A 140479-nucleotide genomic window follows, 5' to 3' on the forward strand; every position below is an offset into this window, starting at 1 on the left:
TCATTCCTTCTTTTTTGTTTGTTTTGTTTTTAACTGTTTTTAACAGTTTCCCCCTCACTAAATCTGAAATTCCCTTTGTGGATTGTTAACTGTTTTTGACCCTTGCTAAACTCTTAACCAACATTTCTGCTCTTAACAAGCTTCACTGACAATGAGAGCGGTGGAGTTTTGGGATACTTTATTCCTTCCTCTCTGGGTGTTCTTGCATGACCGCAAACCAAGCCAGTCTTCAGAAACTTGTGCTACACACGTAACAATAGTGATACTGTCACAATGAAATTAATCAGTATTTTTAACATTTGGGGATGCCTTGTCTAAGTTGTCTTAAGTACCGTGTATACACAGCCACACGTCCCAGTTTAGGACTCCACTTTCTCTGGAAGAATCTCCGTCCACAACCTGTTTTTAGAAGTAGAATTTGCTCCTATATACAGAACGAAACACACTTATTATTAAGTTGGCAAATGTGGATGCTTTGAGCTACGCAGTCGATTTGACGTGTTACATTTTCCTCACCTGAAACGCAATGGAGCACAACCGCAGGGTTTCTACAGCAGGATGAAGCCGTCTTCGATTTGGGTTCTCTTCTGTATCTCTCAATGTAACAGGATATAGTTGCAATCTTTCTGAGGGTGAATTTATTTACCTCCAGGGAACAAAATAATACACATTGGATATGTATGATGAATGATTCCAAGATGATTTCATCTCCGGTGCCATTAGAAACATTGGACACAGAAAGGCATTAATGAGCATTCTTTTTTTTTTAAACCCCCAATGTAGTCGTTGCAAATTCCTTCTGTTTATAGTCCCATGTTTACAGTCCCATCACTGCCAACCCCTATTGGTCTGTGGAGTTTCACCAGTAGGATCATGTAATGCATGTGGAGGAACACACCATCCCTCGCAAATTTCAACCCCTCAGTGACCAACATGTAGACAAGAGACAGAGAAAGCCAATCCCTGCCAGCTTCCCGCCGGTCGAACATGGTCAATCGTGTTGGTTGGAGCGGCCCGGCCAACCCATGATGGTGGTGGTCAATGGTCATAAGCTTAAGCCCCCACGCCAACCCGGACGCCCTTTTAATAATAATTTTAATTGACCAAGTGTCGCTGAGGAAATGATGTGTACATTTTGTTCACTTCCTCCATTTAAACGTTTACCTCTTGGGCCCAAACCTAAGTTACACTCCTAATTCTGTAACCTTTAAAATATCGTCCACCCTCCACATCATAAATATCAAGCTTGTCTGCCCTAATCGTAACCCAAATAGTATGTCTTTTACGTATTGAGAAATGAGAACATGGAGGACGTTGCATGTCTCAGTCCCCTGCATCGATGTCCTTTGTCCTTTGATTTGTGAGGAACTTGAGGATATGGCCCAATTCTTGACCGTCTTTACTTATACTTAATTCATTGTTGTGCACCAAAATAGGACCTGGATTATTCATATCCAAAATGTAACATTTGTCCATAATCCAAATGTTGACCTTCACAAATGCTCCTGTACAGTATGTCACAGTAGTCCTCAAAGAGTTAGGACATTTTGTTAGCAAGGATATTATATACTGTAAACGTACTAGTACACAAAAAGATTTTTTTTCAAGAACAAGAAAATGAAATGTGAAGAATGAAGGCATTCTGACTTGGAACAAAATGCTCCTGTAATCCCGACCGACATGGGGGCTGATGTCAGCCCCGACCGACCCCGTCCTACATCTGTGAATAGAGGTAACGTCTTGGATTGGTGTATCTGGTGGTACAGTATATGTTATGGATACTATGGCTTTGACATAATGATGTGTCATCTACCTGGACATGAGATACTTGGACTGAATATTAGTGTCCAACCAAGCTATGGGACACTCTTCTTTGTGTTATTAAAACTTTTGTATTTTGTATTTAAAAAAAGAAAAATGACAAAAAAAAAGAATACTGAATAAAGTAAGCTACTATGAGAATGTTGTATATGTTTTACTGTCTTAATCTTTACCTTTTTTTTTTGTCTCATTTGCAAGTCTTGAAATGCCAAATAAGTTGAGTAATTGAGCTTGAACTGCATAACGGGGAGCGATAAAACAAGCCTATAGTTCATTTTCTCTGAGAAGTCGCGGAGGGACAACGCAAGCGTATTTACGTGAGCACGGTCCCGTGAATGTGTTGTGCGCGTGCTCGTTTCGTGCACATGACTGCGACTCACCAGACCTGGATTCGGCTTAGCTTTTTTTTACGCTTGCGTTGTTGCGCCCCTCTTGAGCAGACCTGTAGCACAGGGGTTCTCAACGTTTTTGGCCGGGGACCCCCGGAAATGCTTTGGCAATGTCTCGGGACCCCCGCCCCGCCCCCTCCCGACCCCCAATATAAATTGACTGCTACAATAACCTTAAACCATTTTGGGCGGGAACCCCTTTTGGTGTTTTAAGCATTGTTATAATTTAGCTATTGAAAAATAGCAGATCTACAAGCTCATAGCGCGCCACCGAGTGGCGCGCTACGAGCTTGTAGGTCTGCTATTTTTGAAAAATCGTGAAAATAAAATGTAAACATTTTTTTTTTTTTTTTAAATAATTTGGGGACCCCCTAAAATAATTTGGCGACCCCCCCGAGGGGTCGCGACCCACGGGTTGAGAACCCCTGCTGTAGCAGACCTGTCGTTGATCCAGGCAACAACGTGTGCGTTTTATCGCTCCCCCGTTTGCAAGGCCCATAATGCATCTAAAGCAGTGGTTTTCAACCAGTGGTCCGGGGACCATCACTGGTCATTGAGGTGGTCCCCAGTTAAATGGAGAGTTGGTAACCAAACGGACCCTTATTAGATCTTGTATTGTATTGTATGCATTACTTAATTTACCAGAAGATAATTAGAGCATGTAGAATAATTATTTCCATCAACACGTGTTGTCTCTCCTAATGTACCAACATCAATACAGCATGGAATTGTGGACAAAATCTTATCCAACGACAACAAAATCTTCGTAGTCTTTGATCTGAGGCGCTAAATCTCATCAAATGGTGGTCCATTGCTCAAATAGCGAATAAATAATGGGCATTGATAATGAAATGGGTTGAAAACCACTGATGTAAAGAGGTTTCAAATTGTGACACTTCCAAATCTCCAAAGAAAACGCAGTAGGTAGGTAAAAATTACAAAACCTGACAATTTATTGAGAACAGCAGTTTAATGCATTTCATTTCATTAACACAAGTAAAAACAAATTGCCTCCAAAATACTCGGTCACATTACTGCAAACTACTGCTGCAGTTTTAACTTTTTATAGCCTGTTCCCAACAGTTAGAGTTTTAGACGACCGTATTCATCAAGCATCTCCGTCCGAGTCACTACTAGGAATCGTGCTGAGTTTGTCTAGGACCAAAACTAGACGAGAACATCATATGAGAGGTATTTATGAAGCTGTATGGAGTTGGAGTTCTTTTGAGAATGGGAATCATGTCTTGTAGTTTTTTGTGTATAGAACTATTTGCATAATTTGATGCAAAGGAGGATACATAAAATAGTACTACTTGTGTACTTAACATAGGCAATGATTAGTTTAGCCCAGCCATGTTTTACATTGAGTAAAACATTGTGGTGCTCTGATAGGGTGGCGATTAGAAATGGCAGCCTTTTCATTTAGAAATGCAGTCGACATGGATGTGTTGCTGTCTGGAATAACAGGGTCAACTCAGGACCAGTCTCATGGACTACTTATTCTAAAGGGCTTGGTAAAAAAATGTATAAAATAAAACACACCATGTTGTGCGTTTCAATAATCTATTTAGATTAGAAAGAAAGTCATGTGGAGGGAAGACCCAAGAACATACTATTAAATTATAGTTCCCAAATATACCATACTACCTAGTAGTAGGCCTACCTACCACCTTATCTCTTAGACAATGATGTGTGTCCCAGTAGGTCTGACAAACATTTGCATCGGTACATTCAAGTGTATTATGGTGAGCAGCAGATAAAAAAAACGACAACAACATTAAACTGCTGTAAGAATGAGAACATGGTTTATGATCCAACTGGGCAACCTGTGAAACGTCTGCAGACTCCCCTGGGTAAACAAAACATACAATATACTGTACATGTAGTCTCATGATACAATATACTGTACATGTAGTCTCATGATACCAACTAGACAATCAGAGTTCGACTTCACCTACTGTACCAATCGTGGTGATTTCTAAATGCAAAGTAATTGTCCAGACCTATGCCTAGTGCTTTGGAAACATTCTTTTGAAGCTCTTGTTTCCACCCAGATGTATCAATGAAAGCTGGGAGACTGTTCCTTAGTCTTTAGTTGAGCAAAGTGTTTAGAAACTGACTTGTAAGTCATTAGGTAAGATTAGTATTTGATTTTTAAATAGTAAATAATTTAGATTTTCCTATGGAAAAGCAGCAATTGTCTTCATATGTACATTTTAACTCCAATTACCTTTCTGGTAGTAGAAATTCCACTGGAGTGAATAGTGTTGAAGATATAACACCAAATGTTGGAGAGAGAAAGCTCTTGAACAAATGAAGGCCTTCAACATTAGAGTCTCTTGTTAGAGAATATGAATGAATGAAAAAATAAATCTACTCTTGGGGCATCCTCTCTTTACCCCCCCCTTTCAACAAGCAGCAGTGAGTCCTGAGCTATTCTCAGTTAATGAAGTTCACAGTTTCAACCATCGCTACATCCTTCCATTCCTGCCAATGTGCAATTTCCTCCACCCGCCTCGTTTCCTCCTTTCAGGTGAGCCGCTATGCAGAAAAAACGTTGAGCAGGACGCGGAGAAATGTCATCATCACACGGTCAGAAAAGAGGTGCACTGTGCATGACACACACACGCGTGAGGCGTGACGCAGTCTTGCAGGTGAAAATGTGTGTATGGGATCCTAACTTGTCAGTTGCTGTGGTAAGATTGTCCTTGTTCTATTGCCCTTGTTCTGGAACCCCTTACAGAACCTCACCTCAAAGTGTTTCCTGGGATGAGAGAGAGAGAGATGAGTGTTAGGTGTGTGTAAAGCTGTGATTTCTCCTTGGTTGGTGCCAAATGATCACCTTTTCTCATTTTCTCATTCCTTTTCTTTCCTTTTCTCAAGTATTAACTTGCAATCATCACCGATACGATAGTGTACACCTAGGCCTAAACTGCACTAGTTTAAACCGTAATGATACTTTCCCAGCGCTTCCTCACATCGTAATGTTCATCGTAATGAAATAAATAAAATCAGTATTGTGTGAAGTGAGGGGTGCTCACTGTGGCTGCCACACCAGGCATGTAGCGTGGATCAAATGATTGACTAGGCAAATTAGCATTGCGGTGGTGTGTGGGGGGGGGGGGAGTTGCACAAGGGCTGCCAAAGTAGGCTATCTTTTGTTGTTTTTCTTGTTCTTTCCAGCTCTAAACCAGGGGTTCTCAACGTTTTTGGCCAGGGACCCCCGGAAATGCTTTGGCAATGTCTCGGGACCCCCGCCCCGCCCCCTCCCGACCCCCAATATAATTTGACTGCTACAATAACCTTAAACCATTTTGGGCGGGAACCCCTTTTGGTGTTTTAAGCATTGTTATAATTTAGCTATTTAAAAATAGCAGATCTACAAGCTCATAGCGCGCCACCGAGTGGCGCGCTACGAGCTTGTAGGTCTGCTATTTTTGAAAAATCGTGAAAATAATTTATTTTTTTTTGTAATAATTTGGGGACCCCCTAAAATAATTTGGCGACCCCCCGAGGGGTCGTGACCCACGGGTTGAGAACCCCTGCTCTAAACTGACTGGACCCTATGCCGGTGTGCCACACGACGTCACGGGGGGGCAAACAAAAATTTGTCCTTAGACTAGGCTGCAACATGTGCTCATGCAGGGGCATACATAAAGTAGGCATAAAAAGTCAAGAAACCATTTCCATGGAGACATGAATGCAGCGTGTTATTGAATTAAACGGTATCAGAAAGAGGACAGAGTGAGAGCAAAGGGAACATACAGTAAGCAAGAAACGTTGTAATGTCACTATAATAACCCAGTAACGTACTGTTCAAAAGCTTCAAAGCCTCTAGGGTCGTGCTATTTCATACCAAAAACACACTGGGGCATCATCTACAAAATGTGCATTGGTCAGACTCACTAGTCAAAGTGTGCATGGTCAGACTCACTAGTCAAAGTGTGCACTAGTCAGCAATGCAACATGTTGGTTGATCATAGCCTTAAAGGGGAAAACCACCCATTTTCAACATTTTACTATGTCATTAATATATCTTAGAGCTGTTGTGTGGAAATAATAAAAAAGTCCCCCCATTCTGTGTTTCCTAGAACTGTAATTAATTTTTTTCAGACCTCTAGTTCTAGGAAACACAGAATGGGGGAACCTTTTTATTATTTCCACACAACAGCTCTAAGGTATATTAATGACATAGTAAAATGTTGAAAATGAGTGGAATGCCCCTTCTGAACTTGTAGAGCATGTTTGACAGTGATGAGGGTGACCTACATTATCAGAGTCTCAGGTGATGTACAGTATATGTACTGTATGTAGACATCACATTCCATCCAGAGGTTACTTACTGGTATGTGGGTTTGTACAGACAAATCTGGATAGGCTCAGGTTCCCTCACAGAGCTTGCTTGCATAGTACTGTAGCAAATATGTTTGATTTTCATTTGTGTGTGTGTGTGTGTGTGTGTGTGTGTGTGTGTGTGTGTGTGTGTGTGTGTGTGTGTGTGTGTGTGTGTGTGTGTGTGTGTGTGTGTGTGTGTGTGTGTGTGTGTGTGTGTGTGTGTGTGTGTGTGTGTGTGTGTGTGTGTGTGTGTGTGTGTGTGTGTGTGTGTGTGTGTGTGTGTGTGTGTGTGTGTGTGTGTGTGTGTGTGTGTGTGTGTTGCCACATACACCAGCAAGTTGATCAGTGATACCCACTTCAGTGATTTGGGACACTTCTACAGTCATGTGCATTGTTGGCCAGAAGATGGAGACTGAAGATGGAAAGCATATATAGTACATGCATTCTACATTCTCTAATTGTGTAGACTTCTTGTAAATTAAGTAATGCAGATGTTTAACGATAATTTAACTCTTGGAGAGCGTAGTAAAATGAAATGGGTCTATTTGGTTTCATTTTACACTCCATCGTTTACCCGATGACCACCTGGAACCGCTTCAAGGACCACTGGTGGTCCCCGGAACACTGGTGGAAAACCACTGTCTTATGGTACTATACTCACTTTTTTGAAAAGGGTATTGTCTGTCCTGATGAAGGTCTAAGCGACCGAAACGTCGACCAAATAAAGAGCAACATTTTTTGGCAAGTGTCTGACAGTGTGCAGATACCCTTTTCATTATATACTCTATTGCCCTACGCACCTGTCACCAGCCTTTTGAGGTGTGCATCTATTGCCCTACGCACCTGTCACCAGCCTTTTGAGGTGTGCATCTATTGCCCTACGCACCTGTCACCAGCCTTTTGAGGTGTGCATCTATTGCCCTACGCACCTGTCACCAGCCTTATGAGGTGTGCATCTATTGCCCTACGCACCTGTCACCAGCCTTATGAGGTGTGCATCTATTGCCCTACGCACCTGTCACCAGCCTTATGAGGTGTGCATCTATTGCCCTACGCACCTGTCACCAGCCTTTTGAGGTGTGCATCTATTGCCCTACGCACCTGTCACCAGCCTTTTGAGGTGTGCATCTATTGCCCTACGCACCTGTCACCAGCCTTTTGAGGTGTGCATCTATTGCCCTACGCACCTGTCACCAGCCTTTTGAGGTGTGCATCGGCCTTTTGCTATAAAACTACTCACTTTTTGGCCAGTTCTTTAGATATCTGCTCCAGTGTCCGTCCCTTGGTCTCAGGAATACACAGAATGACGAACACCAGTAGAACAAAACTCATGGCAGCATACAGGAACATCACGTTAGGAACGCCAATCTTCTCTGCAATGAGAAGAACAATGGAGAACAATATAATATTTCATTAGCCAAATATATTCTTTTAAAATTGCGCCATAAACAGAGGTGCAACCTGTAGATGCTCAGTGGCCAACCGTGAAACGGTGGTTGTGCTGCACACGCAACAACCAGTGAAGCGGGGCGTTGCTGAGAAAGAGCACTCATGCTCAACGAACCTACCCTTCATAAATAAAGTTTTTTTTAAGGTGTTTAAACAAAAGCTTGCACAGGTGAGGACTGAGGACGCAGCTAAACCCTGACACCACAAATGAGTCATGCCAGGGTATTAAATACATTCCCTCCCGACACATAGGCGGGGATCGTGAGGCCAGTGCCAGTCAAAAGCGTGAAATACCAAGAGCAACCAAGGTTTATTAAATCAGTTTAGGAAGCGAAGACCGTACGGTGGACTCCATGTTGCTCCCTGGAAGGAAAGAAACATGAGCAATTGAGACCAGGAAGTTGTACATGCACAAATCATAGATATGGCACAAATGGCCCAGGAGATGGCGTGATGCCACTTAAAGGAGGGATGCTTGTACATTTTAACAGCAAGTGGATAAGTAAGTCCCAGCATGGATCATCACACAGACAGTAATGTTGGTCGGACGTGACATATGTACAAGCATCCCTCCTTTTAGTGGCATCACACCATCTGCTGGGCCATTTGTGCCATATCTATGATTTGTATGTACAACTTCCTGGTCTCAATTGCGCATGTTCCTTTCTTTCCAGGGAGTAACATGGAGGCCACCGTACGGTCTTTGCTTCCTAACCTGATTTAATAAACCTTGTGGGCAACCAGGAAGTGTAGCCCAAAGCACAGTGTGGCTTCACTCTAGGCTGCGGTAGACTGGCGATGAGATGTTTTCATCCGCGGATGTAAGAAGAGGGAATAATAAGCTTACAAACACTGATTTTTTTGCTCATTTTGAGCAAAAAAATGAGTAATAAGCGTGCGCACGTGTACGTCGGATCCGTATGTATGCACTGTACCTGTAACTGTGAGGAAGGTCATGGACATGAGCAGGTTAGTGAGCCAGTTGACAGCTGACACCACGGAGACGGCCTTCCCTCTGACCCCAGTAGGGAAGATCTCACTTAGGACCACATACACCACTGCAATGGAGACACACACACATAACACAGTTATATCATATAGCATAGTATAACATGCAAATACATACTGTACAATACATACATTGTTTGTGTGTGTGTGTGTGCGTGTGTTAACCCATTTAGACCTGAGGCCGATTCTAAAAAACCCTCCTTAAGCCTAACCTAAGGTTTTGTTTTTTTTAATAAAGAAAATGATGTTGCTATAGAGGGTATGTGCGTGACATCATCATCATACCCGAAGTTATGCAAAAACGCCTACTGAGTGGCAAAAAAAAACCCTACTTTCTGGCCTTGGCAGCTCATACATCCAAACAGAAAAGTCCTATCTGATAGGAAACCTATCTGAAACTCACTTTGCCACTCGATTTTCCACTCACGTTCAGAGGTGTATGTGACACAGAAGGTGCAGCTGGCATAAAACAACGTAACGTAGGTTACACCAGGTCTAAATGGGTCATCTTGGAATGTAAGCATTCTGATAGGCTGAGGGCCATAAGGCCCAATGAAGCAGCAGTGCTAGGAGAGTAGACTTAGGCAGAAATGTTAATTTGGCCAAAGGATAATTACTTAGGCAATTATGCTATGAGGCTAACCGACCCACACACACACCATTGTGTAAAGTACTTTCAAGTCAAAATAATCCTGACATTGACACAATAAAGCAAGAAACTCTACCAATACAAAAATACATTGGGTGAAAATGTGCATGGCCACTCGCCAAAATGTGCACAGCTGGTCTGACTGCAGTACAGTGGCGTGCACAGACATTTAGAGGGGCAGGTGCTCAAGTTAAAAAAGGGCACCTTGTGCAGCGCGTGGAACCGGCCGGTTGCCTTAATCCATTTTGGGCGGGAACCCCTTTTGGTGTTAGCATTATGTTATGCTTTAGCTATTGAAAAATAGCAGATCTACAAGCTCATAGCGCGCCACCGAGTGGCGCGCTACGAGCTTGTAGGTCTGCTATTTTTTTAAAAGAAAAAGAAAAAAAAAGTTTATTTTTTTTCGTTTTTTTTCTCAAAAGGGCACATTGCCAAAAGGGCAGGGGGTGCTCTAGCACCCCCTAGTGTCTATCTGTGCACGCCACTGCTGCAGTACAATTAGCAATGCAAAGATATTGGTTAAGCCCTTAACTGAACTCAGAGAACTGGTAGAGCATGTTTGACAGTAATGAGGGTCGACCTACATTCAGGTAATGTATATACACAATACAGTATACTTTATGTAGACATCACATTAAGATAAGAGTTTACTTTACGAATCTGAATAGAGCCTCAGGCTCCATCACAAAGCGTGCTTGCATAGTACTGTAGCAAATTCTTGTTTAATTTAGAAATATATCATTTGGTACTGTATTTCCTGAGTAACAAAGAGAGACAATTTGATAAGGTTTGGCTGCCCCTTGTCCATTACTTGAGTAGAAACAATTAATGGACAGGATACCACTGATATGGTTGACTGTACTCATTTTCTTTTCAGATGTTTTCCATGAGCATTTCATCATCTTTCTATTTTATTGTATAGTATGCGGTGTCACTGAGCAGTATGGGTGGGAGGGTTGAGGGTTTCCTTTGTCTTTTTGTCTTTTTTCTTTCCTCTTTTTTTGTTTTCTATAAAAGAAAAATGTATTTCATATCATAATGTTTGTGTTATAATCTGTTCTCAATAAAAACCTATTTGACAAAAAAATATATATATATATATATATAATTTATAAATTAGTGTGTGTGTGTGTGTGTGTGTGTGTGTGTGTGTGTGTGTGTGTGTGTGTGTGTGCGTGCATGTGCGCACGTGTTCTTACTCGGGCCGAGACTAATGGAGAAAGCTGCCACATACACCAGCAAGCTGATCAGTGATATCCACTTCAGTGACTGGGACACTTCTACACGAGTCCTCGCTCCGCCCGACCCCGCTGTCCCATCGCTGTCTCCGTCAGTCCTTTGCACCCACACCCAGCTGCCCATCGACCTCTCTCGCTCCTTAGAGTCACTGCTGTTCCATCGGTCGAGGAAAGCTGTGGTCAGATTGCCGCCGTTCTCCACAGCGGTAGCATTAGAAGCCCACCACGCCCTATGGGTGTGGTTCAGTGTTGCAGACGGACTCTGACACAGGCTGGTGAGGCTGGTGTGACTCTGCGCCGCCACCACGCCCAGCGTGGTCAGCGACATGCACATGATGACGGCGCCCACGCACAGGAAGCTCTTGGGTCCCAGGCGGTCCACCAGCAGCACGGCGGGGATGGTGCCCAGCACCTTGACCGCCCCGAACCCCGTGGAGGCCAGGGCGGCCGCCGCGTCGCTGTGGAAGCCCACGCTGCGGAGGATCGGCGAGGCGTAGGACAGCACGTTGGGCTGACCGGTCACCTGCTGTAGGAACACCAGCGCCACGCCCGTGAGCAGACGCGAGCGCAGGTTGGCCTCTGCGCCGAACAGTTCCCGGAAGCCGTACTGCGACTCCTCTTTGAGCGCCACTTCGATGTCTCTGAGTTCCGCGGCCACATCTTCCTCCTTGGCACGGCCGCCCCTGAGTCTGAGCAGCACCGCCATGGCCTTCTCCGACCTGCCCCGGGCGACCAGGAAGCGCGGGCTGGGCGGAAGGAGCAAAAGCGCCGCGACCTGCAGCAGCACCAGCGGTATCACCAGTCCAAAGATATACTTCCAGCCGTTGGGTAGAGCGCCAAAGGCGTAGCTGCAACCGAACCCGGACAGCACGCCGAGGACCACCATCAGCTCGTACAGCGTCACCAGCAGGCCCCTGCGCTCCCGAGGCGAGATCTCGGCGATGTAGAGACACGCCGCCGTCCCTGACAGCGCCGTCCCCATGCCCACCACCATCCGCCCCAGCGTCAGCGCCGCCAGCGACGTGACGGCGATCAGCACGACGCTCCCGGCCACCACCAGGGCGGCGCTGATGAGCATGGAGGCCCGCCGGCCGTATCGGTCCAGCAGGGGGCCGCTGGCCAGGCAGACGAGCAGAGCGCCGAGCAGGAGGGAGCTGACCAGCAGCTCCTGCTCCCGGCAGGACAGCGACAGGACGCCCCGCAGCTGGAGGAGGACCCCGGAGGTCACGCCCATCTGGTAGCCCAGGATCAGGCCGCTGAGCGAGGCCACGGCGGCTGCCAGATTCACCAACTGGCTGCACCCTGGGAAGAGAAGGAGGAGAGGAGGAGAGGAAAGAAAGATAGGATAAGGATAAATTAGGGATGTCCCGATTACGTTTTTTTTGCTCCCGATCCAATTTCGATCATTTAATTTTCTTGTTTTGAGTATCTGCCGATACTGATGTTGTGTCAGTGGTTCTCAAACAATTTCATGTCAAGGACCCCAACAATTATATGTAGGCTGTAGCCTAATTGGCCGCCGACCCCCATCTGAAAATATGTTGTTCCAGGGACCCCCCCCCAGAAGCAAAGATTTGAGTTAAAAACGCTTTGAAAGAATATATATATTCAAAGATTTGCGCCACATTTTCACAATTTTCTAGATCTGCTATTTTTCAATAGCTAACGTAACATAATGCTTAAAACATCAAAAGGGGTTCCAGTCCTGAATGGGTTAATTATGCGAGGTATCTTGTCTATTCTTGTCAAGTTAGGCAATATGTTGCATTTACGCATACATTATATGTCATTGTAAGGCAGTGTAAAATAACTATCAATTATCAAACTTTAACCCTAAGCAGAGGAAAAATTGATTTCAAGGAATTGTGCCCTGCCATAAAAACAATGGCGCATGTAGCTTCCCCCCACAGTGCTGACTGTAGAACATGTAGCTTCCCCCCACAGTGCTGACTGTAGAACATGTAGCTTCCCCCCACAGTGCTGACTGTAGAACATGTAGCTTCCCCCCACAGTGCTGACTGTAGAACATGTAGCTTCCCCCCACAGTGCTGACTGTAGAACATGTAGCTTCCCTCCACAGTGCTGACTGTAGAACATGTAGCTTCCCCCCACAGTGCTGACTGTAGAACATGTAGCTTCCCCCCACAGTGCTGACTGTAGAACATGTAGCTTCCCCCCACAGTGCTGACTGTAGAACATGTAGCTTCCCCCCACAGTGCTGACTGTAGAACATGTAGCTTCCCCCCACAGTGCTGACTGTAGAACATGTAGCTTCCCCCCACCGTGCTGACTGTAGAACATGTAGCTTCCCCCCACAGTGCTGACTGTAGAACATGTAGCTTCCCCCCACCGTGCTGACTGTAGAACATGTAGCTTCCCCCCACAGTGCATGTAGCTTCCCCCCACAGCATGTAGCTTCCCCCCACAGTGCTGACTGTAGACATGTAGCTTCCCCCCACAGTGCATGTAGCTTCCCCCCACAGTGCATGTAGCTTCCCCCCACAGTGCATGTAGCTTCCCCCCACAGTGCTGACTGTAGACATGTAGCTTCCCCCCACAGTGCATGTAGCTTCCCCCCACAGTGCATGTAGCTTCCCCCCACAGTGCATGTAGCTTCCCCCCACAGTGCTGACTGTAGAACATGTAGCTTCCCCCCACAGTGCTGACTGTAGAACATGTAGCTTCCCCCCACAGTGCTGACTGTAGAACATGTAGCTTCCCCCCACAGTGCTGACTGTAGAACATGTAGCTTCCCCCCACAGTGCTGACTGTAGAACATGTAGCTTCCCCCCACAGTGCTGACTGTAGAACATGTAGCTTCCCCCCACAGTGCTGACTGTAGAACATGTAGCTTCCCCCCACAGTGCTGACTGTAGAAGGTCAAAAGTTCCCAGAAAGAATGCTAAAGCAATCTCGGAAGCCATTATGCATTGTGTGCATAATGTGTCCATATGTGTCCATATGTGTGCGTGTGTGCGTGCGTGCATGTGCATGCGTGACTGGGTGTGTGTGTGTGTTAACTAACTTGTGCTTTGACTTGCATCAATCAATCAGTGTGAGCTACACAGAGATAGGGCAATCTGCTGTATATAATCAGCAGCATATATTAACCCATATGATAACATTAAGACCTGCAATGTCTGGAACTATTGATCTTTCACCATTGGCTCCTGCAAGGACTCTGTCTGGCGTGTTGCACTTGTTTTAGTAGTAAGATTTACATTACCAAACTTTAACCGATCACTTTTGAGAGAAGGTAATGTATATTTCATAGACTGATGATTATTATACATTATACATATTCATCCTCATATCCTCTTTGTAGGACCATAGGGACAGTACAGTATATTCACCAGTATTCATTCTCATATTCACTGTTGTACACACATACATACATTCTTGTATTCATTGTTGATAGTCTGTATATCTGTATGCTCATTGGTCTCACATAGCCAGATCTTTGCCGTACTGATATATCTGGTGATATGACAACAACTGCATTGTATGACAAATGCAAACACTTTAGGCGAGTCCTTCACATTGGGACGGCGATATTTGTTTTCAAAACAGTGAGTGTAGGTTTTCTTGAGTGTGAGTGTCTGTGTCAACAGACATCAGACAAAGAATGTCACAAGACAGGTAAGCAGAGATCAATGATGGTTCATACCAAAGACTGTAAAAATGGGACCCATTGCCTCCCTGCTTGGCACTCAGCATCAAAGGGTTGGATTGGGGGGTCAAATCTACTAATCAAATGATTCCCGAGCGCGGCACGGCTGCAGCTCACCGCTCCTTGGCTGCGGCTCACCGCTCCAAGAGATGGGTCAAATGCGGAAAACAAATTTCACTGCGGTAACGTGTGTGACAAATCGTATGACTTTGACTTTTTTTTTGTATCTACTAATTTGTTCATAGTCTACCAGCATGTTCATTCATAAAGGAGTAATATTCATATATGATTCATATATAGGTTTCACTGGCGATAATGTAGGCCTACTGTATATTCACTGTACATTTATATTTATTTATAGACTGTACATAATGTTCACTCATTTAGAGATGCAGTGCAGATATACAACATACAGTAAGTTGCTATTCAAACATGGAAGTGGAAGCATTCACTCCATGAGGTCTCTGTGACGTGTTTATTCAATATGGATATGCATTTAGCCCACTCAAATCATAATTAATGTTCCTATTTTGGAGGTCTGGTACATGGACTAAAAACTGCTTCTGAACTGAAGCGGTTCCCAACCCTGTGGAAAAGGGGTCATTGTGATCAGGTTATCAGCGTTATCAGGCCCCCCCAGTAAATTACAGTAGGCGTGCGTGGGTGAAAACATTTATGACCATTTCTGATGATAAACTACAGTATATTCCGGTAAGCTATTTTTACACAATTTGTTTCCTGCAACTCATCTTACTGGAAATGTCAGCCATTTCCATTCTCATTCTAATTGAATTAGTATTGGATAACATAACCCATTCTGGGTGGGAACCCCTTTTGGGTGTTTTAAGGATTATATGGGGGGGGGGGGGGGAAACAACATATGGAACAACATATTTTCAGATGGGGTCGGCGGCCAATTACATATAATTTTGGGGGTTGTTGACATGAAATAGGGGGGGGGGGGGGGGGGGGGGTTACAGCTGTGAACCAAATCCTGGAGACTCCATGCAGTGATTTGTACCAAAGTGAGCTATTTTCAGGACAGACCCCCCCCCCCCCCCCTCCCCCCCCCCCCCCCCAACCCCCCACCACTCGCCTCAGTCCCCTTCCATTCTAGCTGCCATTATGTAATGATGATGGATTATGTAATGATAGCGTATATATTCCTAGAGAACACAATGAGCTGTTCTGTTATCAGTTCTGGGGGTAATAATAGCTGTGCACACTTATAGCAGGAAGAAACAGTTTGACAATACTGTTAAATTAAATACACTTTCTTCTAAATTAATCAGCTCAGCTGATTAACTCTGTTAACTTTGTTAATTGTTGAGCCCCTTTTGAAAAGGATTCAAATTGTAGGTCATGGAATGACTTGAATTACCATCTTCTCTGGCCACAGTATCAGTAAATGGTGCTTTTGCACATACTGTAGTTTAACCACTTAAGTTGTCTATTAGGTTGAAATTGTATTTGCGTAACTATTTATAATATTTTATTCTGCATGATGTCTCTGCTACTACGCCACTCCCAAAACATAAGGTACTCAGTTCACACATTTATTTACACTCATATATATTTTTTTTTTCCTTCTTTCTTTTGCTGTTTTATGCTTTTGACAGATCTGTAAGTATATATGTTTCATGTATAATGCATTATTGACAATAGAAATGTCAATCAATTCTATATACCAAATTCTATATACACTTAATTACTTAACCCATTTAGGCCTGACGTCGAAATTTAAAAAAGGTCCTTTAAATCATGACAGTTTTCTGAAATACCAATGTTTCTATATCAGTGGTGCTCAATATTTCATGTCAAGAACCCCAAATATTATCTGTATTTGGCCGCCAACCCACCATCTGAAAATATGTTGTTCCAGGCAGGGACTCCTCCCAGAAGCAAAGATATGACACAATGATCCATAAACATTAATAGGCCTATAGACTTGTGGATAGGTCGTTTGTGCGTGTGTGTGTGTGTGTGTGTGTGTGTGTGTGTGTGTGTGTGTGTGTGTGTGTGTGTGAGAGACAGAGAGACACTGTATTAACCATTCTGCTGACAGTAAAAGACAGAAAAAAACTGGAACACAATTTGATTGATTTAACTTAATCGAACACTCATAGATAATCCACTCTACAAGAACAATGGCAACTGCTAGCCTCACCCATTCATATGTAAACGCTCCCTATACTGTGTAACGGTTTGACTTGTTATTGCACTGTTAATAAAGTATTCAATCAAAGAGAACAAATCACACCCGTGTGAAGTGAGGGGCGCTCTAATCATCGTGCATCATCATCAAGAATGGTGGTCCCTTATTGGGTTCCCACCGACATACATACACATACATATGGCGTAAATTCTCCATCAATTGTCAATATGGCATTTAATGTTTGTGTTCACAGAACGCAAACATTAACCCATTCTGGGCGGGAACCCCTCTTGGTGTTTCAAGCGTTATGTTACACTTTAACATAACGCGCGGTGGCTCAGGGGTAGAGTGGCTGGATGGTAACCGCAAGGTTGCCTGTTCGAACCCCGGCTCCCCCAGAGTTAGTGTCGAAGTGTCCTTGAGCAAGACACTGAACCCCACATTGCTCCCGATGTGCTGGCTAGTGCCTTGCATGGTTTCGGCCGCCATCGGTGTATGAATGTGTGTGTGAATGGGTGAATTGATGCACAATCTATGTAAAGCGCCTTGGATAAAGGCGCTATATAAATGCACCATTTACCATTTTTACCATTTACTTTAGCTATTGAAAAAAAGCAGATGAACTTCGTGAAAATGTGGCACAAATCTTTGAATATATATTCTTTCCGAGCGAACGGTTTTAACTGAAATCTTTGCTTCTAGATGGCCCCTGGAACAACATATTTTGAGATTGGGGTCGGTGGCCAATTACAGATGGGGGTCCTTGACATGAAAATGTTTGAGAACGACTGACATAGAAACATGGGTTTTTCATGAAAACTATCAGGATTTAGAAGACATTTGTGGAATTGCCAATCGGTCTAAATGGGTCAATGTTTGTGTTCAACACAAACATTAAACACTATAGCTGTTTATAGGAGGGACTCAAAAAGAAGAAGCTTGGTGTGTAGCCTACCTCTGTAACGATCCTCCAACAACTGCCCCTGGGTTTCATGCTTGACCTGATGGCCTTGTAGGTCCGAGGAGGTCCTGCTCTGGGTCTCAGTGCTGCTGGGGTCCATCTTCAACCAGTCTCCACTATGTAGAGATTAGAGAAGTGTGTGAATGTATGGAAACATCATACCATCATCATCATCATCATCATCATCATCATCATCATCATCAAGGCCATATCATATTGCATCTACAGTAGGATGATAGGTATAAACACACAAAAACGTTATAAACACGTTATAAAAGTAAACTAGGCCTAGTATATACATAAGACATCACATTTCCACAATGATTTGATTGTAGACTCTAGGCTACTAGGCGTTTGACATAATTTCCATCTGCTGATCCTGTCCCGAGATAACTTGTTTGTTTAGAAATATTTAGCATATTTGTTGAACAAGATATTTATTATATATAGACTGCCATTGTTTGTGTCTGCGAGGTGTGTGTGTAATTCACTGGTTATTATGCAAAGTCCTGCAGCATACATACAGGAGAGCTGTATAAACCTCAATAAAACCAAACCACTGCACCGACAAGCATTACTGCAACTGTTGAAAAGTTGGACCAATAAAGATGGCTGTACTGTAGGCAAAGCAATTTCCTCACCACATATGCTTTAATTGCTTCTATGGCTAGTGTACCAAATTACCAATGTAGGCTACCATGACCAGTTCATCAGTAAATATTGTTATAACCCATATTAAGAGTGGACCAGCACGACCATATATGTTAGGTGAGGTCCCTGGTCGGGACCCTGCCTGCCTTCGGGATAAATGCAGTTGCACAAGGTCACTCATATGGAACCGACCTCCTCCTAAAATCCATCGTTAGTTACATAATAATAGCTAGGTGCCGTTTTTTAATGATATTTACACGTGTCCACTGACTGTTGTGAAGTGAACATGCTGTGCGCACGCAGCTGTTGTTGCCTCCCTCTTTCAGTGTTGCAATCATATAAGTTAAATGCCAAAAGTAAGTAGCTTTGCAACTTGATAGATTTAAAAATGACAGGTCTATACGCGTTTGACATGTTGTTCCATACCTCTGCTGATTCCTCCCGGGTGTTATCCTGTCGTTTTCCTGTGTCGTTTTCCCGTTCCATAGGCTAGTCTTCTACTGGAGATTCATGTTTGTGCCATAACTTGTTTTTGCAAATCCAATCCCAGGCTGCCTGTGTGGCTCTTGTGTTGTCTGTCCGTGCAGGTTTCTTGTTTTGGAAAAGTCACTTGTTTAACTCCTCCCACTAAAAACAGACACGCCAATAGGAGAAGTCGACTCTGATCCTTTATGGCTGCAGGCTCTGGACTCGAGACTACTTCATGCTCTGTCTGTCTGGAGTCTGGACCTTATATACTCTATGGTCTGGACGGGGGGGGCGGAGCTTCGCGCCAGTTCAGTCTCTATCCTTTTATATACTCTATGGTCTGGACCCAAAGTGGGGTCCGGCGTCCGGGGACCCCCAGGGGTCCTTGAGGGAGTGCCAGGGGGTCCCCAGCTAAATGATAGTTTGGAACCAAATGGACCCTTTATGGGTCTGTAACTCTGAGTGTACAAAATGGAACCCATTTGTTCACTCTCAAGAGTTAAATTAACTTTGATTTTACAATATAAATTGGGGGTCCCAGAGATAGAAATGCCATTACATGGGGGTCCGTAGCCTAATGCATGTCAAAACTGGGGGTCCTTAAGTTGAAATTAAACTGGTTGAGAATCACTGCTAGAGCCGTGAAAATCTTCTCTTATGGGGGTCCCTGGCATATCTTTTCAAATGGGGGGTCCGCTGGCTAATTAGTATCAATTTGGGGGTCCTTGGCACAAAAAAATAAAAAAATAAAAAAATAAGAAATTAAAAAACAAATAAATAAACAAACAAACAAACAAACAAACATTTCCTAAGAATGGTGACTCTGTCAGGAGGTGGTTTCCAAGTAGGACCCAAATGCGAGGAAGTCAGAATCAAGTGGAAGTTTATTTAAACAGAAGTTTGCAGGAGAGCAACACCATCAAACAAACATAAAACAGACTAGGAACTCAGGTGACAATACAATAATCCAACAGAGAACACAACCAAACACAGGGCTTAAATAGGCACAAGATTAACAGGACACAGGTGAACTCAAATCAAATGAAACAAAGAACCAAAAATCAGGGAAGGTGAGACAAGGCAGGAAACTACTACAAAGGAGGACAAGAAACACAAAAGCATCACTTCAAAATAAGATACAGGAACACCAAACACAACACACGGAAGGCAGATCCTGACAGACTCAACCAGTCAAACCGGTATTTCTCTTGAAATTCTAATTCCCTTTTCTGTCGAAGTTCTTGACATCCGACTTCCCAGTAACTGACAACATTGATGTGTTATAGTCCGGGAACCGAAGGGTGATTTTTGGCTGAACGTGGTTTCGTCAGATAAAGTTATTTTGTCAACTGATTCTTGTAGCTTGGGGTCACCTCTTAATAATTCAAGAGGGTGCCCAGTGATATCCTTTGGGCATTTTTTGTTATTAGCCCCTTAATGCCCGAAACACAAAAGAATCCACCCAAAATAGAGTTTTATGGTATTTCATGCACTAAATGCATCAACTTTGATTTCTACAGTGTTTATGAATGTGGATATGCAATCCACATTGTATAAATGTATAAAATGTATGATTAATGCATTATTTATTAATGCATATTATTAACCCCTTCATGCCTGGAAACCCCAACATGCCATAAAATATATCTTTTGAGAATGAGATTGTATGCACAATAATCAAGTCAAGTCATGTATCAAATCTGCTTTCTACCATCTGTATTAGTGAAACTGTAGCATATTTCTTTCCAGGTTGAAGATGGTGGCAACAACAGCCAAATCCAATTCAAATGATACACTCCAAAGTGTATGACCTAAATTATATATATCCAATGGTCATCGTACTCCTGTCTAGTGACTGTGATGTTCATGTGGAGGACGCCCTTGCCTATGAGCTGGCACCAGTCTGAACTGCCATGTTCACAGAGGATGGAATGCAAATGTATATACCTTTATTGAAAGGATAAGCCCCTTGAGATGCATCATCTCATTTTAGAGGGGGTCCTCAACACAGATGAACAGTAATAATAATAAACAGCATCATCTAATAAGCAAGGTATAAATATGAACATGCATATTGGAAAAGAGGCAGCACTTTGTTGTAGAAAGACAAAGTCCAAGAAAGATATATAAAATTAAAAAAAAGATTAGAAGCATGAGCAAGGTGTTAGAAGATGAGTGAAAATCGATTATTTAAATACATTGAAAATAAGTGATTGATCTAATTCAGAAAGCCACGTCCACATTGAAGACGTCACTTCGGGATGAATGCTGCTGATGCAGATGTCACTGTCATTGATGTATCAGACCTTTGGACCATCCAGCTGATGTCAACCACATACCTGTCTGACAGTGATGTCTACCTAATCTTCGAGATATAGGTCTACTGTGAAGTCTGTGATTACATCATGGTCATGATCAGGTCAGTCAGCAGAGATGCCAGGGAGACGGGGGTCAGCTAGAAATACCATGTCCTATCATGATATATCTCCTCCAATCACTGTAGCTACAAACAGCCGTCTTTTGAGGTCTGATTTCCACACTCCTCATCTTGTGCTATAGGCACTCCAGCAAGTGCCATCTGGACCTTCAGGTCCTGTTCCGTTAAGGAAACTATGGAGGAAACTAGACTACTAGTCTGGGAGAAAAGAATGGGAAAGGTCATGCAGGTACATCAAACCAGCTGCACTACCACCAACAGATTAATTGAGAATGTATAGATCCCCCACTTTTAAACATCTTTGTGGCAAAATGTTGATGGGCATCTTACACCAGCATGAGACCGAGAGTAGTTTGGATGGAAAAAGACAGATCTATCAGGCCACTGAGCCCTACCAATCTACCTAAAGACCTGCAGTAATAAGTGTAATAAAGTAATAAAAGTAATAAGTGTAATAAAGTAATAAGTGATCGACTTAATTCATAGGAAAGGAGGTGTGGTGGACATGACCACTTCCAAATAAGCATTTATTTTGGAATGCAAATTTGTTGCTTTTGCATTAATTATTGTAGGCCTATTTTATGGGCTTTTGCTGTGTTAAGCATGATGGGGTTAATATCTAAAATGCCCTATTCTGAAATCAAATATATTGTACATATCCACATTCATGCGGATAAACACTCTAGAAAGCTAATTTGATGCATTTAAACTATATATTTTATGGGATTTGGGGGTTTGAGGCATGAAGGGGTTAATATGCATGAATTAATAATGCATTCATCATAAATCTACTACATTGTGCCTATCCACATCCACAAACGCATGTAGAAAGCAAATTTGAAGCATTTAGACCAAGTAATTCGCATGAAATACCATAAAACTTTATTTTCAGGGATTTGTTAGTATTTCAGGCATTAAGGGGTTAATAACTAAATTTGCCCAAGGGATATCACTGGGCACCCTCTTGAATTCGTGAGAGGTGACCCCAAGCTACAAGAATCAGTTGAGAAATAAACTTTATCTGACGAAACCACGTTCAGCCCCACGGCTCCCGGACTATTACATCACCAGGTCATTTAGTGCACTGTACTGTTTCCCAACTAGTGGTCGATAAAAACACATCTTCAATGTCCTACATTACTAAAAACAAGAAATGATCACATGGTGATATTTGTCAGGTGAAAGAAGCGCTGGTTTCTTTATTTAGTAACGAACGCTCCTCTCAACCGGCCATTCTCAATCATAACATTGGGTGTCTCTAAAGATTTCTGTTACCTGCGTGCTGTTACCTGTTTCCTGGTCATGTGACCTGAGTAACCAATACATGACAGCAACGTGTGTGTGGCAGCCAATCAGGACTAGGTCCTCAGTATGACTAGGTATTCTACATTTCATGAGCTTTTCAGGTTTCACCTGACAAAAATGCATGGTCAGGGACCACTTGCAATACCTTCACAGGTATATGTTATGTAAAATATGTTTTACTCGATGTACCTGTGCACAACCTTGAACATTAATAATATCTGGGACTTATATAGCGCTTTTCTTGATACCCAAAGACGCTTTAAATGTGCGGGGGCCGGGGGGGAACATAAGAAAAGGACAACTTTATTAGAAAAAACGAGTAAAATAAGAATTAAAACCAATAAAACAGTACATGTAACAAGTTAAAAACACACATGAACATGTGTGAGGGGGCATCTCGGATGTGTTTTGTTTGGGGAGGGCATTCCAGAGGGTGGGGGCAGCCACAGAAGGCCCAGTCGCCTCAGGTTTTGAGCCTGATCTTCTTGGGGATCACAAGGAGTAGTCCGGGAGCCTACCCTATCCGGGAGTGATATCCCTTGGGCAAATTTAGTTATTAACCCCTTAATGCCTGAAATACTAACAAATCCCTGAAAATAAAGTTTTATGGTATTTCATGCGAATTACTTGGTCTAAATGCATCAAATTTGCTTTCTACATGCGTTTGTGGATGTGGATAGGCACAATGTAGTATAGATTTATGATGAATGCATTATTAATTCATGCATATTAACCCCTTCATGCCCAAATCCCATAAAATATATCGTTTAAATGCATCAAATTAGCTTTCTAGAGTGTTTATCCGCATGAATGTGGATATGTACAATATATTTGATTTCAGAATAGGGCATTTTTAGATATTAACCCCATCATGCTTAACACAGCAAAAGCCCATAAAATAGGCCTACAATAATTAATGCAAAAGCAACAAATTTGCATTCCAAAATAAATGCTTATTTGGAAGTGGTCATGTCCACCACACCTCCTTTCCTATGAATTAAGTCGATCACTTATTACTTTATTACACTTATTACTTTTATTACTTTATTACACAAAAGGCGGCTGTTTGTAGCTACAGTGATTGGAGGAGATATATCATGATAGGACATGGTATTTCTAGCTGACCCCCGTCTCCCTGGCATCTCTGCTGACTGACCTGATCATGACCATGATGTAATCACAGACTTCACAGTAGACCTATATCCCGAAGATTAGGTAGACATCACTGTCAGACAGGTAGGTGGTTGACATCAGCTGGATGGTCCAAAGGTCTGATACATCAATGACAGTGACATCTGCATCAGCAGCATTCCTCCCGAAGTGACGTCTTCAATGTGGACGTGGCTTTCTGAATTAGATCAATCACTTAATTTCAATGTATTTAAATAATCGATTTTCACTTTTTTTTATATATATATCTTTCTTGGACTTTGTCTTTCTACAACAAAGTGCTGCCTCTTTTCCAATATGCATGTTCATATTTATACCTTGCTTATTAGATGATGCTGTTTATTATTATTACTGTTCATCTGTGTTGAGGACCCCCTCTAAAATGAGATGATGCATCTCAAGGGGCTTATCCTTTCAATAAAGGTATATACATTTGCATTCCATCCTCTGTGAACATGGCAGTTAAGACTGGTGCCAGCTCATAGGCAAGGGCGTCCTCCACATGAACATCACAGTCACTAGACAGGAGTACGATGACCATTGAATAGATATAATTTAGGTCATACACTTTGGAGTGTATCATTTGAATTGGATTTGGCTGTTGTTGCCACCATCTTCAACCTGAAAAGAAATATGCTACAGTTTCACTAATACAGATGGTAGAAAGCAGATTTGATACATTTGACTTGATTATTGTGCATACAATCTCATTCTCAAGATATATTTTATGGCATGTTGGGGTTTCCAGGCATGAAGGGGTTAATAATATGCATTAATAAATAATGCATTAATCATACATTTTATACATTTATACAATGTGGATTGCATATCCACATTCATAAACACTGTAGAAATCAAAGTTGATGCATTTAGACCAAGTATTTTGCATGAAATACCATAAAACTCTATTTTGGGTGGATTCTTTTGTGTTTCGGGCATTAAGGGGCTAATAACAAAAAATTCCCAAGGGATATCACTGGGCACCCTCTTGAATTATTAAGAGGTGACCCCAAGCTACAAGAATCAGTTGACAAAAAAACTTTATCTGACGAAACCACGTTCAGCCAAAAATCACCCTTCGGTTCCCGGACTAGAGGCCGGCGTCACTGGACCTGAGGGAGTGGGATGGTGCGTGTGGCTCGAGGAGAGCGGAGAGGTAGGGGGGATAGCCAGGTTGTGCAGTGACTTGTAGGTGGTGAGGAGTACTAGTGATGTGATCTCTGGAGCGGGTGGAGGTGAGCAGGCGGGCGGCTGAGTTTTGGACGTATTGGAGTTTGTTGAGGGTTTTTACGTTGAACTTTGTGGTGGTATTGTAGGCCCACTAGGCCGGATAAGAAACAACGTGTCAGCGTATACAGCGAGGAGATCCAGCACCTGCTATGGTCACTGACAACAACCTGGCCCTCAATTGCGACCGCAGGTCACATTCACTTTGAAAACGTGCATTTCCCTTTGGTTCGTTGGTCACGCCTCCATGATATATGGCAGGGGTTTTCAACAGGTGGTCCGTGGACCACTGGTGGTCCGTGGAGGTATTGCATGTGGTCCCTGACCATGCATTTAGCAATGTAGCAAAGTGAAGATTTTGTATTTTCTTCCACAGAACCACTAATCCGTCTGTGCACTGTTCCGTGGAAGTGCGCCAATGTTATCAGAATTACTGGGAAGTCTGAGGTTAATAAATTCCACAGAAAAGGCAGTTAGAATCTCAAGAAGGGTGAAGTGTACCAGCTTGCCTGATCATCCTTATTGTCATCATTATTGTCTCCACCAGGCCGAAGGCATGGGGAGAGAGTATGTTTTGCACTCCGTCCGTGTGTGTGTGTGTGTGTGTGTGTGTGTCCTTCCTTCTGTCCTTCCTTCCGTCCGTCCGTTATCAGCTAATCTCCGGCACCGTTGGCCCGATCCATGCCAAACTTTGCACACACACTCCCTGGATGCCAACGACGAACCTCTGCCCCAAATATTCCTCAACGGCTTGTTATAGCGCCACCATGAGGCCGATTTAGGCAAAACACATTTCTGTAGATAACTCGTACACATTTTTTTCCATACATCACACAATTCGGTATACACTATCTCCATAGTCATGTGATCAACGCAGATCTGCACAATTTCCCATCTTCCATCCTGATTGGCTAAGATTGGCTTCCAAAGCTCACATGATTGGTCCGTTTCGAACAAAATGCCACAAATCACAAACACAGTGTCCAATTTCCATGAAATTATACACGCACATTTCCACTAGGCCGAGGACGACATGCCACTATTTTATTCCCAAATCAGCCTCACGGTGGCGCTATAACAGGCCAATTCCTGTTTTTACCTATAACTGCATCAACAACTTATGTATGTGCACTCCCTAGAGGCCATGGAAAAACATTTTCCCTGCATCCCTCCACATCTGCCGGTTATAGCGCCACCATGAGGCCGATTTCTGCAAAACACATGGTTTATGTTAGTCGCACAGATTTCATCCAAATCTCATGCAAATCGGTACACATGATCTCTGTAGTCATGTGATCAAGACAAGCCTGTTGGATTTCTCAGATTCTACACTGATTAGCTAAGATTGCCTTCCAAAGTTTTAGCCCGTTTTGTACAAAATGCTGCACATGTCCTGCTCATCCAGAATTCTATCCTCAGATGCTATGAGTGATCTGGCTCTGCATTTCCTCAACAAAATGAAGAAAATTGTTGCAAGAAACAAAAAACAAAAAAAACATGTTTATATTACTCCTAAACATTTTGCCAAACATCACACACACTCCTATCCTCCTGGTGGAGACCTGTGCCCAGAAGGGCACTTTTTCTAGTTAGGAAATGTTAAGGTGCCCATATAATCATGTCATCATGTGCTATATCATTTTTACTATATATATATATATATATATATATATTACTATTATTAAAATAGTTCAAATAGCCGATAATAGCCATAATGTATGGATGTAGATCTGCTAGTTGAACTATTTTAAAATATTTTTCAAGATAGTAAAATAATATGGAAAAAACAGTTTAGGGATGAAGGTTAAGGCACGCCCAAGATAGGGCCACACGTGTCAGTACTGTATATCAGTTATAAGTCCGTGGACCATCGTTTGAGAAACAGTATATACATGGGATGCATTCCATAGCAAGTGTTACGAAAGCACTAATCTTAGCCCATATCCCATTACAACACAACAGTGGTCCCCAGGTTGATTCTTAGTCAAGGTGGTGGTCCCTGGTTCACAATCAGTTGAAAACCCCTGATATATGGTCATGCCACGTGACATCGTCAAGACACTGCCCCCGCTGCCACCCTTAGTGGAGATGACCTGTTCAGACATTCCTTATGTTGATCTGACCTCATCAAACCCTGTACACTCAAGACACCCTCCACATATGGCCAGACCTCATCACACCCTGTACACTCAAGACACGCTCCACATATGGCCAGACCTCATCACACCCTGTACACTCAAGACACGCTCCACATATGGCCAGACCTCATCACACCCTGTACACTCAAGACATTGCCCCCGCTGCCACCCTTAGATGTCCATATATGGAGCTGACCTGTTCTGACATTCCTTATATTGATCTGACCTCATCAAACCCTGTACACTAAAGACACGTACAGAATTCATTCCATATGTTGATCTAACGCCCCATGCCAAAGCAACAGCGACTCGCCCAGCAGTCTGCCGTCACCCAGGCGGATGCGTGCAAGTGACCTCTTGAGGTCGCTTCTCGCCCTCAGGGCGTCTTACTGGTGCTAAGGGTCTGGTGTATTATTGTTATCATGGGGTAACCTAGCATGGGTCATGTTATGTCCATGTTATTTAATATTGTGTACTATTGTGTACTATGTACAATAATTGTTTATGCATTACCATGTTTTTTGTTCTTGCTTACTGTAAATTGCTCTGGATTAAGACGCCTGCTAAATGTCTAAATTGTAAATGTATCACTATCTGCATGTAGAGATTGTGTGTGTTTGTGTGTGTGTGTGTCTGAACATCTTGTAGAGTTTTGTCAATGTCATCCATATTCTATGTAAAAACACCATTATTGGCCCAGGCGGTGGCATAACCGTCTGGGCACCCGACTGGTAATCCAGTCGCAGTGTGCCGCGGGTTCGACTCCCGAGCCCGACACAGCCTTTACTGCATGTCTTCCCCCATCTCTCTCCCGTTTCCTGTCAGCCTACTGTCTGTCCCTTCAAAAACCAATAAAAGGCGTAAGCCGCAAAAAAATAGCTTTAAAAAAAAACAAAAAAAAAACACCATTATTCTTAAGGCCTATTCATCACAGTATGGATTTTCAGTGGTGAGGTGATCGACCACCGGAGCTGTAAGAACGTTGAGCGGTGGTGAGTACAAACAGAGAGAAGGCGGTGGCGGTGGTTTGCTCTTCACCGCGGCTCAGTGACGTCATATTGTAGTTCGGTGGTCACCTCACCACCGAAAATCCATACAATGAATAACGCTTTAGGCTCTCCTACAGTTTACCTACATATTATTATCATGGTACTTATGGCCTAAATCCACAATCCTTGCGGTTTGACCTTATTTCCACAGTCTTTATGCGTGACCTAATACACCTGCCCGCCTTCTTCAGAGTAGTTGGTGACCACAGCTGGTGTCACTCTTTTTGAGGATGGCCTATTTTCAAAACCTGTTATTTAAATGCAAACACTCTCAAAGACATTGTACAAGACTTGCACCTGTTGCCCCTGTATTTGTGTCTGTGTTTGATCTCCAGTAAGCCCAGTTTACTGACACTGAATGTGTGTGTGGTCTCTTATGCAACAGGAACAGGCAACTGACCAACACACAACTATTTGGGAAGAACACAATAACATACAACAAGCATCTTTTATTTTTTTCCAAATACAAGGCTAACTAGAAAAAGTGCCCCTCAGGGCACAGGTCTCCACCAGGCCAGGTCAGGTTGTGGCGGCCTCCTGGTGGCGCTATAATAGGCCAATGTGAAAAGGGTGGGATATATTCCTCAGCCTAGTAGGAAAGTCTGTGAAAGATTTCACGTGAATTGTACGCTGCGTTCATGATTTGAGGCTTTTTGTTTCAAAAGGGCCAATCCTGCAAACTTTGAATGCCAATCTTAGCCAATTAGGATGGAATATGAAATATCGGACAGATCCATCTTGAACACATGACTATAATACATACATACATGGATGCACCTGGGACGTATCCTCAGTGATGTATCCCAAGGTCATCAGGGTTTCGGGTCTCCCAACATCATACCCCTCACTCAGATGACCCAGCCGGGGTGATCAAGTCCCGACTTACGTCCCAGTAGCTACCCTCGATCAGTCCCATTAGGGAAAAACCAGGGCCACACAATCCGTTCCTCCTGAACTACTCTGCCGGGACTGGAAGGTACCATTCTGGCGCGTGGAAGGACTAGGCTCTGTGGGTTGACTCCTGTCCGGGCCCCTCCTACGTCTCACCAGGTCCACTCCTGCTCTCACCAGGTCAGGCCCTGTGCGTTGCACCAGACTTCCAGCACCAGGCACTTTATTCAGGAATGGTGGATTCTCGAGCCGCAACGGTTCCGCAGGCTCCACCTTGGTAAATGGTAAATGGTGCATTTATATAGCGCCTTTATCCAAGGCGCTTTACATAGATTGTGCATTACATTCACCCATTCACACACACTCATTCATACACCGATGGCGGCGGAAGCCATGCAAGGTACCAACCAGCACATCGGGAGCAATTTGGGGTTCAGTGTCTTGCCCAAGGACACTTCGACATGTAGACAGGAGGAGCCCTTGGTGGTGCCGCAGGCTCCACTTGAGGCTTGAATGGCCCTCCTAAAGGCCTCACCGTGGGTTTGTTGGGCTTCTTCCTCACGGAAGACACAGGCCAACCCATACTGCTCCCGGGTGCCGTCTACTTTCCGGCTGCCACCCGTCTCTCCGGTGGTTACCAGACTATTCCTGGTTGTCACGTAGTCTATTCCTATGAGTCACTATAAATAGAATAACTAGATAGTGTGTAACGATTTGCAGGATCTTTGGACAGAAGCTGGAGGAGTAATATAAAAAAATTTTTTTCAAAGGTCGGCCTCCTGGTGGTGCTATAACAGGCCTTTCTGGGAATTTCGGGGCAGAGAGGTTCATCGTTGGCATCCAGGGAGTGTGTGTGCAAAATTTGGCATCGACCGGGTTAACGGTGCCGGAGATAAACTGTTCTCAGACGGACGGACGGACACACGGACGGACGGACGGACGGACGGAGTGCAAAACATACTCTCTCCCCATGCCTTCGGCCTGGTTGAGACAAAAATGGGAAAACATTTTGCATTTGGTCAACCTGGTGTAAACTGTAAACTAACATCTGTATTCTGTCACAACAATTTGAAATCAATAATCTCAGTACGCAAACATTGCTCTCTGCAAACTTAGTCTGGAGCCTTTTTTTTGTCTTTTTACAATAATATAATGGTCTACTTTTAAATATGGATTGATACTGTATGCATGCTACCATTGTAACCTATATATTTCATTTCATTTCATATTTATTTATTTCATTTCAGTTATGGTTTTACATGATCATATTAATTTTTACTTTGTACTTATTATTTTTTTACATATTCCATACAGAAAAGAAAAGGAGCAGGAAGAAGATAAATCTTATTTATACCTGCCCCTATCATTACAATAAAACATCTAATTGATGCTGCCACCAACCATACATGATTACATCAAATAAAAAAGAACAAAACAACCAATTGATGCTGCCACCAACCATACATGATTACATCAAAAAAGAAAGAAAAAACAACAAAGACAAAGGACATAGAGCTCAACAAGAGAACAAACAAAGACAACGCTGAGGAAACAAAATAACACTTATATCTAACCTTCTAATTCATATTTTATAATTTTTTCTTTTTTAAACACTTTCTTAAACTGAAACACTGTTGTACAACTCTTCAACTCCTGGTTTTGTGAATTCCATAACTTTATACCTGTAACAAAAGTGCACATTTGTTTTAGTGTAGTCCGAGCGAACAGATGTTTAAAATCATGTCTTCTTCTATGGTCCTCATCCTCTGAGCTAAACACAAATGACTTCTGTAACTGTATTGGTAATGATTTGTTTTATAAGTTAATTAGTCATTAGTTAAATCCCTCCTGGACCATGCAGGAGGGATCAGAATCAGAATCAATCTTTATTGTCACATCACATTACAAGTAACGTGGGTGAAATTCTTGATTGTGAAGGCTCATCATTGCAGTTAAAGGACTTTATGTACTACGCACATAAAGTGTGTAGTACATGACTAATGTACATGATACAATATGTATGCATACAAATAAATAATAGGTCATAAATGTTGATGTAGCCATACAAATAAATACTAGGTCATAAATGTTGATCATATAAAGGAGTCTATAAAAAAACAACGGACAAATTCAGTTCAGTCTGTGCAGTGTCACCAGACTTAGTTCTTGTTCAGCTGTCTAATTGTTGACAAATAGAAACTGTTCCAGAGTCTGGTGGTGCTGCTTTTGGTGCTTGTGTAACGTTTACCCGGCTGTGGGTGCGGCAGTGGCTTGAACAGGCTATGGCTGGGGTGATGGATGTCCCTGATGATGTTTTCAGCCTTAACCACACGTCTCTCGTGTATTTCGTGGAGCTCCCCTGATGATGTCATGACTCTGATGAAGACTGCATACACACACACACACACACACACACACACACACACACACACACACACACACACACACACACACACACACACACACACACACACACACACACACACACACACACACCCTATATAAATTCATTGTAACTTCAATCTCCATTTTAACCATGTTAAATAGTAATATCTCTTTAAACAGACCTATAAGCCTGCTGTTCTGTTAACTTGTAGCTATAATTATCATTATTAGAATCAGAGTCAGACTTTATGATTTATTATTATGGTTTCTTCTATTATTTTACTTAGACTGAATAATCTTGAACACACTTTGTTCAATAAATATAGCCTAAAGTCTCATAGGCAGCAGTGACTATAAATCCCTCCCCCCACCCCTCCCCCCTCCCCCCCAAACACACACACACACACACACACACACCTGCAGGAGACACATCACACATCAGACGTCACGCACCCACCTGTGTTTGAAATTGACGCGGAAATAAACAACATGGAAGAACAGCCTAGGCATAATGCTACCACCAGGCCACATAGAAAGAGAATAAGTTTTATCTTCACGACAGTTTGTTTTTGTAGTGCTATTCAGGTGAGTTAGCTAGCCTACAGTTAGCTTAGTAGCACTGCAGAGCTGATTTGTGTGTCATTTAATTTAATTTGGGGCTACCTTTCGCCCACGGTTAGCCGCAATTTGCAACTCTAGATTTTTTTATAATGGGATGAATCTAGAGTTGCAATACCCTCCATTGACTCCCCACTCATCCAATTTGGTTTGTGATCTGCTTGTCTTAAACAACGTTAAACTCACAAACATTGCAGCTGTAGTCCAAGCTTGAATTATCCTCTTTCAATCTGCCGAGCTTGTTTTTCATAAAAATCCCCCGTAGACATGTTATGAGCTACTTTCTGTCAAGACATCCTCTGTAGGTGATTTTTATTCTATTATTGTTGCAGTTTGGAAGCACTCGTTTTTGTTAACGGGTCGCGTTGCTGTCTCCTGCATTATGTGCAAATTCGAAACAGGTGGTACGCTGGGCCGTTCAGTGACTTATGACGAGCGCTTCCAAACTCCAGCACTTAGAAAAAGAATCACCTGCACAGAATTTCTTGACAGAAAGTAGCTCATAACATGTCTACGGGGGATTTTTATGAAAAACAAGCTCGGCAGATTGAAAGAGGATAATTCAAGCTGGGACTACAGCTGCAATGTTGGTGAGTTTAACGTTGTTTAAGACAAGCAGATCACAAACCAAATTGGATGAGTGGGGAGTCAATGGTAACCTGACTCCGCCAGATGGGGCAGCAGAGAGTACACTGGGTTCCCCCGAGGGGGGAACCCAGTGTACTCTCTGCTGCCCCGGGGGAACCCAGTGTTAGCCTATGGCTAACAATAACCCAACCTTAACCTTAACCTCACAAAAACTACGCCTAAACCTAATCCTAACCTCAACCTCACAAAAAATATATTAAACCATGTGCCTAAAGTTAACCAACCTAACCTGGTCTGTACATATTTCAGAATTTCTGATATAAATTCTGGGTTAATGTGGTTAATTTGTTTCCCATTAGGTTTAGGTTTATTTATTTAGCACGTAGTACAACATATACAATACATATCAAAGAAACAAAAATACAATGCAAGGAAAGGAAGAAGCCAGCTGGCTTATTTGGAATCCTTTCCTGTATGGAAGAGGTCATTGATTTAAAACAGATTAAAAGTTCAATTAAGAACAATACAAAAGTCTGTGCAATAAAGAAATAAAAAACACAGACTGCACAAAAAAGGGAAATAAACAATACAAACCACAAACACACAAAAGAAAATATAACAGATCAAAGTAAATCATGTAATCTACAGAGAGGAAGAAATAAGATATTTCTTTAGATGTTTTTTGAATATTGACAAGGATAATGAGGATTTAAGTGAAGCATTCGGCTGGGGACCCTCTGGAACACTGTCAAGGACCCCTGGCTGGGGGTCCCCTGACCCTAGCCTAAACATTTAGACTCTTGTAGAGTTTTTTTTCAATTCTGACGAATCTCTCTATTCGTCAGAATCGAAAAAAACCTCTACAAGAGTCTAAATGTTTGGGCTACCCTGACCCTACTTTGAGAACCAATGAAGGCTGACTGAAACAAGTTGCTACAACTTTTTACAGTCTGACTACAACCTGTCATAAAACAAGACTCTGCTGCCATCTAGTGGAAACTGTAGAGTACAGTAACAGAGCAAACAGTTCTCACATTTATTCGCTATAATAATCTCTTTGCTGAAAACAGCCAATCTAAAATCTCATGCTTATACACGCATCATGTTGTGTGTGAGCTTGTAGATTGGCTATGTGCATGTTTTTAAAAAAAAAGGACAAAATATAACTGTGTTTTAGAGAATAGAAACATGTTTACTATAATATAATACCACTATTTATTTGTATCACATTCATATGTTCATGCTCTTTCTCAGTTTCTTTTGTAGGCACAATTCTACCATTATGGCAGTCAGACAACTCTTAGAATTTAGAATATATTTTTTTTGAGCATAATTGAGCATAGATATATGAAGCATAGTTTGGCGCCAGGGCTCTGTCCCTATTCATTCCCTGTAGCATGAACATTTTACCCATTTAGACCTGAGCTCGATTCTACAAAATATCTTCTAAATCCTGACAGTTTTCAGAAAAACCAATTTTTCTATATCAGTGGTTCTCAAACTATTTCATGTCAAGGACCCCTAGAATTATCTGTATTTGGCCGCCGACCACCCCATCTGAAAATATGTTGTTCCATGGACCCCCGCAGGAAGCAAAGATTTGAGTTAAAAACGTTCTCTCTGAAATAATATATATTCAAAGATTTGCGCCACATTTTTCAAAAATAGCAGACCTACAAGTGCCACGCTATGAGCTTGTAGATCTGCTGTTTTTCAACAGCTAAAGCATAACATAATGCTTAAAACACCAAAAGGGGTTCCCGCCCAAAATGGGTTAAGTTATAAGCCAAACAGAATTACGGGGAATGAATAAGACCCCCATGCAGTGGGATCTAGAAACGGAGCCTACAGGTGGATGCTGGGGAGGCGGTGGGATTTGCAAAACGTCATGGTTAGCAGCAAGCGAGGCAGGGAGAGAAGCCAGGAATGAGCAGGTAGGCAGAGCAGTTTAAATAGCCGCTCTGATCAGGTAAAGAGTGCATGTGACTAGTCACCTGATCAGGTAAAGAGTGCATGTGACTAGTCACCTGATCAGGTAAAGAGTGCATGTGACTAGTCACCTGATCAGGTAAAGAGTGCATGTGACTAGTCACCTGATCAGGTAAAGAGTGCATGTGACTAGTCACCTGATCAGGTAGGCGCGCTCCCTTTAGGTGTCTGACTCTGAACTAGCTACGCAGGTTGCGTATCATTAATTATGGCATAATTTACAGTAATACAAAAACTGTTAATATTATAAATCCCGGTATTCAAAATATGGATTGAAATCTAAAGGATGTATACAGATACTGTAAATAATCCCTTTGCACAATGTCGTTTTTTTTTAACTTCTTTCTTTCTTTCTTTCTTTCTTTCTGACACTAAAGGCATATGGTGTCCCTCCCAACCTACACCGGACCATAGGAGCCATGGGTAACCCGGAACCGTCGCCCTGGATCATGCTTGACAACAGTTCAGGAGCAGACCACTCACCCCAGGTCCGTCGACCCCAACGAGCAGAACATTCGCCAACACCGGAAATTCAAATTCATGTCATAGGGTTCATGGACCTTGTTGTGCACACAACAACATTGTGTCTGAACAATTTCAATAGATAGCTGCAAATGGGACCAAAATGGGACCAAATCCACTTGGAATGTTTGGTGCCGTTTGTATCCAGGAAAGCTGTGAATCTGTCGAGCCATGTAAAAAGAGCCAAGGTGAAGGTGGTGGTGACCCCAGACAGCAACAGTGAGGAGTTTAACATCCTGCCAGGGGTGTATGCAGGGGGACTTCCTCTTGATTAAAGTCCTGGACCATCTATGCACTTCAGGAAGGCCACCAGTGGAGGAGAGAATGAAGCTTCACTATTATACACTTAGGAGGTCCAGATCATCAGACCTAAGACTATGTAGGTGACATCTCTGCCTGCCATTCTGACAACACAGGTGCTCCTGACCAGAGTGGAGACAGTATGCCTAAGTTGGTCTTAAGTTGTGATGAATGCCAATATAAACCCGGTTATCACTTATGTAACACTGAAAGAATTTACTTTAAATGCCCTGGCTCAGGGGTCAACACAACAGACCTTTTAAATGAGGAAATCACTTGCATGGATGGCTTAGAATGGCATGGACAGTGTGCTTACATTCCCCCCCACCATATCAAGCTCAACTTCTCAGTGACTGCAGTGTCTGTTCTCGACTGTGAATCCTGGACCCTATAGCCTATATATAGGCTTTAGTCATGAGTTTAGTCTTTAGTTTAGTCCATGCCATCCAAATTTGACCCTGGCCATCACTTGCAAAATGGTGCATTTATATAGCACCTTTATCCAAGGCACTTTACATAGATTGTGCATTACATTCACACATTCACACACACACATTCATACACCGATGGCAGTGGAAACCATGCAAGGCAACAACCAGCACATCAGGAGCAATTAGGGGTTCAGAGTCTTGCTCAAGGACACTTCAACACTAACTCTTGGGGAGCCAAGGTTCGAACTCGCAACCTTGCGGTTACCATCCAGCCACTCTACCCCTGAGCCACTTTGCACAACTGACGAAGCCAAGAAGAAGACATCTCAGGGTACGAACCTGTTTTTCTTTTCTTTTGCTGCTGCTGCTGTTCTTCTTCTTCTTTCGTGTATCGTCGTCATATGTCCAGCTCAGTGTCAGAAAGCCACGCCATTGTCTCTGGTCCCACATGGAAGAGGCCAGCCTCTGAAGGAGGTCTGTACAGAGGACAGGTGGCAATTATGTGGTCGGCAGTCTGCTCAGGCTCGCCACACTCACATGCTGCGCTGTCTGCCAGGCCCCACTCCTTCATAGACAATCCGAAGCGTCCGACCCCAGTACGGAGGCGGTTTAACAGGGTCCAGTGTCGGCGTGGTAGGTATTCTCCTTCGACTCCGTCTCCCGGGTCTTGGGTGTAGTAGTGCAGGCGTGTGGGCTCGGCCGACTCCCATTCCAGGTGGTTGCCAGCCATGCCCTTGTCGACAGGTCCTCAGGGATGGAACCAAGCATGTCTTGTGCTCTCCTGTTATAGGGGTGGCGGGACTTGAGTCTATTTGGGGGCGCTGCCTTTGTTGTTATCTCATGCAGGATATGCCAGTCGTTTTCCTTGGCTTTCCTTGCAAGAGCGAGGGTTGCAGCCTCTCGTCGAAGGCCGGCGGGGGCAATTCCTGCTAGGACTGGCAGGTAGTGCACAGGGGTCGGCTTCAGGCAGCCAGTCACGATCCGAAGGGCATTGTTGATGACAGGGTCAACCTTCCTCACGTGTGGGCTTCTACTCCAGACTGGAGCACAGCTGCTGCTGTTGTTGTTGCTGTTGTAAGTCTATGTTGTGTGTGTATGCGATTCAAGCTGTTGCTGTATTGTTGTCATATTGTGTTGTAAACGTGTCTGTTGTTGAAGCTAGTGAGTTGTTGTGACGGTACAGTATGTGTAGCCTATGGCCTATAGCCTTTGTAGGTTGTGTTGTGGCCTACTAGGCTTTGTAGGTTGTGTTGTGGCCTATAGCCTTTGTAGGTTGTGTTGTGGCCTACTAGGCTTTGTAGGTTGTGTTGTGGCCTACTAGGCTTTGTAGGTTGTGTTGTGGCCTACTAGGCTTTGTAGGTTGTGTTGTTGTGAGTTGTGACAGGGTGCAGTAATAGTATGCTAGAGGTACTAGTAAGTTGTGATAGGGTACAGTGGTACACACTACACAGTATACTTAGAATAGGTTGTGAATAGTGACAGGGTGGATGTATAGAGTGCATGCGCATGCTTAAAGTGAATGGCACATCGAGTGGCAAATCGAGTGGCAAAGCAACATGCAAAGTGAGTTTAACATTGTTAAACATGGTTGTTTAATGCAATCAGATAGGACTTTTCTGTTTGCATGTATGGGCTGTCAAGGCCAGAAAGTAGATTTTTGCCACTCAGTAGGCATTCCTGCATAACTTCCGGGTTTGGTGATGATGTCATGCGCATACCCTCTATAGAGCAGTGGTTCCCAAAGTGTGGTCCGGGGACCCCCAGGGGTCCTTGAGGGAGTTCCAGGGGCTCCCCAGCTAAATTATATTTAGGAACCAAATGGACCCTTATGGTTCTGTAACTCTGAGAGTGTACTGTACACTCTCAGAGTTAAATTAAGTTTGATTTTACAATATGTGTCCCAGAGATAGAAATGCTATTAATTAGGTGACCGTAGACTAATTCAGGTCAAACTGGGGGCCCTAGAGCCGTAAACATCGTCTCTTATGGAGGTCCTTTAGCCTGGCTAATAAGCCAGACTCGTATCACACTGGAGGCAATTTATTTTTGCCAACGGCGGATTCGCGTCTGGGGGGTCCTTGACATGAAAAGGTTTGGGAACCACTGGTTGCCACTGTATGCGGCATGCGCATGCATAAAATGAGTGGCAAATCGAGTGGCAAAAAGTGAGTTTAACGTTGTTTAATGAGATATCAGATAGGACGTTTCTGTTTGGATGTATGGGCTGTCAAGGCCAGAAAGTAGTTTTTTTTTTTTGGCCACTCAATTGGCGTTCCCGCATAACTTCCGGGTATGATGATGATGTCGTGCATACCCTCTCAAGTCTCTATAGGCTCATACGATTGGCTTGGTGGCAACACCTTTGTTTATGTAGGCCTTTCTTCTTTCTTTCTTTCTTTCTTTCTTTCTTTCTTTCTTTCTTTCTTTGCTGCTGCTGCTGCTGCTGCTGCTGCTGCTGCTGCTGCTGTGTGTATGCTGTCATTGCTGTGTAATAATGTGATTGATTGTGTGCTGTCATTGCTGTGTAATAATGTGATTGATTCAGGCTGTTGCACACATGCATCACATCCTGCACTGTTCATTCAGCATGGAAATACAATGTTTATCCAGTAGATGGCAGTATAATGACATGTCTGAAGCAACTCTTTGGCCCACAGTGCAGCAACCTAGTCCAAGTACAAATAGTTTGCTTCTATGGTAGTCATTTGGAAAATATCTTATATTTTCCCATGGTTGTAAACATTGTATGTAGGCCAATGATGTAAATAGTCTTTCGATGTAATGGGTCCCGGGACCCAGGGGTGGTCTTTTAGATGGGTCCCCATGGACATCGTACGAGTCCCGCTTCAATGACGTTAGGAGTCATATATTTTTACAAATTGCAGCATTTAACTCCCATTTCATCTTATATGGTTATAATATGGTTATATTCACGTAGAAAATGTATCTGAAAGAAATAAACGCAATTCTAAATCTGACAATTGCAAAGTATATGCAAACATAAAGTAATTTAAATGGCACCAAAATCCAAATTACAGTACAGTGTACAGTAGTGCGTCCTTCCATGGGACCCCCAGAAAGGTCCACGGATAGGTCCATTATCAATAATCTGCCTTTTGGGATGCAAAATGCACCCTATTAGCATCAACGGTAGGCAATATTAATATTTTGTTTTGCTCTACAATGACATTTTCTCCAAGTTTTTCCTTTCTTTTCCCTTTTTTTCTTAGTTTTTACAGATTTCTGGAAGTGCATGCCCCCTTTTCGATCTGTTTACCTCAAGTACCTCCCAGGGTTATTGTGCCAACGTACAGTAACCTACTTCTGTTCAAAGAGTCATGTCATGTGAACCACATGTCCTTCCAATGAATCAACACATAATAGTATGCTATAGTGATAGTGTATGTCTATGATACAAGTAAGACGTGTAAATGCGGGAAGCGAACGAAGCTGTTGTAGCAGTCTGACACACACACACACACACACACACACACACACACACACACACACACACACACAGAGAGAGAGACCTCTGTATCGTTCCAATTTCAGTTGCCCTCTGCCTCTGGTGGCAGGCGGGGGGTGTTACAGCGTGACACACACACAGACTGACACACAGACAGACAGACAGTTTTGGCAAGCTTCTATAGTTAGTGCTCACTTCGTTCGCAATGACAATGTATGGCATTGGGGCGGCGGTGGCTCAGTGGCAGAGTGACCGGATGGTAACCGCAAGGTTTCCAGCTCGAACCCGGGCTCCCCCAGAGCTAGTGTCGAAGTGTCCTTGAGCAAGACGCTGAACCCCTAATTGCTCCTGATGTGCAGGTTGGTGCCTTGCATGGTTTCTGCTGCCATCTGTGTAAGAATGTGTGTGTGTGTGTGTGAATGGGTGAATGTAATGCACGATCTATGTAAAGTGCCTTGGATAAAGGCGCTATATAAATGCACCATTTACCACTATTAGAGTGCATGACTCAGTATACCTGTATTGTGAATGTGATTGAGTGTGCATGCATGGCACATGCACAGATATATAGATATTATATATAGATTCATATTTTTTTAATTCTTGTTTTATAGCTAAATTCAGTATTCTTTCAATATCAAGTTCAGCTGTCCAGTTGAACTTCCTTTTCTGGGTTCATATATCCACTGACCCAGAGTGGCTTTAATATCACGTTATCTGCAACTGCCCTATGATTTACCCTCAAAAACACACACACACACGATCTGACGATCATCACAGACACTTGTATAACATTGCTGACGCACAGACAGGGGTTGAAGTCCACAGTTATGTGGGACAGTTGGCAGAGGTCACGCTCAAGCCCCTGTAAGTCTATACTTTGCCCCTGCCCGCCTGTGTTAGCCTGACACTCAACTTAAGTCTGAATTTTCATTTCGTTTCACTTCATTATGGACATATTTTGTTTAATGGTAGCGATTCAGGGCTGGAGCCAGGCTATAGGCCTGTCTGTGTCACTGTATGGGGAAAAGTGCTTACGGGTAATCGACAGAAAATACATTCCTGTCATTTGTGTTAAAACTTGTGAGTGTTCCTAAATCAACTTTTATGACCGATGTATACGTATTACGTAATACAGCACTGTTGTTGTTGTACGACAAGTATAAATCAGACATTAGGGCACCGATGACCAGTATATTAACGGCAAAGTTAGTATTTACTAAACGTAATTTACTAAAACTACGCTGTACTGTACACAGATCCCTTTTGGCTGCAATGTGAGAAGGATGTTTTAAATGTTTTGTTCATGTAACTATAAAAAAAATAACACATCAGGTAAGGCTAGGTTATAATAAAGTTAAACATATTTTATTGAAAACCAGACATGGCAACATAAATCTGAAACAATTTTACAATTTACAGTACATTTATCAGGAATTGTTACATACAAGTATACATATTTTAAGCATACCTTTAGTCTCTTTTTGTTCCATATACATTAAAACTAGTACACATAACTCCAAATATACAAACAAACAAACTTAAATACCATTTAACTTTTGTTACAGCAATATTAAAATGGAATGTTCCGTTCCGACACTAACGCCCAGCCATATGGCCTTGTTACATTATTGACTGTGAGGTGAATGTAAGACTACACGAGGGGGGACTCGGTTGGCGAGCAAATCTCAAAGGGAACCATTCAGAGAGTACACATTCCTGGTCCGTTTGCTTTAGGGTCTCCCTGTAGTACGTCTGTGACATAGCAGCACTGCTCTCTCTGTCTTCTCCCAGCATCTCAGTTTACATACACAAAACAAGGAGCTGGAATTTGACACACATCATTCCATGACCTAAATCCTACGTGTTATGGGTAGGACAAGGGTACAGATTTATAGTGCTATACGTCCATCCCTAACCCCTGACTTCAAAAGGCTTCAACTCGCCCCGCAAACAGGAAAAATATAGCTGTGGTGGAGTCGAGGAAGAGTGAACTCATAGTAACTTGACAATGTCATGGTAAAAACCCAAAAGATCTGAGCTCCAATGAAAAAATAAATAAATAAAGGCACATTTTAAGAGCATTAAGTATCCCCCCTCTGTAACATTCAGCTTTAAATATCTCCCTTTTCTAAAACAGAACAAACAAAACACAAATAAGAAGAAACTAAAGCACCAAAATGACTGAACATCATCTCCATTCTACTCAGGATAACTCCACTGATGGGCCCCCTGTGGGTGACAACAACCGAGACATGGGTACTGGTAGAGCAGGGGTTCTCAACCCGTGGGTCGCGACCCCTCGGGGGGTCGCCAAATTATTTTAGGGGGTCCCCAAATTATTTAAAAAATAAAAATAAAAATAGCAGACCTACAAGCTCGTAGCGCGCCACTCGGTGGCGCGCTATGAGCTTGTAGATCTGCTATTTTTCAATAGCTAAATTATAACAATGCTTAAAACACCAAAAGGGGTTCCCGCCCAAAATGGTTTAAGGTTATTGTAGCAGTCAATTTATATTGGGGGTCGGGAGGGGGCGGGGCGGGGGTCCCGAGACATTGCCAAAGCATTTCCGGGGGTCCCCGGCCAAAAACGTTGAGAACCCCTGTGGTAGAGGATGAAAGAGTATTATTATTATCCTATGAAGATGAAGCCGTTACAGTCAACTCTTCCTCTTTTGAGAAAGGGTGAGAAAAGTGTGTGTGTGTTGTAGGAGTATGTTGTGGCGTTGTGTTAGAGGGCTATTTAGCTGCCTGAGCTATGTGCAAAATGTCCCCCACCGTACGCATGGTGGGGTCAGGGTTCTGGAGGCTTGCAGAGGGATACCGTCGTTTCGTGTCCACTGTGGAGAGGGTTGAACAGTTTGTGCAAATCAGAACCATTTTGGTCAAGGACTATTGTTGTTGTAACAATGGCTCATTATTGATGATATGTCCTTTTGAACGTTTCCGAGGAACTGGCCAGCAGGAGATGGGATGGTAAATGTGGCTGTATACGTGCGGTGTATATATATATATATATAAATGCACGTTCCTTTTGGATGCAGATGCAGTTGTGGGGACGGGATCAACAATGTCCATCGTCCACAGATGGGAAGTTGGGGAGGGAGGGGGTCAAGATGCAAGTCTACAGACACGGTACAGTTCATGTCCCATGAAGAATCCCACTGGAATATGAGATATCTTCTAGGTTCTAAATTGGTGTCCATAGAGCATGCCTGTATTGAAATCCTATAGGTAAGAGTCCATAGAGGGAGCGTAGGAGAAGCCAAGGAAGGCTTCGGCAGCCTCTTTGATGCTAGCTGTGACGAGGGCGCTGTCTGGAGAACAACCGATGGAGTTTGGTACCGGCTCGTCTGTGAACTCGGGGTCAAAGTGCCGCAGATCATTAGGACCCGTCTGAAAGGAGGGAGAAGGAAGGGGGGGTTAGTCAAGCCATGTAGTTCTCTGTTCAATTGTCTTATTTATACATATAAGTAGCAATGTAGGTCATTGCATCAACTTGCGAAGTCTGACTGTTGCTAGTGCAGAAAATATCAGAAGTCAGTGCCGCGACGTCTGCACTCTGCATATAGTAGTTTATAAAAGAAACGTACCACATTGGGGTTGAAGGGAGGGGTAAGCTTCTTGGCATTGAGGTCGTCCCAGTTGATTGGGGAAAAGAATATGTGGTTCTTAATTTCAGTCTGAGGAGAGATCAAAGAGGGAAGGATAAGGTTAACTGAGGTGGTGGTGTCTGACATGTTTTTATTTTTTTAAAGCTGTCGACTGCTGCCGACTATGACAGCCTGCTTTAAGGCTGTCATACAATGTCATTTCACACATGCAAACACTTACAAAGTCGCCAGTGCAGCCCAGCCTCTTTGTGCGGTCCTTCTGCAGAAGACCCTCCAACATGTTCCTGGCCGCATTGGAGATATTGGGTTTCAGCTGCAGTGGTTTGTTCAGAATGTTGTCGTACATCTCCGCTGTGTTGCGGCTGTAGAATGGAGGCTGTGGACAGACCGTAAACATTAAACAATAGATCAACATTTTGGCCAAGACCTAGCGAGGATCGTGTTCCTCGCTAGGAGACATGGGCTTGGGACAGGGCTTTAATCTGCACTTTAGCCTGAAACATATCGTCTCGTATATATGTAGAAACACATAGTCTTGTATGTTGTACACACAAGGCTTAAATCACAGGGGCTAACTTGGTATTCTATAACCTAGCAGAATGCCAACATACCGTATACATACAGATACATGTACAGGTATATACTGCATATATGATGGAGTGTGGGGTCAAACTCACCAGGCCATAGAGCATCTCGTACAGCACAGCTCCTAGACACCACCAGTCTACTGACCGGTCATATGGCTGCTTATGTAGCACCTCAGGAGCAAGATACTATTAGGAAAGAGAAAAGAGACGGGTTATGTTTATGCTTTCAAAACAGACAAATATGCTCAAATTCACAACTGGTTGTGTTTCACTTTAACGTTCCGAGGCAAGCAGTGGTGGTTTGGTTACCTCTGGCGTTCCGCAGAAGGTGGAGGTGGTCCCGTTCTGCTCGATGTTCTCCTTGCACAGCCCGAAGTCTGTGAGGATGATGTGACCCTGGGAGTCCAGCAGTATGTTCTCTGGCTTCAGGTCTCTGTAGACGATGTTGAGGGAGTGGAGGTAGCCCAGCGCGCTGGCGATCTCTGCCGAGTAGAACCTGGCCCGGGGCTCCAGGAAGCAGCGTTCTCTTTGCAGGTGGTAGAATAGCTGGAGGAGAGAAGGTCGAGAGGGTTAATATTATTGCGACAATCTCATTCTGTGCTTACCGGTGAATGATCGAAAATGGTACAATGTAAGTGTACGCTTAATGAAAATAGGTCACATTGTGTTAATCTGGGGAATTCCCTAAATATATTACCCTGGAGTAAACATAACGACCAGGGAGAGGAAATGAGTGCAGACGTAGCGACAGATCAGAGCAGAAGAGGCGGCGATGCAGATAAATGGACCGACACAAGGGAGGGACACAACAGGATGAGAGGAAGTAAAAAGAGGAGAGAGAGAGACACATAAAAAAGGTGATGAAGGATTGAAATGAGGGCAATAGGTAAAGGGAGAAAGTAGAAAGAAAGTAGAGAAGGAGGGGAAATGTGGTGGTTTCCTGACAAGGGCCATATTTAATCAGTTCTGTCTTTGGTCGTCCAACAATGACAGGAAATAAGCGTACGCACACGCGCACACACACGCGCACACACACGCACCTAATTCTGGCTCACCCACCCCTAATTCTGGCTAAAGTCTCTGCTTCTATTCCTCCCCACCCAATGACTTCCTGAGAGGTGTTTCCTTTAAAAAAAGACTGAACCACACAGCTTCTATATTCTGCTCACATGACAGGATATCCCTGCCGTTTGTCTGTCTGTGCACCTCCTCTCCCACTCACACTGAGTCTGCACAATGTGCCCATCTCTCTCTCATCATTCGATCCCGTTTGCCATTTCTCCCTTCATATGTCCTGTGTTTTGTTGTCTTTTATTCAATGTGTGCAGATCATAATTGGTCCATTTAGCATCCATCCAGCTATAGCCTACTGATCAGTCAACTTAAGACCTCTCTGTTGCTTTGCAGCATGTGCTAATTGCTAACACCCCAACCTCCCTCCTTTGTTTCTTCTTCCTTCCAAAGCTAACGTATGCCAACTTTCTCCATTATTCTTCTCCCTGAAAAACCTTCCCAGCATCTCATTTAGTCCCTGTATCGTCTCTCTTTCCTTACTCTGGTTCAAACAGCTCGTTACCAACTTATAGAGCACTTGTTCAAAAGGCTCATTACAAAACAAGGTAAAAGCAGGATAGCTCACCTCTCCACCATTGATGTAGTCCAGGACGAAGTACAGTTTGTCTGCCGTCTGGAAGGAGAAGTGGAGACCCACCAGGAAGGGGTGCTTTATGTTCTTCAGCAGCACATTCCTCTCTGACATGATGTGTTTCTCCTAAAGCGACGAACAGGGCAAAACGGCAGAGGTTGAGGAGGTGGTGCGGGAGATTTGCGATTGTGTGCGTCTCACTTTATTTTAAGTGGAGGCGAAATCACACGGGTAAAAAATATGTTTTAGTGTGCGTCTCTATTAATGTGCCCTCACCTCTTTCTTCTTGAGGATGGCTTTCTTCTGTAGGACTTTGACAGCGTAGAACTGGTCGTCTGTGCGGTGTCGTGCCAGCAGGACCTTGCCGAAGCTGCCTTTGCCTATGACCTTGAGGAAGTGAAAGTCACTGGGCTTGGCGGTGGGATTGGACGAAGGACCGAGGTTGATTTGCTGGGATGGACTGGGCTGTATGGCAAAGGAGACGGGGATGGAAGGATGGAGGATGGAGAGTGAGGAAAGGCAATGAGGTTAGAGTCAAAATAAACGAGCATGAACCAAAACACAGCGCACTGATTTAAACCGGGTTGATGGGTGCTGTGCACAGCACAAACAATGAACAATAAACAATACGTCTGTATATATTCCTTTATGGCATACACAAAGGAAGAGCCACATAATGCGGTGGCGTTTACGTCACTTTGGTCACGCTGAGGAGCTTGCCATCAACACCGGTTGAAAGATCAGCTGATGTTGAAAAGTGCATGGCAGCGAATGTATATACACAAGCTGAAGTAAAGTAAACCCCTCCCTATGCATGTGATGATGTGATCCAAGTGCACATGCACACACACACACACACACACACACACACACACACACACACACACACACACACACACACACACACACACACACACACACACACACACACACACACACACACACACACAGAATCAAACAACTACTTACAGGAGGAGAGGGGTTTGCGTTCATGAGCTCAGCATCCTGTGGAGGACTCAGGTTCAGAATGGACTGGACCTCATTACTGGAAAGAAGAGAGAATGATATTAAACTCGGATGAAATGTAATAACACAAGACGCCCTTTACAGACAGACATTTACAGTGATCTCATGGAAGTTATACCGAAACTGCATATTGCGTCATCCATCAAAACGGTTTCTCTCAAGAATTAACAGTAACACATAAGCCTTCTTTCCACAGTGTTTGAGTAAAAAAAAAGGACAATAACACGAGTCAGATGGTGTACTGTACTCACTGCTTGCAAGCGTAGGCGTTTGTGGCTAGCCTCTGAATGAAGTCGTTCAGGCCCATCCTCCTCTGTTTCATGAAAGCTGCAGCATGACAAAAAACAAGAGAAAATATGGTTTAGTTTAGTGTGATAATAAATACAAGGCATCCCATGAAGTGGCCCATGTTGATTTTAATCCAGGTGTTCCCACTAGTGTCCAGTATCCATACCTGAGACGGATGACAATAGTCTTTTGTATTTAGAGTAGGTCAATACAGGCACGTCTGACACTCTTTTGATCGTCATGGTTGCAAATAGATGTTCACGAGTTCAAAGCTAAAATAATGACAACTGTGTTGCTTAGATTCATTTTATAGAAGGCCCTGCGGAGGAGGGAGGAGCTGTGATTTCCCCTCGTGGTTCAAGAAGCGCACGGTTCCACCCCCTCTGGAGGAGGAGAGCGTCACTACCTAGTGGGAGTGTCCCTCCCTCTGTCAACATTCCACTCTGCTGAATGGACCGCCAGAGAATGACTGGGCCCCCGTCCTGACCAATCACCGGCCGCTGCGCACCTACGCATCACTGCATCACTGCCACACCTCACGCTTCATTTGTGTCAATAATGGTTGAAAAGTAAAGCTACTTATTTACAACCAACCCGCTCTGTGAAATAACTGGAGGTCATAGTATACTGTTGCATAATGTTGGTGGAATTTCCAAACTGCAAAATATCTAAAATGCCAGACATGACGACAATCAATCAATCATTCATTTCAAACTCTAATAGGTCCATATAACAACACAACATAAATTAAAACAACAATGCCAAACACGTCTGATGTTATCCAGGTAACACAGGTGTGTCTCGTATTAGTCACACAGGTGTGACTAATACTATTACTATCTATATACTTTGCATTGTCCCAACGTTGGCTACTTGGGTCAGGGTGTCAGAATGAATTACACATAGAAAGATGCTGCAGGAATCACAATAGTGACATTATATTTAGGTCTATACGGGTAGTTAATAGTTCTCATAAACCACACACACACACGACCCTAGCTGCCACCGTACGTGGCATGAATCCAAGTAGCTAAGCAATACCAATGATGCGCCTGACTGTCACTAATGATTTGGGTCAATGTCCTGATCATTGAAGCAAGTTGTGGGGTCATTCGTCTCGTTTCTCAATGAAAATGGCCTGCGATGACGCACTCTCTCTCTCTCTCTCTCTCTCTCTCTCTCTCTCTCTCTGTACACAAAAGGCCAATAAGGGGGAGCGTTAGAGCAGAGCAGAGAGGGGGCCACACCGTGCCAAGAAAAAGCCACTTGTGGAAAAGTACAGCCTTCCGAAACAAAACTGCTCAAATTCAACTCACGAAGACACCAACCCAACGGGAAAGATTATCGTTGAGGAGGAAAGGGGCCTCATATTTGAAAGGGTCCAATCAAAACACCATGATTTATAAAACTATTAAAGTCTAGTTGTCTAGGCTACTAGTCTATGTTGGACAAGAAAAGATAAAGTTTCGTTTTGCGTATAAGGTCGCATATACTTCTAGCAGCTTGCCTCCATTAGTTATATAAGATCCGCATCTGGTTCACATTTTAGCCAAAATGTGCAACCGTTTAACCTACATAGCAATGCATATGGGATGATGTTACATAACGTTAAAAACCCACAGCAGCTGTGAATGATATAGCCGATAAGCACGCGAAAAAAACACACTTAAAATGACATTCATTGTGAAAGAAAGAGCTCACACAGATGTTTTTTTTTTTTTTTTTTTTAAGTTTTGGCTATAAAAGTTTTTATAGGTATTAAAGCAACTTATGACACGGTTATAATGTCGAGTTTTTGCCGTTGTCATATTCCTGACCAGTTGCTGCAGGATGAGAAGTCTAGGCTGCAGCCTTGGATTCAAGACTATCATATTTGTATTTTATCGATTTTGGCAAAAATGTGTCAAAACGCATCGATAGTCTTTCTTGATCCAAGGCTGCAGCATTATTGACCCCCGACGTTAGGCTACTCTAAAACGGAGCGACGCAAGCCAAACAAAACAAGTGGGCCATATGGAAGTGCACTAAATGTCAATAGCCTACTATAGGTGCAAAATACAATCGATATATAGCCTATAGCAGCAGTCAGTGGCGAGATGCCAATGGGTCACAAACCTTGCAGTTCTGTTTTCATCTTATCGCGTCTATTTTGCAACCAGCAGCCTGAATGATATACGTGCGCGGATCGGATGGTTGGGGTTCAACAAGTTGGGAATAGAAAGAAACTTCCCAGAGCTTCTGGGCTGGGATATATACCAGATCCTTCCTATCAGCAGCACTGTCTGCAGGGACATTTACACAGATAACAAAACGGTGCGAGAAAAGAAAAACAAATCCAGGTCACGGCGGCGGGCTCAAGTCAAGTGTCGGAGGAGCATATTTATTTTCTCCCCGCCGGCGGTACAAGAACACGATACGATATACGTGTATAGACACGAAATGTAGGTTAATAGCCTATAGAAAGAGGCCGGGTTAAAGAAGAACAAAACAAACTATCATTCAATATTTAACCGGCTAGTATACTTACATGTCAAAGCGGTCGTTTTGTCTTTCATTAGGACGTTTTCTAGAGCCACTACACACAACAAGAAGATTGCTTTAGGTTAGGGACCGATCGGATCGATGTGTCTCAGGCCAAGGCTAGAAGGAATGTGCACAAGACTCAGCATTCCATTTCTTTTTTGACGACCTGGGTTTCATACAGCGGATATCTGTCGGGGCGGGGACGTCCCGCCTCTCCACTTTGTCCTCCTCCTCCACTCTCAATCTCACTCACACGACATTATACTGCTCTCCAATTCCTTGAGGAGGGACTGGAGGCAGTGGGGAGGAGGGAGAGAGAGCCATGAACTGAATGAAAAACCTGACCGGATTTGTGTGGACATAATTAATCCCCCACTCGCACGAAATATCAAGTCTCCTCTATTGTGTTTTGAGGGGATGACCGGGTCGAGGTATTTCACCTACTGTACTGAATTAAAAAGGGAAAATACATTTTGGAAAACAATCAAGTTCACGTTTAGTTTGCAACTTCGCATCTAAAGCCTGCATGCCCTGCACACCACACATGTTATCTTTCTCTGCACAGCTCTCGTCTCACGCAGTGCCAACATAAATATGGGCACATTGCCTTGCTGCTCTTGAGTTATACTTAGTTGGAACATTATTGTGAACCAATGAATTATGACTAATGAGCAATTAGCATAGAGAGAGGGGGGGGGGGGGGGGGGCTGCCAGTGTCTTCTCAAACATAGTGTGAATGTCCTCAAAATAAACACAGTACTCCTCCTATGTTATAGAAAAGGTGAAGTCAGTCAGAGTCTAGAGAAACATGGAAAGATCAGTTGTGCGGAAATATGCGGGCGAGGAAAATATAGTGTAGCTGCACCACTACATTTTCCTCACCCACAACCGCAGGTGCTAGAGCAGTCAGTATGGAAAGAACAACTACACTATAGCCTATCTTGCTTCCAGCTTCCCTGACCAGCTGACCTCCATCCATCCATCCATCCATGCATGCATTCCCTGATCACTTTGACACAGCTCTGTAACTGCTGGAAAGTAACTAAACTATAAGTAGGCTACATTTAAGTATAAGTACAGTACTTATTTAAGTACATGTTGAGATATTTGTACTTTACTCGAGTATCTCCGATTTCCAATACTTGTACGTGTTTTACTCCATTACATCTCAGATCCAAATATTGTACTTTTACTCCACTACATTTATTTTAAAGCTTTTATAGTTACCAGTTGTAATGATATTGAAGTTTATTATTACACACACAGAGTAATATATACACAGTGATGTAATAGGTTTTCAATGTAATGAGTCCCGGGATGCAGGGATGGTCTTTTAGAAATGAGTCCCAGGGACATTTTATGAGTCCCACTTCAACGATGTTAGGATTCATATTTTGCCATTTTTTACAAATTGCAGCATTTAACCCCCATTTCATTTTATATGGTTATAATGTGGTTATATTCATGTAGAAAATAGAAGAAGAAATTATTACTACAACTAAAGCTAGCAAAATAAACTAGATAATAAACATTACAGTAGTACAGTAGTGCATCCCGTGGATGCAGAGGTCATTGTTTTATTGCGTCCCTCAACTATAAACTGCATTTTGGGATGCAAAATGCACCCTATTTTAATCTCTGCCGTAGGACAGTAGATCTATGACGTCCCCAGTAGATTATAGTAAGTAAGTAAGTAGCCTTGCCGAGCCATGAGGCCCATAGGGCAGGAGCCTATCTCCTGTTTCTGTAGCGTGAGGCAGCTTGATGTACAAGTACACCCCCTGGACATGACGCTAGTATGTCGCAGGGACTTACCCCCAATCCAACCCTTGATGCTGAGTGTCAAGCAGGGAGGCACTGGGTCCCATTTTTAGAGTCTTTGGTATGACCCGGCCGGGGATTGAACCCCGACCTCCCAGTCTCAGGGCGGACACTCTGACCACAAGGCCACTGAGCTGGTCCAGTAGATTATAGAAACCATGATGAGAACAGAATGAGCAGGAACACGCTTGCATCTCATATCATATTGTACGTACAGTCAGTCCCTCTGATACAGTGGTAGACAATCATCATGTCATGGTTATCAATGTGCTTATGCAGCTAAATCACAACACCGTTTACTTTGTAGATTTCGATTATTATTACAAAACATAGGCTACATTATGATTACATTATCATTATTATTACATTATTATTGCGTGCGTGCTTGCTTGCTTGCTTGCGTGTACACGTGTCTGTGTGTGTTTGTGTTTGTATTTTTTCTATAATTTCAGTTAGTTTTGTGAACACACAATACAGTTTCAGTTTAGTTATCGTTTTTAATTTATTTTTATTTTTTATTTAGTTTCAGTTAACTAAAATGTTTTTTTAATTCTAGTTTTCATTTTTTTGTTAGTTTTAGTTATTATAACCTTGACACACACACACACACACACACACACACACACACACACACACACACACACACACACACACACACACACACACACTACAACAGCTGAAATAGGCAAAAGTACTACCCTTATTTCTGAGTCGGTCCAATTCCCAGACATCTAACTATAAATGCACCAAGTCTCTGTACGTCTGTAATCCACGTAACTCGAGAACTGTTCGCCCCACCGACTTCAAATTCGACACACGCGTTCCACCCCACCACAGGGGATGCAGTGCCCGGTGTCGGGTCGGTCGGACCCACAAAAAGGCCTCTGTCCAGACTCTGGACAGGGCCCCTGGCCCAGTGTCCATCTATGGAGCTGGCCTGTTCTGACATCATTCTGACGTCTGCTCCATATTTGGGCATGCCTGACAAAGAACTCCATATATGGGCATAAAAAGGGACACAGACATATCTGGGTGGGGCATGCATTTCCAACTTGCATCGTTCCAAGTAGGCCAGTGCTCAACGGGCACCTCTGTAGAGGCTCCAATGGGCACCGCTCTAGTTTTTATAAAATGCCGTTTTGTCTGTTTTCCAAATCTCACGCACCAAAAATGAAGACCTTGCAATGCTTACAAGTAGTGGGAATAAAAGTGTCATTGCAGACTCTACTGCACATTGGTTAGCACGTCATATCAAATGTTACACTTCAACTACGTGTCAAGATTTAGGTAAATTATACTTATATAAGTCGGAAGACCAGAGTACTGTAAACATTTATGTAACACATCATTTTATGGAAGTTGCTTGTGCATTGCTAGTGGATTCCCAGCTTTCTGTGCAAGTGAGAAGGGTGGGGGAGGAGAGAGAAAGGGCACATAAGGTACTTCCTAAATGTCCTTATGGTGCTTTCTACCTCACCTGCACCAGCAAAACTTGCAGCAGTATAATAATAAGATAAGGGCTTTTCACCTCCAAAACGGCCAGCAACGCAGTCTTTCAACAAGCAAAGAACATATTGAACCACTGACGTCATCCACAACGACTGCAGCTCGCTTGGGAATAATGCAGCTCTCATAAAAACAACGTGTGGGTCAAGAAAAGAACGCCTCCGTGGATCACATTCCATTCCCAACTGTGTATATCAACAATGAAGATGATCGACACCTGACCTTAAAGCAGATTTCTATAGGCCTGCGTACGTTTGCACAACGTCAGTTCAGAGACAACAATGCAGCACTCGTGGTGTGGTATGAAAAGCTGCTTGTCTGTGTAACAGAACCTATACAGTAAGTACACGATCTAGGTTACAAGGATCACAACAGGGAATAAATAGGTTAAACAGTAGATGAATACACGCTGAGAAATGGTGTCATGAATGAGTGTCAATTTAACTTGGAGATACTCTAGTCTAGTGAGAACTCTCAGAGTTACACCTTGATACACATTGATATATTAATTATTAATAGATAATACTAATAGATTATAGATTTGACTGTGTACTGTAGCCTATTTACGTTCAAATATGCACCGCCATATAGTTCTGATAGAATAGGATTGATGATGATGATGAAGATAAAAACGGTTGCTTTATGTTACCTGACAGTGTAGTAAGCACAGCACTCGTGTTATTGCTCTCTGTGTTCATAGTCCCCAATAGAGTGAGTGAGCGAGTCTGTGAGTCTGAGTGAGTCTGTGAGTGAGTGAGTGAGTGAGTGAGTGAGTCTGTGAGTGAGTCTGTGAGTGAGTGAGTCTGTGAGTGAGTGAGTGAGAGAGTGAGTCTGTGAGTGAGTGAGTCTGTGAGTGAGTGAGTGAGTGAGTCTGTGAGTGAGTGAGTGAGAGAGTGAGTGAGTCTGTGAGTGAGTGAGTGAGAGAGTGAGTCTGTGAGTGAGTGAGTGAGTGAGTGAGTCTGTGAGTGAGTGAGTGAGTGAGTCTGTGAGTGAGTGAGTGAGTGAGTGAGTGAGTCTGTGAGTGAGTGAGTGAGTGAGTGAGCATGTGTGCGTGTGTGGAAAAAGTGAACGAAAGTGAGAGCGGTGTAGAGAAGACTTTGAGAGTAAGATGAAGAAAGACAGACTGAGAAAGAGAGAGAGAGAGAGAGAGTACTGGGTGTTCTCCTATCTGGCCTTCTTCCCCCATGTGGTGTGATGCTGTAGATGGGCTTCTCAATGAGAGGAAGCATCACAATACTGTCGGGGGTGTGTGTGTGTGTGTGTGTGTGTGTGTGTGTGCGTGCGTGCGCGTACACGCAAGACCTACACGTTATGTAACCCGATAGCGGCACTGGCATCGGTGCCAAGGTCACACACACACACGCGCGCACGCACACACACACGCGCACACACGCACACTTTGGGCTCTTTTTGTTAAATCGGAAGGAGGTCGCCTCTTGGAGGAACATAGGGGGGGGGGGGAGAGGGTGTGTTGAGTGGATGCTGCTGTGATGCAAACTAACACACACACATCACACAGCACCCACACACACACACCCCCGACACACACATCACACACACACACACCCACACACACCCCCGACACACAACCCGACCCAACTCCTGCACATACACAAAGACCAAGATATTCCCATGTCCAACACTGTCTCCGGCATGCAGATCACGCGACCCGGTCCGTCCGTTACTTGCTTGTCCGTTTTTCCCTTTGGTTCTCCCTCCTCTCCTCATCTCCATCTGGGCCGTGTCTGTCCGTCCGTCCGCTGGTGATGATGGTGAGTGTGGTCCAGGCTGTCTGCCACTGGGCCGTGTCCGTCCGTCCGTCCGTCCGTCCGTCCGCTGGTACTGGTGAGTGTGGTCCAGGCAGTCTGCCACTGGGCTGTGTCTCTGTCCGTCCGTCCGTCCTCTGATGATGACGGTGAGTGTGGTCCAGGCTGCCTGCCACTGAATGTGAATGAGCCTCGGTGGTATAAGGAACCAAATGACACCGGGTTACATAAAAGCCCTCTCAGGAAGCAGAGAGCAGCTTTGTCCACTGGACTAGTAGGTAGAGAGGGGATGTACGCAGGCACATCTACCAGTGGAATCCCAGATGTAGTGGAGTAGAAGTAATAAGTATATTGGACATTGGAAATACTCCAGTAAAGTAAAAGTACCTAAAAATGTTACCCATTTAGACCTGAGGACGATTCTACAAAATGTCTTCTAAATCCTGACAGTTTTCTGAAAAACCCTATGTTTCTATGTCAGTCGTTCTCAAAGTCTTTCATGTCAAGGACCCCCAAAAGTATATGTAATTGGCCACCGACCCCCATCTGAGTTCCAGGGACCCCCCAGAAGCAAACATTTGAGTTAAAAACCTTTGCTCTGAAAGAATACTATATATTCAAAGATTTGCGCCACATTTCCACGATCTTTCTAAAATAGCAGATTTGCTTAAAGGGGAAAACCACCCATTTTCAACATTTTACTATGTCATTAATATACCTTAGAGCTGTTGTGTGGAATAATAAAAAAGTCCCCCCATTCTGTGTTTCCTAGAACTGTTAAGTATGAAAAAAATCATTAACATGGTGAAACGCATCTTGATGATGTCATCAAGATGCGTTTCACCATGTTAATGATTTTTTTCAGACCTCTAGTTCTAGGAAACACAGAATCGGGGGGACTTTTTTATTATTTCCACACAACAGCTCTAAGGTATATTAATGACATAGTAAAATGTTGAAAATGAGTGGAATGCCCCTTTAACACCAAAAGGGGTTCCCGTCCTGAATGGGTTAAGTACAGTGCTTGAGTAAATGTCGCCTACTTAGTTACTTTCCACCACTGAAATCTACAGTGTTCATTTGAACTCTTACTGTACAAATGTCTGGTTCCATTTGTAGTTTGTACTTCAGACTCAGAGTTACAAATAGATTAATCCTGTCTAATCTGATTACGTAAATCGCAATAAAAGGGCCCAGTGTAGTTCACACAGCTGAGTCCCGATTAGTTGATGATTTGGCATCTGAACAGGTTGTTGTGTCAACTTGTGTGTGTGTGTGTGTGCTGACTGTGTGACGAGTTTGACAGCCAGGAGGAGAACTCATATAATCACGTGATGAGATTCACCTGCTGCACACATGGAAAATATTAAGCTCCCCTCCACCGCTCCACCACACTGTCTGTAATATCCAACTGAGCGCCTAAGCAAAAGCAACGCCAACGGCGCCAAAGTGCGTCATAACTATAGAGGCAGAAGGTAGCCGAGAGGGTGGCCGGTCTGTCTCAGGGGACGATGAGGTGCCGAAGAGCTGTGTTGTTTTTGGCAGCAAATCTTTATTTTCGTTTTAGTCATAGTGTCTTCATTTTAGTTACCTGGAATGTTTTATTGTTAGTCTAGTTTTAGTCGACTAAATGTCATAAGATTTTAGTCGACTAAATCTACAGTTGATTTAGTCGATGTATTTTGGTGGGCGTTGATGCCGTCGTAATGACTGTTTTTACACTTGCTGAAAATAGCCGATTTTTTCAGCATGCAACCAAGTGTAAAATGACTTATACTGGATCTCTTGTTCACTAGTCCCTAACATTTTAAAATGTTTTTTTTTGTGGCTTTCGCCTTTATTTTATATTTTTTTATGGAGGGACAGACAGTAGGCTGACAGGAAATGGGGAGAGAGATGGGAGGAAGACATGCAGTAAAGGCCGTCGGGATCGGGAGTCGAACCCGCGGCACACTGCCAGACTGGATTACCAGCCAAGGTGCCTGGACCATTGAGCCATGGCCCAGGGGTGCCTGGACCATTGAGCCATGGCCCAGGCCGTCCCTAACATTTTAGTCTAGTTTTTATTTGTTGACAAAATTGTCAGTATATTTAGTCACAGTTTTAGTCATCATGGCTTAGTTTTTATTTAGTTTTTATGTAGTTTTTGTCAGTGAAAAAAGGTAGTCGACTGGTGCCCGTTTGGGGGCACCAGTTTTTTGGGGGCAAGGGTGATAGAGGTGTGACTAGTACCCACCCATGACCACTTGGTTTCTGGCAGTTAAAAAAAAGTTAAAAGTCCTGGACCCAGGACACAGAGTCTCTCGAGACAGTTAAAAGTCCAGGACCCAGGACACAGAGTCTCTCGAGACAGTTAAAAGTCCAGGACCCAGGACACAGAGTCTCTCGAGACAGTTAAAAGTCCAGGACCCAGGACACAGAGTCTCTTGAGACAGTTAAAAGTCCAGGACCCAGGACACAGAGTCTCTCGAGACAGTTAAAAGTCCAGGACCCAGGAACCAGAGTCTCTCGAGACAGTTAAAAGTCCAGGACCCAGGACACAGAGTCTCTCAAGACAGTTAAAAGTCCTGGACCCAGGACACAGAGTCTCTCAAGACAGTTAAAAGTCCTGGACCCAGGACACAGAGTCTCTCGAGACAGTTAAAAGTCCAGGACCCAGGACACAGAGTCTCTCGAGACAGTTAAAAGTCCTGGACCCAGGACACAGAGTCTCTCGAGACAGTTAAAAGTCCAGGGCCCAGGACACAGAGTCTCTCGAGACAGTTAAAAGTCCTGGACCCAGGACACAGAGTCTCTCAAGACAGTTAAAAGTCCTGGACCCAGGACACAGAGTCTCTCGAGACAGTTAAAAGTCCAGGACCCAGGACACAGAGTCTCTCGAGACAGTTAAAAGTCCAGGACCCAGGACACAGCGTCTCTCGAGACAGTTAAAAGTCCAGGACCCAGGACACAGAGTCTCTCGAGACAGACCGCCCAGGACCCAGGACACAGAGTCTCTCGAGACAGACCGTTGACTCGCGCAAATTCAAAGGAAAAGAGGACGGTGTTTTCTGTTCCTTATTTGTTTTGCCAGATTGCACACTGCATGGTTCAAACTTCATTCACTGCATGGTTCAAACTTCATTCACTGCATGGTTCAAACTTCATTCACTGCATGGTTCAAACTTCACTGCATGGTTCCCACTGCATGGTTCAAACTTCATTCACTGCATGGTTCAAACTTCACTGCATGGTTCAAACTTCATTCACTGCATGGTTCAAACTTCACTGCATGGTTCAAACTTCATTCACTGCATGGTTCAAACTTCATTCACTGCATGGTTCAAACTTCATTCACTGCATGGTTCAAACTTCATTCACTGCATGTTTCAAACTTCATTCACTGCATGGTTCAAACTTCATTCACTGCATGGTTCAAACTTCATTCACTACATGGTTCAAACTTCATTCACTGCATGGTTCAAACTTCACTGCATGGTTCAAACTTCATTCACTGCATGGTTCAAACTTCATTCACTGCATGGTTCAAACTTCATTCACTGCATGGTTCAAACTGCATTCACTGCATGGTTCAAACTTCATTCACTGCATGGTTCAAACTTCATTCACTGCATGGTTCAAACTTCATTCACTGCATGGTTCAAACTTCATTCCCGCAGGTATGCCAGCTTGCTCACCAGCCTGGTGGGGGCTATATTATATAAAAGGCAGAGCAAGCAGTCATCAAAAAATAACAGCCTAACATAGTCTCCCTCTTTGGGGGAATTGGGTGGCATCAGTATTTGGATGCCCTGCCTGTCTAAGAAGGTGTGGAGAGAGAGAGGAGGAGCAGATGTGATCCTCAAAGTACATCATGAGTGACCACTGAGCTCAGCAGCGGTACTGCATGGGCATGCAGTTGTTCTGGCCGCCTGGGGAGGAGAGACGACGGTGGACCTGTTCAATCATGTGGAGAGACAACTGGCATTTGTCTGTCCTGATGAAGGTCTAATCGACCGAAACGTCGACCCAATAATGAGCAACATTTTGGCAAGTGTCTGACAGTGTGCAGGACCTTTTCTTAGTTTTTCAAAGATACCCTTTTTTGAGTGGTGTAAACCACTCCTACAACTGGCTTTTGTGTGCATAAAAAAATGACCATGGTTGCTATGTTCAAAATAATTTCTGACGTAATTAAATCACACCCGGGTGAACTGGATGACCGTAGCAACCGTGGTCATTTTCTCTGCACAGAAAAAGCCAGTTGTGAAATCACATCCGGGTGTGATTTCATTACGTCAGATCAGAGCTGATCATGCTATATAATACCTTACCTTATTTCATTACGTCAGACATTACGTCAGACCATAGCTGATCATGCTATATAAAACCTTACACCACTCAGTTCACACGGGTGTGATTTTTATTTATTTAATGTATGCTCTATTGCCTGTCACTAGCCTTCTGAGGTGTCCATCTGCCTTTTGCTAAAAAAGAGAGACTACTGGCGCCAGGAGATCAGCGCAGGTCTTGATGACCCGCCCGGAGAGGAGGTGCATGCATGCCGTCGTGTGCTGGGCTGCTTTCCTGCATGGCGTTCACCTCTCCTCCTCCTCACGTCCTGTTCGTTCTGAGAAGACGAGCATGTTCTCTTCTGCGAGGAGGCCGGAGCATACATGCACTCCCTTCCCTTCCGTCGTTTTAATGTCCTATGTACATAAACATAATTATAATGAATTGCATTTTTATAGCGCTTTTCCAAGTGCTCAAAGCGCTTTACAAATGGTTCATTCATTCATACATTCGGAGGTGAGGTGGCGAACAGTCGACGCCAGCGTCCTCACTTCCCACATTCACACACCAATGGTGGCGAGCTCACACCGACCGACTCATTGGAGGCAATGTAGGGTTCAGTGTCTTGCCCAAGGGCACTTCGACATGTGGACAGGAGGAGCCGGGAATCGAACCGCCGACCCAGGGAGCATTGGACGACCTGCTCTGCCTCCTGAGCCACAGCCGCCCCCCTCATACAACATTACTATAACTACATGCATTTTCAATTATATAAAGAGGTTACTTTTCCAGGATTCCAATTCAAAAATAGCAAAAAAATAAATAAATCAGGATTTCAATTCAAATATAGCAAAAATAGCTGTCGTAGTGCGACACGTTTAGAGCTTGTAGATCGGCTAATTTATATGCAATGTGGCCCTCTCTTCAAAGTTGCCATGCACCCCTGCTGTAAATAAAGACATGAAGTCATTGTTGCTACAACTTGCTAGTTTAATCTTTATAAAATGAACATTTTATTCTGTCTCTTTTCTCTCTGTGTTTGCTTCTCTCCACATTACTCGCCGCACATTTCATGCCACGGTTTTCTGGCTGTAGGAAAGGCTTCCGATTTCTCTCCCTGAGTCTCCCACACACACACACACACACACACACACACACACACACACACACACACACACACACACACACACACCACACACACACACAGCATCCAAGATACTCGTGAGAAGAGATCATATGCTGGCACACAAGGCGCTTCTTGGCCGAGGGAACGAGAGTCCAGAATGAGTGGAGATAGATAGGCTCTTTGGCCAGACACACGTGACACGCACGCACGCACGCACGCACGCACGCACGCACGCACGCACGCACGTACACACACATGCTGCCACATGCAGCGACACACACACGCACACACACATGCAGCCGCACGCACGCACACACGCACACACGCGCACACACACACAGATAGTGTCCCTTAGTTTGGATCGTGCTGTTGAGTTGTGTTTACTGGCACAAGTCAGAGTTAGGATGGAAAACATGATCAGTTACAGTCATGTTGGGTAGATAAGATTAGGTGGTTTAGACCAGGGGTTCTCAACATGTGGGTCGCGGCCCCTCCTTGAGGGGTCGCCAAATTATTTTGGGGGGGTCCCCAAATTATTTTCAAAAAAAATTATGTAATGACAAGCATCTGTTGGCTTTTTTTTGCAACTGAATGACTGGTAAAATGGAGTTTACAAAGTACACATAATGCATGCATAAACTTTCCTTAATGATTATATCTGGTGTCAGTATATGTATTTATGATATATTTTCTCTATTAGGGTTATTTTTGCAGTCAGTTAGTTTGTATTGGGGGTGGGGAGGGGGGGGGGGGTCAGGCGGGGGTTGCGAGACATAGCCAAAGCCTTTCCGGGGGTCCCCAGCCAAAAACGTTGAGAACCCCTGGTTTAGACGCACGCACGCACCCACATATGTATGCACGCGCACACACGCACACACACACACACATGTATGCACGCGCACACACACAATCCTGCAGCAGAAGTGGCACGATGAGTTTTTTGGACGCCTAAACGGTGACTGTGTCATCATGTTTATGATGAATCGGAGCCAGGTTTGTGTCTGTCTGTGTAACCACTGTTTTGCTTCCTGGGCTGCGTTCCACAGTAATCTCACACTGCAGGGAACAACAGTCATTATACAGGCAGGCAAGGAATGGATTACGGGCGAAAGATATAGTGAGAGGTGAGCTGTACATATTATGTTAAGTATGTGTGTGTGTTTGCACAGAATTACCATGCTTCCGGAGCAGAGGAGAGGGGGAGGGAGAGGGGGAGGGAGAGAGAGAGAGAGAGAGAGAGAGAGAGAGAGAGAGAGAGAGAGAGAGAGAGAGAGAGAGAGAGAGAGAGAGAGAGAGAGAGAGAGAGAGAGAGAGAGAGAGAGAGAGAGAGAGAGAGAGAGAGAGAGAGAGAGAGAGAGAGAGAGAGAGAGAGAGAGAGAGAGAGAGAGAGAGAAAGGAGTAAGAGAGGGATAGAGAGAAGATCAAGGAAGAATAATAGAGCTTTATGATCTGGGAAGTTGGAGAGGATGGTATTTAAAATAGGCTTTTACTGTTTAGAGATGGTGATGAAGACAGTGGCTCTCAAAGTAGATCTTGTAGATCTGCTATTTTTGAAAGATCCTGAAGTTGTGTGCAAATCTTTGAATATATATTGTTTCACAGCGAACGTTTTTTAACTCAAATCTTGGCTCAGGGGAACAACATACTGTATTTTCAGATGGGAGTCGGTGGCCAATTACATATTATTTTGGGTCCTTGGCATGAAAATGATTTAGAAGACATTTGTAGAATCGTCCTATCAGATCTAAATGGGTTAAACATTAATCTTGAAGGGGGGGGTTCCCTTCCTTGACACAAAATATTTTCAGATACGTCTGTGCAGGCCATGCCAGCGTTTGAGAAGCACTGGTGAAGAAGAGGATGGAGTGTTGTGTTGTGAATGTTAATGCTAAATGGTGCATTTACTGTATATAGTGCCTTTATCCAAGTCGCTTTACATAGATTGTGCATTACATTCACCCATTCACACACATTCATACACCGATGCCGGAGGAAACCAACCTGCACATCGGGAGCTATTAGGGGTTCAGTGTCTTGCTCAAGGACACTTCGACACTAACTCTGGGGGAGCAGCCCGGGTTCGAACCGGGAACCTTTGGTTCCCATCCGGTCACTCTACCCCTGAGCCACCGCCGCCCCATGTGAGCGTGAATGTGAGCTACTTACTGTTGTTGTTGTCGGGGGCGTTGCAGCAGTAGCTGTCTGGATCTGGGTCAATGTGGTAGTACAGGTCCATCGCCTAGGAGACCACACAAATACCAACGCTGCTTAGAACACACCAACGTTATAAGGTCACGTCCATACAATGACATTTAAAAAGGTAGAGTTACAGTGGTGGTTCTCAACCACCATGCTGGTCCTTCAGGGGGTTCCAGGTGGTCCCCATGCAGATAAAAGGTAGAGTTACAGTGGTGGTTCTCAACCAGTGGTCCGGGGACCACCATGCTGGTCCATTTGGTTTCATTTTACACTCTCAAGAGTTATGTTATTGTTAAACACCAGCATTACTTTAATACAAGTCTACACAATTAGAGAATGTAGGATAATTGTCATCGTTTGATCAACGCTTGCCTGTTAATTGTCTCTCCTATGGTACCAACAGCAAGTTTTGAGTCTGAGAGGCAAAATTTGATGACATTTATTTGGCAAAATGCCAAATAAATGATGGTCCTTGATATGAAAAAAAAAAGTCCATTTTGCAGACACTCCAACTGAATTGGTTTAGTTTGATCATTTACATTAAACCTAGGAAAGCACACAAGTATACAATACAATATGAGTTACAATGTACAGTATATGCAGAATAATAAAAGAAAAGAAATATCCAAGCGTGTGTGAATGACGTAGCACTGCCTTCCTCTTCGTGGTCTGACCATGGATCCAGCCTTCCATTGCCATCCCATAAATGTCAAAAAGACCCAAGAATTATGAGGTCATTTCCGCAGTTATATACTGTGTGTGTGTGTGTGTGTGTGTGTGTGTGTGTGTGTGTGTGTGTGTGTGTGTGTGTGTGTGTGTGTGTGTGTGTGTGTGTGTGTGTGTGTGTGTGTGTGTGTGTGTGTGTGTGTGTGTGTGTGTGTGTGTGTGTGTCCGAAGCTCAAGGAAGAGTCAGGGGAATTGGATGTTTATAGCTCCCCGTGACACACTGACCTTTGCGAAACACACACACACACACAATTGCTCTGTGGGATCGTTTTCCTTCAAAGGTAATGAATTTCTATTTCTATTCAGGTTCTTCACAGCAACGTTCACCGATTCCACAGAACCCTAGACTCCCTAATATGTTTCCTATATAGAGTGCCGCAGTCCCGCCCCCTACCAGGGCCCAGGAAATGATTCTCCGTTCATTTTCCTCAGACATTTCAAAAAGTATTTATTTAAAGACCTTTTAAGCCTTATACAAAGCCAACTCTTGTCGTGACAAATCATGACAACAAACATTTTTTTTCGGGCCGAACAAATAATTAGAAAGAAGAAGAAAACCGCAGGTTACAACACTTTTTTTGTTGTTTTTCTTCTTTGTAATTATTTGTTTGGTCCAAAATATTGTGTTTGTTGTCATGATTTGTCACGACTCGAGTTGGGTTTGTACGACGCTTATAAGGTCTTTAAATAAATATGTTTTGAAATGTCTATGAGGAAAATTAACGGAGAATCAATTCCTGGGCCCTGGTAGGGGGCGGGACTGGGACGCTCTAGCAGTGGCCCAGGGACACCATACGAGATGTTTGTTGCTAAAATGTTCAAAGTTTCCAAACATCTTTTGAAAATAGCAGATCTACAACTATAAGCGTGTCACGATGACATACGTTGTGAGCTTGTATAATTGCTTGGATATTTGCAGATAGCCAATGTATAGGGTTTAGGTTTAGGTGGTTAACCTGATATTGGTGCTACGTGTAAAATCTATTTTTTTGTATATATCCTCTCTTCATAATGTACTGTAACTAGTATCCCAAGCGGCACACTTTACTACTTATTTCGATGGAAATAAGCGAATAATAGCACAAAAACCCAACCCCCATTGAGGGCTTATGGTAGGGGAAATAGCCAATAATGCGTTTTGCACAAAATAATACCTGGACATGTTAAAGTCAGCAGACTAATCTGAGAACGTAGGGAGGTGCGTGCGTGCGTGTGTGCGTGCGTGCGTGCGTGCGTGCGTGCGTGCGTGCGTGCGTGCGTGCGTGCGTGCGTGCGTGCGTGCGTGCACGACTCAAGTTAGCCAAGAAGATAAGCAAGCGGAAAGTAAACCGCTCTGGATTAAGAGCGTCTGCTAAATGCCTAAATTGTAAATTGTAATTGTAAACGACTCCAGTCCAGACTTTAGTTGACACTAAACTCATCTGTGTTTTATTCAGAGGTTTATGCTAAGTGTGGACTGAACTAGATGTCAACTATAGTTCAGTGTCTGTGAGGTAGCTGATGATGAGAACACGAGCCATAGATAGTTCAGTGAGTGTGAGGTAGCTGATGATGGGAACACGAGCCATAGATAGTTCAGTGATTGTGAGGTAGCTGATGATGGGAACACGAGGCACAGATAGTTCAGTGAGTGTGAGGTAGCTGATGATGGGAACACGAGGCATAGATAGTTCAGTGAGCGTGAGGTAGCTGATGATGGGAACACGAGGCATAGATAGTTCAGTGAGCGTGAGGTAGCTGATGATGGGAACACGAGGCATAGATAGTTCAGTGTCTGTGAGGTAGCTGATGATGGGAACACGAGGCACAGATAGTTCAGTGAGCGTGAGGTAGCTGATGATGAGAACACGAGGCATAGATAGTTCAGTGACTGAGTGTGAGGTAGCTGATGATGAGAACACGAGGCACAGATAGTTCAGTGAGCGTGAGGTAGCTGATGATGAGAACACGAGGCATAGATAGTTCAGTGACTGAGTGTGAGGTAGCTGATGATGAGAACACGAGGCATAGATAGTTCAGTGACTGAGTGTGAGGTAGCTGATGATGGGAACACGAGGCATAGATAGTTCAGTGAGCGTGAGGTAGCTGATGATGAGAACACGAGGCATAGATAGTTCAGTGAGCGTGAGGTAGCTGATGATGGGAACACGAGGCATAGATAGTTCAGTGAGTGTGAGGTAGCTGATGATGGGAACACGAGGCACAGATAGTTCAGTGTCTGTGAGGTAGCTGATGATGAGAACACGAGGCATAGATAGTTCAGTGAGCGTGAGGTAGCTGATGATGGGAACACGAGGCATAGTGCACACCACTCACAAAAAGGAAGACTAAAAAAGAAACAGCGTTCCATTGGATCCAATGTAGGCGCCGTTCGTTCCCGCGAGCGCCATCTCTCTGGCGCGTCCAATATATAACAAATACATTAAAAACAGCTTTATCGCCACGATTACCTTAATTGAAAAAGCAATAGAATCACAGCTATCACAGTCAGTGCACTGTGTGTGTGGCGTGACATTGCGTGGCATGGCGTGGTGTGGCGTGCGTGCGTACGTGTGTGTGTGTGCACTGTGCGAGCCAGTGAGCGAGCGAGAGGGAGAGCTATGCATGGGGTTTGGTGTGAGTTAAGGGGGAGGGGAGCTTCATTGTAGACGAGGAGGAATGTGACCTTTGACTCATCATATTTTATAGTTAATACTCTCCACATGTGTCAGACTGAGTCCCTTCAGGGGTCTGACATATGGATGTGAACACACACTCACTGAGTCCCTTCAGGGGCCCGACTGGCATATGGATGTGAACACACACTCACTTACGTACACACACACAAGCAACAGGCATATCGTTGTTTTTTCCGAGATACATCACAGTAATGCTGCTGATCACGTTCTGTAACTGCAATGTAACCAACAATTCTACTGTAGGAGGATATCTGTCACCAGTGTTGATTTTGACCGCAAATTTTGGTATTAGTTTTAGTCATAGTCTATTGAATACATAGATTTAATTTAGTTTTAGTCACATTTTAGTCACCTGGAATGATTTAGTGTTAGTCTAGTTTTAGTTGACTAAATGTCCTAAGATTTTAGTCGACTAAATCTGCAGTTGATTTAGTCGACTAAAATGTTATTTTGACGGGCCTTGATGCCGTCGTAATGACTGATTCTATACTTGCTGACAATAGCCGTTCCACAAGCTCACAACGCGTCGCAGTGCGACGCGTTGTGAGCTTGTAGATCTGCTATTTTCAGCACGCAACCAAGTTAAAATTACTTATACTGGATATCTTGTCCACTAGTCCATTCTTAACATTTTAGTCTAGTTTTTATTTGTTGACGAAATTGTCAGTATATTTAGTCTGTTTTAGTCAACACGGCTTAGCTTTCATTTAGTTTCCATTTAGTTTCCGTCAGAGAAAAAAAGGTAGTCGACGAACATTTTTCGTCATAGTATTAGTCGACCAAATCAACAAATGCCACAGTCACTATGTTAGAGAAACCATCCTCACCCTTTGCCTCCCGGGTGCTTTATATAGCCCAGTGGTTCCCAAACTTTTTCATGTCAAGGACCCCCAAATTGACATTTGTTGTGGCAGCGGTGGCCGAACGGTCTTGATACCGGAAGGTCGCCAGTTCGTATCCCCGGACCGGCACGTTAAAATTACCACCGCTGACGTGCCCTTGAGCAAGGCATTGAACCACTACCATGAAATGTTCTATGAGCAGGGCCTGGCTGTAAACAAGTATCTGATGCTTAGTCCAGTTACCCTGGGTAAATATAGTAACTTTGCTTTGCTTTGCTTAGCCCACGGACCCCCATTTTAAAAGACATGCCAGGGAATAATCTGAGAAGATTGTTACGGCTCTAGCAGTGATTCTCAACCCGTTTAATTTCAAGGACCCCCAGTTTGACATGCATTCGTCTACAAACTCCCATTTAAAGGCATTTCTATCTCTGGGACCCCCAATGTATATTGTAAAATCAATGTTAATTTAACTCTGAGAGTGTACAAATGGAACCAAATGGACCTGTTAGGTTCCATTTGTACACTCTCAGAGTTACAGACCCATAAGGGTCCATTTGGTTCCAAACTAACATTTAGCTGGGGACCCCCTGGAACTCCCTCAAGGACCCCTGGGGGTCCCCGGACCCCACTTTGGGAACCACTGATTAGCCTATTCTCCAGTCTCAGTTTATTTATTGACTGAGTATAGGATCTGCTGAAGTTGTATCCATAATATGATGGTGGAACTATAGGTCTAGCCTTTATTAATAATTGAAGGCTTATTTTTGTAAAGCAGGATAGATAGTTTGGGCAGGATAGCAGCGATGGGAATTATTGCTGTGTGGAGTTCAATCATGGTCAAGGAAAATATGTGAATCATGACGTACACATATTACATAACATAACGTACTTTACACAGGCTTCAAACATTGGGTGATTTATACTTTTAGTTGCGTGCCAGACCAGAAAATGGCTGACCTATGCTATGAGCTTTGTAGATTGCTTATCTTCAGTGCGCGGCACACAGCATGCAACCAGGAAATCAGGAAGCAGGTTTCCCACACACAGCAGTTTGACCCGATTGAATCTGAACCTTCATTCGTATCATTGGTAACAAGCAGTGTTGTTTTTGGCAGCAAATTTTAGTTTTAGTCTCTTGAATAGTTTTCATTTAGTTTTAGTCACATTTTAGTCACCTGGAATGTTTTAGTGTTAGTCTAGTTTTAGTCGACTAAAATACATTCAGTCGACTAAAATGTATTTTGGCGTGCCTTGATGCCGTCCTAAATCTCCTAATGACTGATTTTACACTTGGTGAAAATAGCCAATCTACAAGCTCACAATGCGTCGCAGCGCGACGCATTGTGAGCTTGTAGATCGGCTATTTTCAGCATGCAACCAAGTGTAAAATAACTTATACTGAATCTCTTGTCCACTAGTCCCTTCCTAACATTTTAGTCTAGTTTTTATTTGTTGACAAAATCGACAGTATATTTAGTCAAGTCTAAAATGTATTTTGGCGTGCCTTGATGCCGTCCTAAATCTCCTAATGACTGATTTTACACTTGCTGAAAATAGCCAATCTACAAGCTCACGCATTGTGAGCTTGTAGATCGGCTATTTTCAGCATGCAACCAAGTGTAAAATAACTTATACTGAATATCTTGTCCACTAGTCCCTTCCTAACATTTTAGTCTAGTTTTTATTTGTTGACAAAATCGACAGTATATTTAGTCAAGTCATCATGGCTTAGTCTTTATTTAGTTTTGATGTAGTTTTTCAGTGAAAAAAGGTAGTCGACGAACATTTTTCGTCATAGTATTTATAGTCGACGAAATCAACACTGGTAACAACTGTGTTTTACCCTAACAAAAATGCTGATGTGAACTGTGAACACACTTGCTTGTAGGTCGCAAGTTAGCTTTTGGCTACGTAACTGTCATTTAATGTGTTAGCCTTGCTATGTGCTAACACAGTGGTTTTCAAAGTGGGGTCCAGGGACCCTCAAGGTTCCTTGAAGTGGCTCCTGTACAGGTCCGTGTCCGTGCTAATTTACATAATGATTGTTTTATATCCTACTGTCTCAAAAGGACCACAGTGGAAATAAGCTTTCGACTTTCACTTGTATATTTCACATATAGGACCATGTTGAAAACATGCTGTTTGTGTTAGGGCTCTATTTTCATCCATGCTAAACCCTTTATCCCTAAACTACTTTGCCTTTTTTTTTTACTATTTTGATTTTTTTTTTATTGATCAACTAGCCTATCTACATCGACATGTTGTGAGCTTGTAGATTGGCCGTTTTAACTATTCAAAAAATGTTTTTCAAAATAGTAAAAAAAAAAAGGCAAAGTAGTTTAGGGATAAGGGGTTTCAGCATGTAAACGAAAATAGAGCCCTTAAGGCGGTTGCACACTGGGCACGTTTTTCGGAAAACCGATGGTAAACGCCGCTAAAAATCTGAAAATCGCGCCCGGTGTGTGGGGACCTTTACTGTATATATAGTACCTCTGTGCCGTTTACACGTCCGACTATAATAAACCATGTTAACGTTCACCTGTGTGAACGTTATTATTAGTCACCTGTGTGCGTTGGCGTGGCTGCCAGGTGTCGTCCGTGCCGTAGCTGATGTAGGGCCCGCTGCACACGCAGCACTCCATCATGGCGGGGTCCACCAGGAGGGGGGCGGCGCGGACCCCCCAGGGGGACTGACACCCCCCACCGCCCGGCTGGGCCTCCGACTCGCCATCCGTGTTCCCCTCCTCACCGCCATGGTGACACGCCAGCATCTTCCACTTCCTGACCTGTGGTGTGGAAGCCCACATTAGAAAAACATTATACTGTTATTCATTTTATTCAGGCTGCATTTGGACATGTACTGTTACTGTAATGTCTTCATTTAGATACAGGGGTGTCCATTTGGACATGTACTGTTACTGTAATGTCTTCATTTAGATACAGGGGTGTCCAAACCTTTTTCCAAGAGGGCCATATTAGAAAATATTAAAACACCCCAAGGGCCAACTACATAATTTAGCTTTGGATTTAAACTATTCTATTTAACTAAATGAGAAAAAATGGTTTTCAGTGGAGTGCTAAACCCAAATCCAGTATACATTTTGATATAAATTCCTATCGAAAAATATGAATTTAAAATTTCCAAAAAAAGTAGCACATCCAAAAAATTTAATAAATGGCGGACAAAGTACTCACATTTCCATTTCTTTATTGGCACACACCAAAATTGAACGCTTAACACGTTTTGGCTATGCAGGCTGCATAGCTTAAACGCCTAAGCGTTCCTTTTGTGCCAATAAAGAAATGGAGATTCTATTTAACTATCATCAGCAATATTTAATATCAATGGTCTTTTGTCAGGTGTGTCTGCTGTGAACAAAAAGTGTATCTCAGCCTTTTTTCAGCCGTATGTCACATTACCAAAATGTAACCAAGCAAGCAGGTAAAAAAAAATAAAAAATACAAGGAACAAGAAACACTGACAAATTATACTCTTGTAAATAAATGCCCAGGTTAAAAAACTTGAATGTAAAAATGTCCCATACTGTTGGGCGAGACATTCATAATACAATTCAGGTAGGAAGCTGCGGGCCGTATAAAATTCGCCCCAGCGCCGCATTTGGCCCGCGGGCCGCACTTTGGACACAGCTGATTAATGTAGTACAATAAGGGAATAGGGGTTATATTCATTATATGATTTAAATCGCTGAGACCGTGTTAATGTCCTCATAATTATGCTTATCATATAGAGGCCAATGTCACTAACACTATTGCGTAAGAATAATTAACAAACCCCCATATAACCCATTATGCATAGTAAGAACACTCCTGCACACACGCACACACACACACACGCACACGCACGCACACGCACGCGTGCACGCATGCATCTAACTAGAGCCTGCCCACATTATCACTTAATGACATCAGACATTATTCGAGGGTCATATTTCCATTTAACTGGTGCGAGTCTCAGTGACTCAGCTGTTTTCGTATACAGTACAAAGTACAGTAATCCTCTCCACTGAGTGACCTCGTGCACTTCAGAGAGGAAGAAACGGACCTCTAGTAACTACGGGTCAGGTCCATTTCTGCTCTCAGATTACACACATTTCACTCAGGATTATGTTGTGTGTACAGTATAGGTACAGTAAGGGGATCACATGCTCTGCTGAAGAGGCTTTATAACAAACCCCCTCATCTCTGTGTGAACGGCTCAACAGCAATACCTGCACCGCCACACAATAAATCACTTTGTTTGGCAGTCTGCTAACAAGTAAATACAGAAAACGAAATATAGAACCGATCATAGAATATAGAACCAACGTAATCTTGGTCATGTACGTCAGGGGTGCCCACAATTTTTTGACTTGAGAGCTACCTTCAAAATGACCGGCTCAACAAAATCTACCCACTCCAAAAAGTATTACACCATTGCTGAAAATAGTTTAAAAAATGTACCCGAAGGAGCTTTGGAATAGCGGCGCTAGCGTTACATAAGATACTGTTTTGTTTTGTAGGCTATAACTTTGTAATGCTACTAGTGTTTGTGCGCAACACTCTTGAAAGCAAAGTATTGCATTGTGGGTTTGAGCTGACATGCCCTATTTGATGTCAATCAATGAAGTCAGCTTAATTCAAGTGGCAGATGCTTTTTTTTCTTTTTTAATTATATATATATACTGTATATATATTTAGGGGCATGTCAATGTCATGTGGTCTACCTGCAAATCCACTGGTAGATCACGATCTACCTTTTGGGCAGCCCTGATGTACGTTATTAAGCGTCTCCCTAGGGAGGTCCTCGATGCACGCTGGAAGAGATCCCGGGGCAGACCAAGGATGAGTCGGAGGGTTGATAATATATCTCCAAAATCTGTGGGGAAGGCCTCGGGATCCCCCAGGATGAAGTTACTAATGTTGCTGTGGAGAGGGAAGTCTGGAGCTCTCTGGTGGAGCTGTTGCCCCCGCCGCGACCCGACTATATACGGATAGCATTTTTTTATTTATTTTTTAGAGGGAGATTTTTGGGGCTTTTTGCCTTTATTGATATTAGATACACAAACTAAATCAAACAGTCTGATTAATTAAGCACTGGCCTGAACCCTGTATTATACTTTGTTGTACAATGGTGGAGTACAAAAAATAGTGAAAATAGATTGTAGATCGGCTATTTTCAGACTCCACTTGAGTACAATGTCCAGATGGGAGGAGATAAGGCTGTTAGGCTGAGATACATAAGGAAACCCAATAACAAGATGTGTTAGTGACCTGGATTGGTTCTTATATGTAAGGTAATGGGGTTCTTGTCTTAGTGACCTGGAATGGTTCTTATGTAAGGTAATGCTCCTTGGCAGACATATACAGACACAGCAAGCTCAGTGACTGACTGCACACACACACATGAAATTAAGACTGTATCTGTTACTGCTACCCTGCTGGCCTACTGACATTTTACTGTTACTTACTGCTTGGCAAATAGAAGGAAGTGCGTGCGTGCGTGCGTGCGTGCGTGCGTGCGTGTGTGCGTGCGTGCGTGCATGCGTGGCGTGCGTAAGTGCGTGCGTGGCGTGTGTGGCGTGCGTGCGTGCGTGGCGTGGCGTGGCGTGCGTGCGTGCGTGCGTGCGTGCGTGCGTGCGTGCGTGCGTGCGTGCATGCGTGGCGTGCGTAAGTGCGTGCGTGGCGTGTGTGGCGTGCGTGCGTGCGTGCGTGCGTGCGTGGCGTGCGTGCGTGTGTGGCGTGCGTGAGTGCGTGCGTGCGTTTGTGCATGCATGATTTCGCAGGCATCAGAGTTTGAGTTCTTTAGTTAATATCTTAATTTCATCAAAGAACAAAATATAATCTTTCGCAAATTATCACAACTTTGCAATTAATTCATGTTATTCGGTCAGCTGTTGCACCGTGCTCGCGTTTCCTCGCGACTATAATGCTGCATTCACATGGAATAAATTAGGCAAGCGGTAGACGGCAAACCGGACATCATGTTAGTGGACGGGAGCAGAACGTTGTATAACCCATCTCCCTATACTGTCTATCCACCAGGCTCACAAGAGGCAGAATAAACCCATCTCTCTATACTGTATATCCACCAGGCTCACATGAGGCAGAATAAACCCATCTCCCTATACTGTATATCCACCAGGCTCACATGAGGCAGAATACAAGGCCACTGCAGACCATTTAAAGGAGCATTCAGTGATTTGGGTGATTTGGAAAACCGCCCAGTAACAAAATGTGCACATGCACGCTCTACAGTGGGGGGAAGTGCAACAGGCCAACAGCATGTGCACCAAGGCCCGCCCCCACTCGATCATGATTGGAGGAAGGCCCCTCTCATCCTGATTGGATGAAGGCTTTGCCACCCGCCACCAAAACTGAAACTAGGGTTTTTTGACCCCAGGGGCTCACTGGGGACAGGGAGGAACTCCTTATATGGTCAGCACACTCTATAGTAGGGAGGATTATCCAGAAAAAAAGAAAAAATAAGTGATATTTGAATTAAGTCAAATCACTGAATATACCTTTAACCAAAGATATGACGGCAATAAGCAACATCGCATTAAGAAAATAGTTTAAGCTGTATAGAAGCCGAGTGCAGACCATATCAGTAGCAGGTCTGTATTAATTCTAGCACACTGACAGCATTGTGGAAGGTTTCTTTCACATTTCTATCCATTACTGACACCTGCTTCTACCACACAGGGTCATTTTTATACTTACGGGTTCATTTGGTTACTTACATTTGATTTTGGAAATTAAATATTTAGTTCCTGGTTCCACTATATATTTTGAAGTTCACTATTCTTCTCGTCCCATTTCACAACAATCATGAATATCTTTTTCCAAAACAATTTGTTTTAGCACCATTATCTACCATATAAATGTATATTCTAATATCCGACCTACAGTCACTCTTTCGTGTGTGTGTGTGTGTGTGCGTGTGCGTGTGCGCGTGTGCGTGTGCGTGCGCGCGGTGTCATGCATTATTCATGGTAGCAGCTTCCACATTTGACCTTCCGAGACGGGTGGCATTCCTTCAAGACGAAGGAATAATATCTGCCCCAGCACACACACACACACACACACACACACACACACACACACACACACAGTTCCACCTCCTCGGCCCCTCTCCGTTGGCCCTTGCCCTGCTTCTTTGCAGTCGTTAACACACTTACATAAGGCATGTGCTCTAACCCTGCTAACCCCGGCCACGTCACGCATAAATATAGGATATTTATGCCATATAAATGCCATTTATAGGTTATTATTAGTGTCCGTGGAAATGCACTTTTCAAGGTCAGAGAATATACACATCAGACACACAACACAAGCAACTCAGTAAGTAGCATGTCATAACACAACTAAAGATAATTTAATGTTTGTATATAGCGCACACACACACACACACACACACACACACACACACACACGCACACAAGCGCACATGCGGCAGCTGTATGTTATTATCAGGCTAGCAGTATATCAACAGACGTTACATAAGTTATCTATAGTGTTAACTGTTAACTCGTTAAAACCAAGAAAGCATCTGCGTCATTTTATAGATGTTTGCATTGGATATTCAAAAATAGCAGATATACTTAAAGGGGCATTCCACTCATTTTCAACATTTTACTATGTCATTAATATACCCTAGAGCTGTTGTGTGGAAATAATAAAATAGTCCCCCCATTCTGTGTTTCCTAGAACTGTTAAGTATGAAAAAACAGCTCTAAGGTGTATTAATGACATAGTAAAATGTTGAAAATGAGTGGAATGCCCCTTTAAGCTTTTGTACCGGCCCGTGCTGCCAGCTTATATTTTCTTTATATTTTTGGAAAATCTTGAAAGTATGAGAACTATTGATTTAGAAGGCTTTCGTAGAATGGGCCTCAATCCTTCCACCCATGGGGCCCCCTCGCCCCAACCACACCCTGCTGGCCTGGGTCAAAGGTACCAGCCTATACCCCCATCCTTCCACCCATGGGGCCCCCTCGCCCCAACCACACCCTGCTGGCCTGGGTCAAAGGTACCAGCCTATACCCCCATCCTTCCACCCATGAGGCCCCCTCGCCCCAACCACACCCTGCTGGCCTGGGTCAAAGGTACCAGCCTATACCCCCATCCTTCCACCCAGGCCCCTCGCCCCAACCACACCCTGCTGGCCTGGGTCAAAGGTACCAGCCTATACCCCCATCCTTCCACCCATGAGGCCCCCTCGCCCCAACCACACCCTGCTGGCCTGGGTCAAAGGTACCAGCCTATACCCCCATCCTTCCACCCATGAGGCCCCCTCGCCCCAACCACACCCTGCTGGCCTGGGTCAAAGGTACCAGTCTATGCCTCCATCCTTCCACTCAGGCCCCTCGCCCCAACCACACCCTGCTGGCCTGGGTCAAAGGTACCAGCCTATACCCCCATCCTTCCACCCAGGCCCCTCGCCCCAACCACACCCTGCTGGCCTGGGTCAAAGGTACCAGTCTATGCACCAATCCTTCCACCCAGGCCCCTCGCCCCAACCACACCCTGCTGACCTGTGTCAGGTACCAGCCTATACCCCCATCCTTCCACCCAGGCCCCTCGCCCCAACCACACCCTGCTTACCACCCCCCTTGTCCTGTCCATCCACCCAGGCCCCTCACCCCCCTTGTCCTGATTATCTTTCCCTGTCCTCTACTTACTACACCTCCCCTTGTTGTCCTATAGTCTAGTTGTAACTGTCCGTGTGACGACGGCCCATATATATAATATAATACGTCTAGAGAGCATCAAAGAGTAATGGAATGAGGCAAGACGAGATACCCTAAACTAGTAGCTACTAGGGGAGTCGTAAAACACAGAATGTGGTGCAAACAGAGATATCCAGGCACCAAAATAAATGCTATGGAAAGAAACGGAGAGAGAGAGAGTCTTATATAAGCCTCCTCATTCTGTCTAAAGATAAGAGTAGCTCATTAACACTGAGCCTGCTCCTCTTGCTGCTCTCTGTTTCTGAGACCCCCAGACGCAGGTCTCTGTCTCTGAGACCCCCAGACGCAGGTCTCTGTCTCTGAGACCCCCAGACGCAGGTCTCTGTCTCTGAGACCCCCAGACGCAGGTCTCTGTCTCTGAGACCCCCAGACACAGGTCTCTGTCTCTGAGACCCCCAGACGCAGGTCTCTGTCTCTGAGACCCCCAGACGCAGGTCTCTGTCTCTGAGACCCCCAGACGCAGGTCTCTGTCTCTGAGACCCCCAGACGCAGGTCTCTGTCTCTGAGACCCCCAGACACAGGTCTCTGTCTCTGAGACCCCCAGACGCAGGTCTCTGTCTCTGAGACCCCCAGACGCAGGTCTCTGTCTCTGAGACCCCCAGACGCAGGTCTCTGTCTCTGAGACCCCCAGACGCAGGTCTCTGTCTCTGAGACCCCCAGACGCAGGTCTCTGTCTCTGAGACCCCCAGACGCAGGTCTCTGTCTCTGAGACCCCAGACGCAGGTCTCTGTCTCTGAGACCCCCTCCCAGACACAGGTCTCTGTCTCTGAGACCCCCTCCCAGACACAGGTCTCTGTCTCTGAGACCCCCAGACACAGGTCTCTGTCTCTGAGACCCCCTCCCAGACACAGGTCTCTGTCTCTGAGACCCCCAGACGCAGGTCTCTGAGAGAGAACGGCTGGGGGTTGGTGTAGGGAGGAGATCAGATCCAGACAGACGGGTAGAGAGAGAGAGAGGGAACGATTCAGACAGTTTCAGCTCAAATGTTTTAATTTCAAGGACCCCCATAATTATGAGAGTTCCAGTCAGACCTGAGGGTCCCTGCATGCACTTTGAAACCCTTCACCATGCTTAACAGTCACGTCGTGTATCTGTAGAATCACAATAAATCTGTCACAGGGAGCGAGAGAACCTCGTAAATAAAAAAGCAATGTCTATAAGAAGAAACAAGGACATTCTGTACATACAGTAGGACGTCTGGAAACGTCTTAGGGACTCGAACCGAGGGGTGCATCCGACGTCCTCACACGTCCTAGCGCATCCTCAATGATACGGGGTGAGATAAGAATATTCGGAACTTTTTCCTTTTTTTTATTTGTCAGTTCGCTTTTCGGCTACCATAGCTACACTCTAGGCAAGCTTACCATTGACTTAGCTGTTAGTAGGGCTGACCTCGATTAGTCGAATAGTCGACTAATCGATCGGAACGGGTCTCAGTCGACTGACAACCTCTCAGTCGATGTTCACCAAAAAAAAAAAAAACAGTCGGGACGATTTTTTTCTTTTGGGCCGGGTGGAAAACCCCCCCTCCGTTATAATGGTATGCTCCCAGTCCCCGCACCGCAGCATCGGGGAACACTCTGGCAGCCAGAGTAAAGGCTGGGAGGGACCGAGCCGAGGGAGGCTACTGTACTGTAGCCTACATGTTGTTTATGCTCCGGAGTCCAGACCCATGCAGTTTAATAATATACAGTCACAACAGAATGCACACTGCTGTCTCGTGTCTCATCACAATCCCAATGCGCCACCCGTGAAGTCGGGGGGAAAATAAAAAACAGGCTGCTAGTGTTAGTGTAGGGTCGGGGATCGTTAGCTTAGCGCGTAGCTACTGATTCAACCCACTGATTGAACTTCATCTCCGCCTGTAATCTAGGTTATTTTTTTATTGACAACGTGAACGAACCCCGACACCAGCGCTGCAAAAATAGACAGATCTACAAGCTCTCAACGCGTAGCGAACGGCGCTGCAAAAACAGGCAGGACGCGATGCCTTGAGAGCTTGTGGATCTTGCCTCCCCGACGGTGCGGGGAGGCAAGAGTTCTCCGGGGAGGAGGAGAAGTTACCAGGGCAGGCTACATGTTGCTGCGGCTAACAACACTGTCACCAGCCAGTGGTTGTGATGTTAGCTGGGCTTGCCCGTTCCAACTTCACTTCATCTCCACCTGTAACTTATTTTTTATTTTGTTACCCTGGCTGCGCAGCTACGCAGCTGCGCTGCAAAAATAGACGGATCTACAAGCTCTCAACGCGTAGCGAACGGCGCTGCAAAAACAGGCAGGGGGGGGGGGTGTTCAGTCGACTATCAGTCGACTAACAGCAAATTTATTCATATTAATTTCGACTATACAAATCCTTAGTCGGGGACAGCCCTAGCTGTTAGCGCGGCGGAAAGAATGACTCGTCTCTCCTAATCCAGGGCGCTCTCCGTGGTGTTGAACGGATCGATATACTGGCGCTTCATTTCTGCTCCTCATCCGTCTCCCCCGCAAAATATGAACACTTTTTGGATCATATATCGTATAAATTAAAACGATCGCAATGTAAGCTAGCAATGTATAGTACACTTTTTTTAGTGGATTGTTTCCGGGTCGTGGGTTTTCGAGTAAAAGCGGCCATGTCTTTCCGGCACCCCAGAGCTCCTATTTTGAAGGAATCCCGGCAACGGTTGTGTTAAGGGGAAAGCTAAATGACGTCTTTGAAGAGGGTCGAGGTGCCGTGTGGTGAGTTGGGGATTTAATGATTGGGATATTGAACCGAAGATCCCTCTTGTGTTTCGTGGCCAATCTGAAGGCCTCCAGGGCCCCACACTGTGGCTCTTTCATCTTTAAATCCCCACGTGAGCGTTGAGACGATGGAGGGCTGCATGTGCAACCCAGAGTTCTTCTCCTCACACAGAGCATTGAGACGATGGAGGCCTGTGCCAGAGATAGAGTTACGCAAACTGCGTTCACTTCATGGGGCTTCAGTCCAATGGCGGCTCTCCTACATAGACTACGCATTGAGCGTGGGGACAACCAACTGGGCCAAGTCCTGGACCGGAAGTAGGCAGAAATGCATTGGACTCAGGGCAACAGCCCAGCTTTAATGATCTTAAATCCCTTTATTTTAAATTGTTTTGTAGTAATAGTACAACATAAACATTAAAGAGACTATATAGTTGTTACTGTACAATACTTTAAAACAGTTGTCATGTTGCACACATGCTTAAAATAGGTCTTGTTTGCGCCGCCCTCGTTGAAAACAATGTATTTCCAACTCCAGCTTGGCTCAGTTCAGGCTGCATGAGCAGCGCTCGAGCTCTCGGTTTCTGCCCCCTCAATGTCGTAACTCTTCTATTAGGCGGCTGTGCAACCCGGAGTTCTCCTTCTCACACAGAGCATTAATATTCAGGGTCATCCGCTCATGAGCAACGTACGTACGGCCCCGGCCCGGTCCTCTCGGAAATTGGAAAGCTGCTGCTCACTTTGGATTCTCCTCGTGGGTCTCCTCCTCACTCCCTACACACACTTTGAAACACGTGCATGCACACAAACACGCACATGCACGAACACGTCGCACATGCACGCACAGTACGCACGCACGCACGCGAACGCGCACATACACGCACACACGCACGCGCACACGCACGTGCACATCTCTTCTGATTTCCGGTAACCATTTCAGATGTGGGCAGAGTGAGGGATAGAGAATATATCTCAGTCTGTCAGAGTGTATTTACTCGCTGACTGCAGTAGCTATTATTATGGGACGTGTTTGTTTGTGCGTCTCCATTGTTTTGGCACTAGAGCTCAGGCACCAATTTCACACAGTTAGTCACAACAATCCAAACGTTTATGAGTGGATTTTGGCTGAACCGACCCGGCTTTGGCTTGATTATGTTTTTAAAAAAGCATTGTGAAATGATTCGCCACTATAAGCAGCTCATTCAATTTAGATGTTTGAACTCACACGACACCTTTTGATAACTTGTATAACAAAAGAGTTGAACCCAGAATCCCTTTTCTGGGGGTGAACATTCGGACGAAATAGCTTTATAGATCGCTATAGATTTGGTGTTGGGGGTTTGGGGGGTGGGGGGGGGGGGGGGGCATATATAAGCTCTGGGGGTCAGAATCAGAATCATCTTGTCAGGTCACAGGTTTACAGGTGTAAAGAAGTGGGTGTGAAATGTGTTTGTAAGGGGCCAACTAAGCCTGCAACGATTAATCATAATCACATCGATTATTCAATTAGTTCTCAACTAATTTAGTAATCGATTAATCAAATCGGCAACTAACCGCTGGAGTAATCATGGGTGTTTTCCCACTTTACCATAGTTTTTCTAGTGTTAAGTGAGCCATCTCTCTTCCCTTACAATCTGATGATAGTTGCTCATGCACAGTAGTGACTGCAAAGCAAAATATGACATAACAATGCAGAATCACAAGGTATCCAAAACAATGCCTGAATGTATTTTTTGTTAGTTATGTCTAAAATAACCTACAATATATTTTTTAAGAGGATAGCTACGTAAGTGCCATAATCCGATTAATCGTTTAAATAATCGGCCGATGAATCGATTATGGAAATAATTGTTAGTTGCAGCCTATAGGGCCAACTACGTATCTTAGTTTGTCAGGAGACCAACTAAACTACATATCTTAGTTTGTCAGGAGACCAACTAAACTACGTATCTTAGTTTGTCAGGAGACCAACTAAACTACGTATCTTAGTTTGTCAGGAGACCAACTAAACTACGTATCTTAATTAGTTTGTCAGGAGACCAACTAAACTACGTATCTTAGTTTGTCAGGAGACCAACTAAACTACGTATCTTAGTTTGTCAGGAGACCAACTAAACTACATATCTTAGTTTGTCAGGAGACCAACTAAACTACGTATCTTAATTAGTTTGTCAGGAGACCAACTAAACTACGTATCTTAGTTTGTCAGGAGACCAACTAAACTACGTATCTTAGTTTGTCAGGAGACCAACTAAACTACGTATCTTAGTTTGTCAGGAGACCAACTAAACTACGTATCTTAGTTTGTCAGGAGACCAACTAAACTACGTATCTTAGTTTGTCAGGAGACCAACTAAACTACGTATCTTAGTTTGTCAGGAGACCAACTAAACTACGTATCTTAGTTTGTCAGGAGACCAACTAAACTACGTATCTTGGATTGAAGTGGTTCAAATGAACACTCAGGGTTTTTGTGCCTACTTTTTCCCCCATGTAATCAGATAATAAGCAGCAAAAAGCCGTGGTGTTGAAACAACATGGTTTCATAACCGTGTAAACAAACGAAAGCCTCTCTTCTGCACGCAGGCCTTAACGCATTCAGACCTGAGAAATTCTAAAAAATGTCTTTGAAATCTTGACAGTTTTCTGAAATACCTCATGTTTCTGTATCAGTGGTGCTCAATATTTCATGTCAAGGACCCCAAAAATTATATGTAATATGCCTCCGCCCCACATCTGAAAATATGTTATTCCAGGAACCCCTCGGAAGCAAAGATTTGAGTTAAAAACGTTCGCTCTGAAAGAATATATTCAAAGAATTGCGCCACATTTTCATGACTTTTCAAAAATAGCAGACCTACAAGCTCGTAGCGCGCCACTCGGTGGCGCGCTATGAGCTTGTAGATCTGCTATTCAATAGCTAAAGTATAACATTACACTTATAACACCAAAAGGGGATCCTGCCCAAAATGGGTTAACACATTTAGACCTGAGGACGGTTCTACAAATGCCTTCTAAAAAAGAATGTTTCTATGTGAGTTGTTCTCAAACATTTTCATGTCAAGGACCCCCTTGACATGAAGATATGAGTTAGATATGAGTTAAGATATGAGTTAAAAACGTTCACTCTGAAAAAATATATATTCAAAGATTTCACGATTTTTCAAAAATAGAAACAGACCTACAACAAGCTCATAGCGCGGCACTCGGTGCCGCGCTATGAGCTTGTAGATCTGCTATTTTTCAATAGCTAAAGTTTAGCATAATGCTTTATAAAACACCAAAAAGGTTCCCGTACAGATTGGGTTAACAAAAAGACTCGACCACCTTGCTGCGGCATTCACTTTGTACTTCCGGATATATAAACGCAAGATCGGCATACATTATAAATAGAACACCGGCAATGACTAAGGGCCAAACACTTGCACAAAGTTCACTGTACAGAGATTTGTGGTTGTGCCATTATTAATGTGATGAGTAAGCATACTTCCAAGGCAGCTTGGGTGAACAAACAAACACCTAACAATAGCAGCCAGTTAGCCAAAAAAGCTCAAACCCCCATTGCACAAAGAAAGGCTTTTTTTTAATAGAGTTGGGAATGTGAAAGGGAGTGTTATACTGTAAGTAAATCCAACAGATGAACCGGGGATAACGCACGCAACACGCTCCAATAGAGTTGTCCCGATAGCATTTTCTTCAGACCGAGTACAAGTACTTAATTTTTTGTACTCGCCGATACCGAGTACCGATACGAGTACTTTATTTTTGTTGAGTAACCACTTATTTTACCCCCTTTTTCTCATAGATGCAGATGGATCTCTGATCTACACTTGTCAGTTGTCATGTTGGGTCAGACTTGCTCCCGTTGCATTCGTTCAGCCTAGTGTCAATTGGATGTTTTGGTACTCGGGTGAGTCGGGTCAAAGTATCGGGGCCGGTTCAGAGTACCGAGTACGAGTGTACTTGAGTGGTGGTATCGGCCCGAGTATCCTATCCCGGTATCAGAACAACACTACGCTCCAATCCCGGTATCGGAACAACTCTACGCTCCAATCTCCTAGTCTTTAGTATCCTGGTATCGGAACAACTCTACGTTCCAATCTCCTAGTCTTTAGTATCCTGGTATCGGAACAACTCTACGCTCCAATCTCCTAGTCTTTAGTATCCTGGTATCGGAACAACTCTACGCTCCAATCTCCTAGTCTTTAGTATCCCGGTATCGGAACAACTCTACGCTCCAATCTCCTAGTCTTTTTCGTTGCCTTGTGTGCGGAACATAGCAGATCTACAAGCTCACTGCAGCGCATGCTGTGAGCTTGTAGATCTGCTAATTTGTTTTGCAATATGAAGCATAAATCAGGCTTTAAACTACAGGGCTGGGTCGGTCGGGGAGCTATAAGCTGAAGTGCTGCTGTGACTCTGGCATTATCTCCGGAACGGCAAGGTGGAAGATGGGATTAGCCGGGTTCTCAGGGCGGATTAGAAAGAGAATGATTCCCAAATTCCCTCACAATGAGTCTCGGGGAAAGCGAGCGGCGGCGGCCCCATATGTTTCCATCGGTCCAAGGTCAATGAGACACTGCAGACAGTAAGAGAGAGCTCTCTTCAGTCAGTGGCCCCTCTTCAGGTATCGGTGTTGATTTCGTCGACTAAAACTATGACGAAAAATGTTCGTCGACTATCTTTTTTCACTGACGAAAAACTAAATGGAAACTAAATGAAAACTAAGCTACGATGACTAAAACTGAGACTAAATATACTGACAGTTTTGTCAACAAATACAAACTGGACTAAAATGCTATAGGAAGGGACTAGTGGACGAGAGATCCAGTATAAGTCATTTTACACTTGGTTGCATGCTGAAAATAGCTGATCTACAAGCTCACAACGCGTTGTAACGCATTGTGAGCTTGTAGATCGGCTATTTTCAGCAAGTGTAAAGACGGTCATTACGACGGCATCAAGGCCCACCAAAACACATTTTAGTCGACTAAATCAACTGTAGATTTAATCAACTAAATTCTTATAATTAGTCGACTAAAACTAGACTAACACTAAAACATTCCAGGTGTCTAAAATGTGACTAAAACTAAATGAAAACTATTCAAGAGACTATGACTAAAACTAAAATCAAAATTTGCTGCCAAAATCAACACTGTACTGTCAGGTACACGCAGAGAAGATAGAGATTGACATGCCAGGTTAAACAAGGAGTCGTGAGAAGTAATATTAATGTTTTACTTTAGCACTTGAGACGGTGTTGTTGTAGGCTGCCATTCATCAAAGGCCTGTTACACATTAAATAAAGGATCATGTACAGTTCATAGCAGCCACAATGAGTCAAACCTGTGAGAAAGGGAAATTCAACACTCTTTGTTTTATTCAATTCAACGGTTTATTCAATGTGATAAACCGTTTATAGCTTTCTTTTGTCAAAAATTGACCTCATTTGACCCATTCAGGACGGGAACCCCCGAAAAATAGCAGATCTACAAGCTCATAGCGCCGCACAGAGTGCCGCGTTATGAGCTTGTAAATCTGCTATTTTTTTTTAATCGTGAAAATGTGGCGAAAATCTATGAATATATATTCTTTCACAGTGAACGTTGTTAACTCAAATCTTTGCTTCTGGGAGGGTCCCTGGAATAACATATTTTGAGATGGGGGTCCGGCGTGGCCAATTACATATAATCTTTGGCGTCCTTGACCACTGATATACAAACATAGGGTTTTTTCCGAAAACTGTGTAAATGGGTTAACTCTGGCGTCCAAACCATAGAGTATAAAGAAGGATAGAGACTGAACCGGCACGAAGCTCCGCCCCCCACCACATTTTGGTGGTCTAATTCGGAAGTGCAACCGAGCACTCAATGTTAAAGCCCAGCTGCACAGGGTTTCCCGGTCATGAATCCACGGGTCCGCCTGCAGTCCCTCCTCTTACCACTAGGGCCCAGTGCTTCAACGTTGAAGAGCCTCACTGGGGCCAAACATGTTTTCGAATTAGCAGATCTAGTGCCCCACAATGCATTGCACTGCACTGCACCAGCTAATTTGTAACTATATGAAATGTATTTGTGGTTAAGTCGTTAATACTAGGGATGTCCCGATACACTTTTTTTGTTCCAGATCCGATCCCGATACCACAATTTCTGTGTTAGCCGATAACGAACACCGATACCATGAGAATAATATTTAAAATAATAAAAAAAAAAGAAAATTACTTATTTTATCTCGTGTTCATAGCAGACTCACTCACTCAAATGTGCACTTGTAGTTTGGGCAACTCCAAAGCAAACTCCACACGCCCCAACATTTTTTTTACCTGCCATAGTGTCAACCCCTAGGAGGCTAATACAGTTGGCAGTGGTTTTCCTTCCTCCTAAGGCTTAGGAGGAAGTAAAAACACTGCCAACTTTATTAGCCTATTACCACATTCTTACATTGTCATAGCACTTGGTGTTAAAGTAAAAGCAAACGTCTAGCTAGGGATTCCATCGCTAAGTGCATGTCAAACAGTCCAGAACACCCAGAAATGTCCTTAGAATCTATACTAAGAAGAACATTAATTAGGGCCTACAAAGTGCCACAGCAGGGGAGCGGGGGAGAGGACTGGAGATGGATGACAGGAAGGATTTATAATGCATGGTGCCAAATATCATTAGGTCAGACGGAAGAACTTCATTGCACAAACTGGGTGAAAAGTCTCTTACTTAAAGCAGTGATTCCCAAACTTTTTCATGTCAAGGACTCCCAAATTGAATGCCACAGACGAAAAACTAACTAAGTCCACACTATTTATCCATAATGTATAAGGGGTCAGGACAACGAGGCCTTTTCGTGGAGGGGTAAAGCAAAGCAAAGCAACGTTACTATATTTACCCAGGGTAACTGGACTAAGCATCAGATACTTGTTTACAGCCAGGCCCTGCTCATAGAACATTTCATGGTAGTGGTTCAATGCCTTGCTCAAGGGCACTTCAGCGGTGGTAATTTTAACGTGCCGGTCCGGGGATACGAACTGGCGACCTTCCGGTATCAAGACCACTCCGCAAACCGTTCGGCCACCGCTGCCACAGTGTCAGAATGAAATTTGGACTTAGACTGTTTTTCGTCTGTGGTACTCAATTGACACTAATTAGCCTGCGGACCCCCATTTGAAGAGATATGCCAGGGACCCCCAGCCACATTTTCACGGCTCTAGCAGTGATTCTAAACCCGTTTAATTTCAAGGACCCCCAGTTTGACATGCATATTAGTCTATAGTACGGACCCCCATTTAATGGCATTTCTATCTCTGGGACCCCAATTTATATTGTAAAATCAATGTTAATTCAACACTTTTGTACACTCTCTGAGTTACAGACCCTTAAGGGTCCATTTGGTTCCTAACTATCATTTAGCTGGGGACCCCCTGGAACTCCCTCAAGGACCCCTGGGGGTCCCCGGACCCCACATTTGGAAACCACTGTCTTAACCCATTTTGGGCGGGAACCCCTTTTGGTGTTTTAAACATTATGTTATAATTTAGCTATTGAAAAATAGCAGATCTACAAGCTCATAGCGCGCCACCGAGTGGCACGCTACGAGCTTGTAGGTCTGCTATTTTTGAAAATTCGTGAAAATATTTATTTCAGAAAACTGGAGGATTTAGAAGATTTTTTTAAAATTTCGACACCCATCTGTAGCTGACGAGATCAAACACTGCCAATACGAGAGGTTAAGTGTCTTTGGCAGCTGACCAACCTGACATGGTTGGCTGTATACCAGTATGAAGCTGGCACCTCACCAGTTCATTACCCACTACAGAGCTGTATACCAGTATGAAGCTGGCACCTCACCAGTTCATTACCCACTACAGAGCTGTATACCAGTATGAAGCTGGCTCCTCACCAGTTCATTACCCACTACAGAGCTGTATACCAGTATGAAGCTGGCACCTCACCAGTTCATTACCCACTACAGAGCTGTATACCAGTATGAAGCTGGCTCCTCACCAGTTCATTACCCACTACAGAGCTGTATACCAGTATGAAGCTGGCTCCTCACCAGTTCATTACCCACTACAGAGCTGTATACCAGTATGAAGCTGGCTCCTCACCAGATCATTACCCACTACAGAGCTGTATACCAGTATGAAGCTGGCACCTCACCAGTTCATTACCCACTACAGAGCTGTATACCAGTATGAAGCTGGCACCTCACCAGTTCATTACCCACTACAGAGCTGTATACCAGTATGAAGCTGGCTCCTCACCAGTGCATTACCCACTACAGAGCTGTATACCAGTATGAAGCTGGCTCCTCACCAGTTCATTACCCACTACAGAGCTGTGTACCAGTATGAAGCTGACTCCTCACCAGTTCATTACCCACTACAGAGCTGTATACCAGTATGAAGCTGGCACCTCACCAGTTCATTACCCACTACAGAGCTGTATACCAGTATGAAGCTGGCTCCTCACCAGTTCATTACCCACTACAGAGCTGTATACCAGTATGAAGCTGGCACCTCACCAGTTCATTACCCACTACAGAGCTGTATACCAGTATGAAGCTGGCACCTCACCAGTTCATTACCCACTACAGAGCTGTATACCAGTATGAAGCTGGCACCTCACCAGTTCATTACCCACTACAGAGCTGTATACCAGTATGAAGCTGGCACCTCACCAGTTCATTACCCACTACAGAGCTGTATACCAGTATGAAGCTGGCACCTCACCAGTTCATTACCCACTACAGAGCTGTATACCAGTATGAAGCTGGCACCTCACCAGTTCATTACCCACTACAGAGCTGTATACCAGTATGAAGCTGGCTCCTCACCAGTTCATTACCCACTACAGAGCTGTATACCAGTATGAAGCTGGCTCCTCACCAGTTCATTACCCACTACAGAGCTGTATACCAGTATGAAGCTGACTCCTCACCAGTTCATTACCCACTACAGAGCTGGAAATAGTCAAAGGGTTCTGATTTTAGCATTTCTTTTGGCATTGGAGTGACTGAACATTTGGTGACGTTCTTAACAAGAAGAAGAGGACTTAAGTCTTCAAAGGAATGGGAATGGCGGCATTTGGAAACAGGGGGCATTTCTTCCTTGAATGCAATTTGGACATTTGGATCATGTGTGCTTCTTAATTCCTTCTTGTTCATTTACAGTACATACTGTACTACTGTACTGTACTGTACTGTACTGTACTGTACTGTACTGTACTGTACTGTACTGTGCATGCAATGCAAATGTAACTGAAGCTGGAACTAAACTATAAACCATTTGGAAAAGATGCTGTCAGTGAATGAACGGCAAATCATATTTTTCGACCCAGTGCTCATAAACACACATTTTATGCAGGTTAAGGTGCTACATGGCTTCAGTGTTGTTTTTGGCAGCACATTTTTATTTTAGTTTAAGTCATAGTTTTTATTTAGTTTTAGTCACATTTTAGTCACCTGGAATGTTTTAGTGTTAGTCTAGTTTTAGTCGACTAAATATCATAAGATTTTAGTCGACTAAATCTACAGTTGATTTAGTCGAACAAAATGTATTTTGGCAGGCCTTGATGTTTTTTTCACTTGCTGCAAATAGCCGAGCAGATCGTCAGCATGCAACTAATTGTAAAATGACTTATACTGGATCTCTTGTCCTCTAGTCCCTTCCTGACATTTTAGTCTAGTTTTTATTTGTTGACAAAATTGTCAGTATACTTAGTCTTAGTTTTAGTAGTCATAGCTTAGTTTTCATTTAGTTTCCATTTAGTTTTTGTCAGTAAAAAAAAGGTAGTCGACGAACATCTTTCGTCTTGTTTTAGTCGACGAAATCAACACTGCATGGCTGGAATCCAAAGTCCTGCGAGTCCTTGCCCCGTAGCAGCAGGAGCTGCAAGTCCTTGCCCCGTAGCAGCAGGAGCTGCAAGTCCTTGCCCTGTAGCAGCAGGAGCTGCAAGTCCTTGCCCCGTAGCAGCAGGAGCACTAGTGGAAGAACAGGCCTATAAAGGAAGTCTTTGCCCCGTGGCAGCAGGAGCACTAGTGGAAGAACAGGCCTATAAAGGAAGTCTTTGCCCCGTAGCAGCAGGAGCACTAGTGGAAGAACAGGCCTATAAAGGAAGTCTTTTCCCCGTAGCAGCAGGAGCACTAGTGGAAGAACAGGCCTATAAAGGAAGTCTTTTCCCCGTAGCAGCAGGAGCACTAGTGGAAGAACAGGCCTATAAAGGAAGTCTTTGCCCCGTAGCAGCAGGAGCACTAGTGGAAGAACAGGCCTATAAAGGAAGTCTTTTCCCCGTAGCAGCAGGAGCACTAGTGGAAGAACAGGCCTATAAAGGAAGTCTTTGCCCCGTAGCAGCAGGAGCACTAGTGGAAGAACAGGCCTATAAAGGAAGTCTTTTCCCCGTAGCAGCAGGAGCACTAGTGGAAGAACAGGCCTATAAAGGAAGTCTTTGCCCCGTAGCAGCAGGAGCACTAGTGGAAGAACAGGCCTATAAAGGAAGTCTTTTCCCCGTAGCAGCAGGAGCACTAGTGGAAGAACAGGCCTATAAAGGAAGTCTTTGCCCCGTAGCAGCAGGAGCACTAGTGGAAGAACAGGCCTATAAAGGAAGTCTTTTCCCCGTAGCAGCAGGAGCACTAGTGGAAGAACAGGCCTATAAAGGAAGTCCTTGCCCCGTAGCAGCAGGAGCACTAGTGGAAGAACAGGCCTATAAAGGAAGTCTTTGCCCCGTAGCAGCAGGAGCACTAGTGGAAGAACAGGCCTATAAAGGAAGTCTTTGCCCCGTAGCAGCAGGATTACTAGTGGAAGAACAGGCCTATAAAGGAAGTCTTTGCCCCGTAGCAGCAGGAGCACTAGTGGAAGAACAGGCCTATAAAGGAAGTCTTTGCCCCGTAGCAGCAGGAGCACTAGTGGAAGAACAGGCCTATAAAGGAAGTCTTTGCCCCGTAGCAGCAGGAGCACTAGTGGAAGAACAGGCCTATAAAGGAAGTCTTTGCCCCGTAGCAGCAGCAGCACTAGTGGAAGAACAGGCCTATAAAGGAAGTCTTTGCCCCGTAGCAGCAGGAGCACTAGTGGAAGAACAGGCCTATAAAGGAAGTCTTTGCCCCGTAGCAGCAGGAGCACTAGTGGAAGAACAGGCCTATAAAGGAAGTCTTTGCCCCGTAGCAGCAGGAGCACTAGTGGAAGAACAGGCCTATAAAGGAAGTCTTTGCCCCGTAGCAGCAGGAGCACTAGTGGAAGAACAGGCCTATAAAGGAAGTCTTTGCCCCGTAGCAGCAGGAGCACTAGTGGAAGTCTTTGCCCCGTAGCAGCAGCAGCACCAGTGGAAGAACAGGCCTATAAAGGAAGTCTTTGCCCCGTAGCAGCAGCAAGAGCACTAGTGGAAGTCTTTGCCCCGTAGCAGCAGCAGCACCAGTGGAAGAACAGGCCTATAAAGGAAGTCTTTGCCCCGTAGCAGCAGCAGGAGCACTAGTGGAAGTCTTTGCCCCGCAGCAGCAGCAGCACCAGTGGAAGAACAGGCCTATAAAGGAAGTCTTTGCCCCGTAGCAGCAGCAGGAGCACTAGTGGAAGTCTTTGCCCCGTAGCAGCAGCAGCACTAGTGGAAGAACAGGCCTATAAAGGAAGTCCTTGCCCCGTAGCAGCAGCAGCACTAGTGGAAGAACAGGCCTATAAAGGAAGTCTTTGCCCCGTAGCAGCAGGAGCACTAGTGGAAGAACAGGCCTATAAAGGAAGTCTTTGCCCCGTAGCAGCAGCAGCACTAGTGGAAGAACAGGCCTATAAAGGAAGTCTTTGCCCCGTAGCAGCAGCAGCACTAGTGGAAGAACAGGCCTATAAAGGAAGTCTTTGCCCCGTAGCAGCAGGAGCACTAGTGGAAGAACAGGCCTATAAAGGAAGTCTTTGCCCCGTAGCAGCAGCAGCACTAGTGGAAGAACAGGCCTATAAAGGAAGTCCTTGCCCCGTAGCAGCAGCAGCACTAGTGGAAGAACAGGCCTATAAAGGAATGCTTGTAAAGTGACGTGACATTTAAGTATGTCACACAAGTCATTAACCATAAGTGAACTAGCTGGCCTGAGATGTGCCACTTCCCCAAATTCAGAGATATCTCCTGAGATAAGATATGGAATGAACAAACATGGGTGCAAAGTGCAAAGTGTCTGTCTATATGTCAGGGAAATGATGTAAGACACACACACACACACACACACACACACACACACACACACACACACACACACACACACACACACACACACACACACACACTGGTGCATGTACGCATGCATAGTGTCAATCTCATGTAGAATCCCACAAAATTTCACTATGTGTTCTATGCTTTTTGAAATATAATGAAGTCAATGGGCTTGGATTGCACAATTGCTATTAGCAACTAGTAGGGAACGATGCAAGTTGGAAATGCATGCAACACCCAGTGTACACGTACCCGTCTATCTACAGCAGGGTTCCCCAATTAACTTTCCTCAAGGGCCATATTTTGACTAGGGTACCAGGCTGGGGGCCGAGTCTGCACGCGCAAAAAATGTGGGCATGCCCGAGGTATACACCAATGGGCATGCCCGAATCTCAAGGCACACCTGTATTCATAGCAAAGTCGGGTTGGAAGAGGTTACAAAAATAATAAAATATTATATTATGTAGAATAGAATATAGGATATAGAATCGTCTCTTGGAAATAGACAAACTACTGATGTAGTAATTAGCCCTTCACTAAATCCCACCCCAAAAAGCGATTGTCAAATGCCAATCCAAATTGTTTAGCAACTGTTGCTATGCAGGTCAAGCTTCCGCCACCTCATAGCTGGCAATGTTATTTTGCATGGCTGTGCTGTTGAACACATACACGGCTTAACGTCGAGAATGTTACACGCCTGACCCACCCAGGTGATGACAATAATACTAATAATGACCGTAGTCTTACCGTGCAACATGAAACATATCGGTAGTCTTAAATGTTGATTTCATTTCCTCATATTTCTAGTTTATTTAAATAATGTCATGCACATTTGTCCAGTGCATTCAGCCTACTGCAGGCCTGGTTGACTAGATTTAGAAGAACATTTTGATGCTCTTGCTACTGCAATGATCGATTATTTATATGGAGAAATCCCGTCATCTAACATTCATCTCTATTGGGGGAGAAGGACAGCTTGCCTTGTCTCCTCACTGCTAACGTGCCTATTGGACAAGGACGGGTTGGGGAGGGGCTAATTATAACACAAACATATTCATAATCTTTTGTACTGCAATTATAATGTGTGGTTGTCACGAAATCGAAAAGGTACACCGTAGGAATTAACAACAATTACAAGCAGATTGTTTGTTTAATATTGAAGCTGGGTTTTCACCCTACACCTTTGTATGACCCTGCTCAGCCCCACCACCCACGTCAAATCGATAGGGAAACATATTGCTCTGAGGCTGCATGCTCAGCTTTCGGAGGAGACGCACATTATTTCTGCTTTTGGACACACTTGGCTGCATGCTCTTCCCCTCTCCCATTCTCCTTTCCTTGTCCTTTTTCTCCTGAGTTCCTCCCCTCGATCTTGTACTCTCTTCTGCATGAGTGTGTTTTAGACTCAACAAATTGGAAAGGGTCCCCAGCGGGGCCCGGGGAAGGGTCCCCAGCGGGGCCCGAGGAAGGCTGGTTAGCAGGGCTGCAGTTTGGAAAGGGTCCCCAGCGGGGCCCGAGGAAGGCTGGTTAGCAGGGCTGCAGTTTGGAAAGGGTCCCCAGCGGGGCCCGAGGAAGGCTGGTTAGCAGGGCTGCAGTTTGGAAAGGGTCCCCAGCGGGGCCCGGGGAAGGCTGGTTAGCAGGGCTGCAGTTTGGAAAGGGAACCCAGCGGGGCCCGAGGAAGGCTGGTTAGCAGGGCTGCAGTTTGGAAAGGGTCCCCAGCGGGGCCCGAGGAAGGCTGGTTAGCAGGGCTGCAGTTAAAGGGTCCCCAGCGGGGCCCGGGGACCCCAGCGGGGCCCGGGGAAGGCTGGTTAGCAGGGCTGCAGTTTGGAAAGGGAACCCAGCGGGGCCCGAGGAAGGCTGGTTAGCAGGGCTGCAGTTTGGAAAGGGTCCCCAGCGGGGCCCGGGGAAGGCTGGTTAGCAGGGCTGCAGTTTGGAAAGGGAACCCAGCGGGGCCCGAGGAAGGCTGGTTAGCAGGGCTGCAGTTTGGAAAGGGTCCCCAGCGGGGCCCGAGGAAGGCTGGTTAGCAGGGCTGCAGTTAAAGGGTCCCCAGCGGGGCCCGGGGACCCCAGCGGGGCCCGGGGAAGGCTGGTTAGCAGGGCTGCAGTTAAAGGGTCCCCAGCGGGGCCCGGGGACCCCAGCGGGGCCCGGGGAAGGCTGGTTAGCAGGGCTGCAGTTTGGAAAGGGAACCCAGCGGGGCCCGGGGAAGGCTGGTTAGCAGGGCTGCAGTTTGGAAAGGGTCCCCAGTGGGGCCCGGGGAAGGGAAAGGGTCCCCAGCGGGGCCCGGGGAAGGGAAAGGGTCCCCAACGGGGCCCGGGGTCCCCAGCGGGACCCGGGGTCCCCAGCGGGGCCCGGGGAAGGCTGGTTAGCAGGAAAGGGTCCCCAGCGGGGCCCGGGGAACCCAGCGGGGCCCGGGGAACCCAGCGGGGCCCGGGGAAGGCTGGTTAGCAGGAAAGGGTCCCCAGCGGGGCCCGGGGAACCCAGCGGGGCCCAGGGTCCCCAGCGGGGCCCGGGGAAGGCTGGTTAGCAGGAAAGGGTCCCCAGCGGGGCCCGGGGAACCCAGCGGGGCCCAGGGACCCCAGCGGGGCCCGGGGAAGGCTGGTTAGCAGGGCTGCAGTTAAAGGGTCCCCAGCGGGGCCCGGGGTCCCCAGCGGGGCCCGGCGAAGGCTGGTTAGCAGGGCTGCAGTTAAAGGGTCCCCAGCGGGGCCCGGGGTCCCCAGCGGGGCCCGGGGAAGGCTGGTTAGCAGGGCTGCAGTTAAAGGGTCCCCAGCGGGGCCCGGGGACCCCAGCGGGGCCCGGGGACCCCAGCGGGGCCCGGGGTCCCCAGCGGGGCCCGGCGAAGGCTGGTTAGCAGGGCTGCAGTTAAAGGGTCCCCAGCGGGGCCCGGGGACCCCAGCGGGGCCCGGGGTCCCCAGCGGGGCCCGGCGAAGGCTGGTTAGCAGGGCTGCAGTTTCCCATTGAAGTGACACTGTTATGATGATTTACAAACTGTTGTGCCCGAGGTATACACCAATGGGCATGCCCGAGGTATACACCAATGGGCATGCCCGAGGTATACACCAATGGGCATGCCCGAGGTATACACCAATGGGCATGCCCGAATCTCAAGGCACACCTGTATTCATAGCAAAGGAAGTCGGGTTGGAAGAGGTTACAAAAATAATAAAATATTATATTATGTAGAATAGAATATAGGATATAGAATCGTCTCTTGGAAATAGACAAACTACTGATGTAGTAATTAGCCCTTCACTAAATCCCACCCCAAAAAGCGATTGTCAAATGCCAATCCAAATTGTTTAGCAACTGTTGCTATGCAGGTCAAGCTTCCGCCACCTCATAGCTGGCAATGTTATTTTGCATGGCTGTGCTGTTGAACACATACACGGCTTAACGTCGAGAATGTTACACGCCTGACCCACCCAGGTGATGACAATAATACTAATAATGACCGTAGTCTTACCGTGCAACATGAAACATATCGGTAGTCTTAAATGTTGATTTCATTTCCTCATATTTCTAGTTTATTTAAATAATGTCATGCACATTTGTCCAGTGCATTCAGCCTACTGCAGGCCTGGTTGACTAGATTTAGAAGAACATTTTGATGCTCTTGCTACTGCAATGATCGATTATTTATATGGAGAAATCCCGTCATCTAACATTCATCTCTATTGGGGGAGAAGGACAGCTTGCCTTGTCTCCTCACTGCTAACGTGCCTATTGGACAAGGACGGGTTGGGGAGGGGCTAATTATAACACAAACATATTCATAATCTTTTGTACTGCAATTATAATGTGTGGTTGTCACGAAATCGAAAAGGTACACCGTAGGAATTAACAACAATTACAAGCAGATTGTTTGTTTAATATTGAAGCTGGGTTTTCACCCTACACCTTTGTATGACCCTGCTCAGCCCCACCACCCACGTCAAATCGATAGGGAAACATATTGCTCTGAGGCTGCATGCTCAGCTTTCGGAGGAGACGCACATTATTTCTGCTTTTGGACACACTTGGCTGCATGCTCTTCCCCTCTCCCATTCTCCTTTCCTTGTCCTTTTTCTCCTGAGTTCCTCCCCTCGATCTTGTACTCTCTTCTGCATGAGTGTGTTTTAGACTCAACAAATTGGAAAGGGTCCCCAGCGGGGCCCGGGGAAGGGTCCCCAGCGGGGCCCGAGGAAGGCTGGTTAGCAGGGCTGCAGTTTGGAAAGGGTCCCCAGCGGGGCCCGAGGAAGGCTGGTTAGCAGGGCTGCAGTTTGGAAAGGGTCCCCAGCGGGGCCCGAGGAAGGCTGGTTAGCAGGGCTGCAGTTTGGAAAGGGTCCCCAGCGGGGCCCGGGGAAGGCTGGTTAGCAGGGCTGCAGTTTGGAAAGGGAACCCAGCGGGGCCCGAGGAAGGCTGGTTAGCAGGGCTGCAGTTTGGAAAGGGTCCCCAGCGGGGCCCGAGGAAGGCTGGTTAGCAGGGCTGCAGTTAAAGGGTCCCCAGCGGGGCCCGGGGACCCCAGCGGGGCCCGGGGAAGGCTGGTTAGCAGGGCTGCAGTTTGGAAAGGGAACCCAGCGGGGCCCGAGGAAGGCTGGTTAGCAGGGCTGCAGTTTGGAAAGGGTCCCCAGCGGGGCCCGAGGAAGGCTGGTTAGCAGGGCTGCAGTTTGGAAAGGGTCCCCAGCGGGGCCCGAGGAAGGCTGGTTAGCAGGGCTGCAGTTTGGAAAGGGTCCCCAGCGGGGCCCGGGGAAGGCTGGTTAGCAGGGCTGCAGTTTGGAAAGGGAACCCAGCGGGGCCCGAGGAAGGCTGGTTAGCAGGGCTGCAGTTTGGAAAGGGTCCCCAGCGGGGCCCGAGGAAGGCTGGTTAGCAGGGCTGCAGTTAAAGGGTCCCCAGCGGGGCCCGGGGACCCCAGCGGGGCCCGGGGAAGGCTGGTTAGCAGGGCTGCAGTTAAAGGGTCCCCAGCGGGGCCCGGGGACCCCAGCGGGGCCCGGGGAAGGCTGGTTAGCAGGGCTGCAGTTTGGAAAGGGAACCCAGCGGGGCCCGGGGAAGGCTGGTTAGCAGGGCTGCAGTTTGGAAAGGGTCCCCAGTGGGGCCCGGGGAAGGGAAAGGGTCCCCAGCGGGGCCCGGGGAAGGGAAAGGGTCCCCAACGGGGCCCGGGGTCCCCAGCGGGACCCGGGGTCCCCAGCGGGGCCCGGGGAAGGCTGGTTAGCAGGAAAGGGTCCCCAGCGGGGCCCGGGGAACCCAGCGGGGCCCGGGGAACCCAGCGGGGCCCGGGGAAGGCTGGTTAGCAGGAAAGGGTCCCCAGCGGGGCCCGGGGAACCCAGCGGGGCCCAGGGTCCCCAGCGGGGCCCGGGGAAGGCTGGTTAGCAGGAAAGGGTCCCCAGCGGGGCCCGGGGAACCCAGCGGGGCCCAGGGACCCCAGCGGGGCCCGGGGAAGGCTGGTTAGCAGGGCTGCAGTTAAAGGGTCCCCAGCGGGGCCCGGGGTCCCCAGCGGGGCCCGGCGAAGGCTGGTTAGCAGGGCTGCAGTTAAAGGGTCCCCAGCGGGGCCCGGGGTCCCCAGCGGGGCCCGGGGAAGGCTGGTTAGCAGGGCTGCAGTTAAAGGGTCCCCAGCGGGGCCCGGGGACCCCAGCGGGGCCCGGGGACCCCAGCGGGGCCCGGGGTCCCCAGCGGGGCCCGGCGAAGGCTGGTTAGCAGGGCTGCAGTTAAAGGGTCCCCAGCGGGGCCCGGGGACCCCAGCGGGGCCCGGGGTCCCCAGCGGGGCCCGGCGAAGGCTGGTTAGCAGGGCTGCAGTTTCCCATTGAAGTGACACTGTTATGATGACGAGCCAAGAGTCTTAAAGATATATCTGGTGTGGAAAAATAATGATGAGAGACTTATTTGATCATCGATGGGGAATCCAAGCTAATAGAAACTGCAGGCTTTCTAGTCCTGAAAAGTTGCACGTTTGCAAAAAATCTAAACATTTTTGTAAGAAAATAAATCTTGTTTAAAAAAATATCTGCCTAACGATGATGTCACTGGTGGACGGGTTTCTGAACTGCCCACAGCCCTCTTATGAGACACAGACTGAGTGGGAAAAAATTGTGCCGTTTTATCATGACTATTAGTGAGGACCTATTATATGAAGATGGTGAAGTGGTCCTTTAGTGTGAAACTCACCGTCACCATATTGCAGTTTCTGGTGTTGTACTGAATTTGTCCAAAACAATTACAATTGGACAATTGGAGTACCGTTAATGCCAGTCACAACGCTACTTAAAACCAAGTCTTTGTTTTACTGGCATTCAGTGAGAGAGTAGCTAAAAAGTGATGTGGTCAAACCTTTTGGTTTTTACTTTATACTTCTAAACAAGCTGGAGTTTATGTAACCCCTGCTTTTGTCAGACCAGCATAAAAAGTGCATTACAGTAATCAGGTGTACTGGAAATAAAAGCATGAACCAGCTTTTCCGAAGCTGACTGTGTCAGGAAACATCTTACTGTAGATTCCTCAGATGATAAAAAATAGTCAAGACATCATCAAGTGCGCACGGCCGATGTTGGAGGATTATCTGCTGGAAGGCCACGTTTGCGTGTGTGTGTGCGTGCGTGCGTGCTTGCGTGGCTCCTTATCAGGAGAATTTATACGTGTTTGATTTCTGCAGACTCTGACACTCTGACCTCACACTATTTCTTGATAACTGTCTCAGCTGTCTCCCCACCCCCCACCCCCACCCCAATGTGTCTTTCTCTGATTATTATTCACATATCTTCCTATAACCATTTTTGCCTAATTTCAAATATATTCTTGGTCTGGCTATGATAAACTATTCTCCCATTTTCCTCTACTGTCATCAACTCTTCCAAGTGGAAACATTCCCATGCAGCCAGGTGTCATAAATTCACTAGATTGATCCTGTGTATAATATCACCCCAATAAACCTCCATGTGTGTCTATTTAGCAATAGCACTTACAGAGGCTTTGAAGGAGAGGAGGTGAAGGCTATGCAATGCATGGGGTCATGTGATAAGAGAATTGTTCCATATTGCTAAATGCTTTGTAATTAAAAAAAGATGTGTCATTGATTTATGTATGTGTGCTTAAAGGTTCTGAAAGTAATCACTGTTCAAGTGTTCAATGGTCTCTCTCCAGCTCTTTAGTGAACTGAAAACAACACATTTTCAGGTTGGTGGCTACCTAAATATAGCTATGATTGCTATAAGCATATAGAAATATTTTTACTTACTGTAGTTTTACTGTAGTTTTGCAAAACAAAATAATAATCCAATATAATTTATGTTCAATTTAGAAGCTGTTGACCCTAATTGGTTTGTTTAATGATCATTTTAGTGTTACTCTGAGAGTGCATCATGCTGTCATGTTCAGTTAACCATATGGCCTTTGGAGTGTTTTGACTAAAGTGTGTGTAATGGTTACGTACGTACTATGTTATGTTGTAATGGCCTCCTATTTTTAGAATATTCATAATTTGGTGTAAAGCCTTCCGGAGTTTATGAAAACATGTATCCAGCTCAGCTGCAGTTTTGTATTGCTGGCAATTTAAAAATGCTGTGCGCCCAATGATTGAGATGCAAAACAGTAAACATCCCAAGTCTCAGTGAGAAGTGAAAGTGAGGTATACAGGCCTGGCCTGTACAAACAACAACGTCAATATGCAGACTGTATGTCCAGGGAAAGGAACATAGTCTGTGTCAAATAGCCAATGATATATACTTGATCCTTGTTATGGACTCATGTCCTCTAACACCTCAGCAGGTTATTTGATTCTGCTTTTAAGTTCGACAAAAAGGTGCAGTAGCCAAAGGCGTCCCCCCCTCCTCCCAGATTCAACTTATTCCAAAATAAGTTGTGTCTCTCTGATCATCACCTTCAGAAAGTAAACGTTAAACTAAAACTTTGTTTTTTTTGTGCTGCAGCAGCACCTTGAGTGGAACAGAATTCCCACCCCTATCAGATCTGCCATCTCAGTTACACCTTGAGTGGAACAGCATTCCCACCCCTATCAGATCTGCCATCTCAGTTACACCTTGAGTGGAACAGCATTCCCACCCCTATCAGATCTGCCATCTCAGTTACACCTTGAGTGGAACAGCATTCCCATCCCTATCAGATCTGCCATCTCAGTTACACCTTGAGTGGAACAGCATTCCCATCCCTATCAGATCTGCCATCTCAGTTACACCTTGAGTGGAACAGCATTCCCACCCCTATCAGATCTGCCATCTCAGTTACACCTTGAGTGGAACAGCATTCCCACCCCTATCAGATCTGCCATCTCAGTTACACCTTGAGTGGAACAGCATTCCCACCCCTATCAGATCTGCCATCTCAGTTACACCTTGAGTGGAACAGCATTCCCACCCCTATCAGATCTGCCATCTCAGTTACACCTTGAGTGGAACAGCATTCCCATCCCTATCAGATCTGCCATCTCAAAGTTACACTTTGAAATCCAGTCTCAACACTCTTTTATACACGTTTGTATAGTGTTGTATAGAGGAATAGACTATGTGACAACCAGGTATAGTCTGGTGACCACCGGAGAGACGGGTGACAGCCAGAATGTAGACGGCACCCGGGTGAGCAGTATGGGTTAGCGCCCCAGCCTGTGTTCTCCGTGAGGAGGAAGCCCAACAACCCTCAGTGAGGCCTTTGGGAGGGCCATGCAAGCAGCAAGCGGAACCGCAGCACCATGACCCTGCGGAACCATTGCCCACCACTCCTGAATGAACTGTCTGGTGCTGGGACTCTGGTGCAACGCACAGGTCCTGAGCCTGGTGAGAGCAGGAGTGGACCTGGTGAGACGTAGGAGGGGCCCGGACAGGAGACAACCCACAGAGCCTAGTCCCTCCATGCACCAGAAGTGTACCTCCCAGCCCTGGCAGAGTAGTTCTGGAGTAGTTCCAACGGATTGTGTGCCCCTGGTTTTTCCCTAGTGGGACTGATTGAGGGTAGCTACTGGGACGTAAGTCTGGACTTGATCACTCCCGGCTGGGTCGCCTGAGTGAGGGGTATGATGTTGAGAGACCCGAAACCCTGTTGACCTCAGGATACATCACTGAGGATACGTCCCAGGTGCATCCATGCAATGTTTTTTTAGTTATGGACAATCTTTCTTATTGTTGTTTTTTACTGACAGTTGTTTATTTGATTTCATACTACTGTTGAGGGGCGCTAGCCGGCCCCTCCTATGCCCAGCTTTCCGGGTTTGTGTAAAACACAAACATTGAAGACAAAAGTGAAGACGGGAAAGTGATGACGCAAATTGTGGTTGGCCGGAATGAGATGATGTATGATGATGAGAGCGCCCCTCACTTCACATGGGTGTGATTTCTATTGTTTTTGTCCAGTGGTGGAAAATAACTAAGTACTTTTACTTAAGTACTGTACTTAAGTACAATTTTGAGGTATTTGTACTTTACTTAGTAAAGTACAATACAAAAACAGTATTTCCAGTACTTTTACTTCTACTCCACTCCATCTCAGAGCCACAATTTGTACTTTTACTTCACTACAATTATTTGAAAATTGTAGTTACTAGTTACTTTGGAGATTAAAATTTTGATTAGAAAACAAGCTCACAATGCGTCGCGTTGCAACGCATTGTGAGCTTGTAGATCTGCTATTTTCAATAGATTTTGTACACATTTTGAACTTGTGAAATGGGAGATTCTGCAATAGTACTTTTACTTTCAGTACATTAAGTACATTTCGATGCCGATACTTTTGTACTTTTACTCAAGTACATTTTCAATTCTGTACTTTTACTTGTAACGAAGTAGTTCTAAGTTGCAGTATTGGTACTTTTACTTAAGTAAAACAATTGTGTACTTTTCCCACCACTGTATGTCATATGTCTGTGTTGTTTGTATTTGTGATTTAGCCGCATCGTGGTTTGTACAGCACTTGGTCAGCAGTTTTTAAATGTGCTTTATAAATAATGTTTTGACTTGACTTGATTATTGCTAACAATGGTTTGAGTTCACATGGTCCGCATTACAGTCAGACTTCAAATAGTCACACATTTTGTGGTTTGGACGAATTGGAAACTTTGGCATTGAAACCATGTTGGCAGATCCAGCTGCAGTTTAAATGCTGATTGCTAAATCACTTTGGATGAAACTGTGACCCACTTGACTTAATCACGACCATGACCTAAATTAGCACAATGATATATAAATCATTTCTCATTGCTTACACACAAAATGGAGATGTCAAACTTTTTTTTTTTTTTTTTACAAACCAGTTCACAAAAGTCATGTATAATCATGTCAAACTAAAACCGAAGCATTTAATCTCAGCTGATCGAAACGGCTCCAATAATCGCGAATCCCTTCCGCAGCTTGTGTAAAAACGTCTCTGCACATTGATTCAATCAACAATCAGTACAGAAGTCAGGTTCGAGTTTCTCCAAGAATGGAGCAAGTGGAGAGATGGATGATTAGAGGAAGAGAGAGAGGCCCGTAGGGCCGTAGAGGAAAGGGACCCTTGATGCACAATGGAAAAGTAGTTCAAAAGGGACATGAAAGAGCCAATTATGTTTCAGATTAAATCCATGCCACAGTTATTGATCATGTCATCAGCATTCTAGTGCGAAAGGCTGGGTAGCTCAGCCAGGGCAGGCCCGATCTCAGGAGATCAATCAGGAATGACTGTACTAATACTAATACTGTATTTCTTTGTATACGGTAAGATATTTAAAGTGAATCTTCCACGAATGTCCTTATACGCAATCATGAATTAAATCATCCTTTATTTCTTTACAGCAGTGGTTTTCAACCCTTTTCAAGGCCCCGTTATAAATTCGGCATTTGAGCCACAGACCTAGCCTGGATCCAGCCCAAAGACCCTGCCCACTCTCTGAGTGCAACCAATCAGCGCCGAGTCCCGTTTTCAGCGTCATCACGCAGCGCAACACACAGAGGGTTGAGGGAAATTCTAATCCCCTCCCCCTTGAAATCGCTCAGACAAGAGACAATGTCAGACTGAAGCTTCAAGAAAGCTACAGTCTGATAATCAGGCTACCACAGACCACCATTTGAAAGCTTTGAAAGCTACAGTCTGATAATCAGGCTACCACAGACCACCATTTAAAGCTACAGTCTGATAATCAGGCTACCACAGACCACCATTTGAAAGCTACAGTCTGATAATCAGGCTACCACAGACCACCATTTGAAAGCTTTGAAAGCTACAGTCTGATAATCAGGCTACCACAGACCACCATTTGAAAGCTTTGAAAGCTACAGTCTGATAATCAGGCTACCACAGACCACCATTTAAAGCTACAGTCTGATAATCAGGCTACCACAGACCACCATTTGAAAGCTACAGTCTGATAATCAGGCTACCACAGACCACCATTTGAAAGCTACAGTCTGATAATCAGGCTACCACAGACCACCATTTGTTGAGATTTAGCCTAAATTGAGCCTCATATTTTGTTATCGTTGGATGAGATTTTGTCCACAATTCCATGCTCTATTAATGTGGTACCATAGGAGAGATAACAGGCATTAATGTGGTACCATAGGAGAGATAACAGGCATTAATGTGGTACCATAGGAGAGATAACAGGCATTAATGTGGTACCATAGGAGAGATAACAGGCATTAATGTGGTACCATAGGAGAGATAACAGGCATTAATGTGGTACCATAGGAGAGATAACAGGCATTAATGTGGTACCATAGGAGAGATAACAGGCATTAATGTGGTACCATAGGAGAGATAACAGGCATTAATGTGGTACCATAGGAGAGATAACAGGCATTAATGTGGTACCATAGGAGAGATAACAGGCATTAATGTGGTACCATAGGAGAGATAACAGGCATTAATGTGGTACCATAGGAGAGATAACAGGCATTAATGTGGTACCATAGGAGAGATAACAGGCATTAATGTGGTACCATAGGAGAGATAACAGGCATTAATGTGGTACCATAGGAGAGATAACAGGCATTAATGTGGTACCATAGGAGAGATAACAGGCATTAATGTGGTACCATAGGAGAGATAACAGGCATTAATGTGGTACCATAGGAGAGATAACAGGCATTAATGTGGTACCATAGGAGAGATAACAGGTAAACGTTGATAAAAATAACAATTATTCTACATTCTCTAATTGTGTAGACTTCTTGTAAATTAAGTAATGCAGATGTATAACAACATAATTAAATTCTTGAGAGCGTAAAATTAAACCAAATAGACCCATAAGGGTCCATTTGGATTCATTTTACGCTCTCAAGAGTTAAAGATCTAATTTGGTTACCAACTCTCCATCATTCAGCTGCATGGGGACCACCTGGAACCCCCTCAAGGACCACTGGTGGTCCCCGAACCACATGGTTGAAATTTCTTTACAGAATTAAAAAACTATGCCCATGTTGCTGGTGGGGTGGCAGGGGTAAAGTCTTCACTGCTCTAGTCACTGGACACCACGTGGTTGTTGCCAACAACCTCATTGCATTACAAGCAAGCATTACAAGATCATCATTCAGGGTTGGTGTCATTCAGGAGCACAACATGTTTGCCAATGTCAACATTGAGTGGCCTCTTTACTGTAGAGATATCACATCGAAAATGAAACAGCTCTACAGAGCAGTAGTGACAGTGGGGTATAATTATGTGGGACCACAATCTTTAATTACTGTAAAAATTCCCTGTGTACAAAGAGAGTCTAAAATGGAACCAAGTGGACTGCAAGCTTGTAGATCTGCTACTTGTGAACATTTGAGAAGAAATCTGTGTGGAAAAGTGTGAAAATTACTGATTTAGAAGGCCTTTGTAGAATCTGCCTCAGGTCTTAATTATCTCAGAATCTAATCCCGATTCTAATCAAAACAAGCTGTATTGACGGCCGATCGCGGTCGCTATAGTCGCGGTAAAATAATGTGAGGGTGTTGTTTCTACATTCACATCTGTAAAGACCACACTATAATTAAGTAATATTACACGAGATGGTGTGGTTTAACGTGATTATTGCGGTCAGGAACGAGATGTAGTCGAGTTCCGCAAGCATCACTGAAGTGGCAATAATCTCGTTAAACCACACCCTCAAGTGTAATATTGCAATTATACAACAGTTACCCTTAAAACTAAGAAAATCGCTGAAAAAACATATTTTTTTAATGACGGATGTAGTCACTATGACCACAAATGTCCCAAGAAACTAGCTAGCCTAGCCACCGAGTTTGCGGCGCTCTGGGAGAACAGAGTAGCTGAATTATTTGTTTTGATTAGGTGTGGAGTGGTGCTCGTTTGAACCACGGCTAGAAGGCTGTTTCAACCAATCAGATTGCTTCCTCGAAACGACCTGTTGTATAATAAGCCTTTTGTCACAGTTCTTGCTTTCCACTGAAATTCTTACGGCTTAATCTTCGTTAGTAATTTTAGGAAACAAGAATGCAATGTAGATTGTTTACTTTTCTTTTACATAATGTAATGATAATTATATAATCACAAAGTGGCACGTACACACGAACGAGGTTATGTTATAAACAATAATAATACAACGTTATTTGTATAGCACCTTTCATGTCATGAAATGCAGCTCAAAGTGCTTTGCAGAGCAATAGAGGAAAAAGAAAAGAAAAGCAAAGGCTTAAAACAACATTAAAATAATACCAGTAATGCAATACAGTGAGGACATGAATAACTAAGGATTTTAAAAGCTCAACTAAATGCAAGAGTGTAGAAGTACAGTATGTCTTGAGCTGTGCTTTAAAAATGTCTACAGAGGCTGCCTATCAAAGGTATAGTGGGAGTTTGTTCCATGCCGTCGGCCCATAGAAGCAGAAAGCTATCTAGGCAGGCAGTCATGTAATGTAGGTAGGAAGGTGTGAGACCATTGAGAGCTTTATAAACAAGTAAAATAATTTTAAAATCAATCCTAAAACAACCAGGAGCCAATGCAGTGAAGCTAAAACAGTAAGTTATATGTTGACTCATCTTAGTTTTAGTCAAAACTCTGGCTTCCACATTTTGGACAAGTAATCTGCCAGTTGTTTTCTTTGGCAGGCCAGACAAAAGTGCAACCTTGGTTAATGTGTGCATTAAAATTCAATTCAGAATCAATAATGACCCCAAGTTCTTTACTGTACTCATCATTGCCAAGTCTACTTATTATTGATTCTTTCTGCTCACTAGAACAAATTCTGAGAACTTCTGTCTTATCCTCATTCAGCTTGAGAAAGTTCTCACTCATCCAGCATTTGATGCTGGACAGGCAGGTCAACAACGGGTCTAAAGCACAGGGATCGTCTGGAGCTACAGAAAGATACAGCTGGGTATCATCAGTATAGAAATGGAAATTCACTCTGTGATCGGTAATAAGTTCTGTAACCAACAGCAGTATGTATAAGGAGAACAAAGGACCAATAATTGAGCCCTGTGGAATACCAGAACCAATGTTGTGTTTGTCTGAATTAAACTCAGCTAGATTGACAAAATAACTTCTGTTTGTTAGGAGGAAGACGTTCAATGGACGTTCAATGGTTCAATGTTGTATATTAAAAGTTGTAATTAGTGGTTATTGGACCAATGTTTAATGATTGATAGCAATACATTCTTGTGAGATGTTAATGCTATTTTGGAAGGCCTATTTGATAATTAATTTGCTAATTAAACTTTTGCATGATGCAGTTTCGTTTTGGCGGAAGTTTTAATTGTTTTGAAAAACGCGTGAGAAATTTAGCTAAAATGTGAGTGATGATGGGTAACCGTTTCAAGGGTGCAGTGATCTCGGCGTAGGGCAGTCCAAGGCAAACAGCTCTGTTAATCTTTTATGAAGTTTTCACAGTCATGCGAGTGTTTACGTGGGAGTGTCACATAAACCTTTAATTGTGTTTTAAGTGTCGTACAGTCCATTGCCTCAATTGCGATGTGGTCTTATGTTTGGACGAGATATGCATGGGTAGGTCAGTACAGAACAGAACATGATGTCCATCTGTTGAAGGTTGCGGTGAAAGTTCTGGCTTGTGTTCATGATCATTATAAACGGCAATTGTTCATTCAAGTGTGCATTACCGGTACGCTATGTCCGCAAGGCACGGCAGGAATGCTATTCAACCGTCCACTCCACTGCACCGAGCAAACACTGACTGACCCCTTATCTGCTCTAAGTTCACAGCCGCGGTCGATCATTTATCATGTCTGAGGTCACCAAACCGCACACCGCCGAGTCAGCTGACCGGCGAGATCAACCCTCTCTTCACATGCAAGTTTACACATATACATACACACATGCACCGGTGAATGCTTTGTTGTAAGACACGCACGCACGCACGCACGCACGCACGCACGCACGCACGCACGCACGCACGCACGCACGCACGCACGCACGCACGCGCACACACACGCGCACACACACACCCACACACTGCTGCGCTGATAGACTGCTGTGCAAATTGGCCATGACTCATAGTCGAGCCCCCTTCACTCTGACCAGCCCGAGCCGGCTCTCGCACCTCCCCACAACCATCCATTAATCCTGCACGCACGCACGCACGCACGCACGCACGCACGCACGCACGCACGCACAAGCACGCACGCACGCACGAGCATGCACGCAGAGTTGTTTCCACTGAGATGTATGTGACAGATGAATTGGATGGAAGGGGCGAGAGGTGGACTTGATGGACAGATTGATTGAGATTGGAGGAGAAAAAACAGGGTCTGGAGTGAAGACATGAAGAGGAGGGGAGAGGTGGAGAGCACACAGTCTCTCTCTCTCTCTCTCTCTCCCTCTCTCTCTCTCTCTCTCTCCCTCTCTCTCTCCCTCTCTCTCTCTCTCTCTCTCTCTCTCTTCACCATCCCTCATCACACATGCATGCGCTCACACACGCACATGCACACGCACACGCAGAACTGCTCATGCACCCACTCTCGTCTTTCATGCACGCACGCACGCACGCACGCACGCACGCACGCACGCACGCACGCACGCACGCACGCATACACACACACATGCACACACGCACACACGCACACACAACCATACAGAGTGGCTTTGTCTCACTGGGGCAGTGATGACTCATTCTCTCCTGTCGTTCTGCAGGGACTGGACACACACACACACACGCACGCACGCACGCACGCACGCACACACACACACGTACACACACATACACACACACACATGGGGAAACCGAGAGATGAGGACGGTGATTGATAAGGACCGAGCCAGCCTTGCCGTTTTGATTGCAGTTACATAACCAAGGACAAACTGGACACCTGCTGCCATATTATTATTATACTGTCGGTGCCTGGCTGCCTGCACGCACACACACACACACACACACACACACACACACACACACACAGACACACACACACACACACACACACACACACACACACACACACACACACACACACACACACGAGTAACAATACAAGTATAGTTGCACGGGTGCGATTCCTTTCAAACATTTCTAAAATCGCGAAAACGGCAGATCTACAAACTGCGTGCTGTGCTAACGCCTCGTCCCGCTCACCTTACAGATCTACAAGCTGCGTGCTAACGCCTCGTCCCGCTCACCTTACAGATCTACAAGCTGCGTGCTAACGCCTCGTCCCGCTCACCTTACAGATCTACAAACTGCGTGCTAACGCCTCGTCCCGCTCACCTTACAGATCTACAAACTGCGTGCTAACGCCTCGTCCCGCTCACCTTACAGATCTACAAGCTGCGTGCTGTGCTAACGCCTCGTCCCGCTCACCTTACAGATCTACAAGCTGCGTGCTAACGCCTCGTCCCGCTCACCTTACAGATCTACAAACTGCGTGCTAACGCCTCGTCCCGCTCACCTTACAGATCTACAAGCTGCGTGCTGTGCTAACGCCTCGTCCCGCTCACCTTACAGATCTACAAGCTGCGTGCTAACGCCTCGTCCCGCTCACCTTACAGATCTACAAGCTGCGTGCTGTGCTAACGCCTCGTCCCGCTCACCTTACAGATCTACAAGCTGCGTGCACTGCTAACGCCTCGTCCCGCTCACCTTACAGATCTACAAGCTGCGTGCTGTGCTAACGCCTCGTCCCGCTCACCTTACAGATCTACAAGCTGCGTGCTGTGCTAACGCCTCGTCCCGCTCACCTTACAGATCTATAAACTGCGTGCTGTGCTAACGCCTCGTCCCGCTCACCTTACAGCCTTTGCTCTTGTCGTGTCCGTGGTGGTGGTGGTGGTGGTTGTTGTTGTGCTCGTTGGCGGGACACGGCGATACGGGCTGTTCCTGCTGCTGGCAGCAGGCGGCGCCGCCGCCCTGCAGGCTGGCGTAGGGACAGCAGCCGTAGGGCGAGGGGAAGTGCGTGGCGTACCACAGGTCGCCGTCGGCCTGCAGCGGGCACTTTGGACACGGGCAGAGCAGAGCCTTGTTGCCCCCATGGTGGTGGTGGTGGTGGGCCTTCTCCACGCTCACCTTGGGGTTACGCATCCACCTCCGCACCTGGATGGGATGAAATGAAAATACAATTTTAATAATTATTACCTTTGTCCCGCATGAATAAAAATTAATCTTGATTTCATTCATCTGTTTTATTCCCATTGCTGCGCTGCTGCACTTTCCTCCAAACACAGCTGATGTTGATTACAGAAATACTCCGTTTTAATCTCATTCAAGATGACATCCATACAGTGTATTACTCATTTTAAACTTAACACCTTGAGGGCCCGGACCTATTTAATCCATTAATAAAATGTGCCCATCATTTATAGCGCCCGGACCACTTTTACCGGCGGACCGGAAGTTGTTGTGAATGTCTGTGTAGCAGCTAACCACACCACTCTAGAGTCGATCAACAACAACGGGAGGTAAGAATAAATCTATCGCGACTAGCGACTGGACCGCGGAGCGCCGTCTAACACAGGATCTTTTTTCATAATTAGACGGGGTGATTTAGATCGCGAGTTATGAGCGTTTTAAGATTTCCGTTTTCGTCCGCTAAACAGGCAGGGAACATTTTCGATGACGTGTCACTGTTGTGCAACACCGAGGATTGGGCAACAAGCGCTCCTAGGCTGTGGAGCGATGCGACCGTTTTTGATATCATAAATCTCCGTCCCATTTATCAATCTCGGTCCTGGGCAACTGGCCATGAACTTGAACTTGACGGTGATCTCCGTCTGGGGCCCTTAAACTGTTAATCAGCACGCTAAAATATGTATCTGAAAACATTATAGGTTAGTAATAAGCCACATAGTAGCTGCATGCTCTGTATCTGACTTGTGATGTTTTGTAAACCAACTCCAGTGTCGCGGAGCTATCGACCCATAGCCTGAAGGGATGCAACGCTCTGATTGGTTCAGAAGCACACAGCCTTCCGTTTTAGACTGAAACTTCAAAATAATATTCCCAAAAGGCCATTGCACCCCGTCTTTAAGTTATAGCACGTTTACACTTTTGCTTAGATTCTTCCTCTGCTCTCCATTGGTTGATCCGTAACCGTATTGTCAACTGTTTGACCCCCTTGTCCTTGAGAAGTGTGATCAAAACCAACTGTTTGACCCCCTTGTCCTTGAGAAGTGTGATCAAAACCAACGGTTTGACCAGTGCCTTGGCCTTGAGAAGTGTGATCAAAACCAACGGTTTGACCAGTGCCTTGGCCTTGAGAAGTGTGATCAAAACCAACTGTTTGACCAGTGCCTTGCCCTTGAGAAGTGTGATCAAAACCAACGGTTTGACCAGTGCCTTGGCCTTGAGAAGTGTGATCAAAACCAACTGTTTGACCAGTGCCTTGGCCTTGAGAAGTGTGATCAAAACCAACGGTTTGACCAGTGCCTTGGCCTTGAGAAGTGTGATCAAAACCAACTGTTTGACCAGTGCCTTGGCCTTGAGAAGTGTGATCAAAACCAACTGTTTGACCAGTGCCTTGGCCTTGAGAAGTGTGATCAAAACCAACGGTTTGACCAGTGCCTTGGCCTTGAGAAGTGTGATCAAAACCAACTGTTTGACCAGTGCCTTGGCCTTGAGAAGTGTGATCAAAACCAACGGTTTGACCAGTGCCTTGTCCTTGAGAAGTGTGATCAAAACCAACTGTTTGACCAGTGCCTTGTCCTTGAGAAGTGTGATCAAAACCAAATATCAAAAACGTTTTACATGCGTCACATACCTGTGCTTTGTTCTACATGAAACGCACACAAACTGTAACCATCCTTGTTAAGTAGAACTATTGAGAGAAAATGAATACCCTTCTATATTATCCTTATAACACTTATAGAGCTCACATATGCAAACTATAACGTTTCCTAGCAGTTATACATGAGAAACAGCCTTCCTCCATGGCTTGAAAACGCACGCACGCACGCACACACGCACGCACGCACGCACGCACGCACGCACGCACGCACGCGCGCACGCACGCACACACATCCCCTGTGAGTAAACAGTTCCCAGAAAGGCACAGTGCCACTAACAGTAAGACCTGCTGTGCGTGTTTGGACTGAGAATGACAAGTGAGTGAGGATGGAGGAGGTTGAGCAAGGGAACGAGGAGGAGGAGTGGTAGTGATGAGGTAGAGTGGGGTCCCTCTCAGAGTCACATTAACATTGATTTTACAGTACAAATGGGGGTCTCGGAGATAGAAATGCCATTAAATGGTGTCCTTCAAATTAAAATGGTTGAGAATCACTGCTATAGAGCCGTAAAAATGTTCTCTCATGGGGGTCCCTCCCTGGCAAAATATCTTTTCAAATGGGGGTCAAATGGAGTAAAAGTACAATATTTGGCTCTGAGATGTAGTGAGTAACAGTAAAACTATTGGAAATCGAAAATACTCAAGTAAAGTACAAATACCTCAAAATTGTACTTACTATAAGTACAGTGTAGGCCAGTGGTTCCCAAAGTCGGGTCCGGGGACCCCCAGGGGTCCTTGAGAGAGTTCCAGGGGGTCCCCAACTAAATGATTGTTTGGAACGAAATAAGAGTCTTATGCTCTCTAACTTAGAGAGTGTACAAATGGAACCAAATGGACCTGTTAGGGTCCATTTGGTTCCATTTGTAGTGAGTTCAATTAACATTTATTTTACAATATAAATTGGGGATAGAAATAGAGATAGAAATACCATTAAATGGGGGTCCGTAGACTAATGCACGTCAAACTAAGGGGTCCTTGAAATTAAACGGGTTGAGAATCACTGCTAGAGCCGTAAAAATCTTCTCTTATGGGGGTCCCCGGCATACCTTTTCAAATGGGGGTCCGTGGGCATGATAAGTGTCAATTTGGGGGTCCTTGACCAAGGGGCCAGTGAGGCTATTCAACGTTGAAGCTCTCCTCCCTAGTGGTAGGAGGAGGGACTACAGGCGGACCCGTGGATTCATGACCGGGAAACCCCGTGCAGCTGGGCTTTAACATTGAGCGCTCGGTTGCACTTCCGCATTTGACCACCAAAATGTGGTGGTCAAATGCGGAAGTAGACGTTCTGAGACGGTACTTCCGGCAGTCTTCCGGGTGCTTCAAAACGCCACTGAGCAACTTCCACTGACATGAATAGCTGGGGGGGCGGAGCTTCGCGCCAGTTCAGTCTCTATCCTTTATATACTCTATGTCCTTGACATGAAAAGGTTTGGGAAACACTGGTATATAGGCTACTTAGGTAAATGTACTTAGTTGATTTCCACCACCAAAATCGGTGCAAATCGTCACGTGAGTCGCGTCATTTAATTAGCCAACAACACGCCACAGGACTGTAGCCTGTGTGAGCCGACACTACAGGATCCAGACAGCTGTGACACACACGCACGCACGCACGCACACACGCACGCACACACACACACACACACACACACACACACACACACACACACACACACACACACACACACACACACGCACATGCACATGCACACGCACACGCACACGCACACGCACACACACAGCTATATTGAATGAGTAAGTAGCAGTGCAGACAGCATGTCAGGGCATGCTGGGGCTAAAGAAAAACAGAGATGGAAAAACACTCGGCCGGCAAAACAGCGAGAGCTGAGCACGCCATGCTGTTCCGGGTCAGTCACAGACTGACTGCACTCCCACTCCATGTACAGAGAGAGAGAGGGAGGCGCAGAGGGTGTTTGGTATTTTCCTACAGAAAGAAAGCAGGGATTAGCCAAATACAGGAGCTGTTTTCATGTAAACGTATTTATTGTTGGGAATTGAAGCCAGTGCTCAATGACTATGATGCTCGTTTAATCGATGTAGACCTGAGGACGACTCTGCAAAGATGTCTTCTTAATCATGACAGTTTTCTGAAAAAAACTCATGTTTCTATGTCAGTGGTGCTCAAACTATTTCATGTCAGGCCTAATTGGCCGCTGACCCCATCTGAAAATATGTTTTCATATTTTCAGATATGAAAACATATCCCAAGAAGCAATGATTTGAGTTAAAAACGTTCGCTCAGAAAGAATATATATTAAAAGATTTGCGCAAACATTTTCACGTTTTTTCAAAAATAGCAGACATACAAGATCGGTGCCGCGCTACGAGCTTGTAGATCTGCTATTTTTTTCAACAGCTAAAGTATAACATAATCCTTAAAAACACCAATAGGTGGTTCCCGTCCAGAACAGGTTAATTTCAAGTTGTTGACATGACGTTGTCAGATGTTTTGTCAGCAGGTTTGGGGCACCGTGAGAACAGCTTTGGCATGGATCACATCATGAGAGGTTTTTACCCCCACTTTTTTTAAGTCATGCTGCAGTGCTGAGTCAACCTTATTCATCCTTTCAAACAAAAGAGATAATCTCACGTGGTAACGGCTCAAATGTTTTTCTTCTTCTGGGACCCGCGTGCGTGGGATTAATATTGTGTCCATTTATACATCGTGGCTGTCTGGCGGAAAACCTTGTCCAAAATGGCTACTTTTCAGAAAAGAAAGTTAATAAATCTGTGTTTCAAAGGATCCAATGTATAGCTATTACTGTATATAGGCACAAGCTCTTGTTAAAACTTTCCAAATGCACAGAATCTGTGTGTGTGTGTGTGCATGTCTGTCGTCTCATATCTTGTGAATGGTTAAATCCCCAGAATTTAACACTGAGAATTTGACAGGGTACTTAGATTGGGGTCCCAAAAGGGGGGGGGGGGTCCATTTGTACACTTTACAGACCCTTTAAGCATCCATTTCGGGCCCTGCAGGACCAGACGTGGACAGAATGTGCATGTGATGCAGTGTGGTAGAGGCATAGAGTTATATAATATCAACTATATATAAACTAGAGCTGTTCCCCCAGCTATTCATTTCAATGGAAGTTGCTCAGAGCGTGGCGTTTGAAGCACCTGGAAGAACGGCATTTTCTTGATTTGGGCACCTGCATGAACATTTCCATGAGCGCGCCTGGGTCCATTCCTGAACGAGTGCTCTGTGTTGAACCCCATTCTGGGTCCATTCCTGAACGAGCGCTCTGTGTTAAACCCCATTCTGGGTCCATTCCTGAACGAGCGCTCTGTGTTGAACCCCATTCTGGGTCCATTCCTGAACGAGCGCTCTGTGTTGAACCCCATTCTGGGTCCATTCCTGAACGAGCGCTCTGTGTTAAACCCCATTCTGGGTCCATTCCTGAACGAGCGCTCTGTGTTGAACCCCATTCTGGGTCCATTCCTGAACGAGCGCTCTGTGTTGAACCCCATTCTGGGTCCATTCCTGAACGAGCGCTCTGTGTTAAACCCCATTCTGGGTCCATTCCTGAACGAGCGCTCTGTGTTGAACCCCATTCTGGGTCCATTCCTGAACGAGCGCTCTGTGTTGAACCCCATTCTGGGTCCATTCCTGAACGAGCGCTCTGTGTTGAACCCCATTCTGGGTCCATTCCTGAACGAGCGCTCTGTGTTGAACCCCATTCTGGGTCCATTCCTGAACGAGCGCTCTGTGTTGAACCCCATTCTGGGTCCATTCCTGAACGAGCGCTCTGTGTTAAACCCCATTCTGGGTCCATTCCTGAACGAGCGCTCTGTGTTAAACCCCATTCTGGGTCCATTCCTGAACGAGCGCTCTGTGTTAAACCCCATTCTGGGTCCATTCCTGAACGAGCGCTCTGTGTTGAACCCCATTCTGGGTCCATTCCTGAACGAGCGCTCTGTGTTGAACCCCATTCTGGGTCCATTCCTGAACGAGCGCTCTGTGTTGAACCCCATTCTGGATCCATTCCTGAACGAGCGCTCTGTGTTAAACCCCATTCTGGGTCCATTCCTGAACGAGCGCTCTGTGTTGAACCCCATTCTGGGTCCATTCCTGAACGAGCGCTCTGTGTTGAACCCCATTCTGGATCCATTCCTGAACGAGCGCTCTGTGTTAAACCCCATTCTGGGTCCATTCCTGAACGAGCGCTCTGTGTTGAACCCCATTCTGGGTCCATTCCTGAACGAGCGCTCTGTGTTAAACCCCATTCTGGGTCCATTCCTGAACGAGCGCTCTGTGTTGAACCCCATTCTGGGTCCATTCCTGAACGAGCGCTCTGTGTTGAACCCCATTCTGGGTCCATTCCTGAACGAGCGCTCTGTGTTAAACCCCATTCTGGGTCCATTCCTGAACGAGCGCTCTGTGTTGAACCCCATTCTGGGTCCATTCCTGAACGAGCGCTCTGTGTTAAACCCCATTCTGGGTCCATTCCTGAACGAGCGCTCTGTGTTAAACCCCATTCTGGGTCCATTCCTGAACGAGCGCTCTGTGTTGAACCCCATTCTGGGTCCATTCCTGAACGAGCGCTCTGTGTTGAACCCCATTCTGGGTCCATTCCTGAACGAGCGCTCTGTGTTAAACCCCATTCTGGGTCCATTCCTGAACGAGCGCTCTGTGTTAAACCCCATTCTGGGTCCATTCCTGAACGAGCGCTCTGTGTTAAACCCCATTCTGGGTCCATTCCTGAACGAGCGCTCTGTGTTAAACCCCATTCTGGGTCCATTCCTGAACGAGCGCTCTGTGTTGAACCCCATTCTGGGTCCATTCCTGAACGAGCGCTCTGTGTTGAACCCCATTCTGGGTCCATTCCTGAACGAGCACTCTGTGTTGAACCCCATTCTGGGTCCATTCCTGAACGAGTGCTCTGTGTTGAACCCCATTCTGGGTCCATTCCTGAACGAGCGCTCTGTGTTGAACCCCATTCTGGGTCCATTCCTGAACGAGCGCTCTGTGTTGAACCCCATTCTGGGTCCATTCCTGAACGAGCGCTCTGTGTTGAACCCCATTCTGGGTCCATTCCTGAACGAGCGCTCTGTGTTGAACCCCATTCTGGGTCCATTCCTGAACGAGCGCTCTGTGTTGAACCCCATTCTGGGTCCATTCCTGAACGAGCGCTCTGTGTTAAACCCCATTCTGGGTCCATTCCTGAACGAGCGCTCTGTGTTAAACCCCATTCTGGGTCCATTCCTGAACGAGCGCTCTGTGTTAAACCCCATTCTGGGTCCATTCCTGAACGAGCTCTCTGTGTTAAACCCCGTTCTGGGCGGGAACCCCTTTTGGTGTTTTAACCCATTTAGGCCTGACGTCGAAAAAAAAAAAAAAAAGTATTCTGAAAGAATATATGTTCAAAGATTTGTGCCGCATTTTCACGATTTTTCAAAAATAGCAGACCTACAAGCTCGTAGCGCGCCACTCGGTGGCGCGCTATGAGCTTGTAGATCTGCTATTTTTCAATAGTTAAAACACCAAAACACCCGTACAGAATGGGTTAAGCATTATGTTACACTTTAGCTATTAAAAAATAGCAGATCTACAAGCTTGTAGGTCTGCTATTTTTGAAAAATCGTGAAAATGTGGTGCAAATCTTTGAATATATATTCTTTCAGAGCGAATGTTTTTACTCAAATCGTGGCTTCCGGGAGCGTCCCTGGAACAACATATCTTCAGATGGGGGTCGGCGGCCAATTACATATTATTTTTGGGGGTCCTTGACATGAAAGTGTTTGAGATGACTGACATGGAAACATGGGTTTTTCAACCCTACCATGTTTAGAAGACATTTGTAGAATCGTCCTCGGGTCTAAATGTTTTAAAACTTTTTTCATGTCAAGGGAAAAGGACCCCAAATTTACACTAATTAGCCCGCAACCCCCATTTGAAAAGGTATACGTATGCCAGGGACCCCCCATAAGAGAAGATTTTTACGGCTCTAGCAGTGATTCTCAACCCGTTTAATTTCAAGGACCCCCCCAGTTTGACATGCATATTAGTCTACGGACCGTCGGACCCCCATGTAATGGCATTTCTATCTCTGGGACCCCCCAATTTATTTTGTAAAATAAATGTTAATCTAAGTCTGAGAGCCAAATGGACCCTAACGTACACTCTCCATTTGTACACTCTCAGAGTTACAGACCCATAAGGGTCCATTTGGTTACAAACTATCATTCAGCTGGGGACCCCCTGGAACTCCCTCAAGGACCCCTGGGGGTCCCCCGGACCCCACTGGTGTAGAGGTGGTGCCATTAGCTGCAGCGCTGCACAGGAGAAAGGGCCAGTCTCTGACGCAGGGCCAAATTAGCCATTGGGCCGGTGGGGCCGCGGCCCAGGGACCCTTCAGGGAAACTGAACTGCGTGTTACTGGGTTTGAGGCCCTGAAAAGGGCTCCTGGGGACCTTCATTGGCTGTTGATTGTGTTAAATTTAGGTAAAAAAAGATGATAAAAAAATGAAAAACCCCCAAATTCCGTACGCTATGGGCCCCCCCCCCCAAACAAAAACTGGCCCTGGGGCCCTTGTGGGTGTTAATCCGTCCCTGCTCTGACGGCTAGTTGTTTTTTTTTTGTTTGTTTTTTAATGTTTTTTTTTGTGGCTTTCGCCTTTATTTTATATATTTTATGGAGGGACAGACAGTAGGCTGACAGGAAATGGGGAGAGAGATGGGGGGAAGACATGCAGTAAAGGCCGTCGGGATCGGGAGTCGAACCCGCGGCACACTGCCAGACTGGATTACCAGCCAAGGTGCCTGGACCACTGAGCCATGGCCCAGGCCACGGCTAGTTGTTTTACGGCCAACTGTCCTGTCCAGTCAGGACCAACTGTCCTGTCCAGTCAGGACCAACTGTCCTGTCCAGTCAGTGTTTTACGGCCAACTGTCCTGTCCAGTCAGGGCCAACTGTCCTGTCCAGTCAGGACCAACTGTCCTGTCCAGTCAGGGCCAACTGTCCTGACTGGAGGACCAACTGTCCTGTCCAGTCAGGACCAACTGTCCTGTCCAGTCAGGACCAACTGTCCTGTCCAGTCAGGGCCAACTGTCCTGACTGGAGGACCAACTGTCCTGTCCAGTCAGGACCAACTGTCCTGTCCAGTCAGGGGGAGAGGCCAACTGTCCTGTCCAGTCAGGACCAACGGTCCTGTCCAGTCAGGGGGAGAGTTGGAAGATTAGGTGTCTTTAGGATGTGAGGGCTTAGTGGTATAACCTTTCCTCTGGAGATAACGAGGTCACGGAATGTGGTCCGGCCTGATAACAACCATCATCATCTCTATTGATTGAACGACGGCCAGAAGCCTGTCCTTGTTTGGTCGCGTTGGGTCGCTGACCCCAATAAAACAAGAGGACGGACAGCCCCGATGTTGGCTGTTGGCCATATTTTGGGACAGTGCCATTTGATTTACACCTGTGTGAAGTGAGGGGTGCTATATATATACATCTTTTATGACGTAATTATCAGACAAAACAAACATGGATAAAACAAACATTAGATTCTCTTCATTGTCAATGGCGTTTTTAATGTTTGTTTAAGGAAAAACTAGAAAAAGTGCCCTTCTGGGCACAGGTCTCCACCAGGAGGATAGGATTGTGTGTGATGTTTGGCAAAATGTTTAGGAGTAATATAAATTGTAATAAAAACTGTTGTAGCGCCACCATGAGGCTGATTTGAAAACTGTCAAGTGGCATTTCTTCCTCAACCTAGTAGTGGGAATAGGCATGCACAGTTTCACCGCAATCGGACGCTGCGTTGAGGAGTTGTGGCGATTTGTACAAAACGGGCTACTCCTGAAAACTTTAGAAGCCAATCGTAGCCAATCAGGATGGATAATTATGAGAAATCAAACAAATCACATGATCACATGACTATGGAGAGCATGTGTACCGATTTGCGTGAAATATAAGTAATAAGTAATATTAGAAAATGTGTTTTACATATGTCGGCCTCCTGGTGGCGCTATAAAGAGCAGGTGGGAAAAATTCCAGGCAAAGGTATTTCCTTGGCCTCTAGGGAGTGTGCATACATGGTTTTACACAGATCGGTGCAGTTATAGGTAAAAACACAAATCGGCCAGTTATAGCGCCACCATGAGGCTGAGTTGAAAATATTCAAGTGGCATTTCTTCCTCGACCTAGTGGGAATGTGCGTGTAAAATTTCACGGAAATCACACCATGTGTTCATGATTTGCAGCATTTTGTTTGAAACGGAGCACTCCTGCGAACTTTGGAAGCCAATCTTAGCCAATCAGGATGGAGTCTGAAAAATCTGAAAGACCTGTTTCGTTGAATGGCTCTAGAGAGACTGTGTACCAATTTGCGTAATGTTTGGACAAAATTTGTAGGTGTACTGTCAAAACATTCGTTTTGCACAAAGCGGCCTCCTGGTGGCGCTATAACAGGCCAATGTGAAAACTTTGGGGCAGAGGTTCAGCTCTGGCATTCAGGGAGTGTGTGTGCAGAGTATGGCTGCGATCAAGCCAACGGTGCCAGAGATTAGCTGTTCACAGACGGACGGACACACGGACGGACGGACGGAGTGCAAAACATACTCTCTCCCCATGCCTTCGGCCTGGTGGAGACAACAAACCTGTATATAGGAGCCCTCAAAAATATGAAAAAGGACTTATTAAGTGTTATAAGTTAGCAATGCTTGTGACATGTTGCATTCTTTATAATCATCAATCACCAACTGGAGGGAGAAACGCTATGTTTGTGTTCCCCTTCTCTTGCTCTGTTCTACCATGTAGATGTCTTTGTTTTCATCTCTGTCTTGTATAAGAGTATCTTCTCTTGGTCTGTTCTACCATGTCGATGTCTTTGTTTTCATCTCTGTCTTGTATAAGAGTATCTTCTCTTGGTCTGTTCTACCATGCAGATGTCTTTGTTTTCATCTCTGTCTTGTATAAGAGTATCTTCTCTTGGTCTGTTCTGCCATGTAGATGTCTTTGTTTTCATCTCTGTCTTGTATAAGAGTATCTTCTCTTGGTCTGTTCTACCATGTAGATGTCTTTGTTTTCATCTCTGTCTTGTATAAGAGTATCTTCTCTTGGTCTGTTCTACCATGTAGATGTCTTTGTTTTCATCTCTGTCTTGTATAAGAGTATCTTCTCTTGGTCTGTTCTACCATGTAGATGTCTTTGTTTTCATCTCTGTCTTGTATAAGAGTATCTTCTCTTGGTCTGTTCTGCCATGTAGATGTCTTTGTTTTCATCTCTGTCTTGTATAAGAGTATCTTCTCTTGGTCTGTTCTGCCATGTAGATGTCTTTGTTTTCATCTCTGTCTTGTATAAGAGTATCTTCTCTTGGTCTGTTCTGCCATGTAGATGTCTTTGTTTTCATCTCTGTCTTGTATAAGAGTATCTTCTCTTGGTCTGTTCTACCATGTAGATGTCTTTGTTTTCATCTCTGTCTTGTATAAGAGTATCTTCTCTTGGTCTGTTCTACCATGTAGATGTCTTTGTTTTCATCTCTGTCTTGTATAAGAGTATCTTCTCTTGGTCTGTTCTACCATGTAGATGTCTTTGTTTTCATCTCTGTCTTGTATAAGAGTATCTTCTCTTGCTCTGTTCTACCATGTAGATGTCTTTGTTTTCATCTCTGTCTTGTATAAGAGTATCTTCTCTTGGTCTGTTCTACCATGTAGATGTCTTTGTTTTCATCTCTGTCTTGTATAAGAGTATCAGAATACAGTTGGCTTCTATACTGTATACTGTGCGCAGTCCTTGACATCTTTTCATTTGATATTCTCTTTGGGATTTGTGAAAGAATGACATGAGATAAATATTCAGCAAGATAGAGGAAAAAAAAGAGATATACAAACTCCGAGTAAGCTGATGGGTAGATGGATATATAGATATATACTGTAGTCCTAACTCTTTTTTTAATTAACATTATCTTAACTATAGAGCAGAATCTCCTGAGAGACTGTGACAATGTGTTTTTTTATGTGTGTGCGTGCGTGTGTGCGTGCGTACGTGCGTGCTCGCTCGCTCACACACATGTCATATGTCTGTGTGTGTCTGCATGTGTGGGTACAATGCATGTCATCAGCTGCAGAATAAGCCAACCAGAGGCCAAATCAGCTGCAGAATAAGCCAACCAGAGGCCAAATCAACACTTTGTCCAAAGCTCCAGCAAACAACAACAACAGTGTTGTTTTCGTCGACTAAAATTAAGACGAAAAATGTTCGTCGACTACCTTTTTTCACTGACGAAATCTAAATTGAAACTAAATGAAAACTAAGCTATGGTGACTAAAACTAAGACTAAATATATTGACAATTTCGTCAACAAATAAAAACTAGACTAAAATGTTAGGAAGGGACTAGCGCACAAGAGATCCAGTATAAGTCATTTTACAATTGGTTGCATGCTGAAAATAGCCGATCTACAAGCTCACAACGCGTCGCAGCGCAGTCGACTAAATCAACTGCAGGTGACTAAAATGTGACTAAAACTAAGTGAAAACTATTCAAGAGACTATGACTAAAACTAAAACCAAAATTTGCTGCCAAAAACAACACTGAATATCCATTCAACCTAATGGCAGTGGTTGTGTGTGTGTGGCCGCGGCTCCTTAAAGTGCGTTTGTGCTTGAGGTGAAGACACACACACACACACACACACACACACACGCAGCCACAGAACAATAAGCCTGCATGACCGCTGACTTAATGGACGCTGCATGACGCCAGTCCTGTTATTCTGGTATCCTGACATCATCGTTCGTTGCCTAAGCATGCCGGTGACGATTATTGGAACACAATGATGTAGAGGCCGTTAACTCGTAATCTGTCTTCAGAGACCAATTTTATTAAGCTCTGTCTCCATATGTTGACTAAAGCCACACCAAAGGGTCACCGTGCAACTATATCCTTGGGTCCAAACGGTTGCAAGGAGTTCACGCTAAAAAAAGTCTCTCGGCCCTTTGGTGTGGTCTGGGGCCATTGAATTCCATGCGTTGAATCACTAGGGACGACACGCGTCAACGTGCAACAGGACATGGTTAGGGCTTGGTTAGGGCTTAAGAGCACCCAGGGGACCACCACTATTGTGTCTCAATAGGCTCAGATCGGTGAAGGATCCACCGACCGGCACCCACCTCCCCTCTAGACCAGAGGTCTCACAGGCCAGTGAGGCCCTGATGTCGTGTAGGAGTTCAGACTGATCCAGGTCGTACCGAATAACTCCTAGCTTGCATAACATCTTCAGACTAGGACTCAAGTCTAAGATAAATAAACTGCTCATCAAGCTTGTCTCGTCAACACCACGTGACTCCCATTAGAAATGAGCGAGCTGCTCTGCCCCCCTCCCCTCTCCCCAAAGGACAGCGAGGGAGCACACTGTCTTTTATGTGTGAGCGATGCCTCACAGTCAAAGTAACACAACACAATACATACAGTTATTTTCTCTCTCTCTCTCTCTCGCTCTCTTCCTCTCTCTCCCTCTCTCTCCCTCTCTCTCTCTCCCTCTCTCTCATCTCTCTCTCTCTCTCTTAGTCTCTATCTTGACCAATTGGACTACTTGAATGTACTCTCGATCAGTGTTATGTGTATACATTGTGTGATATTTAAGGCAGCCAGACACTGAAATAAAAGCATTCATTCATTCATTCATTCATTCATTCATTCATTCATTCATTCATTCATACAGTATACGTACACAAATAAACTAAGTGTAATTCCACAGATCCTACCTTCTAATTGATCAGGCCACCTTACTGTACACAGTGACAGTATAGGCTAATCCACCAACAGCCATAGAATGCCAACCACGGACATGAAACGAGGCTTGGACGAGCACTGCAGTAAATACAGGATATATTATGCTGAGCAACTCCTAGTCAGCTCAATGATGTCACACACTCATAAACACAAGACAGATTGCAGGATCTGTGACGCAACACAGAGTTGGAAGCTGACTACGCACGCACGCACGCACGCACACACGCACGCACGCACGCACGCACGCACGCACGCACGCACGCACGCACGCACGCACGCACGCACACACACACACACACACACACACACACACAGGTGTGCGCAGAAAACTCACCTTCCTCTTGACGAACTGGAAGGCGGAGCACTTTTTAAAGGAGAACGTGGTCTTCTCGGCACCTGCACCACCCACTCCTCCACCCACACCCACACCACCGCCCCCTCCTCCACCTCCCCCGTTCACCAGCTTCATGGCCGACACCGGCACTCCGGCAGTCTCCGTGGATCCCAGGGTGACGGAGCGGACAGGCTGATGGAGACAGAGAGAGAGAGAGGATTACAGACCAGCAGTCTCTATAGGGAATGAAGAGAACACTTGTTGTTGTTGTTGTTGTTGTGGTTATTGAGAGAGGGATGCTTCTGCGTGCAAGCTTGTGGGGGAGGAGAGAGAGAGTTAGAGAGAGAGAGAGAGAGAGAGAGAGAGAGGAGGGGGGGGGGGGGGGGTGGGGTGGAGGGGAGAGATGGACCTAAAGTACGACACACGGGTGGGTGGGATGGAGAGAGAGAGAGAGACCAAGAGATAGAGAGAGAGAGAGAGAGAGAGAGAGAGAGAGAGGAGGAGTGACTGGAGAAAGAGAGAGAGAGAGAGAGAGAAGGAGTGACTGGATAGGGGGTCTGGATTGGTGAGGTATACAGTAAAGTATAAGAACAGACCTAACTATAAGGATGGTGAGACAGACAGACAGACAGACAGACAGACAGACAGACAGACAGACAGCTCTGTTTACAGCACAGCACTCGGGAGGCATTCAGCACAGTCTCTGACATCACCTAGGAGTGAGCTGTCAAGCTGTGTGTGTGTGTGCGTGTTTGTGTGTGTGTGTGTGTGTCCTAGATTATTTAAGGGATCGCATGGAGGTAGCACAGTGACAGCTGAAGTTTGTGTGTGTGTGTGTGTGTGTGGGTGGGTGTGCTTCCCTCCCAGAGTGTTGTCAGCATCACAACACACACAGCGTGCGTGCGTGCGTGCGTGCGTGCGTGCGTGCGTGCGTGCGTGCGTGCGTGCGTGCGTGCGTGCAGGTACCTCCGTGCCTGTCTCTCTCCTCTTTATCCTGTGCGAGCGCAGGCTGCTTCTAGCTGATCCCCCGTTGCAGTTCCACCGCTGGTTTTAATCCAAGCTCGGGGGGCCAGCCGGCCGGCCGCTTCCACCTCCTGGGCAGCAGGCGGTCCAGTTACAGGTGCTGACAGACAGACAGACAGACAGGTCCCGCCGCTGGTCAGCTGCAGGTCAGCTCACAGCGCTCACTGGCCACCGAGAGATGGAGCGTTGCGTTTAGGTTGGGACTGTCTGTCAGTCTGCTGAGGGTCGCGGGCTGTGCGATGTTGACGTCAGTGCAAGAAGAGAGAGAGAGAGAGAGAGAGAGAGAGAGCGAGAGAGAGAGAGCGTGACTGTGTGTTTTGTTGAAGTGGCTGTTTGTTTTGTACGTACATATACTACTCAGCCACTGCCCCTTAAAGTGAGAATGTGCATGCAAAGCATGTCAGTGCTGGTGCCGTGGCAGGCTGCGTGCAGACGGCTGCGTGCAGACTGCGTGCAGACGGCTGCGTGCAGACTGCGTGCGTGCGTGCATGTGTCCAGTGGCAGCCTCATAACACCGCCACGACTTTATCAATGAAAGCTTCTGCAGCAGTGAGCAATCTGAGCATCACTGCTGCTTGCCCCTCTCGCTCTCTCTCTCTCTCTCTCTCTCTCTCTCCCTCATCACAACACTGCCCGCCCCCTTTTCTGTGCTGCAGACCTGCAGTAGGCGATGGTATAGCTCCACCCCCACACCCCCCCTCCTCCCTACATCATCATCATCGCGCATCCTTCCTGCTGTCTCTCTCTCTCTCTCTCTCTCTCTCTCTCTCGCTCTCTCTCTCTCTCTCTCTCTCTCTCTCTCGTCATCTCTTTCTTTCAGGGAACAGAACATCTCAGTGATGGATGATAGATGCAGGCTGCGTGTGTTTGGGTCCATGCATGACTTATAGAGGCGATATTAAACGGAATATCTCTGATCACATACAGTAACAAGATGCAGGACTGAAGTGAAACCTGATTCATTCACAAAACAATGCATGGAATTCCTCCTTTGCAGATTCAGTGTGCGGTCTCTAGCAGTATAATATATCATCATGGCATCCAGTTTGGCGAGCTACTTTAGAAATATAGCTAGCTATAAGCTACTATACATATAGAATCAGCATACATACATGTATACAACTAGCAACTGTCTAAAATTGTGGAACAAACCATTGCTCTAATACGGTATAGTTTTTTATTTGATTTGATTCCCTTCCATTGATATAAAACTAATAGTGCAAAGATCTTGGACAGGTACCGTGTCACTTTCTGAAAGTTAATGATTTACTAATTTGTGTTTAGTGCAAGTTCCATCATTCGTAGTTTTCAGGGGAGAATAAGAGGGGGGGGGGGGGGGGGTAAAGAGATTGCAAGGAGAAAACATAGGTTAAGTTGGTAGTAAATGGTGCATTAATATATAATATATATATTTATTGTGCATTATATTAGTTAAGTAGGTTAGCTAGGCCTATACTTATATTTAAGCTATATGCTCCAGCACAGTCAGAAATGCATAACTGAATAAACTGCAAAAAACCTTTGCCGACATTTTATTCAGCAAAGTGAAATTCCTTGAAGTTTAAAAACGGGACTGGACGGGAACCCGTTTTGGTGTTTTAACTAAGCATTATGTTATACTTTAGCTATTGAAAAATAGCAGATCTACAAGCTCGTATACAGCTCGTCGTATACAGCTCGTATACAGCGCGCCACCGAGTGGCGCGCTGTATACGAGCTTGTAGGTCTGCTATTTTTTTAAAATCGTAAAAATGCGGCACAAATCTTTGAATATATATTCATTCAGAGCGAACGTTTTTTTTTCCCGACGTCAGGCCTAAATGGGTTAAACCACTTCTCTGAGGAACAATGAAGCTGATTAATTAGGTGAAATCCCCCGATAAGCATCGTTATTACCAGCAGGCCTCGGTCTCATGGAGCCTGTATGGTGTCTGTGGGTCTCATGGTGTCTGTGGGTCTCCTACTGAGAGGGATGGAGCCTGTATGGTGTCTGTGGGTCTCATACTGAGAGGGATGGAGCCTGTATGGTGTCTGTGGGTCTCCTACTGAGAGGGATGGAGCCTGTATGGTGTCTGTGGGTCTCCTACTGAGAGGGATGGAGCCTGTATGGTGTCTGTGGGTCTCATGGTGTCTGTGGGTCTCCTACTGAGAGGGATGGAGCCTGTATGGTGTCTGTGGGTCTCCTACTGAGAGGGATGGAGCCTGTATGGTGTCTGTGGGTCTCCTACTGAGAGGGATGGAGCCTGTATGGTGTCTGTGGGTCTCCTACTGAGAGGGATGGAGCCTGTATGGTGTCTGTGGGTCTCCTACTGAGAGGGATGGAGCCTGTATGGTGTCTGTGGGTCTCCTACTGAGAGGGATGGAGCCTGTATGGTGTCTGTGGGTCTCCTACTGAGAGGGATGGAGCCTGTATGGTGTCTGTGGGTCTCCTACTGAGAGGGATGGAGCCTGTATGGTGTCTGTGGGTCTCCTACTGAGAGGGATGGAGCCTGTATGGTGTCTGTGGGTCTCATACTGAGAGGGATGGAGCCTGTATGGTGTCTGTGGGTCTCCTACTGAGAGGGATGGAGCCTGTATGGTGTCTGTGGGTCTCATGGTGTCTGTGGGTCTCCTACTGAGAGGGATGGAGCCTGTATGGTGTCTGTGGGTCTCCTACTGGGAGGGATGGAGCCTGTATGGTGTCTGTGGGTCTCATACTGAGAGGGATGGAGCCTGTATGGTGTCTGTGGGTCTCATACTGAGAGGGATGGAGCCTGTATGGTGTCTGTGGGTCTCCTACTGAGAGGGATGGAGCCTGTATGGTGTCTGTGGGTCTCATGGTGTCTGTGGGTCTCCTACTGAGAGGGATGGAGCCTGTATGGTGTCTGTGGGTCTCATACTGAGAGGGATGGAGCCTGTATGGTGTCTGTGGGTCTCATGGTGTCTGTGGGCCTCAAACTGAGAGGGATGGAGCCTGTATGGTGTCTGTGGGTCTCATACTGAGAGGGATGGAGCCTGTATGGTGTCTGTGGGTCTCCTACTGAGAGGGATGGAGCCTGTATGGTGTCTGTGGGTCTCCTACTGAGAGGGATGGAGCCTGTATGGTGTCTGTGGGTCTCCTACTGAGAGGGATGGAGCCTGTATGGTGTCTGTGGGTCTCATGGTGTCTGTGGGTCTCATACTGAGAGGGATGGAGCCTGTATGGTGTCTGTGGGTCTCATGGTGTCTGTGGGTCTCATACTGAGAGGGATGGAGCCTGTATGGTGTCTGTGGGTCTCATGGTGTCTGTGGGTCTCCTACTGAGAGGGATGGAGCCTGTATGGTGTCTGTGGGTCTCATACTGAGAGGGATGGAGCCTGTATGGCGTCTGTGGGTCTCATGGTGTCTGTGGGCCTCACACTGAGAGGGATGGAGCCTGTATGGTGTCTGTGGGTCTCATACTGAGAGGGATGGAGCCTGTATGGTGTCTGTGGGTCTCCTACTGAGAGGGATGGAGCCTGGATGGTGTCTGTGGGTCTCCTACTGAGAGGGATGGAGCCTGTATGGTGTCTGTGGGTCTCCTACTGAGAGGGATGGAGCCTGTATGGTGTCTGTGGGTCTCATGGTGTCTGTGGGTCTCATACTGAGAGGGATGGAGCCTGTATGGTGTCTGTGGGTCTCCTACTGAGAGGGATGGAGCCTGTATGGTGTCTGTGGGTCTCCTACTGAGAGGGATGGAGCCTGTATGGTGTCTGTGGGTCTCATGGTGTCTGTGGGTCTCATACTGAGAGGGATGGAGCCTGTATGGTGTCTGTGGGTCTCATGGTGTCTGTGGGTCTCCTACTGAGAGGGATGGAGCCTGTATGGTGTCTGTGGGTCTCCTACTGAGAGGGATGGAGCCTGTATGGTGTCTGTGGGTCTCATACTGAGAGGGATGGAGCCTGTATGGTGTCTGTGGGTCTCATGGTGTCTGTGGGTCTCATACTGAGAGGGATGGAGCCTGTATGGTGTCTGTGGGTCTCATGGTGTCTGTGGGTCTCCTACTGAGAGGGATGGAGCCTGTATGGTGTCTGTGGGTCTCCTACTGAGAGGGATGGAGCCTGTATGGTGTCTGTGGGTCTCATACTGAGAGGGATGGAGCCTGTATGGCGTCTGTGGGTCTCATGGTGTCTGTGGGCCTCACACTGAGAGGGATGGAGCCTGTATGGTGTCTGTGGGCCTCAAACTGAGAGGGATGGAGCCTGTATGGTGTCTGTGGGTCTCCTACTGAGAGGGATGGAGCCTGTATGGTGTCTGTGGGTCTCATGGTGTCTGTGGGTCTCCTACTGAGAGGGATGGAGCCTGTATGGTGTCTGTGGGTCTCATGGTGTCTGTGGGTCTCCTACTGAGAGGGATGGAGCCTGTATGGTGTCTGTGGGTCTCATGGTGTCTGTGGGTCTCCTACTGAGAGGGATGGAGCCTGTATGGTGTCTGTGGGTCTCATGGTGTCTGTGGGTCTCCTACTGAGAGGGATGGAGCCTGTATGGTGTCTGTGGGTCTCCTACTGAGAGGGATGGAGCCTGTATGGTGTCTGTGGGTCTCATACTGAGAGGGATGGAGCCTGTATGGTGTCTGTGGGTCTCATGGTGTCTGTGGGTCTCATACTGAGAGGGATGGAGCCTGTATGGTGTCTGTGGGTCTCATGGTGTCTGTGGGTCTCATGGTGTCTGTGGGTCTCGTACTCAGAGGGATGGAGCCTGTATGGTGTCTGTGGGTCTCCTACTGAGAGGGATGGAGCCTGTATGGTGTCTGTGGGTCTCCTACTGAGAGGGATGGAGCCTGTATGGTGTCTGTGGGTCTCGTACTCAGAGGGATGGAGCCTGTATGGTGTCTGTGGGTCTCCTACTGAGAGGGATGGAGCCTGTATGGTGTCTGTGGGTCTCATACTGAGAGGGATGGAGTCCTGTGTGGTGTCTGTTGGTCTCATGGTGTCTGTGGGTCTCATGGTGTCTGTGGGTCTCCTACTGAGAGGGATGGAGCCTGCGTGGTGTCTGTGGGTCTCCTACTGAGAGGCATGGAGCCTGTATGGTGTCTGTGGGTCTCATACTGAGAGGGATGGAGTCCTGTGTGGTGTCTGTGGGTCTCATGGTGTCTGTTGGTCTCATACTGAGAGGGATGGAGCCTGCGTGGTGTCTGTGGGTCTCCTACTGAGAGGGATGGAGCCTGTATGGTGTCTGTGGGTCTCATGGTGTCTGTGGGTCTCCTACTGAGAGGGATGGAGCCTGTATGGTGTCTGTGGGTCTCATACTGAGAGGGATGGAGTCCTGTGTGGTGTCTGTGGGTCTCATGGTGTCTGTTGGTCTCATACTGAGAGGGATGGAGCCTGCGTGGTGTCTGTGGGTCTCCTACTGAGAGGCATGGAGCCTGTATGGTGTCTGTGGGTCTCATACTGAGAGGGATGGAGTCCTGTGTGGTGTCTGTGGGTCTCATGGTGTCTGTGGGCCTCACACTGAGAGGGATGGAGCCTGTATGGTGTCTGTGGGTCTCATGGTGTCTGTGGGTCTCATACTGAGAGGGATGGAGCCTGTATGGTGTCTGTGGGTCTCATGGTGTCTGTGGGTCTCATACTGAGAGGGATGGAGCCTGTATGGTGTCTGTGGGTCTCCTACTGAGAGGGATGGAGCCTGTATGGTGTCTGTGGGTCTCATGGTGTCTGTGGGTCTCCTACTGAGAGGGATGGAGCCTGTATGGTGTCTGTGGGTCTCCTACTGAGAGGGATGGAGCCTGTATGGTGTCTGTGGGTCTCATGGTGTCTGTGGGTCTCATACTGAGAGGGATGGAGCCTGTATGGTGTCTGTGGGTCTCATGGTGTCTGTGGGTCTCATACTGAGAGGGATGGAGCCTGTATGGTGTCTGTGGGTCTCATGGTGTCTGTGGGTCTCCTACTGAGAGGGATGGAGCCTGTATGGTGTCTGTGGGTCTCATGGTGTCTGTGGGCCTCAAACTGAGAGGGATGGAGCCTGTATGGTGTCTGTGGGTCTCATGGTGTCTGTGGGTCTCCTACTGAGAGGGATGGAGCCTGTATGGTGTCTGTGGGTCTCCTACTGAGAGGGATGGAGCCTGTATGGTGTCTGTGGGTCTCATGGTGTCTGTGGGTCTCCTACTGAGAGGGATGGAGCCTGTATGGTGTCTGTGGGTCTCCTACTGAGAGGGATGGAGCCTGTATGGTGTCTGTGGGTCTCCTACTGAGAGGGATGGAGCCTGTATGGTGTCTGTGGGTCTCATGGTGTCTGTGGGTCTCCTACTGAGAGGGATGGAGCCTGTATGGTGTCTGTGGGTCTCATGGTGTCTGTGGGTCTCATGGTGTCTGTGGGTCTCCTACTGAGAGGGATGGAGCCTGTATGGTGTCTGTGGGTCTCATGGTGTCTGTGGGTCTCCTACTGAGAGGGATGGAGTCCTGCGTGGTGTCTGTGGGCCTCATGGTGTCTGTTGGTCTCATGGTGTCTGTGGGTCTCCTACTGAGAGGGATGGAGCCTGTATGGTGTCTGTGGGTCTCCTACTGAGAGGGATGGAGCCTGTATGGTGTCTGTGGGTCTCCTACTGAGAGGGATGGAGTCCTGCGTGGTGTCTGTGGGCCAAACAAGGACTGTGCCAAAACATTCTGTGTGAAATCAAAGCCCGCCGGTGGACCAATCAGGTGGACCCATGAGCGATGACTCAGCGATGACATAATTAGCTTTGATGCCAGGTGCAAAAAAAATACATTCTCCCTGTCTCCCTTTTTTCACAGGAGACAGCAGGACTGGTCTATATGCAAGAGAAGTGGAGGAAAATGTTACATAAGGCCAGCAGGATATGCATTTTTCATATAAATGTGGTTGGTTTCTTTTCCCCTATAAACCCATCTTGTAAGAAAAACCTAAGCCTTTAAGTTAGGAATATGTCTGATAGTATTTAATTATAGATCTTATACAGCTTTCTAGAGAGAGAGAGAGAGAGAGAGAGAGAGAGAGAGAGAGAGAGAGAGAGAGAGAGAGAGAGAGAGAGAGAGAGAGAGAGAGAGAGAGAGAGAGAGAGAGAGAGAGAGAGAGAGAGAGAGAGAGAGAGAGAGAGAGAGAGAGAGAGAGAGAGAGAGAGAGAGAGTGGGGGGGGGGGGGGGGGGGGGCATAGTGTAAAATAAAATAACAGCCTAGTTTAGTGAAAAAGTTCCAAAAAGCGCTGTATGCCTCATACTATAGAATCATACTATAGTATGATCCTACTATAGAATCATACTATAGGATCATACTATAGGATCATACTATAGTATCATACTATAGAATCATACTATAGTATGATCCTATAGTATGATACTATAGGATCATCCTATAGTATGATTCTATAGTATGATACTATAGTATCATACTATAGGATCATACTATAGGATCATACTATAGGATCATACTATAGAATCATACTATAGGATCATACTATAGTATCATACTATAGAATCATACTATAGTATCATACTATAGGATCATACTATAGAATCATACTATAGGATGATCCTATAGTATCATACTATAGGATCATACTATAGTAACATACTATAGTCAGGGGGTCCCTGAAACTACATATTTTCAGATGGGGGTCTGCGGCCAAATTCAGATAAATCTGGCGGTCCTTGACATGAAAAAGGTTGATATAACCACTGACATATAGAAACACAGGTTTTTCAGAAAACTGTCAGGATTTAGAAGACATTTGTAGAATCGTCCTCAGGTGGAAATGGGTTAAGTCAGGGGTTCTCAACGTTTTTGGCCGGGGACCCCCGGAAATGCTTTGGCAATGTCTCGGGACCCCCCGCCCCGCCCCCTCCCGACCCCCAATATAAATTGACTGCTACAATAACCTTAAACCATTTTGGGCGGGAACCCCTTTTGGTGTTTTAAGCATTGTTATAATTTAGCTATTGAAAAATAGCAGATCTACAAGCTCATAGCGCGCCACCGAGTGGCGCGCTACGAGCTTGTAGGTCTGCTATTTTTGAAAAATCGTGAAAATATATTTTTTTAAAGAAATCTTTTTTTTTTCTTTCTTTTTTTAAAAATAATTTGGGGACCCCCTAAAATAATTTGGCGACCCCCCGAGGGGTCGCGACCCACGGGTTGAGAACCCCTGGATTAAGTGACAGTAATAGTCAGATCCTGCATGAGGAGGAGGGCAGGAAGAGACTATCAGACATGCTGTGTTTCCATCATCACCTGTATATCAACCTGCTGCTTATAAAATGGTAAATGGTGCATTTATATAGCACCTTTATCCAAGGCGCTTTACATAGATTGTACATTACATTCACACATTCATACACCTTTACATAGATTGTACATTACATTCACACATTCATACACCTTTACATAGATTGTACATTACATTCACACATTCATACACCTTTACATAGATTGTACATTACATTCACCCATTCACACACCGATTGCGGCGGAAGCCATGCAAGGCACCAACCAGCACATAGTGGGCAATTTGGGGTTCAGTGTCTTGCCCAAGGACACTACTCGACATGTAGACAGGAAGAGCCGGGATTCGAACTGCCGACCCATGGATCATTGGACGACCTGCTCTACCTCCTGAGCCACAGTCGCCCTTATAGACATGCAGGTGAGGTGGAAGAATAATTGTCTTGAGACTCACAACTCACTGAGTGAATAGAATGTAATGATCATTCTATACACAATATTGGGGGTGTTTCCTTTGCTTGCGTGCGTGCGTGCGTGCGTGCACACACACACACGCACACACGATATCTTGTTATTAGGCACAGGCAGGCAGCATACTGTACCTCAAGGCTCTTGTGAAAGCCTGAAAGTCAAGCTCACTGAATCTATCATAGGCTAATGAGCACCGCATGCACGCACACACGCACACACGCACGCACGCGCGCAATGTGTGTGTGCCCTCCAAGCACCTCCACGTGCTCGTGAGTGGGTAAATCTTTGGATTTGGATGTTTTCGTGTGTTCGTGCCGGATGTATGCGCACATGAGTGCAGTGCTTGTGAGGATGTGTCTGTATTATATTGCAGTCCCAGGGCACATGTTGGCGTGCGTGCGTGCGTGCGTGCGTGCGTGCGTGCGTGTGCGCCTGCATGTGCAGTACTATGTAGGAGGAAGTGCATCTCCAATACAACTCCCTTTGGGACTGACAACAGTGCGGTGCTGAGTGACGGAGACATGGTGGGACACAGAGAGAGAGAGGTGTAGAGAGAAGCAGACAGAACAGAACCCGGGCCAATTACAGTGTCTCAGTCACTGGCCAGCTCTCTCTCATCGCTGTGCCCAGTCAGCTAAAACCAATCGTATATTGTAGCGGCACACACACACACACTCGGGTCCAACACTCACCTTCATGTCCAGAACAGCAGATCCGACCCGATAGGCCCACATGTACTGCATATATATACAGAGAGCTGGTTGTCCAGAACTATGTCCATCCGCCCCCTATGATGGCCCCACTTCAAACTCATATATTTTCAATACAAGGAATCGCCGAGCGTTTCTGACCGAGGATATAAATCCTTTATTTTATTTGTATTTATTATTTCATATGAAAGCAGGGAATCAAATTGACATGTTGTTTGTTCAGTTGAAAACAGGCTTGAAAGGTTCACTTCTGTGGTCTCTAACATTACACCTATAGCTACATGTTTAAGCGTGTGCGTGCGTGCGTGCGTGCGTGCGTGCGTGCGTGCGTGCGTGCGTGCGTGCGTGCGTGCGTGCGTGCGTGCGTGCGTGCGTGCGTGCGTGCGTGCGTGTGTGCGTGCGTGCGTGCGTGCGGATCACTGCATGAATTCCCTGGCCTATCGCTGTCAGTCAGCTGTTCAAAGGCTGTATTACTGAAAAGGTCAACAGGCGTCGGCCAGACAGAGAGGCATCGCCAGTCATAAAAGAGATGGAAGGACGTCTGCTATTGAAACAAATACACTAAGATAGAATTAGAATATGTTTTAATCGTTAACAGAAACCTCCTGTCTGAGTGCATCACCGTGAAATCCTCTCAAAAAGTGTTAAAGGTATATTCAGTGATTTGACTTAATTCAAATATCACTTATTTTATAATCCTCCCTACTATAGAGTGTGCTGACCATATAAGGAGTTCCTCCCTGTCCCCAGTGAGCCCCTGGGGTCAAAAAACCCTAGTTTCAGTTTTGGTGGCGGGTGGCAAAACCTTCATCCAATCAGGATGAGTGGGGCCTTCCTCCAATCATGATCGAGTGAGGGCGGGCCTTGGTGCACATGCTGTTGGCCTGTTGCACTTCCCCCCACTGTAGAGCGTGCATGTGCACATTTTGTTACCGGGGCGGACTGGGTGGTTTTCCAAATCACCCAAATCACTGAATGCTCCTTTAACTAATGCAACTAAATGGACATTAGCATTGCATAACATTTGCATACTATACATATTGTACCATTTGTAAACTCTCTCATTTAGAAATGGATAGATTAACACTGAGGATTTTACTGAAGAAACAAGCAAGAGTTTCTTCATCTATTTTGTTCAGATTGAGAATGCAGATTTTTCTCATTCATTAAAACCCACTTTGCATGTGCCCTGCGTTCAAATGAGTACACGACACATACGTTATCCATCCATTTAGAAGAGGAAAGTGGAATCGACCTTCCCTCAGTGCAGTGTTGATTTCGTCGACTAAAACTAAGACGAAAAAATGTTCGTCGACTGCCTTTTTCCACTGACGAAAACTAAACGGAAACTAAATGAAAAGTAAGCTAGTTTGATTTCTAAAACTAAGACTAAATATACTGACAATTTCGTCAACAAATAAAAACTAGACTGTCAGGAAGGGACTAGTGGACAAGAGATCCAGTATAAGTCATTTTACACGTGGTTGCATGCTGAAAATAGCCGATCTACAAGCTCACAATGCGTCGCGCTGCGACGGGTGACTAAAATGAAAACTATTCAAAATTTGCTGCCCAAAAACAACACTGCCTGCCTCAGTGTTATCTAACGCTGTCCCTGCATGGAAAGTTAACATAACATAACATAACATAACATAACATAACATAACATAACATAACAACATAACTATAATAAAGGCATTTGAAAGGCATTTGAAAAAAAAAATCAGTATTTCAATTCAAATAGCTACGACGAGTAATGTGCAATGTGGCCCTCTGGAGTGAGTGTGGAACTATAGTGGCCCTCTGGAGTGAGTGTGGAACTATAGTGGCCCTCTGGAGTGAGTGTGGAACTATAGTGGCCCTCTAGAGTGAGTGTGGAACTATAGTGGCCCTCTAGAGTGAGTGTGGAACTATAGTGGCCCTCTAGAGTGAGTGTGGAACTATAGTGGCCCTCTGGAGTGAGTGTGGAACTATAGTGGCCCTCTGGAGTGAGTGTGGAACTATAGTGTCTCTCTGGAGTGAGTGTGGAACTATAGTGTCTCTCTGGAGTGAGTGTGGAACTATAGTGTCTCTCTGGAGTGAATGTGGAACTATAGTGGCCCTCTGGAGTGAATGTGGAACTATAGTGGCCCTCTGGAGTGAGTGTGGAACTATAGTGGCCCTCTGGAGTGAGTGTGGAACTATAGTGGCCCTCTGGAGTGAGTGTGGAACTATAGTGGCCCTCTGGAGTGAGTGTGGAACTATAGTGGCCCTCTGGAGTGAGTGTGGAACTATAGTGGCCCTCTGGAGTGAGTGTGGAACTATAGTGGCCCTCTGGAGTGAGTGTGGAACTATAGTGGCCCTCTGGAGTGAGTGTGGAACTATAGTGGCCCTCTGGAGTGAGTGTGGAACTATAGTGGCCCTCTGGAGTGAGTGTGGAACTATAGTGGCCCTCTGGAGTGAGTGTGGAACTATAGTGGCCCTCTGGAGTGAGTGTGGAACTATAGTGGCCCTCTGGAGTGAGTGTGGAACTATAGTGGCCCTCTGGAGTGAGTGTGGAACTATAGTGGCCCTCTAGAGTGAGTGTGGAACTATAGTGTCTCTCTGGAGTGAGTGTGGACTACTAATCACCACTACTAATCACCACTAGAGTGAGTGTGGAACTATAGTGGCCCTCTAGAGTGAGTGTGGAACTATAGTGGCCCTCTGGAGTGAGTGTGGAACTATAGTGGCCCTCTAGAGTGAGTGTGGAACTATAGTGTCTCTCTGGAGTGAGTGTGGAACTATAGTGTCTCTCTGGAGTGAATGTGGAACTATAGTGGCCCTCTGGAGTGAGTGTGGAACTATAGTGGCCCTCTGGAGTGAATGTGGAACTATAGTGGCCCTCTGGAGTGAATGTGGAACTATAGTGGCCCTCTGGAGTGAGTGTGGAACTATAGTGGCCCTCTAGAGTGAGTGTGGAACTATAGTGGCCCTCTGGAGTGAGTGTGGAACTATAGTGGCCCTCTGGAGTGAGTGTGGAACTATAGTGGCCCTCTGGAGTGAGTGTGGAACTATAGTGGCCCTCTGGAGTGAGTGTGGAACTATAGTGGCCCTCTGGAGTGAGTGTGGAACTATAGTGGCCCTCTGGAGTGAGTGTGGAACTATAGTGGCCCTCTGGAGTGAGTGTGGAACTATAGTGTCTCTCTGGAGTGAGTGTGGAACTATAGTGTCTCTCTGGAGTGAGTGTGGAACTATAGTGTCTCTCTGGAGTGAATGTGGAACTATAGTGGCCCTCTGGAGTGAATGTGGAACTATAGTGGCCCTCTGGAGTGAATGTGGAACTATAGTGGCCCTCTGGAGTGAGTGTGGAACTATAGTGGCCCTCTGGAGTGAGTGTGGAACTATAGTGGCCCTCTGGAGTGAGTGTGGAACTATAGTGGCCCTCTGGAGTGAGTGTGGAACTATAGTGGCCCTCTGGAGTGAGTGTGGAACTATAGTGGCCCTCTGGAGTGAGTGTGGAACTATAGTGGCCCTCTGGAGTGAGTGTGGAACTATAGTGGCCCTCTGGAGTGAGTGTGGAACTATAGTGGCCCTCTGGAGTGAGTGTGGAACTATAGTGGCCCTCTGGAGTGAGTGTGGAACTATAGTGGCCCTCTGGAGTGAGTGTGGAACTATAGTGGCCCTCTGGAGTGAGTGTGGAACTATAGTGGCCCTCTGGAGTGAGTGTGGAACTATAGTGGCCCTCTGGAGTGAGTGTGGAACTATAGTGGCCCTCTAGAGTGAGTGTGGAACTATAGTGTCTCTCTGGAGTGAGTGTGGACTACTAATCACCACTACTAATCACCACTAGAGTGAGTGTGGAACTATAGTGGCCCTCTAGAGTGAGTGTGGAACTATAGTGGCCCTCTGGAGTGAGTGTGGAACTATAGTGGCCCTCTAGAGTGAGTGTGGAACTATAGTGGCCCTCTGGAGTGAGTGTGGAACTATAGTGGCCCTCTGGAGTGAGTGTGGAACTATAGTGGCCCTCTGGAGTGAGTGTGGAACTATAGTGTCTCTCTGGAGTGAGTGTGGAACTATAGTGGCCCTCTGGAGTGAGTGTGGAACTATAGTGGCCCTCTGGAGTGAGTGTGGAACTATAGTGGCCCTCTGGAGTGAGTGTGGAACTATAGTGGCCCTCTGGAGTGAGTGTGGAACTATAGTGGCCCTCTGGAGTGAGTGTGGAACTATAGTGGCCCTCTGGAGTGAGTGTGGAACTATAGTGGCCCTCTGGAGTGAGTGTGGAACTATAGTGGCTCTCTGGAGTGAGTGTGGAACTATAGTGGCCCTCTGGAGTGAGTGTGGAACTATAGTGGCCCTCTGGAGTGAGTGTGGAACTATAGTGGCCCTCTGGAGTGAGTGTGGAACTATAGTGGCCCTCTGGAGTGAGTGTGGAACTATAGTGGCCCTCTAGAGTGAGTGTGGAACTATAGTGGCCCTCTGGAGTGAGTGTGGAACTATAGTGGCCCTCTGGAGTGAGTGTGGAACTATAGTGGCCCTCTGGAGTGAGTGTGGAACTATAGTGGCCCTCTGGAGTGAGTGTGGAACTATAGTGGACCTATGGAGTGAATGTGGAACTATAGTGTCCCTCTGGAGTGAGTGTGGAACTATAGTGGCCCTCTGGAGTGAGTGTGGAACTATAGTGGCCCTCTGGAGTGAGTGTGGAACTATAGTGGCCCTCTAGAGTGAGTGTGGAACTATAGTGGCCCTCTGGAGTGAGTGTGGAAATATAGTGGCCCTCTGGAGTGAGTGTGGAACTATAGTGTCTCTCTGGAGTGAGTGTGGAACTATAGTGGCCCTCTGGAGTGAGTGTGGAACTATAGTGGCCCTCTGGAGTGAGTGTGGAACTATAGTGGCCCTCTAGAGTGAGTGTGGAACTATAGTGGCCCTCTGGAGTGAGTGTGGAACTATAGTGGCCCTCTGGAGTGAGTGTGGAACTATAGTGGCCCTCTGGAGTGAGTGTGGTAAATGGTGCATTTATATAGCGCCTTTATCCAAGGCGCTTTACAGAGATTGTGCATTACATTCACCCATTCACACACCGATGGCAACGGAAACCATGCAAGGCACCAACTAGCACATCGGGAGCAATTAGGGGTTCAGTGTCTTGCTCAAGGACACTTCGACAGTAACTCTGGGGGAGCCCGGGTTTGAACTGGCAACCTTGCGGTTACCATCCAGGCACTCTACCCCTGAGCCACCGCCGCCCCGTCCCAGTGTGGAACTATAGTGTCTCTCTGGAGTGAGTGTGGAACTATAGTGGCCCTCTGGAGTGAGTGTGGAACTATAGTGGCCCTCTGGAGTGAGTGTGGAACTATAGTGGCCCTCTGGAGTGAGTGTGGAACTATAGTGGCCCTCTGGAGTGAGTGTGGAACTATAGTGGCCCTCTGGAGTGAGTGTGGAACTATAGTGTCTCTCTGGAGTGAGTGTGGAACTATAGTGTCCCTCTGGAGTGAGTGTGGAACTATAGTGTCTCTCTGGAGTGAGTGTGGAACTATAGTGTCCCTCTGGAGTGAGTGTGGAACTATAGTGGCCCTCTGGAGTGAGTGTGGAACTATAGTGGCCCTCTGGAGTGAGTGTGGAACTATAGTGGCCCTCTGGAGTGAGTGTGGAACTATAGTGGCCCTCTGGAGTGAGTGTGGAACTATAGTGGCCCTCTGGAGTGAGTGTGGAACTATAGTGTCTCTCTGGAGTGAGTGTGGAACTATAGTGGCCCTCTGGAGTGAGTGTGGAACTATAGTGGCCCTCTGGAGTGAGTGTGGAACTATAGTGGCCCTCTGGAGTGAGTGTGGAACTATAGTGGCCCTCTGGAGTGAGTGTGGAACTATAGTGGCCCTCTGGAGTGAGTGTGGAACTATAGTGGCCCTCTGGAGTGAGTGTGGAACTATAGTGGCCCTCTGGAGTGAGTGTGGAATTATAGTGGCCCTCTGGAGTGAGTGTGGAACTATAGTGGCCCTCTGGAGTGAGTGTGGAACTATAGTGGCCCTCTGGAGTGATTGTGGAACTATAGTGGCCCTCTGGAGTGAGTGTGGAAATATAGTGGCCCTCTAGAGTGAGTGTGGAACTATAGTGGCCCTCTGGAGTGAGTGTGGAACTATAGTGGCCCTCTGGAGTGAGTGTGGAACTATAGTGGCCCTCTGGAGTGAGTGTGGAACTATAGTGGCCCTCTGGAGTGAGTGTGGAACTATAGTGGCCCTCTGGAGTGAGTGTGGAACTATAGTGGCCCTCTGGAGTGAGTGTGGAACTATAGTGTCTCTCTGGAGTGAGTGTGGAACTATAGTGGCCCTCTGGAGTGAGTGTGGAACTATAGTGTCTCTCTGGAGTGAGTGTGGAACTATAGTGGCCCTCTGGAGTGAGTGTGGAACTATAGTGTCTCTCTGGAGTGAGTGTGGAACTATAGTGGCCCTCTAGAGTGAGTGTGGAACTATAGTGGCCCTCTGGAGTGAGTGTGGAACTATAGTGGCCCTCTGGAGTGAGTGTGGAACTATAGTGGCCCTCTGGAGTGAGTGTGGAACTATAGTGGCCCTCTGGAGTGAGTGTGGAACTATAGTGGCCCTCTGGAGTGAGTGTGGAACTATAGTGGCCCTCTGGAGTGAGTGTGGAACTATAGTGGCCCTCTGGAGTGAGTGTGGAACTATAGTGGCCCTCTGGAGTGAGTGTGGAACTATAGTGTCTCTCTGGAGTGAGTGTGGAACTATAGTGTCCCTCTGGAGTGAGTGTGGAACTATAGTGTCTCTCTGGAGTGAGTGTGGAACTATAGTGTCCCTCTGGAGTGAGTGTGGAACTATAGTGGCCCTCTGGAGTGAGTGTGGAACTATAGTGGCCCTCTGGAGTGAGTGTGGAACTATAGTGGCCCTCTGGAGTGAGTGTGGAACTATAGTGGCCCTCTGGAGTGAGTGTGGAACTATAGTGTCTCTCTGGAGTGAGTGTGGAACTATAGTGGCCCTCTGGAGTGAGTGTGGAACTATAGTGGCCCTCTGGAGTGAGTGTGGAACTATAGTGGCCCTCTGGAGTGAGTGTGGAACTATAGTGGCCCTCTGGAGTGAGTGTGGAACTATAGTGGCCCTCTGGAGTGAGTGTGGAACTATAGTGGCCCTCTGGAGTGAGTGTGGAACTATAGTGGCCCTCTGGAGTGAGTGTGGAACTATAGTGGCCCTCTGGAGTGAGTGTGGAATTATAGTGGCCCTCTGGAGTGAGTGTGGAACTATAGTGGCCCTCTGGAGTGAGTGTGGAACTATAGTGGCCCTCTGGAGTGATTGTGGAACTATAGTGGCCCTCTGGAGTGAGTGTGGAAATATAGTGGCCCTCTAGAGTGAGTGTGGAACTATAGTGGCCCTCTGGAGTGAGTGTGGAACTATAGTGGCCCTCTGGAGTGAGTGTGGAACTATAGTGGCCCTCTGGAGTGAGTGTGGAACTATAGTGGCCCTCTGGAGTGAGTGTGGAACTATAGTGGCCCTCTGGAGTGAGTGTGGAACTATAGTGGCCCTCTGGAGTGAGTGTGGAACTATAGTGTCTCTCTGGAGTGAGTGTGGAACTATAGTGGCCCTCTGGAGTGAGTGTGGAACTATAGTGGCCCTCTGGAGTGAGTGTGGAACTATAGTGGCCCTCTGGAGTGAGTGTGGAACTATAGTGGCCCTCTGGAGTGAGTGTGGAACTATAGTGTCCCTCTGGAGTGAGTGTGGAACTATAGTGGCCCTCTGGAGTGAGTGTGGAACTATAGTGGCCCTCTGGAGTGAGTGTGGAACTATAGTGTCCCTCTGGAGTGAGTGTGGAACTATAGTGGCCCTCTGGAGTGAGTGTGGAACTATAGTGTCCCTCTGGAGTGAGTGTGGAACTATAGTGGCCCTCTGGAGTGAGTGTGGAACTATAGTGGCCCTCTGGAGTGAGTGTGGAACTATAGTGGCCCTCTGGAGTGAGTGTGGAACTATAGTGGCCCTCTGGAGTGAGTGTGGAACTATAGTGGCCCTCTGGAGTGAATGTGGAACTATAGTGGCCCTCTGGAGTGAGTGTGGAACTATAGTGGCCCTCTAGAGTGAGTGTGGAACTATAGTGTCCCTCTGGAGTGAATGTGGAACTATAGTGGCCCTCTGGAGTGAGTGTGGAACTATAGTGGCCCTCTAGAGTGAGTGTGGAACTATAGTGTCTCTCTGGAGTGAGTGTGGAACTATAGTGGCCCTCTGGAGTGAGTGTGGAACTATAGTGTCTCTCTGGAGTGAGTGTGGAACTATAGTGTCTCTCTGGAGTGAGTGTGGAACTATAGTGGCCCTCTGGAGTGAGTGTGGAACTATAGTGGCCCTCTGGAGTGAGTGTGGAACTATAGTGGCCCTCTGGAGTGAGTGTGGAACTATAGTGTCTCTCTCTCTCCATCGTCATGAAGTTGCCCAACCCCAAAGGAGGCAGTGCTGAAAACAGCAGAGATTCCAGGTCATTATGTTTGTCAGTCTGGCTAATCGCTGGTTACCGCTGCCAGATTACTACCTCTCAAGCCTCTCAAGGCTACTCAGGCTGTGTTGTGTCATTAAAGGGTAACTAAGCCCTATACTGTAGGCGACCTTTGTTTGTTTCCTGGCCTATTAAAGTTAAAAACTACCGAAGGGAACAAAAATGTTGACAGGCTATGGATGTAAGTACTACAGGTGTGGCTAATTACATTGAATAATGGGTGTTTTAGATTTAGGTGTGGTAATGTGCACGCATAATTGACACCAGCTAGAGTCTAGACTACAATATGGTCAATGCTTTGACAAAGGTCATTAAGGTTCCATTTGAAAACTGTCAGAGTTACAGACCTGTTATGGTCATTCTGGGCTATCTATTTACTGCATGTGTTTCTGGTAATGTTATTGTCCACTCATGGCCGTGGCAAAAATGGAATGTTAACCCATTTTGACCTGAGATCAGATTCTAAAAATGTCTTCTAAATCCTGACAGTTTTCTGAAAAAGCTATGTTTCTATGTCAGTCGAGCGCGCCACTCGGTGGCGCGCTACGAGCTTGTAGATCTGCTATTTTTCAATAGCTAAAGCATAACGTAATGCTAACACCAAAAGGTGTTCCCCAAAATTTCCACCACACGCCAACATGGCTGGCATGGTTGATGTCTTTGACGTCCTCCACGCTGGTCACTTTTTCCCGTTTCTTGCAAAAAAACGAATCATGTTTTCTTTTTTTCGGTTGCCAATTCGCGACCCAACTGCACCTCCCCGTGCCCCATTTTGGGTCGACCCAACTGCACCTTCCCGTGCCCCACTTTGGGTCGACCCAACTGCACCTTCCCGTGCCCCACTTTGGGTCGACCCAACTGCACCTTCCCGTGCCCCACTT

General features: G+C 45.7%; 3 protein-coding genes across 8 annotated transcripts in view; 1 reads left to right on the forward strand and 2 right to left on the reverse strand.

Moving 5' to 3' along the window:
- The window catches only part of tbpl1 (TBP-like 1), a 12347-nt gene extending 10385 nt beyond the window's left edge, over positions 1-1962 (forward strand). For all 3 annotated transcript variants that reach the window (XM_079525867.1, XM_079525869.1, XM_079525868.1), the window contains exon 7: positions 1-1962. This exon is cut by the window's left edge and continues 234 nt beyond it. The gene's annotated coding sequence lies outside the window, so the exon portion shown is untranslated.
- Positions 1963-7781: 5819 nt separating this feature from the next.
- slc2a12 (solute carrier family 2 member 12) lies at positions 7782-36574 on the reverse strand (the record flags this gene model as incomplete). Its single annotated transcript, XM_079525591.1, has 5 exons — positions 7782-7918; positions 8930-9052; positions 10851-12191; positions 17670-17791; positions 36408-36574. The coding sequence occupies 5 exons, from the start codon at positions 36572-36574 to the stop codon at positions 7782-7784; spliced, it is 1890 nt and encodes a 629-aa protein (XP_079381717.1).
- Positions 36575-41800: 5226 nt separating this feature from the next.
- Positions 41801-120919, reverse strand: sgk1 (serum/glucocorticoid regulated kinase 1; the record flags this gene model as incomplete). 4 transcript variants are annotated; one of them, XM_079525843.1, is made up of 13 exons in its annotated part: positions 41801-42706; positions 42904-42993; positions 43145-43300; positions 43602-43697; positions 43821-44057; positions 45151-45282; positions 45433-45621; positions 46126-46201; positions 46434-46509; positions 61651-61723; positions 68497-68718; positions 106709-107011; positions 120785-120919. In XM_079525843.1, 13 exons carry the CDS (start codon positions 120917-120919, stop codon positions 42539-42541), a joined length of 1953 nt encoding a protein of 650 aa, XP_079381969.1. In that variant the 3' UTR covers positions 41801-42538. The 4 variants fall into 4 exon arrangements, with proteins under 4 accessions (XP_079381969.1, XP_079381970.1, XP_079381971.1 ...); XM_079525844.1 differs by lacking the exons at positions 61651-61723; positions 68497-68718; positions 106709-107011; positions 120785-120919 and adding an exon at positions 46637-46727 and having other exon boundaries at positions 41806-42706; XM_079525845.1 differs by lacking the exons at positions 61651-61723; positions 68497-68718; positions 106709-107011; positions 120785-120919 and adding an exon at positions 48998-49198 and having other exon boundaries at positions 41807-42706.
- Between the last annotated feature and the right edge of the window lie 19560 nt (positions 120920-140479).

The sequence above is a fragment of the Electrona antarctica genome (genome assembly GCF_951216825.1).
Source record: "Electrona antarctica genome assembly, chromosome: 17".
Lineage (NCBI taxonomy): Eukaryota > Metazoa > Chordata > Actinopteri > Myctophiformes > Myctophidae > Electrona > Electrona antarctica.